We start from the raw sequence: 117,672 nt of genomic DNA on the forward strand, positions 1-117,672 counted from the left end.
TACTGTTGGAGCATTATTGATACTTCAACTTTTCACTAATAATAATTTACTGGAAGTATTTGGCAAAAGTGTTACCCTATTAAAAATAATTTGTACAATTCCGATGATTTCAGTGGGAAGTGAGCGTTGTTTCTCAACTTTAGAAAAGGTTAAGTCATTTTTGAGAAATACAATGACTCAAGACAGGCTAAATGCTCTTGCGATGTTAAGTATAGATGTTCGTCTTATCGACGTGTTTTCAAAATCGATGGAAGATGGACTTCTTGTATAAATAGGTGAGTTTTTTTTGCACTCCCTCATATTCTTGTCACCGGCCGCCACTGCTTGTAGTATCTTACGATTGTTTGCTGTTCAATCAGCTCTTTCAACTCGTGGTTCATTTTTATTCTGAGGTTCCCATTTTCCAACGTGGGTCCAAAGATTTTTCGGAGTATTTTGCGTTCGAAGACAGCTAATTTGTTTTCTTCGTTTTGAGTTAGATACGAGTATATGACAAAATAATTAATATAGTCACTATTTCTCAACCTTTTTCGTGTCGCGGCCTCGTTTTCTAGTAGCCAAGTAACCTACCAACTCTAACATAAAATATGTTTTTAAAAGAATGAGAAAACAATAAAAATAATCGTAATAATTACAAGATAAAAAGAGGAAAAATAAGAAGCTTGCAATAATTTGAGAATTTTTTTTGATAATTTACAAAATTTCAACTGTGTTAATTAATAAATAAATGTATCTGAGAACATTAAAACGAAAAATATTTTTTATTTTTTGTCAAAGATCAACTTACAATTCTGTACCCGGAACATCATGTCCAGTTGACAACTTTACAGGAGAGCATAGAAACGATTTTTTTTGTGTGTATTTTTTGAATGTTTTTGAAATAAAACGCGTTTTTTTTACTTTTTATTTTATTTATTTGTTCAATATAACCTACAAAGATAGTAAGAAATGAAAAATTGAAAAAAATGTATAAAACGATTTATAATGGACATGATGTTTTTTCCCTCTAAATAAATATATATAGTATACATAACATTGTTTTAAACTTTTGTAGAAAGTCTTCTTTTTTGGCCATATCCGCCCATTAGCTGGAGCACATGGACACCACGAGGCGCCTCCAAGAATCCCTGTCGCTCGCCAGTCTTTTTGCATCGTTCCAGGTCAAACCAGCATCCCGTAGCTCCGCCGTATACACTCTATAGATAGTATTTAGTAGCCTTCCAGGACGCCAGAATCGACACTAAAGGAATGTTGTCGTTCGATTTTTAGCCGTTACGGTCAAAACAACGCTCTACAAACAGTAATTTAAATACATTGGAATTATATTCATATATGTTTATAAAGGCGCGTATTATGAATTCAACTAGAAAAATATCAACGAAACAATGGCATGTCTATATAATTCAAAATTAAAAAAATATAACCTCACGTTCCGACATCTAAACGAATTTTATTAATAATTCGTAATTTTTACGCACTTCTTTAAATATGAAGACGGTTTTAATAAAAAAATCATTTAATTATTACGATATGTTTTTAAATATGCGTAAACGATTATGCTTTATTTTTTGTTTGCAATCGTTCAATAACAATTTCTTAATACCATTTTTAAAAAAACAATACACTAATCAGCCATAATATTTAAAGGGCTATTCGCTTCTTCGCGCCTGGTGGTCACCTCATTTGGTCGACCACTACGATGTTCGTCTTGGCAGCTCGTCCGAGCTCGTTTAAACTCAGCACCCAATATGTTACTATTGTAAACAAAGGAACAGACACCCCCAGAGTAGATTCTAGCGCCGCTTTGATATTGGTTGGACTGAAGCTTTTCAAGTGAAAGTATTGTATCACATAACTATGACCAATTTTTTCCATGTTTACAAATTCACTGAGAGCGTTCACTGTCGATGGCTGACAAATAATTTCTGAACAACGTAGCGTCGTCAAACTTCAAACTTAGGCTTTATAAGGTTGGTACTTTCTATTATGGTCATTATTTTTAAACAACAACTGCTATCTATAAGTCAGGTCGGGTACTTCTGGGACTACCCGGTACCTATAACTATTCCTGTATTTTTAAAACCCAATGGCGATTTATCGCACTGGCCCAAAGAGATTGCACTGTCCACATTTTTGCAAGGGGGCCATTAAACCTGTACTGGCCTCGGGTCTCCACACACCGAAAAACGCCACGATGCTCAATAATGGAATGGAAGATTCTCTCGTCTAGTTTCGGCAGTGTAAAATATTACAATATTTATGAATATTGTATACTTAACCCGTTTACACGTGCATGGATTTACTGTTGACAGTAAGTATGATCATGGCCATAACAAGAAAATGTATAGGTAAACATGTATTATACTGCAGTTGGCAAGATTACATGCATGAATCAAAAAGGTTTGTAAGCTTCTGAATTTTCATGCGACAGTTGAATTTTTTCGATTTGCGCCTGCGTCAGTCAGCACTTTTACTTGTAAACAGTGTCACGATATTTTAAAATATGTACTCACTATTGCTGCCAGTAAATCCATGCACGTGTACAGGCACTATGATATTACTTACAATAACAAAGAACAAAATTTAAAATGCTCACGTCATTCTTTTTTTTATCTATGAATTTAAAATTAGAACAGGTGACAATGTTGAAATATCATTTGTTTTCTATCCTAGTTTATTTTGACATCGTTTTTTAAACTGTCTGTTATTAGGTATAATTAAAAATAGATTGTAAATACAAAATTATCAGTTAAAAGTTATTCAAACATAATGACAAAAAAGGAGAATATTGTGAAAAGAAAAACTATTGTGAAAAGAAAAAAGCGACTTACACGTAAGTGAACATTTCGATTATTTCATATTGTAAAATTAATACAAGAAATTTGAATCCATTTCATGATTTAAATGTACCAACTTAGATATTATGACATTAATCCTACTTTTCTGTGTGGCTTTATTAAAGGTTAATAATTTATTAAATATTAACACTTTTGTAGGAAAAGATGAACACTCTTATTTGGATTTACTCCCCAGTGAGGTCCTGCATATGGTGGTAGAGAAGCTCCCATATCAAACCATATTTAAAGTCGGTGACGTGACAACGCGTTTCGGAGCAGTAGGGCAGGGAATTTTGAGCAAAGCAAGCTCCGCTATTTACCAGAAAGCCTCTGAAAGGGGTGATCGAAGAGGACACATCTGCATGACTGCTTTAAATATCTTCGATGTGTGCTGCCCAAAACGCAGTCCCGTCTATCGAGTTTTGGATGAGTGCGATGCAATCAATGGTTTTAATTTTTTCACTATAATTTTAAATACGTCTTTATTTATTGTTCAATCCTGTTTGTTACAAAGAAATTATTCAGATTATTTTAGTATGTATGACGAAAGAAGATATTAATTTATTTGGTATATTGGTTTTATATGCTGATTTGGAAATAGTTGTGGGCCATTCTACATGAGCAGGCGAAACGCTGCGCGTAATGCCGGGTCCAGACTACGTGTAATGTAACATGTCATGTAACGCGAATTATATGGACAGTACACGATCTCGACGCGAATTCTGAAATTGTTAGAATCATCGAGTTTTGTGTTCGTGTCAAAAACCGACAGCCGATGGATCAGCGCGAACGTCGCTACGAGCATAACATGTAAGAATCATAGCTACGTATGGACGACAAATTCGCGCTACATTACACGCGTCTGGACGCGACCTAACAGCCCACCGACCGCCCCTAAATCTTGCAAACTACACGTGCTCTCTTATCTGTGCGCACAATACACAAACACTGTGACACTTCAACCCATATAACACCAACTATATTGTGCAAAATACTGTCAAAATACAAGAAGAATCACATAAAATCACAAAAACCACAAACTTATAAACAAACACTCCAAGGCCATCAAAGCTAGACTTATTTGCATTGGTGTAAGTAAAGTGTAAAACAAGTTTTAGAATGAACCATTATCTATTTTTAATATTTTTTAAACTATTTCAAATCCTACAAAGATCATATTTATATTTATATACCTATTTCATTTTTTTCTTGTTTCGTTTAGATCCATCGAATGACGTAAGCCGGAGTGTGAAATCGGTAATGAACATGTTAAAAAGTTACATGAAGAAAAATAAAAGGCTGATGAGTGGTTTCTCTGAATCACAGAAAAGATACGAGCACATCTATACAATTCTTAAATTGTTACAGGTAATTATTTTTTCTTAAAATTGTCTGAAACCTCAATAGTGGTAACTGGTAGGTATTTTCAATTTTACGACGCAGGCCAGGTACAACCACTAACGAAAGCCATCACGAAAGTAATCAATAATCACACGCTGCAAACTGAAGAGGTTGGTTTTTCATTTTACATAATGCTAGTTGAAAAAATAAATCCATTTAAACCATCCCACCCACCCATTAACATTCATCTTCGGTACACCACTGATGTCAGAATCCACCAAATTTTGATTCCGCAAAGAAAATCTGATGCTAATGACAAAATAAGTGTTTGGGGCTCTGCGATCCACGAGGCAAACTCAAAGATATTTAGATACCTAGTAGGTATACTTGTATGTAACAAAGAATAGGTTTTCACCAATTCTTTGAACTAAATTTAACCAATAACTTGTAATACAGCTCTACTAATGAGAAAAATGAAAAATACAACATTTTACTAAATTGGTGTTCAAAGTAAGCATTCTTTTTCATCAAAATTGATTGCAAATATTCATGAGACTTCATCTTTAATATTTTTCAAAATTTCTTTTCACACAGGTTATACTTAATACAATTGTAATTGACCGTAGTTATCACTCGGGTTCATCTCTTAAAGTTTGCCTTTTAGCTTGTCATAAAAATGTTTAAAAATTTAAAAAAATGCAAGATCCATTCCTAGCTTCCGGGCTCTACAAAAGAGCCATAGTTTGGCAGGCGAAGGATGGTGGTAGGCTGTCAAGATCCGACATAAATAGTGCTACCTACTAAACCTTGTCAGTCAAACGTACTTATTTGTTTTCATTGAACTAAGACTGCAACGTGCACCTAGATGGTGCTTGTTAGTTTTTAATATTCATTTAAATCTTGTCTAATCCAAGCCATAGTAGATAATAGTAAAAAAATATTCGTCTATCTATATTTTTTTTACAACGTTTTTATTATGTCGTATTCTTATTTTTCCGGTGGTTGTTTATCCGGTTGCAATCGATCTTTAACTAACTTCCCGACTAGCTAGACATTTGAAACTTTTAGAATATATCAGAATACTATGCCAATGCATTCTTTTCATACTTTTAGCCATCGTTAAGTCGAATTGGATTCATTTTTAGTTAATTCTGTTTTGTATGAAAAGTTATTTCGGAAGATATCAGTAAAAAGTAATACACTATTATCGGTTGCTAGGGGACTGGGGTCCTAGCAACTAAATTATTAATATATATATGGGTTACTATGGAAATCAATATGAAATGTCGAAATGACATTTCAGTATTCTATATTAAATTTATTCAGTATTTCCATCAAAACAGAAAATTTAAAAACGTTGCATATAAATAGTTCGTTTTATCTTGTAACTATTCTGTCTATAAAATATCTAAAATGATGTAAGGTTTAATCGCATAATTTTAGATATTTTACAGAAAGAAGAATCTTTTTATTGATTATGGGGTTTGGTTGGGCAGGGCTTTGAATTTTAAAAATCTAATCAACACCATCTGTAATAATATGTTTTCTTAATTCAACGAAAACAAATAAGTGCGACTGAAAAAGTGTGCACTATTTTTGTTGGATCGCCCATAGAACACCTAAACCATTATGATTTGGCTTAGGCAGGGTTTGACTGAATTTTAAAAACGAACCGGCACCATCTACAAATTTTATTTTTAGTTTAATGAAAACAAATAAGTACGTTTGACTGACAAGGTTTAGTATGCACTATTTATGTCGGATCTTAACTGCCTACCTCCACCCCTCGCCATTGGCGAACCCTTACTCAAGAGTGTAGGTGTGATTAATACCTATAATTAATATTAATTCATTACTATTTACAGATGTGCAGTGATCAATCAAAGAAAACCTCATCGAGACTGAATCCAACCATGATGGCTTTTACCTTTGAGCTTCAACACTGCAGGATACTCAAATGGATTCATAGGGGTATATGAGATCATTATCATAATTCTTGAAATAGTCCGCGCACCCTTATCTGCATGAAATAGATATACAAAATGAAGAAATAGACTTCAGTTGGATCCAGGTGCACGTCCCTCCACCCACGCCTCACCTCACCACTCTATCGTTGCTATTTTAGGTACCACTTTACATAGTGCACACTTTTTCTTGCAACTTTGAAATCCTTTGAGATACTCGTACCGAGATGAACTCTGCTTTACTATTAGTACGAAAAATGTAGTCCATAATATGTGCAAGTTTTTTCAATATCAATCTAGTACTCTAGTATTCTAGTAGTTTTTCTAATGGAATAAAGAGGCAGGCAGTAAAACAACAAAAATCATAAACAACTTTATTGTGTGCGTATGTATCAGGGAAATAATTAGCACCCATATAGATTTCACTGACACTGATGCAATGAGCAAACAAAATGCAGGACGTATATATTTAAGATGTGATTTTCATTGTTTTAGATTGAAAATGTCTCCTAATCTTGATTTAACTTCTTCTAAGTCATCATAATCGTATATTCGTATCGATTTAATGAGTAAAGATATCTCTTAGGGTAGAAACTTTTTGATTTCTCAAGCGTCAATTACATTGAGCTACTTTACGAGCTGTTTGTTGGCGAATTTAATAGCGGGCGATTCAGCTACTGCGATTATGATAATGACACACAAAACTTTCCATTCGCTGAAAAGCCATAAGCCAGCGAGTCCAGCGACTATTTTGACAGAACGTAGTTCGTTTTTTTTACCGGGAGGTTGCTACTGCGCTCTACTGCGCAGACGCAAGTAGGCCCACACGCTGGCGTGTAGCGTGTAAAGTTGACAGGCTTGATTGTGAATTCGCCAACAAACATCTCGTAAAGTAGCTCAATGTAATTGACGCTTTAGATTCAGATTTCTGTAACGTCTGTCCCAGAAGTTACTGTGCAGTTAACTGATGTCCCCACTCCCCACATGCATCAAGACATGTCTTGACACGCTTTTTTCATCTTGTAAAAAACTTCCTGCTGGATATTTGGTGAGATTTGTTGAATATGGGTGGAAATTGTTACTTGTTTAACTGTAACTGATCAACTCTGAATATTAAAGCAAACATTGGTGCCCCAGATAGGTAGTTGCACCGATTTATGAGTCACTACAGGTGTCGCGTGTTGTAGAGTGCGACCAACCCGCACTACGGGGTCTCGTACCTACACTAAAGTTCCGCCACTAGTCTCGGATTTAAAATAATCCGTCACATACAGGTCGTCAGTTTTCTTTTCCCACCTCTAGTGAGGAAGTCTTTGAGAATTACTATAATAGGATTATTGTTTATTGAGAGTAGACCTATCATTCTCTTCGAAAACAACTCAATTGTGAACATGCAAAACGATTTTATTTCAATTCAAAGTTTCATGTCAGTTCGAAAACAACATAAATGCAGTACTTAGTTGTGTTGTTTTCGCACAGATTATCATTAGCTACCGTACATCTACTGTATGCGTCGATTTTTTTGTTTATCGCCAGCTATGGGTAAACTCTTTTTTTATACACAACCTTAAGTCAAATAAGGCAGGATTTAATAATTGCTACTTCGAAGGACTAGCAAAAAGGGCCCAATGAAGTGTGCACATTTTTGAAGGACTACGTAGATCGATTTTTATCCTCGCAAATTACAAAACTGTACATTTTTTCAGACTGTGGTTCAATTTTTCCTTACTTTGACTCAAACAAAAAGATTTCACAGTATTGTTCATGTTGCACCAATGCGGGGTCACTCATTTCATGCCTGTGGTAGAGTCTTCGGTACTGCAAAACATCCGGCATCAAGATAGGATCAATACTCCATACGAGTATTCTTCTCTCATAGAAAGATCCAGTACAACAAAAATTAAATCCTTCCCTTACCTCCTTTCCCTTTTAATTATCATCCAAAACAAACTAATAAGTATTCAACATAAAACTGCTACTCGTTGTGACGTTGCAGACGTCACCAACGGGCTAATTAACAATCATAAGTAGTGGAGAGGTTTTTCTCTCGCGGGCAACACTAGAATCCTGCGGTTGGCACTTCAAGCTTCCGGGTTGGATGAGTGGTGGGGGGATCGATGTCAGGCGATCGAATTTTGTTTGGATCTCTTTCCTTTTCTGGTTGACCTTTGGGAACGGGAGGACGTTGGGAGGAGCGATTCCCGCTTGGCAATTTGCCAAGCGGCTGTAAATACATTTCAATTTCATTTTTTTAGTATTAATTAATTTTAAGTTTTTGTTTTAATTAACCTCACTCACATGTGGATATTTTGGTTTAAGTTTAAGTTAGTTGCTGAGAACTTATTGTGTTGATATTTTAGTTTGCAGACGCTGATATTGTGTCTTTTGTATAACGTAAATATTTATGTATTTTAACATCGTCGTTTATGAACGATGGTGATTTTTCTATGGCCTCATGTTGCCATTTTTGTACCATTGACTTTTAATTACATTTTCTTTAAATACAGTGAGGTTAAAATTATCACGGTGTTTCATTTGATTTAATTGTATCCCATAATATTATGTTCTTTTATGTTCTTTTCTTTCATAGAAAAGGCTTTGGCGTCCAATAGAGTCAAGTTTTCAATGCTCGCAATTAACTCCTGCAGCGGTATGGTAAACATTATCCATCGAATACCAATTGATTTCGATGGTCCTTTCCGTAACAGGATTGGAATTCATCAGAGAGATAGTGTGGAAACCCAGTACCCTGAGCTAGTGGTGCCTGTTATCCACATAGCTTGGATAACAGTGTTAAATGGTGGTCGGTTGTTATTTTTCATTTAACATCGTGTATGGCGGCAGTGTTGTGTTCAAGTTTCAGTTTCAACTATTTCCGTAGGTATGGTGTACAGTAGCTTAAAATTTAGAAGGAATCTTTATTTAGCTACATATTTTTTTCCGACTTATACGCGGCGTAAATGTGAACTCTGCCATTCTTGGTGGTGTTGGCCTCTGTGTCTCTGATAATTACCTTAGGAATCGAGGGCATCCGTTGTTTATTCTCCCAAGGTGCAAAACTAACCTGCCATTAGTGATGCCAAGTGGAAGAGCAATAACCATGTTGAAATCGCTTAGAATATTTATACATTCCACTCACGTTAGGGTGAATTTAGGTGGACGTTGTTTTATAAGTTTGATTATTTGTGTGCTTCCATCTACTTTTACTTTATTTTTGTTATTTAATTTTATTTCTTTTCTTATTTTATTACTTATTGTATTATTAACTCACATTTCTCTGTATTTTTATTTAAAATATGTTGACACTTATTCTATGTCATGTCGTGAACGCTTTGAATTTATGATTTGTTATGTTCATAAATATATGTAAAATAAAGAGATTTGAATTTATATTTAATAAAGATCTGCACTATGACTTGTGCCATGCGGGCATTGAAGAAAGCCTCGTCCGGCTATGTTTTGCGAGCAACGCCGGTCATGACTTGACGTCGCAGTCGGGTTTCAAGGACGAACGTAGACGCAATAAATACCGCAAATACATCACGACTGGGCACGATGCTTCCGTGCGGAGGCAGAAATTGAAGCTCTCTATCAGGGTGGAAGCTTTGGATCCTGCCGCCATTGACAGGCTGCAGGAAAGGCTGGCTATGACTTACTGCGATGCCCTCCCCCAAGGCAGAGAGTTTGAATATGATAACATAGGCATGATCATTAATTTTTGTAACAAGAGACTTTTGGGCCATAACATAAAATTCAAGTACAGCTGTCTGTCGGTATAGATAGATATCCGATAAACTATCAAAGGTATTACATTTTGCTGTAATTGCGGTTCGGAGATGACAATTTCACAACTTGACATTAAGGGTGATGCTTCTACCTACCAGAGGTACCTAGCGAAAAATACGAAGCTTGCAATTTGAGATTTTTTTTTGATAATTTACAATTTCAACTGTATTAATTAATAAATATATATTTGAAAACAGTCAAAGATAAACTTATATTGTAAAAAAAAATCATTTTGTCACAGGACCGCATCTTATTATTACATTATAATATTTTATGGTCATATTTATTATTAGAATTTAGTTTATTAAGTTTTCAATTTTTCCTCGTAAAGAAAAATATTAAAACTATGAATTATGGGTCAAAAGAGAACAAAACGAGGAAAAATTGAAAACTGAATAAACTAATATGACCATAAAATATTATAATAAAAATAAAACGTAATAACAAGATGCGGTCCTGTGACAAATTCACATTTTTTTACAATAATTGTAAGTTTATCTTTGACTTAAAATAAAAAAAAATCTTTTTAATGTTTTCAGATACATATGTATAATACAGTTTGAAATTGTAAATTATCAAAAAAAGCCTCTGGTAAGTAGAAGCATCACCGTTAAATGAACGACGAACACTTGTTTGGGGCTAAATGTTAAAGAGTAACTAATATAAAAATGTTGTGTCTTTTTGTGTGATGTAAAATTATGTTTTTTATATAAATGGAAATTTAAATGAACGACGAACACTTGTTTGGGGCTAAATGTTAAAGAGGGTTACTAATATAAAAATGTTATGTCTTTTTGAGTGATGTAAAATTATGTTTTTTTTTATATAAATGGATATATTTAAAGCAGTTTTGTGAATTTTAATAAAAACAGATTAGAATAATTTCTTGACCTCGTTTTTTTTACTAAGTCATTAATTTACAAACGATTATGAACTCTAAGCACATATGACATAGATATATAGATTATCGATGGAAAGAATTGATGAAGTCTGAGAATTGATGCATTGGCATATTCCATTGAAGCTTACAGGAGTCACTGCTCACTTCATTGACAAGTTCCAAAATCTTTATCCGAACACACTTGTCAGGTGTATTTTTCAAAAATTGAGTACCTTATGACTGCTTGTCACGCAGTCTACATTCTACAAGAGTTCTCAAAATCAATCAGTTCCTGGGGCTTTTATGTACCTTAAACCCAAACTAGAAGGATGAAAAAATATATGTTATCTATTATTAAAAATATATATCTCAAAACCCAGTTTAATTAGTAAAAACGAACTGAGTTCAATTATTTTCGACTCGAGCAACGCCAGGTTTATCTGCTAGTAATAATAAGATAATAATATAAATACTAATTACATAATGAGAGTTTCCATCATATTTACGGTAAGTATGTAGATTAATTTTCATCGTTTGTTAGTTATGACTGAATTAGGCAGACTATGTACTGTTTTTGAACATCAGATAATAGTATAAATGAGGTTTTTAACTTGCGGCGCTGGCAATCTTTGCCTACCCTATTCTAAGTATACATCCTTGGCAGAATAGGCCAGGCATTAAGAGGACGCTCTACAGAATCGGCCTTGAGAATTGAAAATAAGATTTTTTTACATGTGGTCCATAATAACTGGTCTACTAGTTAATATAAAAAGCTTGCCGCCAATGTTTGTCTCAATAAACTCCCTCCAAGTGAAGCTTGTGAAGTGAAGCTATGGGGTGACCAAAAAATAGTACTTTCTAATAAAATTTATTTTCTAATAAATTTACTAATAACATTTAATGTTACTAAATTCAATATGTTTATCAGTTCTTTAGTGGGAAATATTGCAACTGATATGATGGATATGATAACTTTTTTGATCATGTGTTGGCCACGATATAAACTTAATAATATATTAGTAACTTTTTAACCTGAAATTGTCCGAGAACTAAACATACGAAGGATGTTGACATACATATCTACCTACATTTTTTTTCATGTGCTATCCAAAAAACATTACTAATGAATAGTGCTTATTTGTAATGTTTAGGACCTACATATTATAAATAATAGGTATTGTTTAATTCTAATGCATATTTTTTAAAACGTAGAATTTACTGTCTGCCTATTATAAAAAGAAAGTGACTTTTTATTGCCTGCGCAACTTCACTTTTATACTAGTGAAACAAGTGGTAGGTAAAGCCAATGGGCGAAATAATTTATATCATGAGTGCCAAAAAATAAATATTAACATACAGTCACTAGACACATTATTTTTTTATTAATCCATCGGACTGGCGGGCATATAAAAAATGACTGTCGCTATAAAAAGTGTCTGACAGGGCTGCCGACGCAATTAATTATATTGTACTTTTTAAATTTAATTTATAATATATTTTATTTAAGTTTTTTGCATCTAATGCCGGGTCCACACTGGCGCAAAACAATGTCACGCGACAACCTCGATAAATTTTACGATAATTATCATAATGGCTTAAAATTTTTTACGATAATTATCATACTTATCGTAAAATTTAACGAGGTTGCCGGCAACATGTTGCCAATTTGGACCCGGCATAATATCCACTGTGGTTCACGTAGTGGCATGTACCTGTTTTTCTGGGGTCAACTAATTCAAAAAGTAAACACCCATAATAGAATTTTTCCAGTTTTCGTTGCATTATATTCCAACTCATTTCCGATATTATTAATGGAAATTTCTCGGTGTACATAGTAAACAAACCTACGAATGAAAAAAAGACAGTAAGGAACACAGTGATTCATCGCAGTAAAAACTGGCAACCAAAATGGATTATATAATATATACCATCGTATTATTTTCTCGAAATCATAAAGATACTATAATAGTATTTGAGTATCAACCTATGTTCAATTTGAATTGGGTTATAATAATAATATACCCGTAGATATATCAATAGTATGTTTGCCACGATATCCATCCAAGTTATCAGTATGTTCTTGCACAGGTTTGATTAAAAACTATGATGAAATTAACATTTTACAAATATTATATTATTTTGACAGCCCTGTTTTCTGATCAGCGGACACGTGCAGGTGTTTATCAAATAATAATGTAAGATTGTCCACAATAATAATAATGTAGAAGGTCGACAATAGTAATAATAATGTTTTTTTTTTAAATAAAATCTACGATGATTAGTGATTTTTGCCAAAAGATCGATTTAAATTAACGTGCGTACGACGCCGAGGTCCATTTCATACTAAATTATATTTGAATACCGAGCTCTTCAGCCGCCCCTTAAGTACATGCCAAAGAACGGGCTTACCTGGAAAGTTTCGCGGGAGATCTTATACTTTCAATTTTTATGTATTCAGGGGTGATATTTTCGAATTATCACATTGCCGTCCTGAATTTTTTCCGCTCACTCCGTTATTGGATAAAAAGTCAGAAATAAATACTTTTAAACAGTTATCTGATTATAATCAATATTATTAAATGAACAAAACAAACATTCACAAAAGTAAAATGCGGAAAAAAAAGTCATTTTTGATAAATTTTATTCGAAATCTCCGCCGCCAGCTAGAGAACGTCTCTACCAACGCTGTTACCGGTCCTAAGCCCGGACAAAGGAGGAAGGTTAGGCATGGGGCTAACAACCCCATCCGGTAAAAACAAAACCATTAGGAAACCAAAGGTAAACTGGTACTGGTAAAAGGAAAATTTGGTACTGTTCGGTTAAACCGGACACAGCGGAAAACGCATTTTGAAAATAGCCGATAAACTGGATTATTTGTTAGTTTGGGTTAGGTTAGGTTAGGTTAGGTTAGGTTTGGTTAGGTTAACCTAACAAATAATCCAGTTTATCGGCTATTTTCAAAATGCGTTTTCCGCTGTGTCCGGTTTAACCGAACAGTACCGAAAATTTTATTGTTTGATTTTCAGCTAAACTAATATAATTTTAAGTTTTTGTATGTCCCCTATAATTTGAACCTAATTCTTTTTTCAAAAAAGGTGTAAGTACTTAATTAAATCTGAAAAAATAACACACTCATTATAATAGGTAATATCATTTTTATTTTTTGCCAACCCTGTGATGTTTTGGACATTTGTATGAATGGTTTCAAAGTACCTTTGGTAACTTTACCCAAGATGGATTTTAAGAATACCACTCTGAATTTATTGGTAATATAAGCTGCCACGTAAACTAGACCCTGCACAAAATCGAGTAGGTATTTTAAATAAATAGCCATAAGTCTTGAAATAGTACATTAAATAGTCGTGGGCAAAGTTACCCGAAGTTTGGCTTATTTTGCCCATTTAAAAAAAACGGTAGAATGGCAGGATAATAGTATAAAAAACAGTTTTTCATGCAATAACATGTAAACAATCATTTAAACTTCACACCTAGCTATTTACTAATATACATCACTATATGAAAATGTGTCGATAAATAACTTTTTATCAAAAAAGCGGGCAATGTTACCAGTTTTGGTGGTATAGAAAAAGATGGCAACACTGCTTAGGTGTAAATATAAGTTAGTAATGTTTAACGCAGTAATATTATAAATAGGTAGGTCTCAATCTCTTTGGTAAGTACCCATATATTCGTGCTGCTATCGTTCATAGGTATATTATTTGATGTAAATCTACAACCAAAAATAACACCACCTAGGTACGTATATCTTTTTCGGTTAATCAATATAAGTTTTGGTAAATGTGCCGCAGATGCCGTCATGAGATTTTATAACTTTCTTTTTTGAACCAACCCTAACATAACCTAACCTACCCCAACCTAATATAATCTTAGTTTGTGATAGTGATGCATCAAATTGAGCATTTTAAATTAACAATAATTATTGGATCGAAAAACCTATACGCCGACAGAAAAAAGTATTTATTATAATTGTCTACATGGAATAAACTGTTTTCGTAAAAAAAATCATAAAGCTCATGACGGCATCTGCGGCAAAATTACCTAATTTTTAATTAACGTCACTTTTTATATGGGTACTTTTATATAGGTTATTACGTACGTATTATTTGAATTTAATTTAATTATTAGGTACGTATTATTTCAATCTGAAAGTAGGTACCTAATAATATTACAAAGGTACTTATGTTTTGCCAAAATATTGTTTAAAATCATTAAACCTATTTTTCTTAGTGTTTGTATTCATTTACGATTAATTAGTTACAATAGTATATTGATACGTGAAAACTACCTTTTCCTTAGTGCAAATCGATCATTTGAGAGTAAAGTTGTAGTTGATTTGTGAGTATCATCCATTTCCTATGTGACGATCATCTTTTTAAATGTTGTCAGCTCTTTGTGGAAACAGTCTATTCAATTGTGCGAATATATATCAATACGTTAGAGAATGAACCACGGAAGTCACGTTTGGACTTTTGTTCAGGAGAGTGATTTTAGTGTAGGTTAAATGTTTGAAACTCTATAACTTTTTAAAGATCTATAGTAATTAGAGCCTGTAAACGGTATTATTCATAATTAAATTTATTTTATGAGGAATTATGTGGAATTCTATCATAAAATTCTTGAAATTCTGGAGATATCCATTGTTTCATAGTTTGCAGATCTTAACCGGACACGGTGGTTTTGCCTCGAAGCTCTTGGCCTAATATAATCTGCGACTTGCTTATGTGCCGAATTGCAGGATGCCGATCACATCCTCTGAGAGTGTCCCCATATTATGTCGGTTGAAAGGGAAGAGCTTCTCAAGTCGGTTTGACCCTCAGTTGGACCGGTCGGCCATTGCGACTTGGTATCTACGGGGGAAAATTTGTCAGCTTTTAAAAAGTTTGCGGCGTTTCACGGCGAGCGAGAAGGTCGGAGGTCCACAGTTTGGAAATCTTCATCGGATAACTTCGCCTTATAACGTAGATAACCAGCGCCATCTTAAGATATAAATAAAAAAGAAAAAAAAATGTGTGCCATCAATATTCTTTTTTCGAGCCACAAAAGGAGCTGAAGATGATGCATACAAAGAGCAATAATTGTTTATATCATTTAACTCCATGTTAATAACTTTAAAAGGCTTGTTTTTTTACATGTCCCTACAAACTGAACCCAATCCCATGGAGTAACAATCTGCATACCGTTCAGCATCTTTTTTGACGTTCTGTTATAGAGTTGTCAGTGTCTATCTCCATGTGTGTATGGCCTCGTAATATGAATTTGTGATTTATGATTTTCAGCGTAGGAATGGTTTTCAGAAACCAGGTATATGAAAAAACAATCATGATATTCCTATTTTGGCCAGGGCAATTAATTATCATACCAAATCGTCAGCTCTTCAATATTTGCTAAAACATTGCTAGATGCCCTATTTCATCAAGCTGCAGCCGATCTTATTGCCACCCCTTCCACTTTTTATTTCATCCACATCAGTGTCGTGTCTCACTCACCACTTGCATCATCGTAAATTGTAAAATTCAAAGTCCACAATTTTCTCAGATGGAAACTATATGGAGTAGGTAAACACTTCTCAAAGTCAACCATTATTACTTTCATACTGGTAATTTTTTTTCTTGCAAGAGTTTTATCAATCTTATTTAATTGCAGCTGCTTACTGTATGTGGTCTTCCAAAAGGTGTCTTTGAATTTCTTTTTCTTCAAAAGAAATATTGACATCTTTAAGACTCATCTTAGGGCTATCGCAGGCGTCACAGGTATCATTGCTTGGCAAATCAAACCCGAATTAATTTTTTATTTTATTTTATTGAAAATCCATTTTGAATAGGTATATGGCGATAGAGCCACAATTTTGGGTTCATTCATGTGGTTATATTCTTTGGAGAATAAATCAAACATTTTTGTAATACTTGTTTATGTATAACTAGCTGCATCACCCGGCGCTGCCCGGGAGTTACGTAGAGTGCAAGGAATTGAATTTAAAAAAGTAAAAAATATAATATTTTAGATTTTAATTTTTTTGTACATTTATTGCATTTAAATATCTAAAAAAGTAGTACAAATTCTATTTATTATTATAAAACTGTCCCCGGGGTGCAACGGGCTAAAACCGAAATTCGAGACCCCGACCACGCACTCCGGCTCTGATGCGTCCCCGGGGTGCAACGGGTTAAAACTGAAATTCGGGACTCCAACCACGCACTTCGACTCTGATGCCACTACATACAATTATTGTCCGTGAGTGAAGCATTCCGATCTACGCGTAACACGTCGCCCGCGCCAACCTGGCGGTTATTAGTTTTTCTAATCTAACTTTGCCATTTGACCTCCGATCAAGCTGAAATAAACGCCAATATTTTTTAAATGTACACATTTTAGCGACATTTTCAATAAAAAATGGGGGTTGCAGCATTAACTTCCGCGTTTCAAGACCTTGTACGCGGCGACTTTTTTCCGCAAAAACCGTAAAACTGTCCCCGGGTTGCAACGGGTTAAATCTGAAATTTGAGACCCCAACCACGCACTTCGGCTCGTCAGCCCCCGTCTACTGTCCAAATTTTGTCGAAATCCGACTACGCGTGTGGATTTTTACAAAGAAAAACGAAAATTATAGTATAGATAATACGTACCTACCTAACGTTTGTTTGACTTCCGTGTTTATGGAATTATTATAATGGTTTATTAACATTTTTCTTAGAACATAAACATCGTAAATAGAACACCCGTTGTTTATGCACTAAAATGAATTGGACTTCAGTGATTTTTTAATTAGCTATTTCGGTTAATTTACTACTTATGGACTTCAGTGTTTCATTCATTTGTGTAATGAAATAAAAGAAAATTTTCTGCATATTTAACTCAGAAACGGTAAAAACTGGACTTCCGTGGTTCATTCTCTAGTGTACAGAATTCCCTGTAAGAAAATAAGCTAGATGATGGCAGAATAAAATGCCATATTTTAAAATTGAAAATGTCTAAAAACTACCAATTCAAAAGAATGTGTCACAATTTATTATTATAAACATCGTTTTTACACGAACAATATCCATGTTTAATAATTTTAGCCGTCAGGTCACATATAATTATGTCGAAAAACCCGTTTCTTAAGGTTCAAATAGACTATATGACGATTGGGCACATATGTGACAAGAGCGTGTTAGTTGACAAACTTTATGGTTGGTACGCATTCGTAAACGTCAAAGTCAGTGTTGACATGTCTACTGAAATTTCAGTAGATCTACTGATATTTTTTGATATTTTTGGCAATATACTCAAATTTTTTGAAATCTACTGATATTTCTTCATTCCACAAAATTCCCACCATCCGGGAAAAAAACGAGTCGTCTTTGAAAATTTGGGAATCTGCGGCCCGCGGTGAAATATTTCTCCTAAAAAAAACAAGCCGACCATGAAAAATTGGGAATCTGCGGCCCAAAAAACAGAAATCTACCGATATTTTGTCGAGTCTACTGATTTTTTTTTACACATTCTACTGAAATTAAAAATTTTGACTTGGCAACACTGCGTCAAACAGATAATAATATAAAATGAAATAAATCAGTAAGCTTGTTAGTGAGATTTTAAATTTATTTATCTATTTGGTTCCTGTCCATAATCATATTATAATGCCGGCGGATGGAGCTACTGCCGCGGCAATCGTGGCATATTTATTGTTAGTAGACAATAAAAAACCAAGGCGCAGACGAGTTTGGCTTCGTGAGTGGATTGCAAGACGGGAAACTCTCGGATGCTACAGTAATTTAATAAGAAAGCTAAGAGCTGAGGATACGGCAATGTATAAAAATTTCGTACGCTTGTCGCTGGAAGATTTCGATGCATTGTTGTTAAAGGTTGAGCCGATTATAAAAAAAAGATACCCATTTGCGTAAATCCAATACGGCCGGTGAGCGATTGGCAATAACGTTGCGTTACTTAGCCACAGGTAAGAAAAACATGCCAATCACGTAATTGAAATATACCTTGTGCTTCACAACTGACTTTTATTTTAACACTCGGTAATTTTATATTAGTCCATATAGTTTTTTGTGACCATAAACCAAACGTAACCCAAAAATAATTAGGTTGTGGGTCTCAAAACACCTTAACCACAATAACAATATGGAATACCATAAAATTAACTACACAAAAACTCGTATGGTCCGTCTGATCAAATACATACCTAGGTAAGTACATATTATCTTTATTTTGCCGGTCTCATGGTCATTCCTTTTCTTGGTGTAGGTATAAAGATCCCATTTCTACTTAAGTTAATATTGATGGCGGACCAATCATTCAGTACCTAATTATTTATTGGAAATTGCTGTAACAATCTCTTTCTCGTCGTAACCTTATGACTGAGGATCGTGATTAGAACCGAAATTAGTACTGTAAGGATCGGCTGTCTTTAGTTTTACCCATTCTCTGCAAACCTTGCGGTAAAACTGGTAGAAGCTATCAGTTACTTTAATAATACTGACCTATAATTACAATGTAGTGTAACAATTTTCCAGGTGATTCCTACCAATCTTTGATGTACTTATTTCGTGTAGGTATATACCCCAGTCAACAATATCTAGTATTATACCTGAGGTCTGCGACGCCATATATGATGTCCTGAAGAATGATTATTTAAAGGTAAATTGAGCAGTGCTCGAAATGGAAAATTTTACGAACAGGAACGCTCAATAATTTTTCAAAAATGTGCAATATTATATATAATATCTGCAATATAAAAAAATCTTAGTTTACTTAAATATATAATAATATAAGTTTACGAAATCGTTTACTAAAAATCGTGTATAATAATAATAATTATACTCAGATAAATACCGGAATTGGAGTAGAAAACATAAAAATACATGAAATAATGGATAAAACAATACAATTTTCCATTTGTTTCGTCAGTAGTTTGAATAAAAACATGTAACTAAGTGTAGATGGAAACATGAGTGAAGATACCTTATCGTTATTGATTTTTTGGTTTTCACCACGTGTACTTCTCCTTCTTTTCTCGATATCATATAATATCTCTTGATAATGGCCTCTGCAACAAGCCAGAAACGTCGAAGAATAAAGGAAGAATTACACACGGTGAAAACCCAAAAATCAATTACCATGACAAACAACCGTGTCTCAGACAGAAGATAGGTACATTGGTTAAGGTGACGCATCAGTGAAACGCCAAATAATTTTCAACTGTACGCGCGACGAAATTTTGGACTCACTGCCATTCAGTGAGAGAATGTTGACCCAGGAACACGTCACTTTGCTGCGTGATGGCGACGGGTCAATTAATTCTAAAATCATGTAAAGATGACTAAAAACGTTACCCATTTACTTTAAAAAGAAAACATGTCAATGAATATATTATTATTGTTACTAAAAGAACAATAAACAGAACATAAAATGGACGTATGTTGGATTTATATGACAAATAATATTTCGTTTGACAGGCGTCATTTTCACCCGCCACCCGCAATCCGCGCATCGCCTAGCAACGATCTTTTTAGACCGTGCCTCAACTAATGCATGGCCTTAAACCAAGATACATGCTGCTTCATTTAAAGCTCTGATTTTTAGTACCTAAATTGGAAATACTTTGATTTCACCATTTGTTAATCACATCAAAATCCACCATATACGAAAAGGCAAGAGCTTATATACCATAATAAATTAATTTAATAAAATTAAGTACTTGATGAATATACAAGTTTTAGGAATGTAGCATTCTTTATTAAATATGCATAATTTTAATCAACCTCACACTTGTAGATATTAGAAAAAAATATTAAAATATTTACACAATGTGGGCATGTGGCATAATTTATTTGAATAGATTTCTGATGTTGTTGAAATTATTAATTATTATGTAAGTAAATATTTTCATATAGTTTTCCAATTGGATTCTATTTTATTTATTTTATTTCGTCAACATCTATTGCATGAGTTTTCGCAATGTACCTATTTGCTCAATGCAATCTATATCTTATATTATATTATATAATATATGGGTACATATTTTCTGAGATTATATGAATTGAAATTAGAAAAATATACCTGCAATACTCTCAGTCATGGAACACGAGAAGATGGTAGCAAAACGCCCAGTGATGTTCCTAAACAAAATGCCACCCCAATTTTTCTACAGTATTTTAAATATCCCTATTATGACTCAAATACCTCTGTAATAAAGAATCTGTTCTATGAATATATAAGAAAAAAAACCTTTCCGATAATAGGTAAGTATATGAAATTGAATTAAAAAAAAACTAATACCTACATAATATTTATTTGCTTTTTATATTACTATAAGGTAGAGTTTAGACCAAGGCCTGAACAAAAACGATGCATGAGTGCGAGTGAGAAAGTATTCGGCTCCCTTATAATCTCTGCGACACGCGCTAGAGTAAGATAAAAGGTCTACATATTTTTAAGTTGGTTTCCAAAAATATCGCCGGAAAATTGTGCTGAATCGCTTCATGTAGCGTGTTGTTCGTGTTGCTAAATTTGCTATTTTTTGTGTTAAACATAAAGTCAGTGGTAAATATTTTTAGTTAATTAAGTAGGAAAGGTGGTTCTGCATGTTGTATTAAAATGTGGTAGCCGTACTGATAAGCAATAAGATGGTATTACGTTTCATAGGTAAGTTGATACATGTTTGTGACAATTTATTTGTATATTATTATTTATTTTAATATCAGTGACCTAGTGTTTCTTTAAAATAACTTAAATTATGGATATATTTACCTAATTGGTTGCATTTTGACCGCTTAAAAATACTATATAACGTAAAAAAACAGAAAATTATATTTTAATTCTGAGCGTCTAGTGCGAGCACTTTGGGCGAGCACTAGCGAAATGGTCTATGGTCTCGAACATTTATAGGCGAATGCGTTCGCTCGCCTACAAACCAAACGCACGGCACGTAGCTTCATTTAGTAATGCAACGGGTGGCGTCTATATGTATCTATAGTCTATGGTCCCGTGATACTCTCGATCCCGTGATACTCTCGACTCCCGTGATACTCTCGATTAAGACCGAGGGTGGTACGGGGCGGGTTTTGGTGGAGGGAATTTGACTTCAATGGTTTAGACACTTACCCAAATCACCAGAGTGTAAGGTCCTATTCGCTATCCAACGTCTATAGGGAAACAACTCAAAATAACTTGTTTTAAGATTTCGTCGTTCGCACTTGGCAATACCTACACAGTTTTGTTATTTTTATTCATTTGTACTCTGCTATTATTGTACAGTAGGTAGGTACCTATATAAAAATCCTTAGTTTGTTCGTGGTTTGCATGGTATGCGACAAGTATCCCCAATCACAAGATAAACAATTCAAAACACCGACAAAAACTCACAATCAAGACACAATAATTAGTATGGTACCTACTTGATTTAGATGGGTATGTACTTTTTTATAATTACTATGGTTTTATAAATAAATACTAAGACGGTGTAAACGAACTCTTGATAGTCCAGGATTGCTGTTTAAACTAATATTTTGTTAGTAAATTTATTCTTTCAAAGCCCTCAAACCAAAAATCACATGTGCTATTAGCTATTGTTTATAATACTAACCTTTTTTGAGACAAAAAAAATCTCTTCCTTACGTAACATTTTTGTGAATTTGAGAGCAATAAATCTTCACCGAAAATATTTTTTTCAATGGGCAATAGATAGGATTCATTGTATTATTATTGAATAGTAAACAGCTTTGCTACGCAGAAGAAGTTTTGTGAAACAAAAAATATGAACTAAGTAGGTACCTACTGTGACAACCCCATATGGTCCCCATTTAGGGATGTCTTTGTGTATCTGGAGACGCCCGAATCGGTATCAAAGCCAACAAATAATAAAGCGCTGATTACGAAAATAAATAATAATAAAAGAGCCCAGCCGGCAATGCCGTAAATTTTGTTAACCGTTGGAGATTTGCAACGTCGCTTTCTTTTCGACGACGGTTTTGTTGGAAAAAATCACAAGATGGCGCGCAGATCGCGACAAGCAGAAAAATCGCGAGCACGCCGATTTCGTACGGATAAAATAAATTATTCAAAATGTAACCATATAGTATAATATTAACGTTAAATAAACTCGCCGTTTTCCATCACAATTCCGGTGCCTTAATTATCCACCTTCATCCCAAATACAGACGATAAAAAAGAAAACAAAACACAAAGTGACAGTTGAGAGAATTCTCTTACCAAAATGGAGGGAAACGCTAAGTGGCCCCAGTCAACGTGGGACTACGCTTCTTGATTTTGATCGTCTGGAATCAAGAAGCAGGTGAAATTTCTTTCACCCGGACACACACCCTGAGATCCAAACACCGGAATAGGAAACGGCGGGGAAAAAACATCCAGAGGCTTGCCTCTGGTGGCGCTCAACAAACTATAATAAAAAAGCAGTAGAAAGAGGATACTGCCAAAGCCAAGCCAGTGAAGAAAAGAGCAGAAACACCCGGATTGCGAAGTCATGGCTCCCGATGTATCGGGTGTATCGGGTGTATCGGGCAAGACCCTGGCTCCAACGAGGGAAAACGGCGTCAAATGCCCTGCATCATCAGCCGCTTGAGCCCTCTTCGTCAACAGCAGCGTGTCTGTGAGCCTTGCAATCAGCCCTGGCCCAGATGCACCAGGATGAAGAGAGCTACAAAGCGGCCTTCTTCAGCTGAGCAAAGCAGCCTCCATCAGCGGAAAGCAGCCAAGCAGCATCCTCAGCCATAAGCATCATAGATTAGTTAGTTTTAAGTGTTTTGTGTTTGGAAGCGATGTATAATAAGTTATTTTAGAGCTCGAAGTGAAAAATTTTACAACCCGGAGCGGTTGTATGAGGCAGAATGGCGTTCCGGTCCATTTCGGGCCCTGATTATATTTTTAAAATAATTTTTATAAACTTTAAAGCCATTTAAGTATTAAATTAAGTTTTCTGCATATTATATTAGTATAATATCAGTGTAGTGCGTGTAATTCGATAGCCGCGGCAGGGCAAGCGAGCAAAAAATGGGGTCGAGTAATGCGCCGGTATGCATTTTCGTGAAGGATCGACTGATTTTCGGACGGTCGCTGTTGGGAAGGCTGGGTGCGACGTCCTCTCTCGGCATCCGCCCGTACGGTAGACATGGGGAGCCGCGAACCACTACGCCTACAAAGCGGCGTAGTGCTGCATCCGAAACTCTCCGGTTGCCGACGGTCCGAGGGTGTTGAGAGGGCTGGGCGCGACGCCCTCCTCTCTCAGCAGCTTTACGGTGGGCCCGGGAACCGCGAACCACTATGCTACAGTGCTGCATCCGAGTCTCTCCAGCCACCGACGTACCGGAAGGGCTTCGATCCTTCAACGTCTAGAGACGCAACCACCCCTTATCAAGCCGCCGCACTGTCCAGTTACACACGCTATCGTAATCAGCCCTTAGTTGGCCCGATCCCCATTCGGGCCTTTCCGGAGAGGTGCGCTTGTGACACCCCCGTATGGTCCCCATTTGGGGATGTCTTTGTGTATCTGGAGACGCCCGAATCGGTATCAAAGCCAACAAATAATAAAGCGCTGATTACGAAAATAAATAATAATAAAAGAGCCCAGCCGGCAATGCCGTAAATTTTGTTAACCGTTGGAGATTTGCAACGTCGCTTTCTTTTCGACGACGGTTTCGTTGGAAAAAATCACAAGATGGCGCGCAGATCGCGACAAACAGAAAAATCGCGAGCACGCCGATTTCGTACGGATTAAATAAATTATTCAAAATGTAACCATATAGAATAATATTAACGTTAAATAAACTCGCCGTTTTCCATCACAATTCCGGTGCCTTAATTATCCACCTTCATCCCAAATACAGACGATAAAAAAGAAAACAAAACACAAAGTGACAGTTGAGAAATTCTCTTACCAAAATGGAGGGAAGTGATTCTACTGTTACCAAACAAAAAAGAAAAGAACCCGGCACGACAGTTTCAAATTCTAGATCAACAATTTAACAACCAAAAAAATACCCAGCTCCGCTGGCGAATGTTTAGAATCTCTGACAAAGTTAAGTAAACAATAACACCCTCGACGGGCGAACAAAATTGTACCTGCCGACGAGAGCGTCGTCCGGTTAATAATAACCCCTATAACCACCTCGAAATCACGCATCGTGTCTTCGATAAAACGCTTTGGCGTCGATTCCGCTAATGCGCTCAAACACGTGCGTTTTGAGGTGGTTATAGGGATTATTATAGGGCCAGTTACACAAAAGGAATTCACTGATTTATAATAATGAAACGAGCGCGACTTTACAGTTTACATCGTAAAGAATCCGGGCCACACCGAAGGTGCAGTCCTGGGTATCAGCTTCCACTTTGGCGGGAGAATAAGAACTGTCTGCCCTTATCTGCAACGACCCTATCGGTGGTGAGACAGCGGGGAGGGGTGCAAAGGGAATGCTTTCGGTCAAGTCAAAACCTAACGGTGATCTTTTCTGTCACCTCGACCGGACGACGCTCTCGTCGGCAGGTACAATTTTGTTCGCCCGTCGAGGGTGTTATTGTTTACTTAACTTTGTCAGAGATTCTAAACATTCGCCAGCGGAGCTGGGTATTTTTTTGGTTGTTAAATTGTTGATCTAGAATTTGAAACTGTCGTGCCGGGTTCTTTTCTTTTTTGTCTGGTAACACTACCTATATTGATTTATTTAAAAAAAAACCGTATTACTATGGTTATTTTAATATCCTCAACAATATATTGTTTCCATTAGCATTATTTTCTGTATAACTAGAAAGTAGATAGATATAGAGTTTAGGAAGGTACGAGGGTGGGTCAATAATTCCTTAGAAAAAAGCATTAAAACAGGTTTTATTTTTGTATTTTTTTTTTATTTCTCAACATAATTTCCTTGGAGCTCAATACACTTGGTTAGACGTTTCTCAATTTTTTTTAAACCGTCAGAAAAATAAGTTTTCGGAAGGTCCTCAAAATAAGCATTTGTCCGATCGATGACTTCTTCATTTGAAAAAAAACGTTGTCCACTTAGCCATTTTTTTAAGTTTGGGAAAAGGAAAAAATCACTGGGGGCTAAATCTGGCGAATACGGTGGGTGGTCGACCAATTCGAACTTCAATTCTTCAATTTTAGCCATTGATCGTAAACATGTGTGAACACGGGCATTGTCCTGATGAAAGAGGATTTTTTTCCTGTTTAAATGAGGCCGTTTTTCTTCAATTTTGTTTTTTAGCTGGTCCAATAAAGATGCATAATAATCCCCTGTTATTGTTTTTCCTTTTTCCAAATAGTCAACGAAAATAATTTCACGTGCATCCCACAATACAGTAGCCATAACCTTACCAGCTGATTTTACGGTTTTCGCCTTCTTTGGACATGGTTTGCCTTCGCAATCCACTGCTTTGACTGTTCTTTCGTCTCGGGAGTATAGTGGTGTATCCATGTTTCATCTACAGTCACAAAGCGACTAAAAAAATCATCCGGATTGCGTTGCATGAGCGACAACAGGGCTTTAGAGGCCACCACCCTACTGCGTTTATTGTCGACTGTGAGCAAACGCGGCACCCATCTTGCAGAAATATTTCTCATGCCCAATTTGTCATGTAAAATAGAAATGACGCTACCTTTTGAGATCCCTGTAACCTCAATTACCTCACTCAATTTTAATCTTCGGTCACTTAACACCATATCGTGGATTTTATTGATCATTTCTGGTGTAGTCACCTCTACAGGACGTCCTGAGCGTGGTTCATCCTTTGTTGATGTACGACCACGTTGAAATTCATTTAACCAGTTATAAATAGTTGCAAGTGAAGGAGCAGATATGCCGTGAACTAAATCCAACTCATTTTTTATTTTCTTTGCTGTTAACCCTTTTATATTAAAATGTTTAATAACAACTCTAAACTCAATTTTCTCCATTTTCCATTTTTCCATTTTCCACAAGCAAATTTTTCTTTTAAATGTACGAGAAACACACAACAACCCGACCAATCTGATTGAAACTTCGCAGCATACTGAATCGGTAGTGCCGCTGCATGAAAACAAACCGCTTGCAGTACTAGTCGCGCCACCTGTCGGCTTTTCTAAGGATTTATTGACCCACCCTCGTACCTACCTACGATTATTTTTTTCACTGCGAAGTATTTCTGCCGAACTAAAACCGAAATAAAAAATAAGAGTAGCTCAGCATGATATAGGTAAATACTATGAACGTTTAAATTTGTTCGTTACCTCTGATGAAGATGCCCATACACGCAAAAATTGTACAGAGACCACTGATATTTTAATTTACTTGCACAATAGCGGTATTAAACCTCCTCGGAAATATATTGCTCCATACCGATGGGAAGACACCTCGTTGGTTGCATATCATTTAACATCAACTGGTCGACTAATGAACGGCGTCGATTGTGTTATGAGATGTATTATCAAAACTATGCCTACCTATGTAAAGTTAGCTATCATATATTCTATATTTTACGCAATTGTCAATCGGACAGTTATGGTTTTGTTTCTCCCATTCATTTCTCTCCCGTTTCATTCCATAAAATATTGTGACTTCCACTCCCGTATTGATTACAAAATGTACTCAATATCATAACTGTTTGGGAACCCGTGATTTACACTCTTACCCAAGTCAACTAAGCTCTGTGATTCATACCAAAAGGTCGAAAATCCAAGCCTTGGTAAGATACCTACACGCAGGTAGTTTATTTATTCATAAAACGTTAATTAACAAATGAATTATTTTTCACAATATGTAGATATTTCATGTGTTTTAATTGAAAATCAAATTATAGAAAATCAAAAACAGGTATGTAATAATTTAACCTTATTATCGTTATTAATAGTAGGATACCCTAAATAAATGATTTATTTTGTGATTTAGTCTGCAAGCAAAAAAAACTTGTTGAATAGCACTAAAGAATAATAATATACTATTATCTCATATTGTCTTAAAGAAAACGGAAGAGAGCAATACATGTAAGGGTGCTTTCTTCAATAAAAACTGTATTTTTTATTATCAGACACATAGGTTGTCTAGAAATGCATTGTTAGGAAAAAATATACCTAGATTCATTTCTAAGAAAAATATTGACTTACTGTGGCATCTATTTGTATCGACATGTACGAATTATTAAAAATCAGGGATAGTCAACAAGTAAAATCATTGTTTAATAAAAAGATTTTTTTTTTAAATATATTTATATACTAATTCATATTCCTCAATTTCAACACATTCTGAACCGGGACGCCATATTAAATATTCTGATGAGGCTCGAGAATTTTACAAGACATCTCGCTATCAGGATTACACGAGAAGGAACGGTAGATTCGAGGATTCCACGAGACGTAACGGAATTTTCGAGGAATTCACGAACCGGAACGGCGCTCCGGGGCGTTCTGCTCCATTCCGAGCGCTGAAATTGAGGCGTCTAATTACAAAAAGCGACAAGTCCACAATTGAATATTTTCGGGAAACAACGTTTTTATGTTTCAAGCTTCAATTATTTGTTTTAACGTGAGATTATATTTTCCGTTGTATTATATGTCCAAATTAGAACCAAATGGCAATTTGTTTCAGCCGATAAACTCTTAAATGTAATAAATATAGGCAAAACAAAATTGGACGTAGCGCTATTTGTAATTCATTTTTTAATTTACTCCGCATAAGGCACATATTTCCGTGGCACTGTCATGAGTTTATCAGATGCTACAGCTTGGGAGACGCCCTTTTCAATATTAAACGTTCCCTTATTGGTTGACTTAAACACGCGCGAAATCAACCAAGCTTTAAATAATATGAAACACGGACTTGGGGCTTTTTGTAATAAATCGAGACTTAAGACTACAGTTAGAGACTACAATTTTATTACACAGTTTAAAATAAGAAGAAGAACACGGGAAGACTATAAATGAAATTTATGGCTGGTGCATACTGCTTTACACCTAAAAGACTAATCGGGATCTGAAATCTTTTAATTCACTGGAGAGACAGGATTATTAGAAAACACATCACATTATATTTAAAACTTATAGTAATCAAAACGATAATATAACATACACAATATAAAGGTGTAATTAATCATATAATAGTAAATAAAATAGAATTTGAATCAATCCGATAGATCAAATACGTCATCAGTATTTACTGCTTTAGCCTGGTTTTTAATCATCATTTCCGATAAGACGTTTTGTACCTTTTCATGACACTTAATCAAGAGAAGCGGCCTAAGCTTCGTCCTCGCCAGCATCGCCATATAATCAAAAAATATTTGGTTATCATCCCGTGGCTTTTGCATCACGTCGATGGCCTGTTTTAGAATGGCTTCTCTGTCGAAATCTGTACCCGATCTTTTTTTTTCCGAGCTGAGGAGACCGGTGTCGATGTGCACGATTCGTCGATGAATGAGTCCGTACTCGATGACTGAAAAATAAAACAAATAAATGTAAGAAAATTATTTTCTTTTTGCAGGTACCTAATACTGAAGATGAGTGGCTACAGCATGCCAATGATTTTGAAAGGCAGTGGAATTTTCCCCACTGCATAGGCGCGATCGACGGAAAACATGTTGTGCTCACCGCGCCACCAAAAAGTGGCAGTCTATATTACAATTATAAGGGCACGCACAGCATTATTTTAATGGCGATGGTTGACGCCAATTATAAATTTACATATTATATTGATGTCGGTTGTAACGGTCGGGCATCAGATGGGGGTGTTTTTAATGAGTCCACATTAGCTGCAGCATTACAAACCAACTCAATAAATACACCTTGCAACCTTGCCTTACCTTGCCTACATTGCAAAATGGTATTACACCGGTGCCTTATGTAATGGTTGCAGATGTGCGTTCTCATTGAAAGAAAACATTATGAAGCCATTCTCCCACAGAAATGCACACGGGCTGGAGCGCATTTTCAACTATCGTTTGTCAAGAGCTCGACGTATAGTTGAAAATGCGTTTGGGATTCTGTCGGCGAGATTTCGTGTTTTTAGAAAGCCGATTTCATTAACAGCAGAAAAAACCAAAAAAATTGTCCCTGGCCACATGTGCACTGCACAATTTTATAATGACATCAAATTCCCAACGCCTTTATCTGGCAAATGGGGACTAGATGTTGATAACTGCGACGGAACTGTTGTGGATGGGAATTGACGAAACGTTGCGATTGAAGATGGCAGTCAATTTTTCCCATTAAAATCCGTAGCAATTAACAGTCGCAATGGCGCTGAAGTGAGAGAAATTTTGAAAAATTATTTTGTGACTCATGGGGAAGTGCCATGGCAATATAATTATACTTAATTACTCGAAGGATATACTTAATATCATTATTATGTGTTAGCATTCAAAATTTAAGTGAATTTTTATAACATATTGTATGATATATTTTTAACCTATTATGTAGGTATAATCGTATAGATGCATATTAAGTAGTTTATTTTTTAAATAAGTATATAATATCTAAATGCTCCAAATGTATGTTTTTTTTTTTTATTAAGTATATATAATTTTTCTTTTTGCAAAGTAAATCTATTATTTTTAAAATATATTATGTTTTAGTGCTCAAAATGTATGTTTTATAGCATGTGAGTATAATTTGTCTTTTTCTTGTCAAAGTAACATTGTTATAATTTTTTTTAATATAACATGTTTTAGTGCTCCAAATATATATATTTTTAACAAACGTGAGTAGGTATTGATACATCCCTGTTACAGGCGGGCTTCTCCCGGTGTAAAATAATCATTTAGTAGCTATAAGTCGAAACGTAACCCTGACTTCTAGAAACGGCTTCATAAAACATCTTATTTGATTCCTTGCTCAATCACGTAAGTATTTTTATTCATAAGTAAAGGCCTTCGTCCGGTGTGTGAAAATCACATACTGGGCGGAGGTGTAATTAAGATAGATTTAATTTGATTTAAAAAGTTTAAATGATGATGGATGAGAGAGATAATTTTAAGACTAAATATAAGTATTCATATATAATAAATTTTGCCGCGCTTGCTGGCTACGTTAAAATCTCCACGCGCCTGCGCCGGGGTGGTCCTCGTGATTCGTCAAATCAAAAGCATCACGCGATAAAATTTGGCCAATCACGAGAGTCCTTTTTGCTGGACGGCGTGGGTACGGGGAATTTGAAAAAGAAAAAGAAAGTTAGTAAGCGTCCTTTGTAAACCGTGTACGGAACTGCGTAACTAATTGTAAAAACAAAATATGTAATGGACTAGGTATAAAGTAACGTTGTCCAACCAAATATTAAAATATTTAACGCTAAGACCGCACGAGAAAGACTTGGTGTTTTATTTAATTTTACCAACATATATAAATCCTTTTTTTGTGAATCCGGGGTTCGATGGACACCTGAGCTAGCCGCTGGAACCCCGGGCATCTCAGTATAATTTCTCTTAATATTTTTTTAGGAAAAGTAAATTTGTCTTTCGTTTTTTTTTTTAAATATATTAATGTTTTAATGCTCCAAATGTAGATATATTATGTTTATAACATGAGTGTATATTTTTCTTTTACACAATATTTTTGTTGGCAAAGTAAATTTTACTCATATACTTAATATGTTTAAGTTATTGTATTAATATACTTATTTATAATTTCAAAAATAAAATCAAAAAGGATTGAATTAACATAAATATAGTGCAGTTTTATTGTTGTCTACATCCATCACATAATACCTATAACATGCTTTGTCAAACAGTGGCGCACCCAGGGGGGGGGCAAGGGGCCCTGGCACCCCCCAAAATTATCAGAATGATTTTAAACATTGAAATTGAAAACCGATAAACCATACCTTTGGGCTTAGACAAATAAAAACACGGCAAAAAAATGATTTGTAATAATTCTCCAGCACCCTTTTTAGAAAAATTTCTTAGATTTTACATTATATAATTTAGAAAAACACTAACTGAGAAAGTATATCACAACCAATAGAAAAAACTTTTTTTTTGAAAAAAGTAAGCCAACCGGTCGGGAATCGAACCCGGCATCTCCAACGGGTAAACGCCCCAAACTCATCGCATTCAGCCATTATGCTACGGAAGACATACTAATGACGACAAATATTTAAGCTATTGGCTATTAAATACCTACCACTCAGCGCTCTTCGAAATCATGTTACTTCGGCAATCGATTTTTGTTTATTAAATCAAAGTAGGTAGTTATTTTGCTATTACAACGATTACTAACCGACTTCTAGGAATTTCTCCAATATTTTTTAAGCAACTTCTATATACATATTAGATAATATTCTTGAATCTTGTGAATTATTCGTTTGAATAAAAAAAATAGTTAATTAAGTCTTAGATTTTAATTTCTAACACAAAAATTTCGAAACACTAATGTCAGGTTTTTTTTAGAAACCCAATCCCTAATGGAACTGTCAAAAAATTCTCGGTGTCCACCCGAATTCCGGAGTGGTGTACGTCATGGCTGGGGAGGGCTCACAGGGCTCTAGCCTGGGGACTTGGGCTGTGGGGGGCCCGGCGTGTCGGGTTGACCATATAAGTGGGATAAACACACATCATAAATTAGCTTTGAAAGCAAAAAAAAGTCGCCTGCGGCGCTAATATACTTCATAGCCATGAACATTTTCAATTATATAATTATGCAATATATTTTTTGATTATTATGTGTCGACACTCGACAACTTCATTGTCAAAGTAGATGTATTAAAAATCGCCAATAGTTCACTGTATGAGTACCCTTAATTTGAACTAAAACACAATTTGAAAACAGGTTAATGTAGTGTTTCACACTGCCTTTAATCGTGGCGGTAGGTAGGGGGCCCGCCAAATATCCTAGCCTGAGGGCCCGTTTCAGGATGTGGGGACCATGGTGTAGGTACATCGAGTGCAATAGACAAACAGCCGATTAACGAGAAATTAGGTTGTCAAGAAGATAAAGAAAATGGGATCAATTTACATTCTCCTCCTTGCCCCCCCCCCCAATATTAAATCCTGGGTGCGCCACTGTTGTCAACAGTAGAGGAAGAGAGCTGTAGAAATTTATTGTCAATATTTAACAAAATAAGAGTTTTTTTTTTTTATTTCAAACAACCTATTTAAAAATGTTTTTGTACCGTAGAGTGGACAAAAATTAAACCAACTACTGCCCATCAATTCGACAGGTAAATTTTTGGCACTGGACTGGAAGTTTACTGTATTGTAATTTGTAGATGTAGACCAATGATACTCAACCTTTTTTTTCTTCGGGCCAAATACATATATTTGTAAAGTAACGCGGGCCGCATCACTAATGGTGTGACGATTTTAAAAATTATGCGTGTTTTTTTAATTTATCGTGTGCAATAGCAACACTCTTATACCAGATCTGTGCGTCAAAGTCGAAACGAATCTCAAGATATACGAAATTCCTGATAATAAATTTGTTTCGAGCCGCACATAAAAGCTTAAAGGGCCGCATGTGGCCCGCGGGCCGCAGGTTGAGTATCGGTGATGTAGACCATGCATAAACATTTAAAAGGAGCATAGATAATATGCTCAGTGGACTCACCGGTGATTTCCATGATATGAATAAAATTATTATTACAACCTATAATTGAATACTAACGTTATTCGTACGAAGGTTCTGACTTCGTACAAAATGTAGGTTTGATAGAACATGAAATGTTATTAAATTCAAAGTAACTAACAGCATCTTGGCCAAACCCCTCTATCATCACCAATTTAAGGTACTCCGGGACTTGGAAATGGATAGCGAGTACCTAGATTTACTTCTGCACAATAAAGTTCGCTGGCTTTCCAGAGGTAACGTACTGACACGCTTTGCTTCATGTTTAGAAGAAATAAAATTGTTCCTACACGAAAAAAACATCAAACATCAGGAATCAAGAATTGAGATCACAACGATATGGAGTAGCAGTAGCGCACCCAGGGGGGGGGGGCAGGGGGCCTTGGCCCCCCCCCAAAATATGAAAATCAACAGAATGATTTTACACATTGAAATCGAAAGCCAATAAACTATACCTTGGGCTTAGACAAACAACACGGCAAAAAATGATTTGTAATTATCCAGCACCCTTTTTAGTAAAATTTCTTAGATTTTAATTTCTAACACAAAAATTTCGAAACACTGATGTCAGGTTTTTTTAGAAACCCGTTCCCTAATGAAATTCTTGGTGTCCACCCGAATTCTGGAGTGGTATAGGTGATGGCTGGAGAGGGTTGACAGGGCTCTAGCCTGGGGGCCCGGGCTGTGGGGGGCCGGCGTGTCGGGTTGACCAGATAAGTGAGATAAACACACATCATCACAACATTTTAAATTATATAATTGTCCAATATATTTTCAGATTATTATGTGTCGATACTCGACAGCTCCATTATTAAAGTAGATGTATTGAAAATCGCCAATAATTCACTGTTTAAGTACCCTCAATTTGAAGTAAAACACAATTTAAAAAACGTTAATGTAGTGTTTTACACTGTCTTTAATCTAAGCGGTGGATAGGGGGCCCGTCAAATATCCTAGCCCAGTGGTCGGCAAACTCAATGTGAATAATGGCCTTGCATCTCCTTGTAAAGTTTGGGTAAGTCAGGTTCGTATGTTGTTGATTTAATTTTAAGCACGATTCCAGGTTCTCTTCTCAATTTACTCTTGATTTCCTCTCTTGGAAATCTTTTTACTAATCACAAAACTTGCAATATTAACATTGTTGAAAGATTTTATTCAGTACCTAATTAAATACAGAACTTTATTTTTCTTGACTCTTCTTCTCAGCTGCTTTCTTCCTTGCATCATCGACAGAATATTTAGCTCAAAATTACGAGTTTTTAGTTGTAGTATCTCTCTAAATTTGAATGCGCTAATTTTTCCCGACACATAAATAAAGGTCGGTAAGCCATTTAAGTTTTGAATAAACGCGAAGTCTCGGTCTATTCAACATTACATTTACGGTTATCCTCTTCCATTTTCTTTGCTTCTTCTTTGTAGCCATATCAAATATGGCAGAGCCGCGCTTAGGGGGCCAAAGAGCCGCAGTTTGCCGACCACTGCCCTAGCCTGAGGGTCCGTTTCAGGATGTGGGGGCCATGGTGTAGGTACACCGAGTGCAATAGACAAAAGACCGATAAACGAGATATTAGGCTGTGTTGTATTGAGTAGGTTGTGTATAATTTAAAAGCAATAATACTTTTTTGTCCATTTTCAATTAAAATGTTGAAACCTCAATATTAAAAAGCCAAAAATCTGCGATAAACATTCGGCGAAAAGAACGACTACACCCACTACGGTGGTGGTGTAAATCAAAAGAACATTTTTTTCGGTGGAATTCGGCATAAATATTGTAGCTCTCTAGACCAGTGTTCCCCAAACTTTCGACATCTGTGTACCCCTTCTATAATTTTCGTAACACTGAGTACTCCTCGTCAAAGAAAAATGCATATAAGTACTTTAATAACAATCAAAATATATTCCTTTTGTAGTACATAAACAAAATAATAATAAACGAAAAATAAAATTCATTCATAATAAAATATAAATCAAAGTTATATTATAAAAAAATAACATTCATTATAAACCATGAGAAGGATGAAATTATTTATGTTGAAACGACAGATCATCATAATTTGGTTCCCTGGTTATTAATTTTAATCTGAGATGCGGTTCCACACCCAAAGGCTGTTATTTTTTTTGACTTAATGTCTACAAATGCTGAAAAAGCAACTTCACATAGATATGAAGTTGAAAAAGGCAATGTATTTCAGGAATTTCTCTGTTAAAACTGGATACACATGTTGCATTTGCAACCTAAATGATGTTTAAGTACACTCCTTATATTTATTTTACAAGAATCCGTCTGAAGCTAGTATTTCCAACAATTGCTCTTCTTCCGCATGCGATAAACCTAGCATGGATGTTGTATTAATGCTTGTTGCACCAGGCGTAGCCATAACCCGGTGCAGCACATACCCCCACCAAACTCTTCCCGTACCCCAGGGGGTATGCGTACCACACTTTGGGAAACACTGCTCTAGACCAAGCGGGTAGCACAGCCGTTATTATTTAAGCAATGTTTCAGCATACTAGGTACACATGTCCAGCATGGTCACTGTTCACTTCCAATCCGCCAGTCGCTGATGACACGCTCAACGGTTACCGCCACTATGCCTCCAATTTAATAAAAACTAGGAGAAACTGTACAAATATATCGCCGTGTATTGTGAAATTATGTAAAAATATTTATATGAAGAAGAAAAGGAGCCTATGGGACTAATTTCCATTCTACTCCTTCGGCCCCCCCCAATAATAAATCCTGGGTGCGCCACTGTGGAGTAGAGTATCTTTACCTAGCTTAATAGCCTAAACAAGTCATCAATTGAAAAGAGAACTGATATAATAATATAATACCAAGTTTCAGGAAGGAACGTACCTCAAGGCTGTCTACACTTGTGTGGATATGTACCTAGGTACCTTTATACATTTCATAGAACAATAACGTCACCGTACTTGCAAAAGTTGGTAAGTAACATATTGATAGTTCTGAGAAAACAGCAAATGAAAATTTGATCTTTTAGGATAGAGCCTCTAGCTCCAATATATACGGTTTCGTTGATCATTATAATAACAAAATATAAATTGATTTATGCTGATTTGATACAAATAAAGTTTGGTATAAATAGATAAACAAATGATATTCATTTTGTTGGTTTTTATTTAAAAGGTTGCACTTACAAAGTTTTGCTTCTCAAAGAATGAATGCAAGTATAAGAATAGATACTGATATGTGAATTAGAAATAAACAGTGGATTGATGAAATTAAATCAAATTAAAATAAAATTAAAATAAAACATGTAAAAACATTATAAAATTCGACATAAATGGATGTGATATAAAAATAACATAAATAAATAAACATAAAAAGGTTGTAGATATGGAAACAATGATTCACAAGTTACAGAATCATTGGCACATTTATTTAAACAGTAAAAATGTTATAGTCACAATCAATCTTAACAATTTTATTATTAAAATTAAACCACAAAAATATTGACTTAAAGTAAAAAAATCTAATCGACCTGTTTCTCGTTATCTTCAGCTTCCGTTTTTGGAAGTGTGTCCACTTTGTTTGTAGATGCCGGTAAACTTTTATGTCATCCATGGAGTTCTGTTGGAATCACTCCTAACTTGCAAAGTCGTTCGAGATCCTTTTTCATAGCAATATATATAGGAAGTAGACTTTTGTATGCTGGTTTTAAATTATTTCCAGAATCAAGACTTCTTGCGGCTCTACTTTTTGTTATGTTCGTAAATATTTTTTTATTTTCACCATTATGATCGTATCGATATTGAATTATATCAGGAAGCTCTTTTTCAAATTTTAAACATTTTATTTTTAGCCAATAAACTGTGTTTCTATCCTCATCTATTTTTCTATTACTAATTGTACCCTTGGACAATGCGGCAAAATCGAAAATTTCAGAAAATTTAACTGCCTTGTCTTATAAGGGCGAGCAGATTTACGATTTCTCGTGGAACAGGAAGAGCGGAAAATATTCAGCAAATCTTTGAGGCTTTCACGGTTGTTTTTTGTCGTAGTAGATTTTTGGGTTTCCACCGTCCTTCTTCCTTCTTTCCTCGACGTTTCATTACATTATCACTCTTGATAATGGCCAATGCAATGAGCCCGAAACGTTGAGGAAATAAGCAAGAAGGACACACGGTGGAAACCCAAAAATATACTACAATATTCAGAAAATCAATCATGGAATACGCAGACACATGTTTTTTTCTGTGTTCGATTGCGCTGTGGACAGAATCTACGTCCATATGTGTATGACCTGATTCTAGGAATTTTTGCTCGATCGTAGATATTCCTGTGGTAGTTACGATATGTAGGAGAAGTGCGGCAATATTCTGATTTCTGTTCTGTCCGCCGAATGTATCATAGAATAATCTCAAATAATGAATTTCAGAAGGCAGCTCCTTAGTCCAGTAAAATAAAGCACTTTCAACTTCATTACTTCCTCTTTTTCTATTCAATTTAGTCCAAGAGATACAATTAATAGGCATCGTTTGGTGAAACAGCTTCGTAGACGATTAAGGTATAAACATTAATTTTCCTTGACTAATACATTTGAGAAGTTGAATCAGAAGGAATTTGCAAAACACTTTGCATGTCAAATGTAGCAGACATGAATTTCCGATCTGTCTCGCATCGCCTTTTATCAATTCCCTTTGCTTCATTACATTCCACCTATCTCTGCTTATGACATTGATATTCAACCTCTAAAGAAGCTCTTACTGTGCCAATTGCATTTTGATACCTTTGACAGAGAGTGCAGAGATCTTTTTTTGGTTTATAAAATGAGAGGTTGTAATTTTGACCAAATATGCGTTTATACGTTATGAGTGAAACAAAATCAACTTTCTCGTCCTTACATTCAGCAACATTTATAACTCGTACAATTTACCAATAGAGAGTGACGCATCCAAATATTTTTTCGATGTTGTTTTCTGGCAATAATGTGATTCAGTATTCAGTCACAGGAAACTTTTAAATGTGATTTTTAACCCTAGTGACCTTAGACTATAGATACATCTAGACGCCACCCGTTGCATTGCTAAATGAAGCCGCGTGCCTTGCGTTTGGCTTGTGAGCGAGTGAACGAATTCGTCTACAAATGTTCGAGACCATAGACCATTTCGCTAGTAGTAGCTAGTAGACCTTTTATCTTACTCTAGCGCGTGTCGTAGAGATTTTAAGGGTGCCGAATACTTTCTCACTCGCACTCATGCATCGTTTTTGTTCAGGCCTTGCTAGTGACCGTTTCTTCGGGGGTTTTGTTTATGGGGTGTGTTTTCCTCGTTGGTCAGGTTTGCCATTTAGACATAAGGATTTTTTTTACCTTGAACGCATTTATTATAGGTCCATCACTAAGTGCTCACAAAGATTTTTTGACACACGATGAGCAGTTCCATTTTTTTTCAAGTAATATCTGGATAATTTATGATTCGGTCTAATATTCGCAATTTTTTTTTGAATAGGAGGATTTTCATTAATATTATTAAGGTACCTAATCCTTTTGTCTTGAATAATCTTAGTTCCAAAATGATCGACAAATCTCATCTCCAGAAAATATATTTGTGCATCGAAATCTACATCTATCACAATTAACTTCTTTAGGCAATTTGCCTGGCATTTCATGACCACTTCCTTTCTTGGTTTTGTATGGTAATCCATTTTTACGGAGAGATTTATTAACGTTGACTGCCCAATTACTGACGATTACAACGAACCATAGACTAATATACATTTCAGCGAACTGACATCTAGATTGACATTCGACACATTGGCATTGATGTCAGCATATAGTAATATACTTTGCTGTCAGGCACAAATCATTAAGTGCACACCTCCAGTGTTGCCAACCGTACTATAATTATAGTATTTGTACTATAATTTTGGTCAGTGTACTATATACGATATACTACAGTTATAGTACGCCCAAAATACTATAATTTTGATTATCTGGAAAAATATGTAAAAAGTACTAAAATTTCAATATTTCCGTTCGACAAATTGGTGTAAAGTACCATAATTTCACAATATAAGAAGATTTGGAGAACTTTGAAAAAAAATTGCTTGAAAAACGTAAAAAAATCTCTTGACTTTGGTTTAAAGTGAAATTTCTTGAATTCGTCGGTAAGCATTTTTGGTCGGAAGAGATACCTAAATAAAAAGGGGTCTCGGAGTTTCTCAAATTCTCGGTTATTTTTTCTGAGATACCTACAAAAAACCTATACAATTTCAACAAATGACAACGCGTACTATATTTTTTCCCAAATACTATAATTTTGGAGGCACTGTACTATAATTCCACTTTGATAAGATGGCAACACTGACACCTACCAACTTCTTCCAGTCTATTTTTTGATAGTAAAGAATATTATGAGTAGCTTTTAACGGGAAGTGACTTTACCAACAATTGCTTGTATATAATTTGCAATAAAGTACTTACCGATAAAATAAATTGGTATTTCTTGAAAAACATGGCGGATTGTTGTCGACGTTTTAAGTAAAAAAAACCATGGCCTCTTGCAGTGCAATAGGTGAATAGGATGCAAAGCCAGGAGAAATGCCGGCGTATCTTTTCACAGGTATTTATAATAATAATACTTATTACATTTTTCTTTACGTTTATTGACAAATAAGTGTTGTATAAGTACGTTATTATTCGGTAAAAAAATGTTTATTAATGGAAGAATACAAATGTTTCTAGCAGCATTTCGGAACAATATGCATACTATTAATTATTTATACATTGATAGTTTTTCCTAAAAGATCTTTTACAATAACAATTCAAAACTTTTACATCAAACGTCAAATGGTTGTTTATTGCGAAAAATCCAGGGCCGTATGCATAATATTATTTTGAACCCAAAATATACGATGTGTTTTTCAAAGTAAAAACTGTTGAGCTAGTTAATGACATTCATTATTTACATAGATTTTATATTTCATTTCAGAGTTAAATATATTTTTAAGAAAAATTTTCAAAAAATTGTATTTATATGAAGTATGTAATGGAGTATATGTAGCAATTTTATAATGTTATATAAATTAAATTATTTCAGATTTCCGAAAAATTAAGTTCTTCGGAAATTGTGGATTGATGCAGTCGGGCGGGAGAGCTGGGTGCCATCTAAATATTCATTACTGTGGGAGAATTAGATAATCACATGTATGATACTTCGCCATTAACAAACCACGTCACAAATTTAATGAAACTAGTTTCAAAAAAATATTTAGAAATAAGATATCATTATTTAGCGAAAAATGCAGAGCAACCAATCAACCATATTCGACAATATTTTAATAGATTAATTATACTTAGGAAGGGAGGAGTCCAATCTCTTTGGAATCAATAGTTTTTCAAAATATTATTTTCTCAACGCTGACTTTCATACATTATATTTCAAATAAAACCATTTTCGTTTTAAATAATCGATTTTTTTGTATGAATTCATATCATATATGCAGGGCTTCTCTGATAATAATATTATGTTAAATAGATAAAATATTGTAATTAACTATATAATCAAATTTTCAACATACCTACCTGTATTTTGTGTCTAATAGGTTTATATAAACAATAATTTAAACACAAAATGTCAAAAACGAACCCATGTTATATTTTTATTTCGTAAAATATTTTCAAAATACACATGTGTAAATAGGTAGGTAATATAATAAACTTTTTTGTTTTTGTTTGTAATTAACTGTAATTATTTGTGTTTTTTATTTAACCGTTTTATATAAACAGTAATGCTATGTTATTTTATATAGAACAATATGTAAAAACAAGACCATATTTCTTATTCCAATATTTAACCATTTGCTATTAACTGATTTGTGTATAATTTTTCATAATATTATTGTGTTTTTTATGTTATTAAAAATAAAATACTTACATCCATTTGCATTATTTTTTCTTACTCTGAATCCTAATAAAGTTTTTATTGCGGGAACTTTTTATAATGAAAATATGTTTATCATAAATTGGTTGTAAGCTTGTGTTGATAAAAAAAAATACTCAGTGGGGCGTTTTTATGTCCGAGTATGGCCCATTTGCAGCAAAGTGTACCTAATTTCAGAGAAATAGAACTTTCTCTCACAAAACGAGTACACACTGACATTTGTGTGCTACCTCTGGGGAGGAGTCCAATCTCTTTGGGTTGTATCAAATTTTAATATAGGAGTATCAAGTATAATATACTGTTTAATTTTTCGCTATACATATTTAATTCACAATACCTATATTTTGAGTTGATTGTATGAGTTGACCAGCTTGGGAAACTTCTTCCGCACCTCTGTGCCAAATGCTGTGCAAAAATCTGCTGCAAATGTTAAAATACAATTTCAATAAAATTATATATTAAATCTTAATTATAAGCAATTATTTTGACAAATATTTTTCATTTACGTCAAATTCGAGTTGAACATGTTCGTGTCAGCCGGCTTTTAGTGCAAATACATAAGTTTTATGGTACAACAAGTACGTATATTGAATATCAAATACTTGCGAATATGTTTTAAATAAGACAATTTCGCTTTTTTGACAGAAAAAGTTACGTTTTCCACACCTATACTCTCGGGTCCAGTGCTGTTGACATAAATTTTGAATACAGCGGAAAACGCATTTTGAAAATAGCCGATAAACTGGATTATTTGTTAGTTTTGGTTAGGTTAGGTTAGGTTAGGTTTGGTTAGGTTAACTTAACAAATAATCCAGTTTATCGGCTATTTTCAAAATTCGTTTTCCGCTGTATTCCTTATAACCGAACAGTACCGAAATTTCTACTGCACGTCTACAAAATAATCTAATGGCAGCTCCGCATTCCGCAACGATGGTCTATGGCCTTGGCGTGTGATCAGTGTTGCCAACCGTACTATAATTATAGTATGTGTACTATAATTTTCGTCTGCGTACTATGTACGATATAAAACAGGTATAGTACGCCCAAAATACTATAATTTTGAGAAATCGGAAAAAAAGTTGCCAATAGAAGAAAACAACGTCAAAATAATCCGTGAGAAGCAAAAAAAAATAATCCTCATGTCTAAAAAAAGGTGACGTTAGCCACAGGTTTGCAGTTTGCAAATGCACAATAATTCATAAAACGGCCACTAGTTATAAACTACACAAACAGTCATATAAAAGGTTGTTTGCAAACCTTTCTGCAAATATGGAGTCTAATTTTATTATCCCTCACTTCTATACAATTGTGAAGCGCAATGGCTATCTCGTAGAAAAATGAAATAAAAGGGTTAAATTAATCATAATGTTGATTTCAAAGATTTGAAGACAACTTTGTTTAGGAACGATAATTTTGTTGTTAAACTTGTCTATTTGGTTGAAATTTAAAAAAAAAATTGAGTGAATAAATCAATCCAAGGACCATTAATGCATTCACTGATTTAAAACGACAAACTGAAGGCAAATTGGAGCTTAGGAAATCAAAATGACAACAAAAAAAAGTTCGCCATGTCTCCACTTTTAAATGATTTCTACGCCAGATATATTGAAGCAAACAAAAATCTATTTACTGAGTTCTTGGTTAGTTTGCTAATGCATTTTTCACATTATTTTAGCAAAAAAAGTTGCCTGTGGCGCTGCTTTACTTCGGAGCTATTAAATATGTGGTTGAAAATTTCTGACCCGGGGGGTCCGCTTTAGGATGTGGGGTCCATGATAGAATCCATTTGTCAATGAACGAAGATGAATTTGGATCGACTACTATTGAAATTGATTGTGCTAATAAACAAGCACATTCGTCAAAAAATAATGCAATACAAGTAGTAAGACCTTGTTTATTTTTTTTTCATTTTTGTATTCGTAAATAGGTACATTGTTGACTATTTAAAAAGATGTCTGTATTATTAAACAAAATAAGGAGGGAGGCACCAAGATTAGATTTTTTAAAAGGGAGGCGTAGTAACATAAAGTTTGGAAACCACTGACTTCACATTTGAATTTTGTCTAAAAAACAAGACGTTAATTACTTACCCTTCCTGGATATTTTGTCTAAAAAAACAAGACATTAATTACCCTACGTTTAATTTTTTGAAAATGCAGAAAATTATTGGTCATTCAACGCGTACTATATTTTTTGCCGAAATACTATAATTTTGAAGTCACTGTACTATAATTCCACTTTCAAAATATGGCAACACTGCGTGTGATTCAGGAACAGCGTTGCCATGTCTACTGAAATTTCAGTAGATCTACTGATATTTTTGGCAATATACTGAATCTACTGATATTTTCTGAAATCTACTGATATTTCTCCATTTCACAAAATTCCCACCAGCCGGGAAAGGCCACCAGCCATCTTTGAAAACTTGGGAACTTCGAAATTTTTCTCCTAAAAAAACGAGCCGACCATGAAAAATAGGGAACCTGCGGCCCGCGACGAAATAATTTTCCTAAAAAAAACAAGCCGACCATGAAAATCTGGGAACCTGCGGCCCGCGACGAAATATTTTTCCTAAAAAAACAAGCCGACGATGAAAATCTGGGAACCTGCGGCCCGCGGCAAAATATTTCTCCTAAAAAAAACAAGCCGACTATGAAAAATTGGGAACCTACTGATATTTTGTCGAATCTACTGAATTTTTTTTACACATTCTACTGAAATTAAAAATTTTGACTTGGCAACACTGTTCAGGAATTTAGTCACTTTTTAGACACTGAGTTTTACAGTGAGCCTCTACTGGCATCCGGCACTGTTACCAATATTAGATTAGTCTATGACTGTTACATTTCATGCTTCTCATTCTCAGTGGCAGCCTTGTATTATTGTAATTTGTTTGTTAAACTATAAAATGGAACCTAAAAAAGTATCATTCGGTTTCTTCGGTAAACTATTGAAAAAACCCGCTCAGACAACCTCTCAAATACCAGAGGAAAGAAAGCAGTTTATTGATTGTTTAGAAGGTAACTCAATCAAAGTTATAGGGTAAGATATTTTTATAATTTCATTTAGTTAACGCGTGCCGTAATATAAATCCATCATAGTATTGAATAACACATTAGATTAGTACGTATTAACACCTTTGTATCATAAAAAAAAATGAAATGATTCGCGAATAATAGTTATTTTTAGGTTATGCATTATATACGTATAGGCGTCAAATGAATACGTGTATTAATTAAGGCGCGAAGTACCAAAAAGTAGTTTTGCTTGTGGCTATAAAATACTGATTTGTCAAATAAAATTGTATGAAGCAGACATTTTGAAAAATGTAGTTACACAGTATGAAGCAATCTCGGCAGCTTTTATTATTTGAGGCGCCGAGCGCCAAAGGAGCTCAAGCACCATTTAACAAAAGTGCTACAAAATGGCCGACAAGTTTTCAGTGAATTTATTTTTTTAATTTTAAACTTGAATGTTGAAATGGACAATTATTTTCTAAGCAAAGCAAATTTTAAAAAATCAAAGTATTATTTGCAATAACATTTAATGAAAAATATCTATTGGATTCCAAAAAAAATGGTGTTTGAGCCCCTTTGGCATATAGAAAAATGAAAAAAGGTGGCACATGATACTTTTTTTTGTTGCATAAGCTTCTGTGGCATTAACATTTTCAAACTCAAATAATGGCATTGATTTAAAAAAAATGTTTTAATGTAAGGGATTTGGATAGCAATAAAAAAACATTTTGATATAAACAAATTTTATTATGCCAAATAAACACTGAAAAAATGGTCAAATTTGTTATGATTGTTACATGAGTTTGTTTAGCATAAAATTTGCCTTATAATATTAAATACATTTTTGCCATTACAGCAATGATTTCAAAGCTTTTGGATGGTTTTTTTTTTTAATAACCGTCTATATACCCAATATTATTAATAATACTAAATCAAATCGTTACTCCAAACTGGCCAAAATAACAAAATCATTATTCAAATTTAACACCATCATTTTTTCTCAAGGATTCGGGTGATTTTTTAAATACTTTTTTTAGTGTATATCTTTCGTAATTAGATATAAAATAAGATGAAATTAGAAATAAGAGTTATTTTCCTTTATGGAAGTAAAAGTTTAGTGGACATAATTACTAAAATGAAGTTAATAACCATATTTCAAAAGTAATCTAAAATATTTTAAACAACAGCGTATGTGAAAGAAAAACGGATAAAACATGTTAAACTTACCATGATTTTCCTCGTTTACAGGTTTAACACACATCGAAACTATTTTTCTAATCCTTCTTTAGCTCATTTTTAGTTTTTTTCACTGTTGAGAACTATATTCAATAAAACAAATCTGACAGCTGTTTTGGTCTCGCGCTCTCCATAGAATATTGGCGGATAAGCTTCTGTGGCGTGTCGACATAACGACCAAAACAATTATGCAACAGAAAATAAATCTCTATTGTAAAATATCTATAATTATTTGAGCGATAAGACTTTGTGGCATGATACATATCGATTTATAGAAAAAACCTACATTCAAATGTCAAAAATCGTAAAGTTGGCGCTTAAGCTCCTTTGGCACTCGGCGCCTCATTTTAAAACTTAAATTTATTTTGAATTTCCACAGTACATAGCTTCGAAATTGACATTTCCGGTCAGGGTGTAAGTACCACGCAAAGAATCTTATTTTAAGGTCACACTGATGACATTTTCAATAGAGATGGGTAAAATATTATAAATTAAAAAAAGAAGGTTTTTCGATACTTTTGTTTTAATAATTCAATTATTTATTTACCTACTCCTAATACAATCATTCTGCGTTTTATTTCGGCGATGTGCATATGACCCTAGAGACTATAGAGCAGTGGTTTCCAAACATTATGTTACTACGCCTCCCTTTAAAAATAAACTAATCTTGGCGCCTCCCCCCCCCCTTTATTTCATTAAATAACACAGACACCTTTTTAAATAGTCAACAATGTACTAACACAAAATGAAAAAAAATAATCAAGGTTTTACTGAGTACTTATATATTCATTTTTAAATTAATTTGTTTTTCATGCGATGAATGTGCTTGTTTATTAGCACATACAATTTCACTAGAAGTCAATCCAAATTTATCATGTTCATTGACAAATGGATTCTATCATGGGCCCCTTATCCTGATTTTTAGGCCCTTTTTTACAATTAATAAAATAATGTTAAAAGTGCATTATCAACTATTCTAGAACTCTGCAGTAAATAGGCCGGCCATAATAAAATACTTGTTATGTTATGTCATTATGTGTGCAGTGATTCCCATTATCCTTTACCTGTAAACAATACCCAGCCTGTGTCCATACTATAAACAGATACTGGTGATAAAACTGATAAATTATCAATAATTATTTTGAATTTTGTTTTGTATTAAGTAGGTACATATGTGAGTCAGTTTTAATTTAAATAGTAGTACACATTTTTTTATTTGATACCGTACAACTTAGCAATACGCAGCTAAGCGTTGGACTATCACGCCGTGGGTCTCAGGTTCGAATCCTGGGTCTGGCAAGTACACATATTGTTTTTCAATTTGTGTGTGAGTCAGGGTATGGACCTAATAGGTTGAGCAAGTGGCTGACATCCATTTCTCGTAAAAAACAAAAATCTGTTAATACAAACCTCTACTCTGTGGAGGCCCATATGATCCTATTAGGATCGGACATGGTCGGAAGAAGAAGAATGTTCTTAATTAATTATAGGATGTATATTTCCCATTTAATTCAATAAGGCATAATTAATTAATATTATTATATTCTGTAAATTATTGAAGAAGTAGGTACAATGTGTTTTATATATATATATATATAACTAGCAGAAGTACCCGGCTTCGCACAGGGTCGCTATGTGGTTATATTTATCTTAGATATTTAAAAAATAATAAGAGGTAAGTAATTATTTTTTTAATATTAAAATATCTGTCTAATACAATATGGCAATATGAAAATAATTCTAATAGGAGTAAAGGTCAAACAAAAGAACACTAAATTAAAATCAAATCCAAAATATGAAAACGTTAATAATGTTATTAATATGTAGTTAAAAAAATCAAAATTGGATGGAACAAACAAACAACAAACTTTGTATTTTATATAATACTAATTAAGAAACCTTCGCAGATGTGTGCACAATAACTAACTGACAAAAGTTTAATTGCAATCGGATGAATGGTATAGGAACGCATACGAATAGAAGAAGAAGATGATTTTCTAATTCGGAAACCTTTGCGGGCGTGAGAACAACAGTTGATCAAAATTTCATTGCTATCGGATGAATGGTATAGGAACGCATACGAATAGAAGAAGAAGAAGACGGTTGTACTAATTCAGAAACCTTCGCGGGCGTGCGCACAACAACTGGTCAAAATTTCATCGCAATCGAATGAATTGTATAAGAACGCATACGAATAGAGGAAGGAGAAGATGGTTGTACTAATTCAGAAACCTTCGCAGGCGTGCGTTAAACAACTGGTCAAAATTTCATTGCAATTGGAAATAAAAGAAGAAGATGAAAATGGTTGTACTAATTCAGAAACTTTCGCGGGTGTTGGCACAATTACTGACGAAAATTTTATTGCAATTGGATGAATGGTATAGGAACGCATACGAATAGAAGGAGATAAAATAAAAGAAGAAGATGAAAATGGTTGTACTAATTCAGAAACCTTCGCGGGTGTTGGCACAATTACTGACGAAAATTTTATTGCAATTGGATGAATGGAATAGAAACGCATACGAATAAAAGAATATAAATTAGAAGAAGAAGAAGAAGATGGTTGCACTAATTCAGAAACCTTTGCGGGTGTTATCACAACAACTAACGAAGGTTTCATCGCAATGGGATGAATAGTATAGGAACCATACGAATAAAAGAAGATATAATGAAGAAGAAGAAGAAGAAAAATATAGTTTTTCTAATTTAGAAACCTTTGCGGGTGTGCGTACAATAACTGACGAAAGTTTCGTCGCAATCGGATGAATGGTATAGGAACCATACGAATAAAAGAAAATAGAATTAAGAAGAAGAAGAAGATAATGATTTTTCTAATTCAGAAACCTTTGCGGGTGTGCATACAACCACTTAACAAAATGTCATCGCAATCAGATGAACGGTATGGCAGCGCATAAAATGCGAATAAACAAACAAACAAATATTGATTTTTATAAATTAGATATACTTAATATTCTGAATTTCAAACCAAGAAGAAAATGTATTTAAAAAAAAAAGTTGCTTAATATCGATATTATAACATTTATAACGATACGCATTGGACATCACTAGCGGTTTCTTGACAAATTAGCGGATTGTGTGAAACAATTATAAAAATGTAATTACCTCAGAATTTCGAGGTTTTTTGGCTGGAATCACTTTACTATTAATTGTGGAGTACTCTTGGCCACTAGTTTTTAGTTTTTTTTTTACATTTTGGACACTTCCTTCATCTTTTTGGCGACGTTTTTTAACAGAACTCATGAGTGTCAACACACCGTTTTCAGCCATTTTATATGGAATGCCGTTGAACACTGCAGTGGTACTTACACCCTTACAAATAAAACACGCCAATGGACTTACATCGTCGCCAGATTTAAATATTTTATTGTATTTTTTTGACATGCTTAAGACACTTACACCATAGTTAATAGTATTGGCGTTGTTACGTAGAACAGTTTTCTATAAAAATGTCAGTTTTGAAAATGTTGGTACTTAGCGCCTTAATTAATACACGTATTCAAATATCAACACGTAGAGCTTGGCCGTAGCCATGGAGCGTGTACGGCGCGGACTAGGTGCGGGAACGGGCACGGGTAGAATGTCCGTAGTAGCCCGCGCGCGTCCAGTCGTGTTCAGGGATAGGAAAATATAAACACAGAAAAGTTTTTACTGGAAAACTCCTATTTGAAATGGCAAAACTTTGCAGCAAAATATGGGGCCAATTAAATCAATATGGAAAGCACTTTAACAGAAGAATTTTATAACTTATACAAGAAACTGCGGGAACAACCAGACAAGTTTTTCGAAAAAAGATAACTTGAGAAAATATTTGATTAAGTATATTCTAATTGATCTAAGTTATTTTCTTTTCTTTATTTATTCTGTAATTAATGTATCGTTTTGAATAGATAACAAGGCAAGTAATTGACATATCTCTTTCTCGCTCTATCATACCGGCAATCGCGAGAGCGAGCGAAATGCACGATCCGCGCACAGAGTTTTGATTTTTATCAGTTATTGGAAACAATCGGTCATGCCACATGAGGGATAATACAAAGTAGTGGAATTAGGAAACTACCCGGCTGAAAAGAAAAATTTTGCATGGTGGCCACGTTAAAAGATCGCGTACAATATGCGTGATTTGTGAAAAAGGTCTTCATGGTGTTTGTTTATTGGAACATTTAAAATATGTATTGCAAATGATTTTATTTCATAATTTTTTTATAAATGAAACTGTTTTTATATAGCACATATCCACTCCACTTTAAACACTGAGTTGAGTAAAAGTCTTTCCATTATTTCAAATGCATAAAATAAAATAAAACATTGTCCTTCCACCAAGAATTTGACTGTAAACAAATGTTTATATGGTAAACTGAAATTTGTATTTGGAATTGTTTTTATTGTAAAAAGGGTGATGCCATGAAAAAAAATACAATAGTTATAAGTTCTAAACCTATTCAGTTACAAAACATATATGAATCGGGTTATATTACAAAACAATAAAACTAAATAGATAAACAATGTTTCGTACCACTGGTGCAGTAGTATGTTCCCAAATTAACTTAACATTTCAGGCATCAAAAGCAAAACGATGATCGATGATCGTTGTTAGCATTTCTGGCCATTATCAAAAACAACGATAAAGGTTAATATATTCTAAAAATATTTTATTTTTATCATGTTTATATTTTTTTATTAAAAGAAAACAAATAGTTACATAGATTAAAAATATGTATAAAATAGACTAGAAAAAGATATTGCAACCAGCAGTTTCCATATAAATTATAATATAGTTAACCATATTATAATTTAAATACAGAGAAATTAGATAAAGAGATAAATGAGAAAGAATATTGAATAAATATAGACAAAAAAAACATTTTTTAAGTACCTACATTTATAAATATAAGTAAGATAAGTATACAATATTATATGTGCGTTAAGAATTATTGAAATTTAAAGATATTATTTTTATAAATAATATCGTCACCGTACTGGCAGAAGTTGGTAAGTAACATATTGATAGTTCTGAGAAAACAGCAAATGAAAATTTGATCTTTTAGGATAGAGCCTCTAGCTTCAATATATCGTCGGTATACTGGCAGAAAGCTACAAGTCAAAAATCCTTGTTTTGAGAAAATCGACTTTTTCTAAAATCAAGAAGTTTGGAGCTCTCAATTTTTTCACCTAAATCATTATTTATTAAACCAACCACTCTATGAAATGCATTAATCATGTAAGAATTCAATTCAAGTATAAGCAAGTATTTTTGGTAATAATTATTGTTGATTTTTTTTAATTTGTAAATAAAATGGTGACTTATCGTTTTCTACCAGTACACTTTTGGAGTCAATGGAGTGGCAATAGGCTAAATGTTATAGGTAGTTGGCTAGTAATATACAAGACTCCTAATTATTATAGAAATGGATTTTTTTACTTGAAATTTTATATAAATTAGAAATTTACACAGAAATAGAGGTACTTCTGTTTGACATTATTATGAAAAAATATCTACTTTGATGACTTTTTTTGTGTATCATTGGTATTTTAATTTCAAATTAAAATAGTCTTTATAATTTTTTTCATACAATCAATACCTAATTAATTATGTCAATTTCGTGTATTTAGGGGAGGATAAAAATAAAAATGGGAATTACATAGTATTTTGTTTATTTATTTGTTTCCAAAAATATTGAAACAAGATTTAAGTACCTACCTACCTATGATCTATTTTATAAAAAAAAAAAACATATAAGTAAAAGTTAATTATGTTAGCCACATTTAATTTTACATAAATTAAGATAAATTAGATAAGAGTTATTCCTCTTCCACATCAGAATCAAATTCCGATGGCTCAGGTAATGACGTCCTATCCAATGAAGTTGAAGTAGGCAAATTTTCACACCACGGATGTAGTTCTGGAGGTATAATGTTAGGTACTACGACACATGGCCAACAAATCTTTATATCTTCTTAGAAATACATAATTACGAATGACACGCGCTCTACCTTCAGCAATTCGAAGCCTCCGTATCTTTGGTGCATTGCTGTCAATATTTCCCAAAATAAAATCTTATTTGCGCTCAAAACTGCCTGATGCATATAAAATCAACTGTCAATCGATGAGTAGAATGCGCGGGTGACTTACGCAATTTAGTTAAGTTGGTACAAATAGCCTAGCAGTCGCATAAATGTGTACAGCCAAAAAGATATAAGTCACGTTGACGTTTTTGTGCAGCTATAGAAATATTAAATCTCTACAGTCATAAAACTTTAAGTGTACTTATAGTTATTTTCCAGTAAGAAATGCGAACATAATTAACTTAATTCGTATTGACATCTTTAAATTACGAAAACAATAAATGGAATATGAATGAGCTTGTTTTTCCAGACGATAGAGCGTGTTAAAATCTATCAAGTTGCATTATTAGGTCAAAACAGCTAAATTTTGACTTAACGTTTTCTGCCAGTATACTGACGATATATGGTTTCGTTGATCATTGTAATATCAAAATATAAATTGATTTATGTTGATTTGATACAAATAAAATTTGGTATAAATAGATAAACAAATGATATTCATTTTGTTGGTTTTTATTAAAAAGGTTGCACTTACAAAGTTTTGCTTCTCAAAGAATGAGTGCAAGTATAAGAATAGATACCAAGATGTGAATTAGAAATAAACAGTGGATTGATGAAATTAAATCAAATTAAAATTATATATCAACATTAACATGTAAAAATATTATAAAATTCGACATAAATGGATGTGTAATAAAAATAACATAAATTAATAACATAGAAAGGTTGTACATATGGAAACAATGTTTTTCACAAAAAAAAATTCACAAGTTACAGAATCATTGGCACATTTATTTAAACAGTAAAAATGTTGTAATGTCACAATCAATCTTAACAATTTTATTGTAAAAATTAAGCCTCAAAAATATCTATAAATAGAAAATATTTAAAAAAAAAATAATATAAAAAATCTAATCGACATCTTCAGTTTCCGTTTTTGGAAGTGTGTCCACTTTGTTTTTAGATACCGGTAAAGTTTTATACCATTCATGCGGTTCTGTTGGAATCAGTCCTAACTTGCAAAGTCATTGGAGATCCTTTTTTTTTGCAATCGATATAGGAAGTTATGTTCGTAAATATTTTTTTATATTCACCATTATGATCGTATCGATATTGAATTATATGAGGAAACTCTTTTTCAAATTTTAAACATTTTATTTTTAGCCAATAAACTGTGTTTCTATCCTCATCTATTTTTCTATTACTAATTGTACCCTTGGACAATGCGGCAAAATCGAAAGTGTCAAAAAAATCTAACTGCTTTGTCTTATAAGGGCGAGCAGATTTATGATTTCTCGTGGAACGGGCAGAGCGGAAAATATTCAGCAAATCTTTAAGGCTTTCACGGTTGTTTTTTATCGTAGTAGATTTTTAGGTTTCCACCGTCCTTCTTCCTTCTTTCCTCGACGTTTCATTACATTATCACTCTTGATAATGGCCTTCGCAACAAGCCCGAAACGTTGAGAAAGAAGGAAGGACACACAGTGAAAACCCAAAAATCTACTACAATATTCAGCAAATCAATCATGGAATACCCAGACACATGATTTTTTCTATGTTCGATTGCGCTGTGGACAGAATCTACGTCCATATGTGTATGACCTGATTCTAGGAATTTTTGCTCGATCGTAGATATTCCTGTGGTAGTTACGATACGTAGGAGAAGTGCTGCAATATTCTAATTTCTGTTCTGTCCGCCGCATGTATCATAGAATAATCTCAAGTAATGAATTTCAGAAGGCATCTCCTTAGTCCAGTAAAATAAAGCACTTCCAACTTCATTACTTCCTCTTTTTCCATTCAATTTAGTCCAAGAGATGCAATAGGCATTGTTTGGTGAAACAGCTTCGTAGACAGTTAATTTATAAATATTAATTTTCCTTGAATAATACATTTCGGAAGTTGAATCAGAAGGAAATTGCGAAACACTTTGCATGTCAAATGTAGCAGACATGAATTTCCGATCTGTCTCGCATCGCCTTTTATCAATTCAAATCAACGCATTTATTATAGGTCCATCACTAATGTGCAAAGTGCTCATAAAGAATTTTTGACACACACGAGCAGTTTTTCAAGTAATATGATCTGGATAATTTATGATTCGGTCTAATATTCGCAATTTTTTTTTGAATAGGAGGATTTTCATTAATATTATTAAGGTACCTAATCCTTTTGTCTTGAATAATCTTAGTTCCAAAATGATTGACAAATCTCATCTCCAGAAAATATATTTGTGCCTCGAAATCTACATATATCACAATTAACTTCTTTAGGCAATTTGCTTGGCATTTCATGACCACTTCCTTTCTTGGTTTTGTATAGTAATCCATTTTTACGGAGAGATTTATTAACGTTGACTGCCCAATTACTGACGATTACAGCGAACTGACATCTACGTAAGATTGACATTCGACACATTGCTGTCACTCACAAATCAGTAAGTGCACACCTACCAACTTCTTCCAGTCTATTTTTTTGATAGTAAAGAATATTATGAGTGGCTTTTACCGGGAAGTGACTTTACCAACAATTGCTTGTGTATAATTTGAATTAAAGTACTTACCAATAAAATAAATTGTTATTTCTTGACAAACTGGAATAAAAGTTGCACCGCACCTACTGAGTTAGTCCAGACGAAGACTTGATGCCCAAAAATCTCGCTGTACACTTAACACATTTTTCTCAATTTTGTCACTTACCAACTTCTACCAGTACGGTGACGATATTATCTACTTATTTATTTAGTACTACATATTATATTAATACAAGTGAATATCATTTGATATAATTTTATGCGACGTAATAAGGCAAAGAGGCGTATCAGTGTAGTAAAACCATACGTAAAAAATGTATACCTACTTTAAATCACTTCGCACTATCTATGCTTTGTGAAAATAGTACCACAAATACACCAGACGCGCGCGTTAAGCTCATGATGGTTTGAGACACCCGCTACTCGCTCGTTCCCCGCGTCGGCGCCCGTCCATTCAGTGCGGACACCTCAATGCGCGCAGTATGGGAAGAGCCCGCCGCATGTACAATCTTGCCTGCGTCGAGCTTGACGCACCAAAACAACACGCGCGAATACCCGTCCCCGCGCATTGTCTACGGACATGTCGAAACGTGTTCATACGTTTGAGTTGCCCGCACCGCCGCCGCGCCGCACCCGTCAAACCACTACGGACGAGCATGTACACTAAAAATAAGTTCTTCTTCAGGCGTAGCATATTACGGTTCACTCACAGTATGGAAACTGCTTAACATACTATTGTTAACCATTTGCTTAGATGTTTCAATATTAGAACACCGTTATAAATCATATTATGTTTAAAACAGGCTCCGAGTTCATGTACTATAATATAGCAGGAATTGGTAATTTTTTTCGGGTCTTTTTACTGGTTCTCCGCCACCGTTAGCTGTCTTCTGTCAGTGAGCGCAGTGTTGCCAACCGAACTATAATTATAGTACATTTTGGTTCGCGTACTATTGAAAAAGTAACATTTTCGTCCGCGTACTATTAAAAAAGTATAGTATGTCAAAAATACCACAATTTTGAAAAATGGAATTAATTTAATTCGCCGGTTGTGCGAATATTCCCCATTGCTTATTTCATTACGTTTAAAAGTTGTCTACATTGTCGATGTTTAAAGTTCCGTCAAAAGTTCGTACTTCAATCACAGCAAATCGTAATAACGTGAAGCGAGGGACGTAGTAAGTATTATCTATATAATATAAAATCTCAGTGTACGATATTAGTCTATGGACGGAGTCTTGCGTTGAATACTCTAAAAAACTAACATGACAGTTACTGACGGCTGCCAGTATTAGCATTTTTCGGTCGTAAGAGGTGTTTTAATAAAACAGGGCATCGGAATTTCTCGAATTCTCCGTTATGTTTATGTGCAAACAAAAAACTTACATTTTCAACATGTCCTATAATTTTTGCCGAAATACTATAATGTCTTGGACTGCGTACTATAATTCGATAAAAATAAGATAGCTGAATTCCAAAATGGCGACTGACAGATAAAAACGACGGAGAATCAGTAAAAAGCACCTTTTTTCCCATGAAGGGTGTAATATAAAATTATAAAATCGCTAAGGGCACACATACATTTGTTTGACCAATTAAAAACTTTGAAAAAATATGGTCATTTTATAGAACCTAACTACTACTCCATATTGTTTTTGTGATTAAGGCCTTTTGAGACCAGTGTTGCCATATTTTTCTATGCTGGTTATAGTACAAAGGCATAAAAATTATAGTATTTCTGAAAAATATATAGTACAGGAACATTTTTCGTCGTGACTCCTTTAAAATTATAGTATTTTGGTATATGTGGCGTAAAATTATAGTATTTTACATTTTTCATGAAATCAAAATTATAGTATTGTGCTATAATTATAGTACGGTTAGCATCACTGTTTGAGACAAAATTAAGCCAAAACCTACTGTAACCAATGACATTATTAATGGACAACGCGCTCGGTACAGTAGCTAGCAAGTAAATTCGTGCATAGCGACATTCGCACATGTATAGGTAGACGTCACGTGACAGAATTTCGCAATTTCCATTATGCGATATCACGCATCGAGAATTTATAGCAATATCACCGTTATTGTAATGGCGTTAGAACAGTGTTTCTAATGTCAATGTTCATTTGAGCGAACGATATTGATATTAAAATATGAATTATGCCATTCGGCAGACCCGACAAAAAAGTGAGTCTCATTTTTTTTTCCAGATGCTTCGTCCATATTAATGTCATTGACTGTAACACAAAAATAATTGGTAATTATGCCGCAGATGCCCGCATAAGCTTTTATATTTTTTTTTTTACGAAAACAGTTTATTCCGTGTAGACAATTATATTAAATACCTTTTTCTGTCGGCGCAGATGCTTTTCAATCCAATAATTGTTAATTTAAAATTTTCATACATTTTTATCAATCATCATCACAAACTAAGATTATATTAGGTTATATTCTTAGGTTGTGGTAGGTTTGGCTTGGTTAGGTTAGGTTTGGTTTGGTCTAAATAGAAAGTTACAAAATCTCATGTGGGCATCTGCGGCATATTTACCCAATTAATTAAGACTTCTTCATTTGACAAAAGTTGTATAAAACTCAATCTTGACATCCTGCGGTTCTAGCATTTTCAATCCGATATGGTATTTCAAGACTTCAAGACGTGGGATGCCTTGATTGCAAAACTCTAATTAATATTGTTTTCTATGAGAGTGAGTTTGGATGGATGTTGTTTTATAAATTATTAAAATAGGCACTGTTTAACCCACTTCCTTATGTTATAGTTATGCCTATAATAATATGTATTTTTTGTAGCATTTTTCGTTGCCATGTTGTGAATGTAGAAACAAATTCGATTTGTACATGGTATTTACAGGGATATCGGGACGTGGGAGACTCATATTATGTTTTTAAAAATAATTGCAGCGGCGAAGTGGCGGAAGAAAAACAGCCGCTCGTCATTCCCCTCAAGAACAAAACGTCAACTGCCGCCTCTCTGGCCAGAATTGCTCTAGAAGTCGAACCTGACATTCTACAATCCGAATTGCCACCTGCTGAAAATGAAATCCAGGCACAACCGACTGCACCTCATAAGAATGAATCCCTCGACGAGAAGGCAATGAGAGAGATACTAGAAGGTTTAGATGTGAATACACATAAAGACGGAGCAAAATCAGCACTTGTCTTGCCTGTAACTGAATTCCCCAGTCTGACAGGGGAAAAAGAGGTGAAAAAAATACGTACATATTAGCTAGATTACCTTCATCCTCAATGATTCTTTCGTTATCCATGCCTGTTCAATAGATTGGATAGAACCATGCGGTACCTCCGAGAATTCCCATTGCTTGGCAGACTATGTGTCTTTCTAGGACATGCCATGTATACCAATGGCGAAGGGTGGAGGTAGGCTGTTAAAATCCAACATAAATAGTGCACACCAAACATTTTCAGTCAAACGTATTTGTTTACAATGAACTAAGGCTACGATGTATAGTTTTTAAAATTCAACTAAACCCTGTCTAATCTAAACCATAGTAGAGAATAGTCCAAAAATATTCGTTTATCTATAAAATATCTAAAATTATGCCATTAAACCATCCATAAGTTTAGACACATTATAGAATATTTTGATACAAGTCCTTTATGGGGAAGCCGGGCGGGAACCGCGCTAATTGTCAGCTGATTTTGGCAAAATTCATGAATTCAAGAATGAAAACCTAACTTAACCTAAACTATTTTTGACAAATCACCCATAGTGTGCTTAAACTATTATGGTTTGATATAGGCAAAGTTTAATTGAATTTTAAAAACTAACCAGTAACATCTGCAAATTGTATTCGTAGTTCAATGAAAACAAATAAATATGACTGATAAAGTTTAGTGTGCACAATTTATGTCGATTATTAACAGCCTACCTCCACTCCTTGCCACTGATGTATACTTCAGTGTCCGGAAATTTGCATGTATACAGTTCTCCATATCACAATTCACTGTGAACTGTTGTATTGGAAATAGATTACCATATAGTACTTATTGAGATTCAAATTCATATCTAAATATAACACTTAAAAAATAAATAACAAAAACCATCAGAATACAAAGGAAAGACATTAGAAAACAGGTGAGTAAGTAAATTAGAAATATGTACCATCATATAATATATTTATAAAAAATTCAGAATGATTTAAAAGTAGGTTAGCATGTAGGTGGTCGTAAGTATCAAGTCAAGAGGACATTATACATGTAGCAGTACAATGCCCTAAATATGAACGACACAGAGTAGAGCTGCGAATTGCGGATATCTTTGAGAATGTCGACGAATTGAAAGGTGCCCTGGTGGTGGGTAAGACGAAAGAGCTTGGCAAAATTGTAAAGTTCTTTAACAGAATTGGAGTGAGGACCTGATCGGCGGATCCCCTTCTAGAAGAGAAGAGACGATATGACAGCGAGTCGCAGTCAACGCCTTAGTAAAATCATTAAAAAAAAGTATCAAGTCGTACATATCAAATTAATGTTCTGCGTAACTTATTGATCTCAATGCTATAACTCTCACAGTAAATGGTGATTCGGCAATGCAACCGCATAATGCTTGCAGATGGTATTTAACGACTTTTTAGGATGCTGGAAGCCGTTTGATTTGAAGAAAAGGTAAACCAAGTTGAGACTCTCTTGAGACATACATAGCACATGATCGAGCCGGGTAAAATGTTGCATCCTCACATTAGATGTGATGAGAGGCTGTATGGTTCGCTCTTTTATCACAGTTACCACCGTAAGCATTGTTTCCAGAATCAAGCATACGGTAGTCATCATAAGGTGGTATGACTTGCTACTTTAAATCAATACTGTCCGAATGCAAGCATTTAACAGGTAGCATTTGTGGGCTTATGTGATTTTTAGATGCATAACAAATGAGACTATTAGTTTCTAAGTCGGTGACCTCCATATTTTACCTGTGTCCGGAAATTTGTACATATGTAGATGGCCGTAACACAGTTAATTGTAAGTTGTTGTATCGGAAATACATGGCTGTATAATATTAAAATCAATTCTTTGCCTAAATAAACCACCGGAATATAAGGGAAAGACAGAAAAAAATAGGTAGGTAAGTAAAATTAGAAATACAATCATACAGTATACTTTACATAAAATTAATTCTGATAGGTTTTCGAATCAAGTAGTACAATAATTACAAGATAAAAAGAACTTTTTATATACTTACCACGTTTTTAAATTTTCTGTTGAATCATATAAACTTGACAATTCCATGTATTAATAAATACTTTTTTTTGTACTAGATAGAAATACTGAATAAACATAGAATACTGAAATGTCATTTCGACATTTCATATTGATTTCCATAGTAACGCACGTATATATTAAAAATTTAGTTGCTAGGACCCACTTAGCAACCAATAATAGTGTTTTACTTTTAACAAATTTTTTCCGAAACATACAAAACAATTAACTGAAAATGAATCCAATTCTGCTTAAAGATGGCCAAAAGTATTAGAAGAATGCATTGTCGTCGTGTTCTGATATATTCTAAATGTTTCAAATGTCTAGCTAGTCGGGAAGTTAGTTAAAAATCTTCAATCGTCCAATACAAATCTTGGACAAACAAGAAAAAAAAATTACTGAACTGGACAAATCTGTACTGGACAAACAAGAATACGAGCTAATAAAATTGTGGTAAAAATCAAACATTTGATACCAATAAATATCAAATTATTGTTGTTTAATTGAAGGCACACCCCCGAACAACGATAAGGGGCAGATTTTAATTAATTGGAGGAATGAAGAAAAACGTTTAATCAAATATAATTGATTTATGTCACTAGATGACTAGCTTACACCACTTCAACATCCGCCATCTTTGTTCTGCTTTCTGTTGGTCTTGGATTAAGCCGTTTTCAAAACCTTCCAGCACCGTCTAGGAGTGAAGGACCTTTTCGATACATTAAAACGTTTACAGGGATCTACTTATTGTTCTATACTTGACTCAATATGTGCCGCTTATCGTTGTTCGGGGGGTGACTGCAATTATTCAATCTAATAAAATTGTAACAGTACTGTCTGCAATGCTCCATGAAAAACACTTATTTTCTTTTTACCTCAATGCTATACATACGGGATTCTCTTTCTGGTAAGACAGCTCACTGTAAACTGTGCTACGGCGAAATGTAATTACATACGATTTACATATAACCTATTTTACCATTTTAAGATAATCATAAATATATATATATACAAAAATCTCCCGTGGTACAGTGGAGGTTACAGACTTTGAAACTAATAGCCTCAAATCGAGGGCTTAATGTCAAACAACACTATCTACAAAAGTGCAACTTTACAGGAGAGCCAAAAATCGTTATTTTAGATTCTTGTAACTCAACAAGGGAAATGTTTATTTAAAACCTAATGTTAATATTTTATAATTTATTGTGTATTGTACATTTATCTTGCTTATGATGATGTTAAAATGTATAGGGATAGTTTTAAAAAAATATGAAAACAAGGGTAACTTATATAGTTAGCGTTAAACTTTACTGACGATTTAATAAGAAATTAGAAAAGATTGACATAACGTTGTCTGACTATCATGTAGCCGTAAATGTAAAATAACGTTATATCAAAAAAAAAAAAAAAAAACACTTTTTTGTAAATAACGTCTGACTTTAAGCACTCGAAATGATAATAATCAAGTGTCTTTCCACTTACATCTAGACATAGCGTACAATTAATGTTATTCCTCCTTTTAAAAAAATCTAATCTTAGCACGTCGCCCTCCTTTATTTCATTAAATAATACAGACACGTATTGATACAAAAAATGAAAAACACTTAATAGTAATTGACAGAATTAATGCAATGGATGTGCATGCGCAAAGTTTATCAAACCTAGGTGTCATTGTGGAGAGTGCTACTCTCTCTTTTTCTCAGCTCTTTTTCTACTACTCAATGGGCTTGATATTTAGATTTCATTGCGGCTAAAGCCCCAATTACATTGAGCTTCTTTACGAGCTGTTTATTGGCGAATTTAAAAGCGGGCGATTCAGCTACTGCGATTTGATGATTACACACAAAACTTTCCATTCGCTGAGAAGCCACAAGCCAGCGACTATTTTGACGGAACGTAGTTTGTTTTTTTACCGGGAGGTTGTACTGCGCAGACGCAGTAGGCCCACACGCCGGCGTGTAGCGTGTAAAGTTGACCGGCTTTCAACTTTTCTCGGTAGAGTATTTACAACCTGCTTATTAGCTTATTCGATGATTACACTGGGCGACTTTACAGGCAGATTGTAAATTCGCCAATAAACAGCTCGTAAAGAAGCTCAATGTAATTGAAGCTTAAAACATAAAATCCCGTTTCGCATAAATATGATCTTACGAATGGCAACACTACCTACTGCGTTGCTTTACTTGACAAGGTAACTATATTCTTCACTTTGATTCAACGAATATTGAACTAGGGTCTCACTCTGAAATGTTTGTGTCCCACTCTGAAATGTTTGTGTCCAAGTATCGTATGATAATTTTATCAATTTTTCCTTTTCAATAGTTGTCAATCCAAATTCATCATCTTGTTCATTGACAAATGGATTTTGTAGTATGCCATTTTATGAACTTATGCACTTGCAAACAAGTGGTTACACTTCTGTTCAACTGCTCGCGCCTCTTTTTGCACAAGTCTGCGCCTCGCAGTTTGGAAATCGCTGGCGTACATAATAAGTTTATCGACATTTCATGCATCATGGTTTTTGGATATGACGGAAACAAAGAATACGAAATGTTAATTCAAAAGTGTGGGCTGCAAAAAGAAATTCAGCTTGTCGCCATTATCAATTTAAAATTATCATTTTCTTAATTTCAGTCTACCCTCGAAGATTATGAAAACATACCCATCAGTGAATTTGGGTTGGCGTTGCTCCGGGGCATGGGATGGAAGCAGGGAGAAGGAATGGGAAAACATCAGAAGTGAGTCCATTTGACTACCATTTTGGTATAGGAAGTTTTGTCCATGAATGGCGTTATAAGATTTTTAATATTTGTGGACATCGTCACAATTTTAAATCACCCCACCCATTTTTCGTCAATTGGCTCAACAATCCAGTGTGGATCTTGGCCGCAACACAGAGGTTTAGTGACATTGTGTTTAGGATAAATGGATGTTAGGCCAACCTATTAAGTCCATGTTTTGGATCCAAACACATTGATAATCAACATGTGAGTCCTGCCATAGCCGAAATTCGAACTGGAGACCCTCGACTTACTAAGCGGATATGTTACTACTCGGCAGTAGCGAAGGGTGGAGGTAGGCTGTTCAGATTCGCAATAATTAGTGCACATTAAACTTTGTTAGTCATACGTATTAGTTTTTATTGAGTTAAGACTACAATTTACAGATTGTATTGGTTAGTTTTTAAAAATCAATTAAACCCTGCCTAAACCAAACCATAATCGTAATAATATTTTGGGCGATACGACAAAATTTTGCACAACTTTTCAGTCATACCTATTTGATTTTGTTGTATTAAGAATACATATTACACATAATGTTGGTTCATTTTTTTGAATTCATTAAGCCCTGCCTAAATCAAATCGAAAAAGATGGCTGGCTATCTATAAAATATTCAAAGTTTTTTTTTTTTTCGACCATGTCCGATCCTGATAGGATCATATGGGCCTCCACAGAGTGGAGGTTTGTATTGACAGATTTTGTTTTTTTATGAGAAATAGATGTCAGCCACTTGCTCAACCTATTAGGTCCATACCCTGACACACACAAATTGAAAAACAATATGTGTACTTGCCAGATCCAGGATTCGAACCTGGGACCCACGGCTTTATAGTCCAACGCTTATGCCGCGTGGCCACCGTGGGTGTATTCAAAGTTATGTGTGATTTAATTGCATAATTATAGATACTTTAGCCACGAGCGTCGCCTGGAGGCGACAGTAAGTTTCTACTGCTGCATTTTCGTTATTTGGTAAGCAACAGAGACGAAATTTGTTTTACAAACTTGCTTCATTATTATTCTACTGACATCTGTTGATTTCTGTCATTCAAACATTATGAAATAGTTCGTAATATAGCAAAAACCCGAACCCATATCGACTTCCTTCAAAATACAAATAATCAGTTTTGTCGATTCAAATATCTCCGCTAGTTGGTTGCGCAATATGCGCAGGCGCGTGATGTCATTTCCGACTTCGGCTTTGTTTGGAATAGTGCGGTGATAGTATTTCAACAGTCTGGTTTCGTACGGTTATCGGTACCATTCAGTTTCGGCTTTTATAAAATTACTTTGAATACGCGATTCTGTGATTGAGTGTGATTATATTAAACATAATATTGGAGATTTTATGCATTTTACCCATTGAAATTAGTGTAAAATGTGATTAAGTAGTATTTTAAATTTCAATAATATAATTTCGAGTTCACAGATTCTTCATATATATTTTTATATACATTTGTAATAGTGACAATAAGTTCGTGTAGGTACATTGTGTAGTGAAATATTTAAAGTTAATTTTTGTACATTGCGATCAAAATGTCTGCGCGTGATAGTGTATCCGATGAGGAAGCCCAAGAATCCATTGAATACTTGGATTCCGATTATGAAATGGAAACTGATGATGAAGGAGAAACAGGGCTGGCAGAACCACACAATATTGACGACCCTTCTGATGTTGACCATAATGTGGGAGAGGCTTCCACTTCCACCTCTGGACATGAAGCACCAGAGGCTCCACGTGGACCGCGGGACCATTTGTGCCAATTGTGTATGACATTGACAGTTTTAACACTGGTGTTAATCCAAGTGTAGACTTGAATGAGAATTCAAGTGAAGTGGAGTTTTTCACACACTTTTTAAATGAAGACATAATGGGTAAAATAGTGAACTTTACCAATGGCTATCACGATCATCTGACCAACACACAAGTCCACACACCTAACGCGCGAATTCATAACTGGTATGATACTCCCATAAGCGAATTGTACATATTTTACGCTGTTACCCTATTGATGACGAGAAACCGCTGTCTTACAAGAGAGGAACACTGGAGCACCGACCCTTTGTTACATGCAAAAATTTTTAGCCAAACGATGGTCAGAGATCGTTATGAGCTAATTTTGCAAATGCTTCACTACTCTGACAGTGATAGACTACAAAATTAGAACACTTCTCGACCACTGCAGAAATTTGTTCAAAGACTCGATGTTGCCGATTGAAAACCTCTGTATAGATGAAAGTATTATAGTATTTAAAGGACGACTTATTTAAACAGTTTATACCTTCAAAACGACATAGGTTTGGGATTAAGTTATTTGTGATGTTGAAACTGGATATATTTTAGATTTTATAATTTATTGTGGCGACGGAACGGAAATTACCGATAGTGAATAGTTGGGTGTGTCTGGGGCTGTTGTGACCACATTGATGAGGGACTATTTTGGTAAAGGCCATAAACTATTTTGCGACAATTGGTACAGCAGCCCAGAATTATTTGAACATTTGTTTAAACAAAAAACAAATGCGTGCGGGACAGTTCGCAGCAATCGGAAGCAAATGCCGAAAATTCAAAAATTAAAAAAGGGTGAAATAAAATCTTTAAACCGACACCCTTTGCTTGTGTTGAAATGGCATGACAAAAGGGAGGTACACATGATAACTACCATGCACGACGACTCAATGGTGCCCACACATAAAACCAATAGAGCCACGGGACTACCCATTATAAAACCGAAGTGCGTTGTCGATTACAACAAAAACATGGGCTCTGTCGATAAAGTTGACATGATGTTGAGTAGTCTGTCGTGCATGCGAAAAACAATTAAGTGGTACAAAAAAGTTGGTTTCCACATCATTGATTTATTTTTTATTAAATGCTAGTATTATTTACACAGTCATAACCGGTAAAAAAACTTCTTTGGCCGATTTTCAGATTAAAGTAATTCGTCAATTAATAGAAAAATATGGTAGTGCCTCAAAACCTTCAACATCATTAAATGTACCTTCTTCCAGTAATAATCCAAAAAGAATGTTAAAAACAGAACTTTTAAAACATTTGCCTCGTCAAGTTCCTCCAACTGAGAAAAAAGTCAAAGCATTTAGGCGGTGTCGGGTATGTTCCCAATCTACCATTAAAAATACAAAAAGAAAAATGACAAATATTATGTGTCGAGAATGTGATGTAGCTTTGTGCCCTCAGCCCTGTTTTTACGATTACCATGAAACTATTAAATTTTAAGTTCTTGTCTGATAAAATTTTATGTTAAGTGTTTTGAAATAACCCCTCAATAATAAATAAAGTGATTTCGTAATATTTTTTATGTGCTCTGTAAAATATTAATGTGTTCTGTGTTTGAAGTGGAGTTCCCACGTATCGTGCCCTAATAAACTTGTCATCGGCGCAAGTGTCCATGCCACTTGAAGTACGACAGTGGCCGCCTGGTATGTACCTATGCATGGTTTTTTTACTATGGGACGTGTTTGTTCAAGCTCTATCGCCTCATTTAAGTCGTATTTGTTTATTTTTAGATGTCGTAAAATTATTAGGAATGTATATTTATACGTTCAACCGCTTCTCGGATTTTTAATGACAGTTTTTAACGTGTTATGATAACATTTATGATTTGTAAAAATCACGCCGCCGACAAATGATATACATTGGGGCGACCATTGGCGCGACGAAAAGGTTAAAGATAGACGAGTATTTTTTGACTATTATCTATTATGGCTTGGTTTCGCAGGGTTTAATTGCATTTTAAAAACTAACCAACACCATCTGTAAATTATTGTAGTCTTATTTCAATGAAAACAAATACGTATGACTGACAAAGTTTAGTGTGCCCTATTTATGGCGGATCTTAACGGCTTACATCCACCCTTCGCACTGCTACTGTACGACAACATTATTTAGGCGACAACAGGAAGTCGCCCTTGTCGCGTATAGAATATTTCTCAGTGTTGTCATTTTATGAGAAAACAAATCCCGCGAAATAAGGTTTTTAATTTATATCAATTCTATTCTCAGTAAGTAATTAATTTAGAAGTCTAATTATTGTTCGATAAGTATCAATAGAAAAATTATTTCAAATAATTTCACCTCTTAATTATTACTATTATATTAGGTTAATTAATACAGCTTAATTATTGAATTTGGAAGGAAATATATCATTGAACCCACATTAACTGATAATATTGCTGCAGTTATTTATTAATTGAATAATTAGGAGAACACAAATTATGACTAAATAAGTAGAAGTGAAAGATATACCATATTCAATCACATTTTTTTATAATTTACAAATGATGTCTTTTATATCGTTGTTTTAGTAAAATTGTTGTAGAGAAACACATACTGTGAAAATAATTTTCTATAAATTAAATTATATCCACCTAACATTATAAATTTTAAAACAATATGTACCTACTTATCGGTTTAAAAATACAAGGACAGTTATTTATTTTAACGCTATGGTAAGGGGCATTATCCATAACTACTATGGAATTTGTGGGAATGTTTGGAACAAGGCGTGTTTCCACCTATTGTTTAAAATTAGTTGTATTCATATCGTCATGGTAGTCTCCAGATTTTGATTGAGATTTAAATGCTACCAATCCATTATTAATAAACCCATTTTCACTCCCAGCATGTATTATGCATAATCGAGGACCAGCGGATTCCGGTTTCAAAACTCCTCTAATATCATCACTATGCCAACATTTATTCATAACATAGATGCGTGCACGTATGTTTCATCTACATAGAACACAGGACGATGATCACCAAGTCGATTAATTCGCATAGTGTTGAGATATCTACCTCTCCACGCAACTATGTCGTGTCTCTCTATGATAACATTTCTTTTAGAAAGGCTTTATTAAAATTTAAACCCTAGCTTATGTAACCATCGCCGTAAAAATTCTTTGATTCCTTGAAAGTCCATGCACTCTCTTAAAGAAACCAGTAAGTTTTGCAGCGTCGGAACTTGTTTGCGGACAGTATAAAACTCCTGCACTTTTTGACGTATGGTACATAAGTCCATACTGTCCAAAGCAATCTTATTTTTTCGGCGGCGGTTTTTTTCCAGGCGTTACGATTTTTGAAGTGGAGGCACTCGCTGTAGTCATTTCTTTCTTGATTCTAGAAACTGTCCTTGGGAAAGAAATATCCCTGTAAATTAGTCCTAGAAATATTCCTGTAAATTAATGATACACTATATATAATATAAGTATCTACATAATTTTAAGCATTTTTGTAAATTTTACATCTCCGTAATAATTGATTTAATGACAATAATGTTTATTCTTGAAAATATTCTTCTTGCCAATTTATTATTACACTGCCAGTGTACTTAAAGCCATTGGACCCGTTTTTTCCTGTCTTCTCGGAATCGCGGAAATGATAAGCATGTTTAAAACGAATTGATACACAATAAACTCTTTATTTATTTAAAATCTAATAAATAGTATTCAACTGAAACGTTCTGTCATTAAAATTTTTCGAATCGCTTTACTTTTTAAAATAAATGACAAATAGTAAGTCCTGTTTTCGAAATTGGTCAAAACGACTGTCACGCCACAATGAATGTTGAACTTAATAATAGTTTTGCAGGTATATATTGTATGAGAGAAATGGGTAAAACAATACATTTCATTGATTAACTCACGTACTTTTTTTAATTTCAGAAAAATAAAGATTTTAAAGCCATTTTAGTTTGAGTATACATCAGTCAATTTTGAATGATTTTTTCTCACAAAATAATATATACTGCACAATAAAAATATTTTTTTATTATAATATAACATTTCCGTAATACTATAAATAATAATTTATAATAAAAAAAAAAATAAAACCCCATAAATTCGGTACAATTAGTGACGCTATATTACCAAAACACGTCGTACATTTTCATGTATTTAACCTGTTTTCAGACAATTTAGAAATATAATTATTTTGCAAAATTAACAAAAAGAGACCATTTGATCGATTAATCCATACAGTTTTTCTAATTTCTTATTTCTAACGTTAGTACATGGTTAGTACGATCTGGAATTTCAACGGGTAAGGACGTCTTTTTTTTCCCAAAATTTAGTCCGAAGCAATATTATTTGACTCATGGAAAAATGACCTCTACTCTCTTTGCAGTAACAATCAAATTGGCAAGTCGCAATTATTTGTATCGTTCTATTCCGAACACAGGACGCATGCCAGGTGTTATAATTTGTGTTGACTAAAATATCAAACATCATTATAGTACCACTGAATGTCAAACTGAAAAAAATGTAGTTTTATTATATTTATTATATTATTTATTATCTTGTAATTGAAATGGTTGCAGCATGTGAGATATTGTAAGATAATTGAATCTAACAACCACAATGGCTACAAGGAAGTACTGAAGGTATTCGTTCGGTGACCCATTTATAAAAAAAAAATATTTTGGTCTTGAGCAGTTTAGATAAAATATAGGTGGACTTTAATTGTTTTGATAAATATGTACCTACTTGGTTAGGCTTTAAGCGATTTGAAAAACTTTGCATGTACTTAATACAGTTTTTATGTACCTGGGTGGCCATGTTTTGTTATTTTCAAAGGGACGTACGTATCCAGGAGTATGTTTATTGGCATTATCAAAATGCGTTTTCCGCTGTATCCGCTTTAACCGAACAGTACCGAAAATTTAAAGTAAAATATGTTTTCGAATGCTGTCATCGTAATGGCCACTGAAACATGTGTCACAATTTTATTAATCGTTAAAATAATAATAAAAAAAGTCTTTTGGGGCACAAAATCACGTATATGTTTTATGATATATGTATTTTTCAGATGGTTTGTGGTAAAATCTTTTTTTTCATACTGCCACAATTCAACTATTCATAATTAATTGTTTGTTAAATTTTTCATAGTGATCTTTGACTTAATAGGTAGGTGATAAAGTTTTTACCTTACTTTATTGTATTAATTTATTGTTAAGGTGATGTCTCTAGGTAAAGTTGTTATCGAAAAATAGCTAGAAAAGTTTATTAATCGGTAAATATATATTCAAAAGTAATAAGAAAAATAAAATAAAAAATTAAGATGTATCGTGGAGTTCTATATACCAAAAATACGTGTCAAATTCGGTACATTTCTATCGGGTGGTAAGAATGAATGACATAAGATTTATTATCAAAATTACGATAAAAATGTACGCAAATCTATTACCTAGGGAAACGCTAAACGTTAATTGGAATTTATTATATCCTTATATCTTTTTTTTCAAATTTAAAAAACATCGATTTAGAGGTTAGAAAGCATGCAATTAAAATCGAAACATCTCGGTTCAGACGTAATTTATCGCAAAAAACGTTAAGCGTTTCTATTAAAAATATTATTTAATAATTTTTAGGCTAGTTATTTAAATTTAATCTTGTATTTTTGTATATTAACGAATCGATTGTAAATAAAATGAATATTTGACAAGACTTTATCGACATATGCTGCTAACGCGGAAATAAATCGAACTATTTTTGAAACAGTACTTGCATAGATTAAAAAATACATACACACACACATACATTGAAGATAAAGGTTCGCCAGGTACGAAGACAAAAACTGTGTTAATTCTGCTGTCAATAATTTTTGTTTGCGATATTGGAGCATATGTCAATGGACTACATATATCAACCTCCACTTTCTGAAATAGTGTTGTGTAATTATTTCAGATATTTATTACTGTTTTGACGTACCTACCTTTTATAAAGCGATTTTAAAATAAACATAGTTTCATAATAATATAAAGAAAGCTTACGAGCGAAAATGCCTAAGATACTTCTGACACACATCAAATTTAATCTTTGTCTCGTAACTGTACAATTTATCCATATTTATGTTAAGTGTTTAAAATGTTATAAGTAAAAAAAAAAAACGTCTATTCACGTGGTAGTCGCGAAAATTATGAACAATATACAATGTTAAAAATAATAAGAATTGTTAAAATTTCTAGTCACAATATTATTCAAAGACAAATTAACCCGATCAAAACAGCCTCGACAAACTTCCACTTCACTAACTTTTGTTCTATATGTTTATCCTGGATACAGCGGCAAACACATTTTGAAAATAGCCGATATACTGGATTATTTGTTAGTTTGGGTTAGTTTAAGTTAGATTAGGTAATCCTAACAAATAATCCAGTATATAGGCTATTTTCAAAATGTGTTTGCCGCTGTATCCAGGATAACCGACTTGTGCCCTAACTTTAATTACATACATACTATTGTACTATATTTGGGCCATCAAACGTTCATTCCTGTCTACGGCCTTAAAATTATTATCTACGTGCCTATATAACTGTATGCCGTCCTGTCAAAAAGTGGAGGTTGATAATTTAGTATGTAGAAAATAGAAGTTATTATTAGTCTTCATAAAATATAGGGTAAACAATTCAGTGAATGAACATATAAGAGGTGAATTTGAAAATAAATTAAATTAAAAACGATTAAATGAACTAAGAAAATTATAACAATAGGTAGGTACAATAAATTGTGTATAACCGTGGTATTACTAATTTTATGCCGTGATGCTTTGATAGTTGAACTTTTCATAATATTTGGATCACTATTTAGTTGCTCATTTATCTGCTACATCATAAAGTCGTAAATATTGTTTTTTTATGAAGCAATCATTAAGATCTACTTTTCAATCATAGTAGATACCTAGGAATATGGTATAGGTGTTGATAATTTTTAATTATTTATTCGAGATCTTCAGGGAATTACAAAAGTCCACACCTAGAAACCACTGGGCCAATAAGGTTTCTTTTTATATCTCCAAATCCATTTCACTTACACATTTATAGGTAAAATAAATAAAACTATCTTTCATTTTATCTTGCACTGTTCTTTAAAATCGACATTAGATTTTTTCAAAGAAATAACGTTCTGTCTTTTTCTTAGAATATTATGTAATCAGTGGTGCACTTACTTCAAATTCTAAATTTTTTTCTTACGTTTTACAATTTTTTTTTTAATTTGTCACTTATTTTGTCCTTGGGTTTGCTTATCAAGATTTGTTCGCATGTTTATTTACGTTTTTACTTACCTCCAACTTCTTTTTTATTCAATTCGTTGCGTGTCTTACTTTATTCTTATCTCAGATATAGTTAGTTAGTTAATACAAACCGTCCACTCTGTGGAGGCCCATATGAACCCATTAGGATCGGACATGGTTTAAACGAAATGAATTGGGATGTCTATATAATATCGACATTGTCATAATTATAACTACAGTCGAACTCGGTTATTACAATCTCGGACATAGCGAGATCTCGGATGTAATGAGGAAACAGTCGTTGACATTTGGTATATGATTTTCTCAGTACATTTTTATTCACTGTTATAACGAGATACTTATCGGATATACCGAGCTAAAATACTGGTAATGTGTTGATCGTTTAAAGACATTTCGACCCTAAGCAATAAAATCCGATCGGACAGGATGCCGCCGGGGACAGATTACGTTTATGACACTAGTTAAGTGTCTAATTGTTGTTTTCGCCGACAATAAAAATACATATTCTCTGATATAACGAGTACCGCTTATAACGAGCACATTCAGCCGGTCCAACCTTCCTAGTAATAACCAAGTACAACTGTATATTCCTTATTTTGTTTAATAATAATTCGAATGGCATTTGTTTTGCTATTCATTTCATATCATTCTTTTATTCCACCTCTAGTAGAAATTCGATGTAATTGTCAATTGTACAAGATTAAACTCAATCTTATAAACATTTGTACTTAAATGTTCATTTACTACTATAAATGAATTTTACTGTAGAAAAATATTTATATTAATTCGTATTGACAACGTAAAAAAATCTGGTTCATTGACTGGACAGGATACCCTTGTATTGCCACTGTAAAAAAAATAAACAAAATGTAAAAATCATAAACACTTTAAATCAAATCAAATAGACATGTTAGAATTGTAAATATTTTATGGGGAAAATATTAATTGTAAATATTTTTACATAGGTTAGTAAATATATAATAAATTTAAATGCATTTTTACCAAGCTTATGATTTTTAATATGTGGCGACACACAATATTTTATTTTATATTTTATTGCCATCTGGTTGCGATCGACGAAAGTTTTTAGTAACAAATTTTTAGAAATTCATGGTAGATGCCTGTAGATGCCTTTAGATGGCGTTGAAGTCACATTTGATCGTAAATTGAGGCAAAGAATTCGCCTTAAGTGAGAATTAGCTGCTTTCGTTGTCAGTGTGTATTTGATGAGTGCGCATAGTGCCTGACGATGTCGAAAGGCGAAACCAGGATCGCATAAAACGACTCAAATGAAATAGTACAAAACTTAAATCCATTAGAATTTAATATATTTAATGCCGAGTTGAATTGAATGGAATCACCTTAGGCATTTATTAGTAATTATTTAACACAAGTAAAAAATATAATGAGGTAAGAACCTAGTTCATTGAATAATAAAAACAATATTACTCTTTACATCACAACTGACAAGATTTATATGAATTGTATATTGCCTGAACTCGTTGATCCTAGACTAACACGGTTGATGGATATAAGAAACCCTCAATATAATAATTATATTAGATGCTATCAATAGAGAAGAAAAAAAAATTTAAAAATAATAATTTATAATAGTTATTCAAATACATTACATACCGTTAAGCCTGTACACTAATTAAAGAACCAATTATCAATTTTCTATACACTAATGTTCCGAAATCCTCCGCGCTGACCAAAACGTACTGCCGTCAAATACACGTTTTTATAATAATGGTTTCTTAAATCTTGATTGTTGCGTACTCGACAAATATTCATTGAATTGCTTTCTTTTATGAGTCATGTTTTTATAATTCAATAAAAACGCAATAATAACAGACATCTTTTATGCCATCTTGTGAATGTTTTAAACTTATAATTTGTAATGTTAGCTCATGAAAAAATGAATAACTTTTGTATTCGTACACACCGATATATATAAATAATATACCAATTTGAAACCCTCAGAAACATACTTATGTATTAGATTTTTTTTTGAAAAATATTTGGACTGAATTTGAACCTACAATATGATAGGTTCAAGAAAAGGTGTCACTTCACAAATTCAGCATATCAATAATATGAGGTTTTTATTTGGAGGTCTACTATTTTTATTATTATAATTTATTCTACCTACCACAAAAATGTTTATAAAATATGTTAGAAAAAAAAATATTATTAATTCAACACTTTTAAAACCTCTGATTTCGTATCTACTCCCGGAGACGCCGAGCGAAGCGATTTTTGTTTTTTTGCTTTGATATGCGCTGAAGCTTATGGCTAATTGTTGAGGCGCTTACGTCAAATTTGATTCTTACGAATGAACCCATAGGCCTTAAATGATCAATTATACTTAATTATTACACCTCTAAAAATATTAGTAAAATAGATTACGATACACACAACTACGTTAAAGTTCCTACCACCACTCGTCATATTATATGCACAGCCGTGGATATGCACGGCCGCTTTCTATGACGCTTTAACTATATAATATACAAACATATTTCCCAGTATTTGGGGAAATATTTCTAGTATTACAACACTGAATTTTGACATACCTGACAATGACCGCAACCCGTGATATGGTATTGTATAGGCTCGCCTTTTAAATGCGACTCTTTTTCTTCTTCACAATAAATCAAAAGTTTACTAATAATAATTCGAACATAACTTCGTATTGTTTTAGACATCTTTTGAATATAAAAAGCTTCAAATTACGTAAATTGATTGATGCGTGCAATACGACTGTCAAAAATGTAATGAATAATTTGGGGGCGTTCCTTATTTGAAACCGGAAGTTCGATTGTAGTTCACAGTTTTGCCACGTAGCCAAGATGAAGTTGCCGGACAATACTCAGCCATTGTATCCACTCCTATTCATTAAAAATGGTTGATTTCATTGTAATGTTCTCATGGTTGGTTTTCCGATAACATATTTTCGACAACTCCCCTTATTCCCTAGTCACAAAGAATCACTTATCACACCCCCTCCCATTATTCATTTTCAACAAATTTGTTTTCTTACGAAATAGGGGGTGTTTAAAAATTTTACATAATTTGGATAGGGAGGGGTTTTTTGTTTTCTGAGGACAGGGGATCAAAAATACTGAAAATTGTGTGACGGATGCCTGTGATGGCCAAACAGTTACCGCATCAAATATCGTTAAGCTCAAATTACATTGGCATATTGCGTCTGGCCCGATCGTCTGCCACGACTGTTAAAATGTATTCTCTATGGTTTTCAAGGATCGGGAGCGATCGTGAGTAAAGTGGGATAAATTCTATTTTCCGTCGTCCCGATCCAAGCGAAGTTTTCCGAGAACGTATGAAGATATCATACCGCCTACTAGGTATGACAGCTCAGTTTTGACGTAAATTTGCGCGGGAATACTGTTCAGTGTTGCCACCAATCTAACAAAGAAATAGTTTTCGGTCAACCCTTTTAATAATAGCAACACTATGTTTATAATAAACCAACCAAAACAAGGACCAACGCGATTGAATCGTTGCGTGTAATTGCAAATAGTGTAAAAACGTTGGCCACGATGGTCGGCGTAGATCGTTGGATCGGTTTGGGTCTGCGCGTCTGCCAATGTAATTAAGCCTTACTAAAGGGGGGACATGCTCGTCGAAGGTCAAAATTGAGTTTTTATTGTATTTTCAAACCATGATCCTGGACACTCCTTAAACGTTGTAGATAATCTATTTATATAATTTTGAAGCCTTATTATCCTTTATAGTTATTTTAAACATTTAATGACTGCATAAAGTATTTTTGTTACATAAAATAGTATTCTTTTAAACCTCTCGCTCTAATGTTTTAGAATATAGTCATATTTCGGTACATAACTGTGCAGTGGTGTTAAGATTTTTTACATTTATTAATTTTTAAACGCATTTATGAAACCATTAGTATAATTTATTACGAGATAATTTTTGTAAAATATTCACGATAAAAAATTATATTGATAATCTCTGTGATCCCAAATTTGACAAGAATTAGGCATTTTATTATTCAAAAAATCGGCAAGATTAACACATTTGAAAATGATTCTAAAGATACTTATTATAAGCTATGTCTTTGACCATTCAAGTGTGATAAACATCTTATGAATAATGATTGCTTTATAATAATTATTGACCTAAGAATAAGGTAGTGTTTTTTTGAAATACGCCATTTCTTTTGACATTCCCTAGTGGTTAAGCTACAACATACGGCCGTAGCCATAAATTGACAAACTATAATTAAAGTAGGGAGTAAAATTATGTTAACGCGCGTGATTTTGAACATGTACCTAACCGAATTTTTTTTTAAACGGTACATGTTCAAACGCATTCATTCATTTTACTCCCTACTTCAATTATAGTTTGTCAATTTATGGCTACAGCCGTATGTTGTAGCTTAACCACTGGGGAATGACAAAAGAAATGGCGTATTTCAAAAAAACACTACCTTATTCTTAGGTCAATAATTAATATAAAGAAATCATTATTCATAAGATGTTTATCACACTTGAATGGTCAAAGACATAGCTTATAATAAGTATCTTTAGAATCATCTTCAAATGTGTTGATCTTGCCGATTTTTTGAATAATAAAATGCCTAATTCTTGTCAAATTTGGGATCACAGAGATTATCAATATAATTTTTTATCGTGAATATTTTACAAAAATTATCTCGTAATAAATTATACTAATGGTTTCATAAATGCGTTTAAAAATTAATAAATGTAAAAAATCTTAACACCACTGCACAGTTATGTACCGAAATATGACTATATTCTAAAACATTAGAGCGAGAGGTTTAAAAGAATACTATTTTATGTAACAAAAATACTTTATGCAGTCATTAAATGTTTAAAATAACTATAAAGGATAATAAGGCTTCAAAATTATATAAATAGATTATCTACAACGTTTAAGGAGTGTCCAGGATCATGGTTTGAAAATACAATAAAAACTCAATTTTGACCTACGACGAGCACGTGGGCCGTTAACAGATTTTTGTTTTTACGAGAAATGGATGGTAGCCACTTGCTCAACCTATTAGGTCCAAACTCTGGTCCGAACACACATTAAAAGCATGTGAATTTTCCAGATCCATCATTCGAATCCCTAATTTGTGTTAAAAATGTAAATTCGATTCTGGCTAGTCGGTTGACTTGTTAGATGTAAGCGTGGTAAAACTGTCATTATGTTAATATTGTTTCTGAGATTTGTACATCACAATATTATACCATTAATAAAAAGTGAAAATATTTTATTAGATCCACCAATCTTACGTTACCGACACTACGACCGAAAGGAATGGGTTTAGGCGCTGATAAGAGTAGTGCTAAAATGAACGAGAAACAAGACGGCGCTGCTAAAGAAGAAGAAATAAAATTGATCAAAGGAAGCTATGTAAAAATTGTGGCCGGTAAACAAGCTGGAACATATGGACAAGTTAGTATCGGAGCTCTTTATTATTATTGCTATTAAGGCTATCCGACAGTCCGGGTAGCGAATTCACATACTAACCATTGATGATGTGATGGGAAATATACAGCCATGTGATATTATTATATTAATGCTAATCCGTCTATACTGGCAAACATTAATTTTTATGTTCCCACCACAATCATTCATAACTCTTCAGTCTTCATGATACCCCGTCGCAGGACGGATATGATGTATCGTACAATTAACCTGTTTGATGGCACCAGTGGCGGCCGGTGATAATAAAATTAGGGAGTGCAAATAAAGACATGCATTTTTCTTTTCATGGTATTGAAAAAAAATCTGCAATAGCCTTCGTGGTGGAGGTAGGCGTATGCTAAACGACGCTTACATTCACGAACAGCATTTATTTGTTGTCAAAGTTACAAAGTTCAAGTCTCTGGTATGATAAGTATGATGCAAAAGGCAATAGGTACACACATTTTTCGATTTTTATTGTACCTAATTACACTTCATATGTGCTGACATAGTTACCATGTTTGTCACTCGTAACTTCCATAAATCGTAACTGATGTAAGTATTTTAGACGTGTGTCATTGAGAAAAAGCCGTAAAATCCTCATTTGTCATCCCACATCATTCTCATATGCGCGTTGTATCATTTTTATAAATACTGGGCATGGATCATTAATTTTCCAACGGGATATCACTTGTATTAAAAATTTGCCACTTTTGTACACCTCCACTCCAAAATTGCACTCCAAATGGGACTGATTTTAAAGACATTCAACATCAAAAATAATAGTAAGTATAAGTAGGTGTATTGTATGTATTATGTTACTGACTTACTTTTCTGTAGATTTATTTATATTAAAATTATTTAATGTTTAATTTTGAAATGTAAAATAATTATAAAATCGTATTTGTATGGTGAGATGGCTGTACCTAACTTAATTACCACAATATTACTCTAATCGATATGTTGATTGATTCAATATTAATATGGCACATCAAACAACAGAGCATTTACCTCATAACGTCATAACGTATGAAATAATAATATACCCAGTATTTTTAAATACTGTGCGGGAACCTTTTACCTACTTCATACGTACGTACAATAATATTATTATAAACGGGCCAGTCAATCGGGACATCTATCGGTTATACTTGAAGCACTAGGAGAGAGGACATTGCTCAAAGCAAGGTAAAAATTGTATGTTGAGTGAGGTTACATTTCGGCAGCATGCAAAAAAATCGTCTACGGTCGGGCACTCGGGCAGTACAGGTCGTCTTTCGAACATTCAACAAATACTATGAAAGACGTACATGTATACACATCTCCAGCTCAGCGGCTGGTTAAAAATACGCCAGAAATACTTACGTGGATGCGACGATGGACGGGCGACAAATTAAAGATATTTAATTAATTTTTTAATTAAATATCTTTAAATTTAGATAATTATTACAATAAATGTAGTTATTTGAATACGTACATATTGATACCAGATAAAGGTATCCCCCGGGATACTACCGCAGCTGACCGAAGCATCGGTTTTCCCAAAAGGACACCTCAGCCTACCTCCGCCCTAAACTTGTCTTTATGTAGTTCATTTCAGTCAAATAGCCATTGCAAATACCATTTAGATGACAACATTCTTTTTGCCATAAGTTCTCTCTGGGTACGAACTATGGCAATACAGGAACCGGATGGCCGCAACCGCCGCCATCAGAGAGAGAGTTCCGCGTAAGGAGAGAGACGTCCACTGACGCGTGGGTGGGCAATATAACCGGCCGGCACCAGCCGGCTCGCTCTCTTTTCCGCCAGCCCGTCGCCCCAAGAGGTCCTCGCAGAACATCGCCGTGTCCCGCCATCTTGCCGTTGTTTATCACTGTACGCCGCGAGTGCCGTTGTCGCCGGGTTCGCCATCTTGCCATTGTTTATCACCGTACGCCGCGAGTTGCCGTGTTTGCCATCTTGTGTTATTCTCAGTTCCCGTTTTATTTTTTTCTTCGTCTCGTGTCCTCTCGAGCCTGCGCCCCAGCCGGCACCGCGTGCCTGTCACCTCGTGTCCACCGAGTCCGCGCTCCGTGCTGCTGCCTCGTGCCCTCGGGAGTCTGCGCCCGTGCTTGCCGCGTGGTCCCCGAGCCTGCGCCCCAGCTGGCACCACGTGCGTGTCATACCGTGCCGCCTTGTGTCCGCAGCAGCCTGCGCCCCCGCGTGCGCCCCAATCCGTGTCCACGTGTCGTGCCACCTTGTGCCCGCTGCAGCCTGCGCCCCCGCGTGCGCCCCAGTCCGTGTCACGTGTCGTGCCGCCTTGTGCCCGCTGCAGTCTGCGCCTCTCGTGTCCACGGGGTCTGCGCCCGTGCTTGCCGCTTGGTCACCGAGCCTGCGCCCCAGCCGGCACCGCGTGCTTGTCACCTCGTGTCCACCGAGTCCGCGCTCCGTGCTGCTGCCTCGTGCCCTCGGGAGTCTGCGTCCCTCGTGTCCACGGGGTCTGCGCCCGTGCTTGCCGCGTGGTCCCCGAGCCTGCGCCCCAGCTGGCACCACGTGCTTGTCATACCGTGCCGCCTTGTGTCCGCAGCAGCCTGCGCCCCAATCCGTGTCCACGTGTCGTGCCGCCTTGTGCCCGCTGCAGCCTGCGCCCCGCGTGCGCCCCAGTCCATGTCACGTGTCGTGCCGCCTTGTGTCCACAGCAGCCCGCGCCCCAATCCGTGTCCACGTGTCGTGCCGCCTTGTGCCCGCTGCAGCCTGCGCCCCAGTCCGTGCCACGTGTCGTGCCACCTTGTACCCGCTGCAGCCTGCGCCCCTGTCCGTGTCACGTGCCGTGCCGCCTTGTGCCCGCTGCAGCCTGCGCCTTGTGTTGGGCCGCCCCGAAGTGACCGGCGCCCCCTGCCTAACCTCGGGCTTACAACAGCCGCCGCCTCGTGCCACGCTTTGTTTGTTTTTTTTGACTTATTCGCGACTTGTTATTGTGACTTATGTGTTTATATACTCTCTAGCTGTCAATTAAATATTGTGTAACCCTGTATCAGCGTGTTTACGTCCACCACACACTCTCTTCCCCTGTCAAATGTTGTCGGCTAACGATATTGACTATTGCTCAATATAGCCGGTGTCAATATTATTACATAATAATTTGGGAGATCAGTGCACATTTGCTCCTATACAAGAGTCGTCCCTGGATGGCACCATAAAGGTTGATTTTTTGAAAACTATATATTCGTGGATGTGTTGAATAGGTTAAATTTATAATTATTTTTATCATTTTACTTTAATATTTATCTAACAACCGTGAGGTTGCTGCTAAAAGTTGGTGAAGTCGATAGTTTGGGTATTAAGAGTTAATGGATTATGTGTCTATGTATAAATATGTATGCTAGATAAAAAATTCAAGGCCATCCAATATAATGTAGAACATGTACATCGACACCTCCTACGTAGAGTATTGTAACTTCAAAATCGCAACTTTACAGGAGAGCGGTTTAAAGACACAAAAGCTTGGTGTAAGTCGACCTTTTGAATGTTTTGCACCAAATTTGGGATGTTTATTGTCAATATTTGTTTTGCATTAAAGGATATCTAATATTTTTTGTGGTTTATCAGAAAATGCAGTTACAACACTACACTGCAGAAAATAATTTGTTCGAAATATTGTATAAAGCACATACAATGGTTTACGGCGGAACCTATCACATGCATTTAGTTGTATGTGATACTTATTATAATTAACATCGTCATGGTGTTGGTGAAATATATTGTATATGCTAGATACAATTCTTCACTTAGGAATTTTCGCGTATTTAAAATCATAGTTCGGTAATAACAATAATTAAAAGTTATGGTATGGGTCATCAGGTAGGTTGGAAAAAATATTCTCTATATAAAATTGCTTTTATTGTCATTTCATAAAGCATAAAATAAATTTAAGACTTTCATGACGTGATAAAAATTAAACATACGGAAAAAAATAGAGAAGAAACAATTTCAATCAAAAATCCATATTAAGGAAGTATGTAAATATTGAAATAAAATTAAATGAAAAATTACAATCACTTCAAACCAACGTTCTTACGAATAATTGGTACAATAATTTATCAAATATCAAAGTAAAATCAGACATGGGAATAACAATGGGTGATTAGGTGGAAGGGTGTAAGGCTGGTAAAGTGAAAGGCTTCAGGTTAGAATATACGTGAAATTGGAAAAAAAATCATTTTGCAACTATATTTTTAGATTGGAACTAATTTTCAATTATATGATGCGAAAAAAGAAGCATGCAAAATTTAAACATACAACCAAAAAGAGATTTTTTACACTGACATATTAATTATTAAGCTGATTTTGTTTTCATCCTACAAAAACACAATTTGCTATAGGTGTTCGTATTCACAAATAATAAAATCAATCTTCCTCAGAAACTGCTGGTGGAATTTCAGTGGTAGGTATTAACAGGTATAAAATTACTGAAAAACTCAAGATAACGCTCAGGAATGATTCCACTATTGCACATATCCAGTAAATCATCTGTCTTAGCTTTTGGAATTGGCAATATTTCGACACCTCCTACGTAGAGTATTGTAACTTCAAAATCGCAACTTTACAGGAGAGCGGTTTAAAGATACAAAAGCTTGGTGTAAGTCGACCTTTTGAATGTTTTGCACCAAATTTGGGATGTCAATTGTAAATTATAAATAGATTTGTTTTGCATTAAAGGATATCTAATATTTTCTGTGGTTAATCAGAAAATGCAGTTACAATATTAAAGTGCGGAAAAGAATTTGATCCAAATATTGTATAAACCACATACATAAGTTGTATGTGATACTTATCATAATTTACGTCGTCATGGTTTTGGTGAAATATATTGTATATATTAGATACAATCCTTCACCTAGGATTTTTTGCGTATTTAAAGTCATAATTCGGTAATAACAATAATTAAAAGTTATGGTATGGGTCGTCAGATAGGTAGGTTGGAAAAAATAATCTATATAAAATTGCTTTTATTGTCATTTAATAAAACATTAAATAAATTTAAGACTTTCATGACATGATAAAAATTAAACATACAGAAAAAAACAGAGAAGAAATAATTTCAATCAAAAATCCAATTCAAGAAAGTATGTAAATATTGAAATAAAATTAAAAGCAAAAAAGAAAAATTACAATCACTTAAAACCAACGTTTTTGGTTAAATAATATATCAAATATCAAAGGAAAATCAGACAAAAGAATAACAATGGGTGATTAAGTGAAAGGGTGCACTTCAGGTTAAAATATAAGTGAAACTGAAAAAGAAATCATTCTGCAACTATATTTTTAGTTTGGAATTAATTTTCAATTATATGATGCGAAAAAAGAAGCATGCACAATTTAAAACATACAACCGAAAAGAGATTTTTTACACTGACATATTAATTATTAAGCTGATTTTATTTTCATCATACAAAAACACAATTTGCTATAGGTGTTCGTATTTACAAATAATAAAATCAATCTTCCTCAGAAACTGCTGGTGGAATTTCAGTGGTAAGTATTAACAGGTATAAAATTACTGAAAAAATCAAGATAACGCTCAGGAATGATTCCATTGCTGCACATATGCAGTAAATCATCTGTCTTAGCTTTTGGAATTGGCAATATTTGTGAATAAAGAACCTTTACCGAAAATGAAGTTTCTCGTTGCGTGTGCAATGTGTTGCTTTTCACGACCATGGTCGAGTAGACAGTGCTGGACAAGTCGCACTTGTAATTAATCTTAAACGGATCATTGTGATTTACATTAATTTGTATTAGTCCATATATGATAATTTAATAGAGCTCTGAAATCAAACATACTACGTGATTGATCTCTACCACATCCTCAGGTTTTCCTTCTTGTTTTGTCCATCCAACTAAACAGTACCATTCTGGAGGTGCAAAAATTTGTTTGTTTGTCGAACATCTTTCAATCAGGGCTTAAACGCAGTCCTCTTCATTTTGCGTACGTCCCCTTTCCAAAAATGTGTGCTTTACATTAACATTGTATTTATGGACCAAATACAGTCATGTTAAAGTCATAAACAATGCGATTTCTGTTCTGGCCTATATTGTTAGAGCAAAACCTGGATTCTTTTGCTTATAGACCACAATAAGTAAGTAACTTGAGTCCTCATTTGCACTTCGTTTGCCTTCAGCTTCCTGCTATATGTATCATGTAGCTACCTTTTGTGTAAATTGAATAACTGTGAAATTTCAAACTGATAATTTACGTTTATAATAAAATGTACTTACTCAAATTTCCGTGAAGGGCATTCAAAAAATTTTGGAAGTCAAAATTCGCAGATACAATTTTGCCGTGTAATGATTGAACATCATTTTTATCAAATAGTCTTAACTGACGAGCAAGGTTCTTGCCATAAACTGGGAGTTGCTCCGTGGATGCTACTCGGACTTGTAAGTTTTTGAAAATGTGACATTGGTCACACTGGTCCTTTTTAGGGACATAGTGACACAACACAATTTAAAATTTTCATTGATTATAAATAATAATTGATACTGTTTTTCTGTTTGAGCTTTATGTGTGTATATTATGGGCTCATACGATTCATTATATAGTTTAAATAAATGGGTAAAATCCAGGTCGCCATCTAAGTAAAGTTTGCTTGATCGCTGTCGAACATAATCTGATTCGACCGGTTGGATGGACTTAACATGGTCGGAAACACTGGTATTCAAATCTTCAGTTAATACAACATTGCAATTTTTGTGTCGACTTCGTTGATCAGGTGTTAAAACGGCGGTTTCATTATCCACCTTGTCCAAAGCTGTGAATACGAATTGGTCACAAATAGAGAATGTAGCTAGAAACTTTTTTTGCAGACTGATACACCCCTGTTACAGGCGGGCTTCTTCCGGTGTAAAATAATCATTTAGTAGCTATAAGTCGAAACGTAACCCTGACCTCTAGAAACGGCTTCATAAAACATCTAATCTGATTCCTTGCTCAACCACGTAAGTATTTTTTATTCATAGGTAAAGGCCTTCGTCCGGTGTGTGAAAATCGCATATTGGGCGGAGGTGTAATTAAGATAAATTTAATTTAATTTAAAAAGTATAAATGATGATGGATGAAAGCGATAATTTTAAGACTAAATATAATTATTCAAATAATAAATTTTGCCGCACTTGCCGGCTACGTTGAAATATCTGCGCGCCTGCGCCGAGGTGGTCCTCGTGATTCGTCAAATCCAAAATCATGCGATAAAATTTGGCCAATCACGAGATTCCTTTTTGTGGAATGGCGTGGGTACGCGAAGTTTGAAAAAGAAAAAAAAAGTTAGTGAGCGTCCTTTTTCCGACATGTACGGACCTGCGAAACTTATTGTGAAAAACAAAATTTTTTGTGAATCCGGGGTTCGATGGACTTCCTGAGCTGGCCGCTGGAACCCCGGGTTTCTCAAGACCTTAACCAGCTCCATGTTATTTTCATTTTGACATTTCGTCAGATGATATTTAATGTTAAAACTTCGCCGCGACTGAGTTTCAGTAAAAACTCTGCGTTGCTTTTCATTTATCGCTAATTTAGCAACATATTAACACTTTTATTTCGATCACCCGAAACCTTAACTATTATAATTGAGGTTTTTTTAAAAAAAAAAATGATTATAAAGCATTATAAATCTCATAGTTTATGATAACAGTACCTCTTGAGGTGATTTTTCACAAAAATAGCTCCATATTTTATAATATATCTAATTACTTTTACTGTTAATCTTTTCGAGAGAATGTAGTCTGTTTGTATCAGCAACGCTGGCACTAGTCTCATCATCGTCACAAATAATGTCTAAAAGTTCCATTATCATATTTTAATCAGCACCTGAAGGCAGTGATGACTCTGTAAAAAGCAAAACAACTAAATAAACATGAATTTATAAAAGTTATCACGCGTATAATGTTGCAACTAAAATTGTATGTCGCCGTATAATATGATAAGTACTACATACAATTTATTTTACTAAAATAAGCACGACGTAAATTATTATAAGTGATAGATACAATATTTTTTTTCAGTTTTTTCCGACGTAAAATATGGTAAATATTACATACAATGATAGTTACAAGTAAAGAAACGACGTAGACAATGGTAAGTATAACTTACGATACTTTTTGTTGTCGTACGAGAAAAAGATTAAAAATATTAACTTACGAGGGTGGGTCAATAAGTCCTTAGAAAAGCCGACAGGTGGCGCGACTAGTACTGTAAGCGGTTTGTTTTCATGCAGCGGCACTACCGATTCAGTATGCTGCGGAGTTTCAATCAGATTGGTCGGGTTGTTGTGTGTTTCTCGTACATTTAAAAAAAAAATTGCTTGTGGAAAATGGAAAAATGGAAAATGGAGAAAATTGAGTTTAGAGCTGTTATTAAACATTTTAATATAAAAGGGTTAACAGCAAAGGAAATAAAAAATGAGTTGGATTTAGTTCACGGCATATCTGCTCCTTCACTTGCAACTATTTATAACTGGTTAAATGAATTTAAACGTGGTCGTACATCAACAAAGGATGAACCACGCTCAGGACGTCCTGTAGAGGTGACTACACCAGAAATGATCAATAAAATCCACGATATGGTGTTAAGTGACCGAAGATTAAAGTTGAGTGAGATAATTGAGGTTACAGGGATCTCAAAAGATAGCGTCATTTCTATTTTACATGACAAATTGGGCATGAAAAATATTTCTGCAAGATGGGTGCCGCGTTTGCTCACAGTCGACAATAAACGCAATAGGGTGGTGGCCTCTAAAGCCCTGCTCATGCAACGCAATCCGGATGAATTTTTTCGTCACTTTGTGACTGTAGATGAAACATGGATACACCACTATACTCCCGAGACGAAAAAACAGTCAAAGCAGTGGATTGCGAAGGCAAACCATGTCCAAAGAAGGCGAAAACCGTAAAATCAGCTGGTAAGGTTATGGCTACTGTATTTTGGGATGCACGTGAAATTATTTTCGTTGACTATTTGGAAAAAGGAAAAAAAAATAACAGGGGATTATTATGCATCTTTATTGGACCAGCTAAAAAACAAAATTGAAGAAAAACGGCCTCATTTAAACAGGAAAAAAATCCTCTTTCATCAGGACAATGCCCGTGTTCACACATGTTTACGATCAATGGCTAAAATTGAAGAGTTGAAGCTCGAATTGGTCGACCACCCACCGTATTCGCCAGATTTAGCCCCCAGTGACTTTTTCCTTTTCCCAAACTTAAAAAAATGGCTAAGTGGACAACGTTTTTTTTCAAATGAAGAAGTCATCGATCGGACAAATGCTTATTTTGAGGACCTTCCGAAAACTTATTTTTCTGACGGTTTAAAAAATATTGAGAAAAGTCTAACCAAGTGTATTGAGCTCCAAGGAGATTATGTTGAGAAATAAAAAAAAAATACAAAAATAAAAACTGTTTTAATGCTTTTTTCTAAGGAATTATTGACCCACCCTCGTACCTTGAATCCTAAAGTCACAGTTTCCCTGGGTAGAATTTATTTCGTCCATTGTTGTTTTACTATTATTATCCGTTTCTATAATATTATACGCTGTACTATTAATTGTCCCATCTGGCCTAATCACACATTTTTGTGCACGCATAGATTTTCTATCAATTTTTGTATTCTTGACACTAAAGTCCTGTAGGGGATATATTGCGCAATATTTATTGACATTGTCTAGATCTCTTCATTATGGTACTTAATATTTACCAAACCATACAAAAATACAATATAACCGAAAGTTCACAGTGGTAGCGGTGTGTCACCTCCCGTCCGAAGTGAAGTATCGTAATTAGCAGTAACAATACACCCGCGCGGCAAGATCTCCGCGCGTTTCCCACGTATAGTATTGCTAAATACGTTACCATACTTCACGTCGGAAAAATTTCAAGAAATTTGAGATACAATAATATGCAATGCTTGAAAATCGCACTTATAATACGAATTTTGAAATTCTGTAAATTGCATCATATGTAATACATACTATGGATAAGAAAAATGAAAAAAAGTGAAAAACGTCATTTTGTTAGTTACAATAGTATACGTAGGAGGTGTCGATTTGTGAATAAAGAACCTTTACCGAAAATGAAGTTTGCTGTGCTGTTGCGTGTGCTAGGTGCTACTTTTCACGGCCATGGTCGAGAAGACAGTGCTGGACAAGTCGCACTTGTAATTAATCTTAAACGGATCATTGTGATTTATATTAATTTGTATTAGTCCACATATGATATTTTAATAGAACTCTGAATTCAAACATATCTACGTGATTGATCTCTACCACATCCTCTGGTTTTCCCTCTTGTTTTGCTCACCCAACTAGACAGTACCCTTCTGGAGGTGCAAACATTTGTTTGTTTTTCGAACATCTTTCAATCAGGGCTTGAACGTAGTTCTCTTCATTTTCCGTGTGTCCCCTTTCCAAAAATTTGTGCTTTATATTAACATTGTATTTATGGACCACATACAGTCATGTTAAAGTCATAAACAATGCGATTTCTGTTCTGGCCTATCGAGACATCGATGACAACTCGAGTCCTCATTTGCACCTCGTTTGCCTTCAGCCATATGTATTATGTAGCCACCTTATATGTGAATTGAAAAACTGTGAAATTGAAAACTGATAATTTACGTTTATAATAAAATATACTCAAATTTCCGTGAAGGGTATTCAAAACTTTTTGGAAGTCAAAATTCGCAGATACAATTTTTTGCCGTGTGATGATTGAACATCATGTTTATCAAATAATTTTAACTGTCATTGCACTTGCTCATGCAAGGTTCTTGCCATAAACTGGGAGTTACTCCGTGGATGCTACTCGTACTTGTAAGTTTTTGAAAATATGACATTGGTCACACTAGTCCTTTTTAGGGACATAGTGACACAACACAATTTAAAATTTTCATTGTTTATGAATAATTGAGACTGCCTTTCTGTTTGAGCTTTATGTGTGTGTGTTATGGGTTCATACCATTCATTATTTATAGTTTAAACAAAGGGGTAAAATCCAGGTCGCCATCTAAGTAAAGTTTGCTTGATCGCTGTCGAACATAATCTGATTCGACCGGTTGGATGGACTTAACATGGTCGGAAACACTGGTATTCATATCATCAGTTAATACAACATTGTAATTTTTGTGTCGACTTCGTTGATCAGGTGTTAAATCGCCAGTTTCATTATCCACCTTGCCCAAAGCTGTGAATACGAATTGGTCACAAATAGAGAATATAGCTAGAAACTTTTTTTGCAGACTTTAACCAGCTCCATGTTATTTTCATTTCGATATTTCGTCAGATGATATTTAATGGTAAAACTTCGCCATAACTGAGTTTCAGTAAAAACTCTGCGTTGCTTTTCATTTATTGCTAATTTAGCAAAATATTACCACTTTTATTTCGATCACCCGAAACCTTAACCATTAAAATTAAGGTTTTTTTTTTTAAACAACATGATTATAAAGCTTTATAAATCTCATAGTTTATGGTAACAGTACCTCTTGAGGTGATTTTTCACAAAAATAGCTCTATATTTTATAACATATCCAATTACTTTTACTGTTAATCTTTTCGAGAGAATGTAGTCTGTTTGTATCAGCAACGCTGGCACTAGTCTCATCATCGTCACAAATAATGTCTAAAAGTTCTATTATCATATTTTAATCAGCACCTGGAGGCAGTTGTGACTCTGTAAAAAGCAAAACAACTAAATAAACATGAATTTATAAAAGTTATCATACGTATAATGTTGTAACTAAAATTGTATGTCGCTGTAGAATATGGTAAGTACCACATACAATTTATTTTACTAAAATAAGCACGACGTAAATTACCATAAGTGATAGATACAATATTTTTTTTCAGTTTTTTCCGACGTAAAATATGGTAAATATTACATACAATAATAGTTACAAGCAAAGAAACGACGTAGACAATGGTAAGTATAACTTACGATACTTTTTGTTGTCGTACGAGAAAAAGATTAAAAATATTAACTTACTTTGAATCCTTAAGTCACAGTTTCCCTGGGTAGAATTTATTTCGTCCATTGTTGTTTTACTATTATTATCCGTTTCTATAATATTATACGCTGTACTATTAATTGTCACATCTGGCCTAATCACACATTTTTGTGCACGGATAGATTTTCTATCAATTTTTGTATTCTTGACACTAAAGTCCTGTAGGGGCGGGCATATTGCGCAATATTTATTGGCATTTTCTAGATCTCTTCATTATAGTATTTAATATTTACCAAACCATACAAAAAATACAATATAACCTAAAGTTCACAGTGATAGCGGTGTGTCACCTCCCGTCCGAAGTGAAGTATCGTAATTAGCAGTAACAATACACCCGCGCGGCAAGATCTCCGTGCGTTTCCCGCGTATAGTGTTGCTTAATACATTACCATACTTTACATCTGAAAAAATTCAAGAAATTTGAGATACAATAATATGCAATGCTTGAAAATCGCACTTATAATACGAATTTTGATATTCTGTAAATGGCATCATATGTAATACATACTATGGATACGAAAAATGAAAAAAAGTGAAAAACGTCATTTTGTTAGTTACAATAGTAACGTAGGAGGTGTCGACATAAAGCGCAAAGAAATTAGCATTGTGCCTGATTTCATAGGGCATGTCAAACTTCAAATTGCAATTACTCCATAACATCATTTGGAGACTTACCAACTTTTGGCAGTAGTAACCCAATTATTACTTTCTCTTCTACTTCATTGTTATATTGGTTGTTATTTGTAATTAAATCATTTTAATATTTTGTATGTATTATGCCACATTGGCCAATCTCTGTAATGACATAATACTCTTTTTTTTCTAAATAAATAAAAGTCGCTAAGAAAAATATGGTATTTCTTGAAGTTTTAAGGGCCCACATGGCATGTAAAGGTCAAAATAAACAAAAATAATCCAAGTATGAACAATACGTAAGCTTTGTGGGAAATGTATGTCATTATTATACATACATAGTTACAGGACATTTTAAATTAGTCTTTTGTCAATTCGTGCATTAAGCATCAATTACATTGAGCTTCTTTACGAGCTGTTTGTTGGCGAATTTACAATCTGCCTGTAAAGTCGCCCCGTGTAATCATCGAACAAGCTAACAAGCAGGTTTTAAACACTCTAACGAGAAAAGTTGAACTTTACACGCCGGCGTATGGGCCTACTGCGCCTGCGCAGTAGAGCGCAGTAGCAACCTCCCGGTAAAAAAAACTAACTACGTTCTGTCAAAATAGTCGCTGGCTTGTGGCTTCTCAGCGAATGGAAAGTTTTGTGTGTAATCATCAAATCGCAGTAGCTGAATCGCCCGCTTTTAAATTCGCCAATAAACAGCTCGTAAAGAAGTTCAATGTAATTGACGCTTTATACTATATCTAATTTTAATAATTAATAACATTTCATGTACAATAAAATATATTCGGTAAACCTTATGCCGGGTCCACACTGGCAACATGTCGCTGGCAACCTCGTTAAATTTTATGACCAACGACAGTGTGGACCCGGCATTAAATCGTAATTTTTGAGTTTAATACATTTATTATTATTTCATGATCCGTTCGTTATGAAAAAAAATCATCCTTTTGCTCTCTCATTCATCAGGTTCCTTATTGTCATATTAAAACCAGGGTGGGCCATATTGTCACTTGCAAAAAGTGGTTGAATTAGCCATGAAATATGGCAAAGTTTGCCAGTTTTCACTTGATGTTCAGCACATCATTGGAAGCATTCTACTTCATAACGATGACGCAACACTGCCATCCTAATTTTAGCAAGTGCTATTCCACTCTTGAATATATTTGCCTAAATCATGGGTGGCCAACCCGCGGGCCGATGCGGCCCACTGGGTGTCAACTTGTGGCCCGTGGAGCAGTGAGAAAATAAAAATAATATCAAATGCTGCCGCTGGATGTTCTAATTACGGAAATTAAGATACGATATTGGCTAAAGATTTTAAAAAGCACCGTGTCCTTTTTCTGCATTTGCAACGCCATTCTCCGTAGACGTGAATTTATTACCGGGAAATTTACAAATGGAACATTGTGAAATATGTTGCGATAAACAGATAATGGACAAATGCCATCAGGTTGGTTTGGAAGAGTTTTACAAAACAGATTTGGGCAAGGAGAAATATCCTGCATTTTACAAACATGCTCTAATGATGACTTCGCCATTTGGGAACACTTAGTGTGAGGCCTCAGTGCCAGCGTTCGGCGCAGCGTTGAGCGTTTTGCGCAACTCAAACGTATAACCGTATAAATTTATAACCAAAAAAAGACATTGTCTACGAACATTTTCACACACGGTTATACGTTTGAGTTGCGCAAAACGCTCAACGCTGCCACTCAGGATGTACACTTATACGTGTGAACAGCTTTTTAGTCAGATGAAGCATATCAAATCCCAAGTGAGACCATGAATCACTGATGTGCATTTGGAAAACTATTTTGCGTGTAGGAACAACTTCACTCGATATTGATGCACTTAGTTCTGCCACACAAAATCAAACTTCTCTCTAAAATTTATGATTTTTATATTATTTTGTTAATTTTTTATTTAAAAAAAGTTTAATCTAATAAATATGTATGATTCTCATTTTTGTTTTATTTTATCAATATATATAATATACTTATATTTCTTTTTTGTTTTGTATAATAAAAAAAATCGGTTGTGCGGCCCGGTAGGAAATCTCATTTTTAGAATCTGGACGGCTGCTGAAAAGGTTGGCAACCCATGGCCTAAATCTATCTAAACATTGAACAAAACATAACATGGCCAAGCCAAATTGAGACTTTTGATGGCCAAATAACAGAATTAGCCACAAATTACTAGAATAATAGAAACTAAAACTAGAAAATTTTTGTGTAAATATTAGTTTCAAGATTCATGAAAGTGTGGCTGTCCAATTCCAGGAAAGCACACAGTATGATGCAGTGCCATACTACACCGTGGTCACCCATTACGAAGTTGTGGTACAAACACAGCTCTGGTATGACATACAGCTCTGCAAATCGACATACGGACTCATACTTTTACGCAAACGATACCTGCTCAACCGCCACCTTCATTGTAAAAACACGCTGCTCCGCACTTCGCTTCTTTAATAAACATCGCTCTCAGCTCACATTTTGCTGATTCTTGGAACCTATCCTACACCTTCAGTCTAAACCGAAACTACACTGAACGAAGGGCCTCGTCTACAAGCCTTCACACGTCTGTAATGAAAAATTGAATGATATTTGTGCCAGACATATGCGATTCTCAAGCATCTGGACTTCAACCAATAGACATGATAACGATATCAGGGTGCTTTTTTATATTGCGTCATGTCATCTATGTGTGTAAATATATTGAGGCGTGTCCTTGGAACATACTTATTGGTATTTTTCATTTGCAGGTGACTGGATTTGACGATGACAGTGGTAGAATAATAGTTAAAGCGGCATGCGGGGGTATTAATCATAACCTCAATGAATTCATGGTGCAGACTATCACACCACAAGAGTATAACAAGCATTCTAAAGTTATAAGTAAGTCGCTTATTCATGGATTACGTAAGCTAGGGTTTCCTAACCCTTTTGCCTTACCGCTATAAATCAAATTTTCCGAGAACAGGCGGCCAGTGTTGCATGACACAACCTCGCACATTTATCTAGCGACAGTCGCGCGTAGCCTTCGAAACGTATTGATATTTCAATGCGGCGATCGGCGAGCCGGTATAGGAATGACCAATTCGTATGTGTTTCTTTGTGACTGCTTTTCATTGCTGATTTAGGCAAAATAAATGAATTCAAGAATGAAAACCTAACCTAACCTAAGAAATAATCCAATATTATAGGCTATTTTCAAAATTTGTCTGCTGCTGGCTTCCTGTAAAGTGTAAACCGAAAAGAACCGTGTTTTATTTAAACATTAATTTTATGTCAGTACTTTACGACCCAAAGAAGTTGGACAGTCTTTAGTATACAGCCATATAATTTCGATACGACATTTTACGGTGATGCATACGTACAAGTTTCCAGACATGAACTTGATGGACCACCTGAAATAAACTAATTCGATCTGAATGTAATTTATCCATCAATTAGTTTAATGATCCAATCAAAACAAGCATTGTGACAGTCGATGCGGTATCTGAATCGTTGCATGTAATTGTTATTTGAGGTTGACGATTCTTGATCACAACTGACAACAAAAATTGCTGACAACTAATACATGACCTATAGAATCTAAAATAATCTGTATTTATCATTTTGTTTTTGTTGGCGAGTGCTCATGTGAGTGGTGTAACCCATCATGCTCGTGTAAACAGAGCATAATGTCACGGATGTGGTTTTGTCTTCCAATAGGTGATATGTTTATTGTTGAACACATGGTTGATTTACTGCTTACAGATGCTGTCAAATATGAGGAGTATAAATTAAAAGAGTTGAAAAAGGAGAATATCAAAATTGAAAAGAGAGAACCGTCAGAATCAATCGAAAGTGCAGCTGGTAATTCTAAAAACTCCTGCCCCATGAAGGATACGAAAAACAGATCACCGTCACGCGAAAGAGAAAGACACAGACAAGACGACAAAAGAAGCGCCAACAGGCGAAACAGTTCCATCTCATCCCTATCTTCATGCGAGGAGGAAAGGAGAGACAGGGACAAGAAAAGGAAAGGGAAGAAGAAGAAAAGAGACAGGAGCAGATCTCCGAAGGATCGCCGACGTAGGCATTGACATAATAGGGAAGATATCATTTTACAAATGAGGCATCTATTTCCCACGTTTTGGTGTTTCGAGTGTAAATGGTTGGTTTTAATTGTAGTTTATAAGGGTGAAAGTAGGTACTTCCTTAATAAATTCGTAAGGGTTCGTTGTGTTGTTGAAGGCGAAACCTGAGCTCGTGCCTGGCTCACCACAATAGCTCACTGTACACTGATAGGGTTACGGGAAGCCGTGTATACCGTTTTCAGAGTAAGCAAGCTACTGTGGTGAGCTGGGTTTTGTAAGAATAGCTCACTGTGGTCTGATAGGGTTACGGGAAGCCGTGTATACCATTTTCAGACCAAGCAAGACTACTATGCTGAGTCAGGGCCAAGCTGGCCCAAGGTTAACTGATTTGTTCAAGGCCGTGTATTGCCAACTAGGCGACCCCTTCCTCGCCGTCCAGCTGATAAGGCCGGTGCGCTTCGGTGGGGAACGCGCTGTGGTGGGGGCGCCCGCGCCGACTTTAGGTAACGTCCGATGTGCGAGCGAGAAAGTATTTGGAGACCCCGCGCTATAAGTTTCTATTTTTAATTGTATAATATTTTCAATTTAGAATAATATGCCTATTTTAATTGCAATAATTGTAAGCAAAATAAAATTCAATGTGTATTGGTTAGTGAGTCATGGGCACCTTATGAAGGCTCAGAGCAACCTAACATTCGAAAGCAGATGGATACTGGTGCAGTGGTATAACTTTAGGAGATAAGAGAGTGGACCATGCAGCCTCTCATTACGCTGAGTGAAGTTACACTCAGACACATGCCGTGGGTGCCTCATGATATCAACCCGCCTTGCCTGTTTTCAAGCCAACTAGATTCTAAATATAATCCACAGAGAGTATATGACGGAGCTACGGGATGCTGGCATGACCTGGGAAGGTGTAAAAAGACTGGCGAGCGACAGGGATTCCTGAAGGCGCTGTGTGGTGTCGAGGCCTGAAAAAAAACAAACCATAAGTGCGAGGGAGAAAGCATTCAGCACGCTTATAATCTTCGCAATATGTGTTATGAGTAAGATAGAAGGTTGACGGCTTTGTACAATATTTTTTGTACACGCTGGTAATATTATTTTGAATGACAAGTCATCCAAACTAATAATTGAAATTTATAGTTTTTGTGTTGAATATAAAATTAGTGGTATTTAAATGTGGTAGCCGTACTGAGAAGTAATAAAGACTGGCACACAGGACGCGATCTGTCGCGGCAGTGATCTAGTTGTATACATACAGGGCGATCTGTGAGTTACTAATCGGAAATCTTTGGTTTTATCAGGTCATGTAGTTAGTTCCTTGAAACTTACACGTGACATACAAAAATATAGAAAACATCTATCTTCATGACATTGATGCTCTATACGTCGTGGTACTCCCAAATCTTTCCCTTTTCGTATTGATGTTGTCATGTACCCAACATCAACTTTTTTCTATTACTCTGTAGGGCTAATAGAAAAAGGAGCTGCTCCTCATCCGAATTACTCATTCCGAACAAAAACTATTTAAAAAATACACATTTCGTTATCGTAGATGTCAAAGGAGCCAGTCCACAAAATCATAATGCTGAGAAACAGGTGCGCTTAAAGATATAATAACTATATATAGAAACTTTGAACATAGAATATACTTTGTGGTGTTATCTTTTTATTATTTTGTAAAAATAACTAAAAAAAAACAGTATCTTGGAAGTTATATCTCTTGACCACTGAATATTGAAATGTACAGTTGGCACACGTGTGTGGTAGTCAAGAGTTTTGTGGCCTAAATCCATTGACCACTGCATCTTTGATGATTTTAAAATGCTTTTGTGTACTTTACTCATTTTCGCCAAATTTGTGGCTTGGCTCCCTTGACATACATCTACGGTTATGATTTGCCCGCTAGGAAGCAACCACAATACTAGATCGCTCACAAAGATATCACGGCCTTTCTGACATTCTTATATCGCGTTCTGTGTGCCTGAGCCTTTAGATGGTATTACGTTCCATAGGTTAGTTCCACCAACCACAAGTAACAATGAAACGCACGGAACACGGTTTTAGCAAAACAATACGCTGAGTCTATACAGTAGGTATATTATAATATAGTCTAAGTGTGGTGTCCATATCAACTGAAGAGCGGATATAATATATCGTCACTGTTCTGGCAGAAGACACTAATTCGAAAAAATTACATATTGATTTAGTTATACCAAAATGTTCCTTATTTCAAACTTTACCGTCTGGAAAAACACACTAATTTTTACAAAATATACATTTACATAAAAAAAGTTTGTTTTGCAATTTGTCTACCTGAGACGATAGTATACACGAAAAGATATAGCACCATGCCAAGGAGTCGACGTGGCTCTCACTCCTCACATCCTCGATGGGCACCGCGAGCGCACCTCTGATTCATCTGCACAATATGATATACCTACACGGTCTACTTTGTAATTCGTCTACCTAAAACGATAGCAAGTAATATACGAAAAGTCACGGTAGAAGCATCGGAAGTAGTCGTGAATCCAACTCCTCACTACTTAACTTGGAACTACAATTACACTGTGTGAGCATTTTAGTTCCGTATGTATATGAGAGATGCAGTATGACTTTGTATATTATTTAACGCTGGCCATTGTCAAGAATATAGGTATGGTGCCATTGTATCCAGCCAGTGTATTGGTTACTTTGGTGTTAGCATCATTCTTCTTCTTCATAGTAGGAACCTCATGGCCGAAGGTCGTGACTCGTATGGGCTCCACCCCTCTGTACACCCAACTTCGTGTTCGAATTAACTACGAATTCAATATGTGGTTCTACTAACAAAGCTCACGTGACTCTTCTAACATGAAGGACGCAATTGTTTCATTTGTGATATATCTACCCGAGGCAATAGGAAACCAAGAAAGTCATGTTTCCAGTCGTAGAAGTGGTCATACCTTTCATGAATCACCACGTAACTTGTTTACATGCATATGGTTAATTTTCTATTAAGCCACTGCTGAAACACTTTTTCGTAATAATTTGAGAGATGCAATTTATGTTATGATTTGTCTGCAAGAGCCATATGCAGTAACTCAATTGATATTTTCTCGGACAACAAGGTGTTTGTAGGTGACTACACACAAAAATGACCCGTGCCTTAAGCGCAAAATCTTAAACCAGTGTGTGCTTCCCGTAATCACAAGTGCATGTGAAACATGGACCCTAAGTATAGGAGAGACCCAGAAACTTATAGTAGCACAGCGTGGTATAGAGAGGTGCATGCTGGGCATAACGCGAAATGACAAAAAGCGGAATGATTGTATAAGAAAACAGACAAGGGTTTGCGATGTAATAGTGTTATCTAAAAACCAAAAATGGAAATGGGCTGGATACATAGCTCGAAAAAGGGACAACCGATGGACAAATGTAGTCATCCAGTGGTACCCAAGAGGTACAAAACGTCTGCAAAATAGACTTAGAGGCCGCTGGATCGATGAAATGGTTAAGTATGTGGCAACGCAACGCACAGGACAGAGAGAAGTGGAATCAGCTTGGAGAGGGCTTCATCCAGCAGTGTATTAATTCAGACTGATGATGATAACTCTAACAATGCTACTTTTCCACCAATGGTAGTTACTCTGAAATTCCCTTAATTAATATGTCTTCTACTGGTCATTATTTACACATGTACCTACTTATAATCTCTACGCTCTATAAGAATAATATACTATTGCAGTATGTATCTATCTCATTTTTTTTATAAAGATAACTAGATAATTTTACGTACTAAAATTTTTCCCTAAAACTATGACAATGGCTTGAAAATATTCTGCATTTTTCTCCTGGCAGAAAACACTAAATAACACTTAGTGTAATCAGTACCGCTGAAAAAGACAAAATGTGTTCTGGCAAAAAACACTAATTCGTTTTTTTCTAAACAAATAAGAAAATAAACATAAAAAAAGAAAATTTTACTTTTTTTTTATACTTTAACCTTAATAAATAAACAGTCTTTATTTTAAAGTCATAATTTTTACGATTACTTAATAAACTCATATGATAGACCATTTCAAACATTTTAAAACTTCAAAGTTAAATTACTCGAAACTAGTATTCTCCAATCAGTGATGTCCCGTGGGGGTAGGCAGATTGAGCGTCGCTTGGGGGCGACAGTTACTCGAAGGACAGCAAATCGAGGAGAATCAATAAATATATAGGAATTGGTACCTAAACTTAGTAATAATGGAAATATCTTTCCATTAAAAAATTCAGCTCACTGGTTGGAAACAAAATGAACCTATTAACACGTTCGGTGCGTCGGACACGGCTCCCGTGTCCATACAAAAATTGTAACCCCGCGTCAGTCACGGCAGCCGTGTTCATGTGTTGCTTTCAATGTTATTAACCAAATATTTTACAGCATGTCTACAATTGTTGTTATTTATTCTTAGGACCCTTAGCACTGTACAAAATCTTTCAGTGTTAGTAAGTACTTGCCACGGTTCGGTCGTTTCAGGACATTTTATTGAAACTCTCATGTAAAGGCTTGTTCACACTAGTGTAATCGGAATACGTACATCAAACGACTTATAATATTTTGTTGAAATATTGTTTACAGTTGTAAATTGGTTTTGTTTTATCACTTTTTTTTATTATTTTGTAAATATAAGTATGTAAGTAATATATATAGATAGTCCAACGCTTATGCCGCGCGGCCACGGTGGGTGTTATTTTTTATACCGAGTGTATATTTTTTTCTAAATTCCATGTGAATATAAACTTTTCCCGACGTTTTGGTGCATGTGATCCCTTGTGTTTTAGTGATAGTGATTTTCATTTTTTACCCCACTGACAATGGATCGGCCATCGTGTTCAAAAAGACAAAGAGTAGAAGAAAGCGATGACCAAGTGCACGACAGTGACGGAAGTGATTTTGATAATATTGTATGTGATTATAACATTGATAGTGAATCAGATTGGGAAAGTGATGATGACATATTTTTACAATCAATTGCAAGAACAAACGTACCTGAAAAGTGGTCATTTGAAAAAAAACAAGCCACATCTATTCAATTTTCGGCTACGCCTTGCATAGAAATCGACATGAGTGGAAAAGATCCTATCGATTATTTTCATCTTATAGCTGATGAGAAATTTTATAACTACATCGTAGACCAGACAAATGCGTATGCAATGAACATTTTAGCTCAAACGGGCGATAGAAGTCGAATCACTCAATGGAAAGACATCACAATTGACGATTTCAAACTATGGTTGGGATTTCTGTTTCATACAGGAACGATACGTTCGAATCGTCTGAGTGACTATTGGAAAAAAGACTACCTCTTCAATTTGACTGTATTTTCGCAGTTTATGTCCCGAGACAGATTTTTACTGATAATGAGATCTTTGCATTTCAATTGCAATGAAGAAGACAGTTCCAGTTTAGGTAAAATACAACCATTAATTGATCTGTTCAATGAAAGGATGGACGCCATATGTGCCGAAAAAAAATTTATCAATCGACGAATCGTTAGTTTTATGGCGCGGTCGCCTAATTATTTGGCAATACATGAAAGGCAAAAAAAGCAAAATATGGCATCAAACTTTACATGCTCGGAGAGTCTGGTGGTTTGGCTTTAAAACTTATTGTTTATGGCGGATCAGCAGATACGGAATTGGGGGGGAAAGACCATACCAAAAAAGTTGTCCGAAAATTAATTGAAGGTAAAACAGGAATCGGTCATTCTATTTTCATGGACAACTACTATAATAGTGTTCCACTGACTGAGGCTTTACTCCAAGATAAGACATTTGTCACGGGAATCCTAAGGAGCAATAGAAAGGGTAATCCTGATACGGTTGTCAATAAAAAACTTAAAACTGGTGAATGTATTAGCCAGTACACGGATATGGGTATATGCGTTACAAAATGGAAAGATCGTCGAGAAGTAGTTACCATATCATCAGAATTCGATGGTGATATAACTAACACGTCTAATAGATTTAGAAAGTTATGTAAAAAACTGAAGATGGTAATTGAGTACAACCGTTATATGAGTGGAATCGACTATCATGGTCAGATGTTGGCATATTACCCATGTCAACGTAAAGCTATAAGGTGGTACAAGAAATTGGGCATTCATTTATTACAAACAATACTTTTGAATGCGCATTATCTATATAATTCCGAAAATCCAAAAATTTCCTTATACGATTTCAGACTATCGGTAATTAGAAAACTACTTGGCCCACCTCCGCTTACCTTACCGAAACAACCTAAAACAAAAATTCACTCAAAACAGAAACACAAAGAGGCGAAGGTGTAAACATTGCTGGAATACTACCAAACAACTAAAAGCTTCGTTGTTCCATTGTCCTGATTGCCCGAATAAACCTGGGTTGTGTTTAGAACCCTGTTTTCGACTATATCACGAACAAATTTAGTTTTTGTCGAGAGTGAATCAGAAATTTATTCTATAAATATAATATACAAGTCATAATACTTTTTGGCTCGATTTATATGCATCTTCAAAGATTTTTTTAAATGTACATAAACAAATGTGAATCTAACATTCCAACGTTCTTTCAAAGTAATATATATTGTAGTGTATTGTGATAGTGTAAATTACGTTTCAACTATTTTTATATCATAGTGTCTTTTTTGTGAACTTTTTCAACAATAAGAAATATTATCAACATTTGAAGTTGAATAAATTGATGTAAAACAAAACATGGAGTAAAAAAGGTAAGATAAAATTCCGTTCAAAATAAAATGTATATAAACGCAAAATATTATGTTAGTGTGAACTTGCCTTTAGCGCATTTCATACGGCGCGACATCAATAAATGCCGCACGTGTTTCGATATCTGGTAGGTAAACAATGCAAATACATGTGGTGCACAGATGTATTTTGTGTAAATGACATTGCAAGCGACAGAACTGAGATAAAATATAATAATAGTTTCTAATATTTAATAGAGTTTTGTGGTTTCGAAAGGTAGGTATTTTTCAGGTTCTCTGTAAAGCATGCGATATTTTTTGCGCAGCCAACGTGTTAATTAGCATAAACAGGATTGATTTTTTTTCATCGGGTTCGCGACGTCTAGTTTACTTCCGTTGTCTTTGGACATCACTCCTTGATGACCAGCAATGACACCTGCAGATTTGCGAATTATATTTTAATTATAGGTAGGTACATACTTAGGTACCTAATTAATTTATCCAAATATTTTTGCTAGTCATTCGCGAGTTTTGAAAGTTGTCAGTGACAGTGTATTTTGACCAGTGACCTGACAGTGTATTTTTAAACGTATCTGAAACCGTGAACTCGCAATATTGTCTATTGAAGTCGAGATGAAATTTAAATTAAATTTTGTGGTATATATTTTGTTAATAATGTATTTCTAAGATATTGAAGTCATGAAAGCATAATAAAAAATACTGTGTAATGTGGTGGCATTCTGAGGCTGCCTAGGGGCGGCATTTTGTCTATGGACGTCACTGTCTCCAATTAGTGTGTTCTGCCAGAACAGAGACGATAATGGTCAAAGAAGAATTGATTTTCAACATTATTAAGTTAAACATTCTATTCATATACTTTTGGGTGGAGTTTTATAAATTATAGGTCATTACAATATATTGTGTGAAATTACATATAAATATAATATACTTATGTAGTTATTTATTTTTTTGTCTGATTTTGACTATGGGCTTACCGGTTTTTGGAAATAGATGCCTCATATGTATGTGAACACTTTTCAAAGATATAAATATACTTGATGTAATAACTTTAATTTTAATCTTAATAATATGTTACATTATATTTCATAACTTAGTAATGCTAATAAATTCTTTTGCATAAATATATAAATGTTTTTTTTACAATATGAGATGATATGATTTCCACGGTGACATTGACATCAATCACAACACAATAATCAATTAAACAAGAAACACGACTTTTTAAACAGAGGTTACTTTTTAGGCGAGGGGCTTTCAGACCAGGCATCTCTTTTTCGGTTGTCTTGTCCTTGCGGAGACCAGCTCTTGGGCGATCCTCGTTTATCATTAGCGGGAGACTTCTGAACATCGCCTTCTCCTGCATCGTTCGCTTTGTGAGTTGTATCTTCGGAAGATTGCTGAGCGCTCTCGTCAAGTTTGGATTTGTCGGCGTTGTCTCTCACGGCTCTTGGAATGAAATCAGTTGACTTTTTAGGTTCGGCAGGCTCGGATTTCCCTCTGGATTGCGAGCGTTTAGAATGAGAGCGTCTGCGTCGAGATTTGGACCTGCTCTTGGATCTGTCGCGACTTCTGGACCTGGATCGCCGAGATCTGGACCTGCTTCTCGATCTGGTTCGTGTTCTTCTGTTCCGGGAACGGGATCTCGAATGTCTGGAGCGGGAGTATCGGGATCGACGGCGAGAAGACGATCTCCTCCGGGATCTGGTGCGTGATCTCGATGAAGATCTGGATCTACTGCGACTGTACGACCTCCTGCGCGATCGTGATCTACTTCTGGAGTATGATCTCTCTCGATCTAAGTAATCGCCCGATTGCCCTTCAGCCAGTTTCTTGAAATACCTGCAGATAAAATACATGTAATAAGATGTCATGAACATTACATAAATACAATATTCTTTGAAAACTCTTCCTTCAAAAGTAATTCAATAAAATTTACAGAATACATTACCGTAAAATCCCATTTGTGAGCGATGTAACATTTTTTTTTGTATTACATCGTTTTCACCATGTACCTACCAGAGGTGAGTTGGAAATACTGTCATCAGTTTGCGTACTCAAGTCTCGGCATGTACTACCCATACTCAGTACGTGTGGCCCAATATACTTGTTACAAAATACTTAGAAGTTTGAACGCATGCTGTGAGATCTCACCGTCCCCGCTAGCTAGTTGGTACTGTTGCTACCTATGACATCATCGCCGCGGAAACCGCGACTCGCTTATGTATAAACAATAGGTGATAAATTTTATGTAATTATTGTTGGACCAATTCCCTCGGAATATGGTGACGGCACAAGCTTATTATGACAGCTCAAAACATGTTTGAAATAAAAAAAATCATTGTATATTCATTCAAGAATATTATAACCTAACATAAAAACAACTCATAAATTCAAAATGTGTTTAAAATCGGCTCAGCGCTCAGTATATTTTTAGCGATTCTATTAAAGCCGATATTTCAAATTGTCATTTCTCTCTCTTTCTCCCCAATTGTAAAGTTGGTATAGTGAAGGACAGAAATGGTGACTATACTGTAATAATATGGAGTTAGTTTTAGTTCCAGTTGAGTATGTATTACTAGTAAGTAGAGGTGGGAAAACTGGTCGATTTTGAAGACTAAGTATACTTACTACCAGTATTAAAAAATACTTAGTATCGAAACTTGTTCCAAAATACTTACTAGTATTTGAAATATTGGCTATAATAGAATCGTTAAAAATACATCTGCTTTTCGAAAAGTCCCATTTTCGAGACAGGTACAGCTGGAACTATGGCACTAGTCACTCCTGTTTCAGTAGAAAATACTGAAGCATTAAAAGCACTGGTTTCATTTATATGTAAAGAATTTTACAGGTGGAGCTATATCTTGCCTGGCAAATTCAATATGAATAGTTGGGTACTTGCGCTGTAAAAGTTTCTTCAAATTTGACATTGACTTGTATGAATTTTTTATTTTATAAACATTACAGATGGCATAATTTGTAACTATTTCTTTGGAACGATTCCACACGAAACTTAACCTTTTAGTAGCCATTTTTACACAAATTGTTTATTAAGTATAATATAATTATTATCCATTTATACAATCACGCATACAATTTGAATTCAGTTTATGTTTATAAGTTCTAATTATAAAACTAAAAAATCGAGAAACTCGACGTGACAAAACCAGATAAACGCGTAGTCAGTTAGCGTTATCAGTACTCCGCTATTCCGGCTTGCGACTGACGTCAACTCGATGTACATGTCATACTCAACTTAAACTAAATACGCGAAGTCCGAGGCGATGATTTCATATGTAGCAAGACTACGAACTAGCTAGCGGACGGCGAGATCTCATACCATGCGTCGAACTCCTGGACTCGATAAAGTCTCATACTCAACTGAAACTTAAACTCTTAAAACTAAAACTTAGGCAAACTCAAATAGTATACTATAAAACGAACATGTGACCATTTCTGTCCTTCACTATACCAACTTTATAACAGAGGAGAAAGGGAGAACAATGACAGTTGAGTATAATATCACGGCTAGACATACGTGTATCATGATATCTCGCTCGCGCGCATTTAATATCAATAGCGTTGAAAGTCAACCAGCATCACCGAATGGCAGTGGCGAAGGGTGGAGGTAGGCTGTTAAGATCCGCCATAAATAGTGCACATTAAACTTTTTCAGACATACATATTTGTTTTCATTGAAATAAGACTACAATTTACAGATAATGTTGGTTAGATTTAAAAAATTCAATTAAACCCTGAAAAACCAAGCCATAATAGATAATAGTCAAAAAATACACGTCTATCTATAAAATATCTAAAATTATGCAATTAAATCATACATAACTTTGAGCATTTTATAGATAGAATAATATTTTTTATTTATTATAGTTTGATTTACGCAGGACTTAATGAATTAAAAAAATGAACCAACAATATGTGTAATATGTAGTTTTAATCCAACGAAAACAAATAACTATGAGTGAAAAATTGTGCACAATTTTGTCGTATTGCCCAAATTAGACCAAATCTATTATGGTTTCGTTTAGGCAGAGTTTAATTGATTTTTAAAAACTAACTAACACCATCTGTAAATTGTAGTCTTAATTCAATAAAAACAAATACATATGACTAACATAGCTTAGTGTGCACTATTTATAGCGAATCTTAACAGCCTACCTCCACCCTTCGCCACTGCCGAATGGCGAGTCACGGCGATGATATCATCGAATGCATTCGAATTCGAACATCTAATACGTTTCAAGTTTATTGGGCAACAAATACTTAGTATGGGTAGTTTCATCCGAAACTTAAGTACACAAACTGGTGACAGTATTTCCAACTCACCTCTACTAGTAAGTATTTTGGAACAAGTTTCGATATTAAGTATTTTTTTATACTGGTGGAAGTCTTGGTCTTCAAAATCGACCAGTTTTCCCACCTCTAGTACCTACTATTTTTACTCACTACTCATTTTAATGTGAGAATTTAAAGAGGGTGAAAGTGAATGATGGGATTGCTAGAGGCGTGGTGCCCCATATACTCATAGGAGTGTTTCATTAGTATACTCACTTATAGTATGCGTGGTTGGCATTGGGGCCATCGAAGAAAGGCATCCTGTGACCACCGCGGTAGCCTCCTCTGTGCGGGTTGTGATTAGTGTTATAGACTCCTCCTCTGCCTCGTCGCGATATGAAGCCCCCTCGCCCTCTAGAGTTGTACGGGGGCGGACCACCTTGCTCCTGGTGACCGCCCGGGGGGTAATAAGCACCGCGGGGGAAATAGTTCCCTGTCACAAAATAAACAATTGAATCATCATCAAAACAACATAAAATTTTATTGTTCCTGATAGCGTATGCTGAACTCTTATGTGTAAATAATCCTCACTGAAAACACAAGCAGTAAGATTAAAACTCTACTAGATCGATGAAGTGAAGGGACGACGCATTGGTGTCGCCTGGTGTGATTGATTTGTATCAGTGCCATTGGAAGAAGTATCCATTTGTGAATCAAGCAAAGCAACTTGGTACTGCAGCACTGAAATCCCGCGTAGTACTGCATAGTTTTTGAGTACATACATTTTTGCTATTTTATTTAAAAAAGAAAAAAAGTAGTGTTTTTATAGCAATTTTCAAGAGAAGATATCATTTGACGATGGAAGAAAATATTATCGGTCAAACTTGTAAAACGTAAAAGTTGATCAACATAAGATTTTTATTGAATACGCCTCTATTACAACTTTTTCAATTTCAACTTCAAGAATCATTTTTTTTTGTTTTATTTTATATCGAAATTACATTTAAAACAAAAATTAGATGGTTTTTACGGCCTTTTGAAAAAATAGTTGTTATGGAGTTAAAACATTTTCAAAATAGAAACAGAGAAAAAAGAAACGATATTGTGCGCATTCATACATTAAATGAAAGATAATTTTTTTTTTTTTCCCCCGACCATGTCCGATCCTGATAGGATCATATGGGTCTCCACAGGGTGGAGGTTTGTATTGACAGATTTTGTTTTTACGAGAAATGGATGTCAGCCACTTGCTCAACCTATTAGATCCATACCCTGACACACACAAATTGAAAAACAATGTGTACTTGCCAGACCCAGGATTCGAACCTGGGACCCAAGGCTTTATAGTCCAACGCTTAAGCCACAGGTAATTTGTAGCTGCACAAGAATGAACTCAGGTTTAATTAAGAGAATCACCTGGTAAATTCAAGCAAACATGCAAGAAATTTGCCAACAGACAGCACCAAAAAACACATGTTTTGTCAGTGTACTGTGCATCGCCAACCTGTTTAGTTTGTAATTTAAATGTTTGACTGCGACACTCCACCTCCATCTTGGCATGGCAAGCAATACGGTACCGACTCATCAGGGAGTGGCCGAACTGTTACACATTGAAATATATTAAAACCAATGTATAATAATATACAAAAGTTCTTATTTATTTTGTATGGTACTTTTCGTTGCTATCTAGCAAAACAAATTGCTAATTAATCCAAAATACAGTAAGCGCTCGGTAATCCGGCGTTCACCAATCTGACACACGTCCAATAGTCCGCATTTTGCAACTCAGCTCTCCTGCTCTATAATCCGGCAGGTTTCACATTAAACTGCCGGATTACAGAGCGGAGAGCCGTGCACTCAGCAGTTCGGTGCCCGACCTTAACAGATTATTTATTATTTCCTATAGAAATCCAATAATCCAGCGTTTTCGGCATAAGTGAAAAAATATGGGTGGCGGATTACCGAGCGCCTACTGTACTTCCACCAAATTTTCGACTCACCCATTTGCTGCGGGTAGTTGTAATTGGGATTCATGTAAGGCGGGTAAGGGCCGTAATTGTACTGAGGCACCTGTCCCGAATAGCCAGGCATCATGGGTTCACCTTCTGCAAAACACGGCACAAAATTATTGAAGGTTTGTTACGTTCTCCTCTCTGCAGATTACCGATATACAGTGATACTCCAATGGTTAAAAGCCACCATATCTGGCAACTGTTTAAATTTTTTAATTGTTCAATATAATAATTGTAAATAATGATGGTTCGGTGCACTTGGCTGCGTATTGATTTACATTAATCGATACAGTCTGTCATTTCACAGACAATTATAGCAACATTTGCATTATAATATGAATGTTTTGGTTTCGGGACAAGTCAAACCATATTGGAAATGGTCAGCGTATGTAGTAATTAATAAAACAATACTATCCATTTATAACAATTTCCAATTCTAGCGATTATCTTAGCAATAGCTGCACATTTAATAATTCATGGAATTCACAGCTTGAGTGAATCTAAAATTGTGTTGAAATGTTTACGGTTTTTGACGGATGTAGGTGATTAGGAGAAACCATTTTCACTCCAGAAAAGAGCATTTGTGCCTTGCCTTTACACATGATGAAAGTTATAATAATAACAGAGTTTTCTTATGAGGAATGAGTTTTAGCTATTTGCTCTTCGTTGAATCAAACACACATTGAAGAAAAATTTTACATACCTTTCTTGATAAAAGGATGTCTCTCGGGGCTTGTCATTCTCTCAGTTTTGATTTTCTTATCGGGGAAATCTTCAAGACAGATATCTGAACCGGATGACAGTGAGCTGATCGAGGGTGTCCGCTCTCTTTTCTTACCGGTATCGAGCACAGAACGCAGCACGATGTTACCTGTAAAATAAAATGTCCCATATATTTCAGTCAGTGTATTATGTATTTAAATTTAAAACGTGTTTGAACAAAAAATAAATTTAAATTCTGATTGAAGTTTTGTTCCATCCATGTATTATTTTATTATATATTATATGAATCATCTTTAGTGAATCACTGCTGTAATGAATAGACTTCCTTTTAACTTCAGAATTTGTGTCAAAATGGATTGTTTCTGATACTTGTAGTTCTTTATATTTATATTATCATGTTTTCACATTTTGTTAAAAACCTATTTGTATAAATAGTTGTTGAAAATGTCCTCTTAAAATCTAAACTGATGAAACCAGTCTTCAGTATTGTGACTGCATCAAAGCTTGATTCAATAAACATTCAAAAAATCGAAGTTAGATAAATTATACACATTTTTATTTTTAAAATTAATATATCATTGTCACAAACCCTCCAATGCCTTCTTTAACTTCTGGCGTTGCTCCTCGAGTTCCTGTTCCTGGGCACTCTTGTACTTTTTGACGAGCCTCTCGCGCACCGACCGTTCCTTGTTCTCCACCAGCAGAGCCTTCTCGATTTTCTTCAACTCCTTCTTGTTGTCCTTCTCCCGTCTGTTCTCTGCATTGTAGAGATCTCTGTGTGAGTCTACCTTTTTGTGGCCCACGCCAGGTTTATGTTTTAGCTGAAAGAAAAGAAGCAGTTAACCTACTGAATTTTTAACTCATATATTATATAACATATGTTTGGGTGTTTCCCAAAAGGTGTGCTGCCAAATTTTCTTAAGTTTTACCTATGCCTATGGCTAGTGCACATATTGTTTTTCAATTTGTGTATGAGTCAGAGTATGGACCTAATAGGTTGAGCAAGTGGCTGACATCCATTTCTCGTAAAAACAAAATCTGTAAATACAAACCTCCACTCTGTGTAGGCCCATATGATCTTATTAGGATCAGACATGGTCGGGAAAAAACAAGATCAACACAGGATCGCTGCATGTGGAATGAGATTATTGGCAATGCCAGTAATTTCAGTGATCGCCATCCTCATTACCGAGGTATATAATATGAAGAAACCTATAAGAGCATGATAAAATAATATCAAACCTTCTTATAACCCATATCTATGACAAGTATCGGGAAATGTGCTAGTCGCAATTACGTGATCATTGTTTGGCAGCTATGTACAAATTTAATGAAACTTGTGTTGTACTAAGATGTATTAATAATCAATTTCATTATAGGAATTGATGTCATTTCTGCTTATTACTACAGTGACAAGAAAATAAGTAACGGGGTGTTTACTTGTATTCTCCTGAAGAGTTCTTCGATGAGTCGAATGCTTTGCAGCTTGCGCTGGGTCTTAATCAGCTTCTTCTGCTCCTCGGCTATCTTGGTGTTGATTTCCTTCGACTCTTTCTCCTTCAGCTTGGCCAGCTGCTTGGCCTTCCGTCTCTCTTCCCGCTCTTGCGTGTGTGACAGTTTATCCATCTCGCTCTGTGCCAGCTTCCGCCTAGAACCACCGGCCACCATAGCCCGAGACTTTTCAAACCGCCGCCGAGCCTTGCGGGATTCATTATCGATGACGCACTTTGCACTTTCACCGATGCTCTAATTTGATTTAATTTGATTTCGTACACACTTCTAATGGATTAACTTTGTACCACGTGGCGTCGTGACAAACAGACCATGGGAATGCCTGGAAAACAATCTGCAAACTTGTTCGCTTTTAAGCATTAATATTATGTACCAGTGCCATCAAACTAAGGTTAAATCAGATATTTTCATCAAGCTACGTTATTATGTCTATCTACAATAGGCCACGAGGCTCAATTACAATAGTGAAACACGTCACAGAAACTTTTTGAAGCAACAGTATTTAAGTCATTCGCTCAACTTAGAACTTAGCCAAGCTCTAGAGACACATTGATGAAAAAATTCATGGATTTGATCCCCCAAGGGTTGAGAGGCAGGCGTCCTATACACCAATCAAGGCCAACTATATTCAGGCCATGTTACTGAATTGCGAATTAAGTAAGTAGTGCTAGTTCTTCGAATCTTCGAATGCAATACGGTAACCAGTTTGTAATAAATGAAGATTTTCGATTGCATATTTTGTTCAAATGCCAATTACCATTTATTTAAATATGCAATAATCATTATTTTTACAGTTTACCATATTGCACTACCATCGAAGTTTACAGTTTCGTGTCACGGCCTGACTATAGTGGCCACTCATCTGCAGACACTTGCTAACTGCTTAATTTATGCAGCTCATGTAGTTCACGAGTCACGTCAACATGGTTGTTAGCCATATGTGTTCATGAGTCTGGATCAAACAGTTGATTTTTGCCATATGTGGGATTCGAACCCTCATCTACGACTTCAGAGATTGACACTCGAACACTTCTCCATCGTGGGGACCGATGATTATCAATAAATTTATTTACCAAATATTAAGACTATCTTTTTCTGTACTTACTATAATCACTTTGGTTTTTACAAATCATTATAGTTTTCATAATGTATCGTAAAAATGAAAAAAGCATTTTAACTTTAACCAACTGGAAGTGTGACAATTTGGTGAAATGTGCAATGGATTTCTACAAAATGTTAATTCAATTAATAGATAGTTGAAATAATCCACATGCAGCATACAGGATTTTGCACCCATATTATTCAGTTTACTAGCTTGTCTACCGACAAAAAAAAACTGTGCTATATTGTACATATAAATATTGGTACAGAGCGGGACATGAATATGCATATTAATATACTAATCACGCCGTAATTTACCGCATCTAGGTCTGATTATACACCAAGACAAAGATACTGTCACAATGGAGTCCAATATGGGAATTAATTTAATGAAGTGACCTCGTTGGATGTACATAAAAGGCAACTGTTCGACAATCAATGTGATACCCCATTTACATGTGCATGGATTTACCGCTTACAGTATGTATTATCGCAGCCATAACAAAAAAATGCATATGTAAATACACATTAGCCTGTGAGAATCTGCGCCTGCACAATAGAACGATAGTGGCGAACCTGCCGAGAAAGAAATAAAGTACACACACAGAGCATTTATGACGTTTATCGATTTTTATAACCAGTCAAATAACACCATAAAATGACAACGTGTCTCACTTACGCTTGAAACATGAGATTGTTGAGACAGTCAGTACTTGTGTAAACACTTATTATCGTGATAGTTGAATTTACACACTATTGGTGCCAGTAAATCCATGCATATGCACAGGCGCTATGTCGCCATCCTAAAAGACATAGTCGGGTTTTGAAAATCTATGCTGACGGGCTCATAGGGCCGAGGGAGACTGCAAGTGCGGACACTGAGTAATATGAGATGCGAGTAATTTGCAAGGTTGAAAACTCCGGTTAAATGGAGTTAGACCGTAATGTGCATTCATATTATAAAATAGTGTTTTATCTAATTAATGTAAATAAAACCTATTAAGTACTTATGGCACTTTTCTATCTGGACGTCTTCGAAGGTTGTTAACACACGTTGGCGTAATATATGGATGAAGTACCTACCAATGCGAAAAATAAAATTACTCATACCTGACCAAGCCGCTTACATTTTAGTCTGCCAGAATCATCTCATACAAATTAAGTAATCGAAAAATGAACTCTACCTGCATTGAAATAGTGGTCAATTTACACATTAATTTGTATACTCGTGTAACTGTGGTTGTTTTTCTATACAATGTGTAATTGAACGCCAGATGTTCATCTTACAAAAACATGTCGTATGACAATGTATGTACCAAAACTGAAATCTCTACATTGAAATTAAAGGTGATTCCAACGGTGATGGTAATGGTGGGAATTTTAGCAGCTGCAACAAACACGCCGAGCTGCGGTCAACTATGTTGGCAACATAATAAGACAATATTGTGGTGACTCCGTGTACACATACACTAAATAACATTATTTTTTTATTGATGTCAACTGAATTAAATGGATACGACTCATGGTGGTGCTGAGTTTATATGTATGAGGCTGTTTAAATGTGAAGTAGTTACAAAACATAATACACAAGAGAATAGAAAATATGTAAACCTCTCTACTTCTTCCCTCTTCTGTTGCTTTTGAACTTCTTCCTTTTCTTTTTCTTCTTTGGCCCGCTCCTGGCCAACCAACCGCTCCCTCACGATGGACCTCCTCTTGACAGAAGCGTCGGACAGATGTTTAGACTTATCGAAGTCCACTTGGACGGTGACGGCCTGCCCGGTGCCGTCTGACAGCTTTTTCACCACCTTCATGCCCCGGAAGGCGTCCATCGCCCTCACGAAGCCCATATACTCTGAGAACTGAACATACCCCTCGAAATATAATTCTGAATCGAACGAAAACGTGCTGATTCCTGTCATGTGTGCTTTCATTTGTTTTCTATACGGATCGCAAATCGGGATATCGACACACCGAATTTTCCCGAAACGTTCAAACACTTTTCTAAAAATATTCTCCGAAGGCTTCGCGTCGTCATCTGAAACATCGCGCGGACTCACAAACCATTTAATGGGAAGATTAGCAATGTGGACAGTGTCGGGACGTTCGCCGTGTTTCATCTCATCCATGTTCGACGCGTCGCGAAAGAACGAATCCCAAGTATGTCGCGTAGGAAAATCTAGCTTGGTTTCGGAAGCTTTCAGCTTCAAAAACTCCGGATAGCCGTTCAATTTTACAGAACGGTCGTCCAGGCTGTCTATAACTTTACTCAATTTCCGTTTATCTTCTATTTCGCCCTCAAATCTAATCGACTCCGACGAGCTCTTCACTACTTTGAGAGAAGAAAATGTCTCAGGTTGTATTATGTCTCTCATTCGCTCCATCAATTCCCAGTTAGAAATGGTTTTACCCATAGCCTTCGACGTAGGAAGCTGGATGGAGATGTTCAACCTGGCTAGAGGCTTCAGGAAGAGGTCCTGCGGCAAATAGAGAGCCACGGACTCGGAGAAAGATTTACAAGTTTGAATATTCATTTTGATAAGAGTGTTTTGACAACTAAAATGACAATAGGGAAATGGCCTTACTACTACTTTTTATGGAATACATTACGTGAAAATTAAGGTATGAATGGTAAAATAGTTTGCATTCTTGCAAACATTACTAATTATTCTAATTTACGCACTATCCCACTCCTATTTTTGGACCCTTTGTCAACTTGAACTTGACAAATTAAGTCCGGCCTAAAAATCGCAAAGATCCACATCGAGATTCGAGAAGCTAACCATAGACTAATATACTATATAATAATATAATACGTAAAATCATACGAGGCCAAAGACAAAAATAATAATAAACAACAGCCTATAATTAATTTGCTACCCTTCTTCCATTTCTTATGTTAGTAGTAAAATACCTAGTATAATATCCAAAAGAATAGTACTTCTTAATTTAGATTTTTTTTATTTTACCCTTCTTCTATTTCTTAGTAGTAAAATGCGAAGTGACGTGGAAGGGAAACGGCAGATTTAAAACTGACAACGGCACCTTGTATTACTCGGGAAATGATGATAAAGGTTCAAATAGACTATATGACGATCGGGCACATATATGCTAAGAGCGTTTTAGTGTCTATTATAAAATCTATGCCATTCCGACATTTATACATACATATTATATATTCGTTTCTTTCAACATGAACGAAACAAATCAAATTAAGCCATAGACAATATACATACAAATTGTAGTTGACCGGAAATGGTTTGAGATTTGACGTTTGGTTCAGTGTATCATTGAAAATCAAACCGTTCTCGGACCATCAGAAATGGTTTGACATGAAACGTCAAACCAATTCGGACGATCCATAGACTAATGGCAATCTGTCAAAGTGTTTTGGCATTTCGGCATTTATATATCGTGAGGTGTTCATATTAATATGTTAGATATTTACACCATAGGAGTTCACTTGAATTATATGTATTATAGATTAATAATCAATACCTATTATTCATAAGTAACCATACGCGAACAAGACGCCGCTTTTGGTGTTATTATCTCAAAATCCAGCACTATTTTCTATGCAAGTTCGATTTAATATCATTACTATAATTATTATGTCAGACAAAGAATTTATTTTCATTTTATTTATATTTTGTAACGGAGATTCTAAGCTACAAACTGTGTTAAATCAACCCGGAATGATCTTTATATTACCCAGCGAATTTAATATGTTCGATTGTCGTCTAAGTCACAATATCATACTGTCGACATGAACAAGTGGTCAATTATGAAAAGCTCTAATCAAAAGTAATTTTTAAAAACTCGTCATACCTATAAATCTTATAAATTAACTAAATGGCTACCTATTTATGAAGCATTCTTTATATTTTGTATATTTAAAATGAATGAATACGACAGTTTGTTAAATTTGTATTATTGTAGATCACGATAGGAGGTTAGAATTTCATGACAAGTTGACGATTCAAATATGTTTCTGTTTTAGAGACTAATATATTATGAATTAATTTTAAGTACTGGCAACACTAATTAGTTGTCAGAAAAGCGTTTCCGTGGACATTCTGCCAAACGGTTCCAAATCAAATAAATCCAACGATGCCATTTGATTCGTTCGGTTCAGGTTCAATGATACGAACTTATTGTATGACAGCTATGACATCTTATTTACACTCTGTGACACCCTGTGACACAGGACGCCAACATAAGAAACGGGTTTTTCGACATATATATGACCGATCGTCATAGAGTGTATTTGAAGCATTACCACCATCGAAATGGAGTGGGTATCATAGTGACCGATAAAATTAAGAGATCGGTCGATAGTTTTGTTCCCTACTCTGACAGAGTACTTAATGCTATTAAAACTCAAATCATGGATGGGTAATGTTAATATAATGCAGGTGTACGCTCCAACTAGAAGAATTCTATCAACAGATAAATGAAATTCTAAAATCGACGAAAGATAATGAAGTTACCTTGATTATAGGAGATTTCAACGCAAAGATTGGTAGGTAAAGGTAAAAGTGGAGAGTTAGTAGGAGAATTTGGTCTAGGACAAAAAATAATCGAGGAGAAAGATTACTACAATTTTGCCAAGAAGAGAGTATAGTTGTTTAACACATTATTCAAACTTCCAGCAAGGCGATTGAATACATGGAAATCCCCACAAGATGATGGCAATAACATTGTAAGAAATCAAATAGACTATATTATATTAATTCGCAATCGTTACAGAAATAGCGTAACATCTGAGGAAGTGAGATGGAATAAGGAACAGGCAGGGTAGGTTGACTCCAAAATGAATAACTCAGAATTTGTTGCGTGGATGAAATGAAGCCTGGTTTTATTATTTCCTTCCAAATAAATATCAATTTAATTATTACAGGTACGTACCTGCTACTATACTGTACGGCTGCGTACTATAGCAGTGTGAAATCACGATTATGCATTTTGACGAATTGCGAAGTCGATCGGGCGGAGCAGAACGATAACCTTACGGTTAAATCTTTAATAACCAATGACATTAATATGGACGAATCATCTGGAAAAGAAAATGACACTCCCTTTATTGTCGGGTCTGCCGAATGGCATAATCTGTTCTAACGCCATTACAATAAAGGTTAGATTGCTATAAATTCCTGATGCTTTTTGTTGGGTCTGCCGAATAGTTCGGTTCGAACAGGTTCGCTCAAATGAACATTGACATTAGAAACACTGCTCTAACGCCATTACAATAAAGGTCATATTGCTATAAATTCCCGATGCGTGATATCGCATAATGGAAATTGCGTGACGTCTACCTATACATGCGTATGCGCGAATTTACTTGCTAGCTACTGTATTGAGTGCGTCGTCCATTAATAATGTCATTGTTGATAACTGACTGACATATTGATTTCATGTAAGTAGTTAGTATTTTTATAGTGATTCGATACAATAGAAAATGCTGTTATCACTACATGAATATTTTGATAATCATGCTTTGTTGTGTAATGCATAGCTCGTTTATAAATTATAAATAATTGCTTTTAATTTTGGACAATTAAGCACTTTTTTAATTAATTAAGCAAAATAGATTTTCATATAAACAACTTTTGTGCATATCATGATAAATCGTTTGGTACATTATAAATAATTAATTAAATTATTTTTGCTAAATTAGCTTTCTGTTAAAAATTGATTGATTCACATAAATCGCTTGTTTTGCTATTTCAACAATATTATGTTGCAATATACATGGCATTATAAATTAAGTCATGCAGATGGTAGGGTATTGACCTCCCTACACATCTACTAAAACTAATCCAGGTACTGACATCTCATCTGACCACAATCCTGTTGTAGCTACAGTAAAAATTAGATTAAAAAGATTACTGAGGGAACCACGCGCAACCCAACGTGTTGACATTAATCAACTGAAGGATCCCGAAGTCAAACAACAAGTAAAAAGTGCACTGAACACAGAAATAGAACAAATAAAAACTTCAGTCATTACATCCTCTGACATAACAGACAAGTGGGACAGGATAAAAGATGTGTTCTCCATATCTAATAATCAATTAGAATATAAAAGAACAGCTAAGAAGCAAAAATGGATGACAGATGAGATTCTGTCTTTAATGGAAGAAAGAAGAAAATGGAAAAATATAGGAGAATTCATAATACCATAAAAAGTAAAATTCGTACAGCTAAAGAAGAATGGATGGCCGACCACTGCAAAGAAATAGAAAATCTCCAACGAAAATACGATTCCTTTAATATGCACAAGAAGTAAAGGAAACATTGGGAATTACGAACGAAAACTCATCAACTATCTTGAAAGACGAAGATGGGCGTATTATATTAGATATACAAAAAAAGCTGACTCGTTGGAAGACATATATTGAAAATCTGTTTAATGATGATAGGGGACCTATTGGCTATACTTTTAATGAATGTGAACAAGCCCCCTGCCTAAATAGGGCAGAAATAATAAACGCAATACGAAATTCTAAAAATGGTAAAGCTGTCGGCCCTGATAATAAATATTTACAACGAAATGATAAAATTATTAGAAGAAGCTCAATTAGAAATTCTCGTTGATTTGTTTAATAAAATTTACGAAATGGGCATAATTCCCGATGTTTGGTTGAAATCGACATTCATCACTTTACCAAAAAAGGCGAATGCAAAGGAGTGCATCGAGTTTAGAACAATAAGTTTGATGAGCCACATGTTAAAAGTTTTATTAAAGATCATCCATAATAGGATTTTTCGAAAATGCGAAGAAGACATGGATGACACACAATTTGGATTCAGAAGTGGTTTGAGCACTCGCGAAGCACTTTTCAGCTTGAATGTTTTAGTGCAAAGATGCCTAGATGTTAATGTTGATGTTTATATGTGTTTCATCGATTACGAGAAAGCATTCGATACTGTTAGGCATCCTAAACTTCTCGAACTCTTACAGGAGAAAGGCATCGATGCAAGAGACATTCAACTGATAGCTAACTTATATTATAAGCAAACAGCGAATATTAAGATTGAAAACGAAATCAGTGGAGAGGTAAAACTTCGTCGCGGTGTAAGACATGGGTGTATTTTATCACCTTTGCTATTTAACATGTACTCGGAAGCTATTTTCAAGGAAGCCTTACAAGGTGAATCGGTGGGTATTATGGTTAATGGTAAACATATTAACAATATACGATATGCCGATGATACTGTGCTGATTGCTGATAGTTTAAAGAGTTTACATCAACTGGTAGAAAAGGTTAATGAGGTCAGTAATTCTTATGGCTTAAAAATGAGCCTCAAGAAAACAAAACTATTACAAGTATCAAAAACAGCGACACCAGACACCAACACAAATTTTGTCATTAACAGCGAACCAATCGAACGTGTGACCCATTATAAATATTTAGGTACATGGGTCAATGAGAAATGGAACCAGTCTCAGGAAATAAAAACTAGAATTGAGATCGCAAGGAGCGCCTTTCTCAAAATGAGACGCCTCCTTAGCAATCGAGATCTTAACCTAGGTCTGAGACTGCGTATGGTACGTTGTTATGTGCTCTCAATTCTTTTCTATGGTATGGAAATATGGACGCTAAACCAAGAGATGTCACGGCAGTGGCGCACCCAGGGGGGGGGGGCAAGGGGTCCTGGCACCCCCCAAAAATGAAAATTATCAGAATGATTTTAAACATTGAATTTGAAAGCCAATAAACTATACCTTTGGGCTTAGACAAATAAAGACACGGCAAAAAATGATTTGTAATAATTCTCCAGCGCCCTTTTTAGAAAAATTTCTTAGATTTTAATTTCTCACACAAAAATTTCGAAACAATAATGTCAGGTTTTTTTAGAAACCCAATC

General features: G+C 34.9%; 2 protein-coding genes across 5 annotated transcripts; one reads left to right on the top strand and one right to left on the bottom strand.

Moving 5' to 3' along the window:
* The first annotated feature begins 44,041 nt into the window (after positions 1 to 44,041).
* LOC147072961 (G-patch domain and KOW motifs-containing protein) lies at positions 44,042 to 97,349 on the top strand. Of its 3 annotated transcripts, none has more exons than XM_085945983.1 (6): positions 44,042 to 44,301; positions 57,052 to 57,352; positions 61,999 to 62,102; positions 76,477 to 76,654; positions 92,101 to 92,233; positions 93,098 to 97,349. In XM_085945983.1, exons 1-6 carry the CDS (start codon positions 44,093 to 44,095, stop codon positions 93,424 to 93,426), a joined length of 1,254 nt encoding a protein of 417 aa, XP_085802109.1. In that variant the 5' UTR covers positions 44,042 to 44,092; the 3' UTR covers positions 93,427 to 97,349. The 3 variants fall into 3 exon arrangements, with proteins under 3 accessions (XP_085802109.1, XP_085802108.1, XP_085802107.1); XM_085945982.1 differs by lacking the exons at positions 92,101 to 92,233; positions 93,098 to 97,349 and adding exons at positions 53,937 to 54,033; positions 78,320 to 79,679; XM_085945981.1 differs by lacking the exons at positions 92,101 to 92,233; positions 93,098 to 97,349 and adding an exon at positions 78,320 to 79,679.
* Positions 97,350 to 100,997: 3,648 nt separating this feature from the next.
* On the bottom strand, positions 100,998 to 112,599 carry LOC147072962 (uncharacterized). 2 transcript variants are annotated; one of them, XM_085945979.1, is made up of 8 exons: positions 112,484 to 112,550; positions 111,412 to 111,838; positions 108,628 to 108,835; positions 107,777 to 108,008; positions 107,168 to 107,335; positions 106,453 to 106,557; positions 104,729 to 104,945; positions 100,998 to 101,998 (listed from the first exon to the last, which is right to left on the bottom strand). In XM_085945979.1, the coding sequence occupies exons 2-8, from the start codon at positions 111,732 to 111,734 to the stop codon at positions 101,392 to 101,394; spliced, it is 1,860 nt and encodes a 619-aa protein (XP_085802105.1). In that variant the 5' UTR covers positions 111,735 to 111,838; positions 112,484 to 112,550; the 3' UTR covers positions 100,998 to 101,391. The 2 variants fall into 2 exon arrangements, with proteins under 2 accessions (XP_085802105.1, XP_085802104.1); XM_085945978.1 differs by having other exon boundaries at positions 111,412 to 112,599.
* Between the last annotated feature and the right edge of the window lie 5,073 nt (positions 112,600 to 117,672).

The sequence above is a fragment of the Rhyacophila brunnea genome, unplaced genomic scaffold, assembly GCF_057557595.1.
Source record: "Rhyacophila brunnea isolate RB1 unplaced genomic scaffold, BYU_Rbru_1.0 scaffold_19, whole genome shotgun sequence".
Lineage (NCBI taxonomy): Eukaryota > Metazoa > Arthropoda > Insecta > Trichoptera > Rhyacophilidae > Rhyacophila > Rhyacophila brunnea.

Excerpts from the sequence above, each read along its gene's own strand:
- LOC147072961 (XM_085945981.1), top strand. The coding sequence starts at position 44,093 with ATGACTGTTACATTTCATGCTTCTCATTCTCAGTGGCAGCCTTGTATT. Across the intron at positions 57,353-61,998 it reads GTCTGACAGGGGAAAAAGAG|TCTACCCTCGAAGATTATGA; the intron begins GTGAAAAAAATA and ends TCTTAATTTCAG. Across the intron at positions 76,655-78,319 it reads AAGCTGGAACATATGGACAA|TTCTCTCTGGGTACGAACTA; the intron begins GTTAGTATCGGA and ends TTTTGCCATAAG.
- LOC147072962 (XM_085945978.1), bottom strand. The coding sequence starts at position 112,334 with ATGAATATTCAAACTTGTAAATCTTTCTCCGAGTCCGTGGCTCTCTAT. Across the intron at positions 108,009-108,627 it reads AACTCTTCAGGAGAATACAA|CTAAAACATAAACCTGGCGT; the intron begins GTAAACACCCCG and ends CTTTTCTTTCAG. Across the intron at positions 106,558-107,167 it reads ACATCCTTTTATCAAGAAAG|AAGGTGAACCCATGATGCCT; the intron begins GTATGTAAAATT and ends CGTGTTTTGCAG.